Here is a 144,179-nt window from a genome sequence, read left to right as displayed (position 1 = left end):
CGTCACGCGTGTCGCTTTTCAATGATTTTTGGGAAATTTGGACCAGTGGCAAACTTTTCAGAACTGTACAATTCGAGACAAGTTACATGACACAGGTTATATTGATAAAAAAGGATTGTGAAATAGTGAACCAAGAAACATTATTCTTTGTATTCTACTTGATAACAATTAATAACAATCACGTCAAACCAAACCAAACGTTAACTCTAAGGAAATACACGCTCATCTTTGGATCAGCTTGAATTCGAGCCCGATACTAGACTCCCTAGAAACCTCGTCTACTAAATTTGGCAAATCGAAACTTAAAATCATTTTCTTCAAAGCTGAGTAATGACGAAAATGCATCGTCTGCCCAGTGTCTCGAGATAATATGTCAGTTTGGCTTATTGCAGGCGTATCTTACATAGTTTAAATTTACTACTTAAGTGATCAGAGGACCTCTTTAGCTGTGGTCACTGAGACATCGTGCTAATAACATACGTGAATTACGTTGAAGTTGTTTACCAGCTAACGAATATACTCGCTAAGAACAAACATCTCAATGTACACCTAGCCGCGACGCATTTATTTTGCTAGCAGCTGTCTTGCAGAAGCTCAAAAGCCTCTTACCATCTATGGAAAGGAAGCTGTAGCGTGCCTCTTTGGAATCGAGACATTTTCCCGATATCTAGAGCTCAATTAATTTGACCTGCATGCGGACAATCAAGAGCTGAGCCATACCTGTTCAAGCCATACTGGTTTTGAGGCTTTCTCGTTTTAGATTCACAATTTTACACATCCTTGGGTCGGATAACCCATTGGCTGACGCTCTGTCACGAGAGTCTTCCCCTGATGGGTTCCGCCACCCTGACGGCAACGCGGAAGACCAGCTTAACTTGATGGCAAAATTTCCCTGGTCGTATAAAGGCAGGCATTCAGGCTGCTGGTTGCAACAGGACAGTGCGTGACTCATGTGGCACTCGCAGCTTCCCGGACCACCACAACTTCACACAGCTTCGTCGGCCTTTCGTAATGAATCTTATCTGCGATAGTGACAGCATTATCAATCGCACACGAGTTTTTAAATCATTGCTGTTTACCGAATACATCCATACAAGCCAGTCGTTTTGTTAACCTTCCGTATAGTTAAAGGGTCTCCTTGAAGAATCGTCTTTGCAGCATTTAGTGGAAAGGACGAGGCACTCGTGTCCTTCCATGCATCCTTGTAACCTCTGAGGAATCTTCTTCACCATTTCATGTTTATCTAATACTATGAAATGATTAATCTGAATTTGGAAAAATTGAAAATGGCTAGAATTAGGTTGCAGAAAAATTCGTAACCTCGGGGAAAAAAAAAAAAGACTGCCATATGAGTATTTCTTTGTTGATACGCCAGGTTGTGCTTACGTCTAAAGAAATCGGATAATATTATTTCAGAGCTAGTTCCTCACTGAATCCAGCCTTGTAATTAAAGGGTATTTTGATTAAGGCCGTGTCGGTAAATGGTACTCCCCTCACTACTCGGAAGCAGCTGGGTGATATTTGAAGAGTTTAAAAAAAAAGCACTCACGGGTGATTGTTGGGTGAGGTGGTTGTCGCGGCCGTCCGAGAGGTTTGCGAGGTCGGCACTGCTCGCTCGTTCGCGCGACGGGGCGCCCTCTTATATATGCGCGCGCCAGGCGCGGGTCAGGTGGGCGTTGTCGCGGGGGGCAGGTGGGCATTGTCGCGAGAGTCGCGGGCGACAGTTTCGGGCGCAGCGAGGCCCGGCGCGCCACGCCCGGCGGAGCCCGTCGCGGGGCCACTCACGTCAACTCACGTCAGCACCGTCGGCGAGAGACAGCTCATCCTTCCTCCCTGCCTCGGCGAGCACGCGCTTCTTCTCCCTTTGCGTCTCCGTCCTGGTCTCGGGTTTAAACTTCTGTCGACATCGGGGGTCCTAAGAGACGGCATCACTGAATGAATGACTAGATTGGGGCTTAACATCTCGTCGACATCGAGTTCAGTAGAGAAGGTAACACTGAAAAAACAAATGAATTAATTAATTGCGGCTTAACTTAACGTTGATTCAGAAGTCATTAGAGACGGTGATCGGCTACGAGTTGAGAAATGGAGAGTTGACGGGGATGAATGTCGGGAGTTCGGGGATACCGCGACTAAACTCGTCTGCCACGTTTCCTACTTGCGGAAAAATTCCCTGTAAGAACCCTCTCCGGGAATCTAACCAGGCTCGCCTTGGGTGGGAAGCGGGTGGTCTGACCAGTCAAGCATCTCGGTTTCTTTAGGGACCTCAACGGAACAGCAGAAATCAGGCGTAGTGTGGGAACGACTCTGCTATGGTAGGTCATGACGAACCATTCCGGCATTTCCCGTGGTAACCCGAATATCTGGATGTCTGTAGGTACTGTGGTCCAAACCCGCGTCCTATGAAAATGCGATTCTAATGTCTTATGCCTGAGAGACCGAAAAAATTCGCGGACTCACTTCGTGATGTGCTAACATTCAAATAGTTATACCTTTGTGCTGCTTCTGTCACTGGTTCACTTTTAATCTGGAGGACTGTTGGCCAATAAGAGACCCACAGTCATGGAAGTATCGAATCACAGGCTACCCAGTCTAGACGACTCACAAGCCAGCAGCCAATGAACAGGTGGAATTTGCCAGAGTGAGCACAAGATTGTGGAGGCTGTCGTAGAGGTCATTTATTTCCGGTCTCTACTGACATCGCTGCACCACCTGACCTCTTCGATGTTCAAGTTTTTGGATGTGACAAAACAACCACAGGCCCTTTTCTGTGGCGCAGTTTGTTGAACAGCAACAACTTGTTTCGGTGCGATGAGTTTTAGATTAGAGTTCCTCTCATAGCATTATTTTTAGGTACATAGATTTCGAATAAATACCACCTACTGTAGCCGTTATCATGGTGCGAATTCCGGAAAATGTTTACAGAGTTTTTCGTTTCATGGTCCATTTTCCCATTTGCTTCTTTCTTTAAGTTATATTTACTAAAAAAATAATAATAACTATAACTTGAATTTTGGAAGGTGAAATACTAGCTCAGTTTTTAAAATAAATCTCAATGCTGAGCATTTCTACAGCTAGGTGAAAATTCATATATTAGAAGAAAAAAAATTACCAACACTTCAAGTGCAGTATTCTCCGTAGGGTTATGCAAAGAAGAAAATGGAAGCAATCGCTGTTGGTGGAAAAGTGTGTAATCAGAAACACATGTACGGAAGTAAGCAGTATAGATGGATTTTCCTAACAGCGGCCCTGTTTAAACATTTTGCTATTTATTTATGTTGATTTAGAGCCGCAAGGCTGCGTGAATTCCAATCGAAAGCTAATTCGACTCGCTGTTGGTTGGCCATTTCAGTTCACCTTTCCGCTGCTAATGGAGTCATCGCAGGCAATCATAGTAGCCAACCTGCAGAGGTGAAGAGAGAAAGAAAACCTATAAAAAAGGAGATAAATAGTGAAAGTCTGAAGTGTCAGCTTCGCGCGTCATCAAAAGCTCGACTAATCCGCGTGAACGAACACCTTTGTTGGGCCGGGTGTGCGGACAGTCATTCCTCCTGGTGGTGGTGAATGCCCCTGAACTTGGCCACTCAGCAGAACCGAGGTCTTTGTCGTCGCAACTGCTCGCCGCTTGACCAGTCTCTCGTTTTCTTTTTGGTCTCTTTACCTCCGCTAACTGGCTCAGTACGGATCCCTGGGGGACATTCCAGATGGACTTCTCATGTCGATGCTGCTCGTTTACCAAATATTGAATTGCTACCAAATCCTTCACCACGATCAAAAGTGCGTTCACGAAACTCAATACTTTGAAGCGTTAATTCTGATTTTCTAACAACTATTTTGATCCGTTTTGTTCCCCCAAAATACTAACAAAAAAAAAAGGTCAATCTTCCTCTCTTCTTCTGATTGTAAGATATCTGACTGTTTGAAGTTGACAAATCAAGTCAGTACTGGTTATAGTTCCTGTTAGCTGAACTATTTTTTTTAACATAAATGTCAAAACTCTGTATATTATTAATCATTAAAATAGACACTAATATTATGTTCATTCAAAAATTTCGTGATCGCCACTACAAACGCTTCGACAAAAATTTCCGAAGGAGAACTGAAACTTGTGGAATCCTGTGAAATTCTCAACCACAAACGCAACACTAGAACTGGTAGTCAAATAACACATTGCCTGCAGAGAAAGCTAAGAAATTAAGACTATCGCTATAATTTATGTTTTTTACTGTTGTGCTTTGTGATATCAGTTTACGAATTCTCGACACCGCCGAAAATATTTGTCGTCTTTAAATAATTTTTGGATAATGAATATTGGCAGACGGATAGTCATAATGACAACCTATAGCCAAGGTAGATTATAGTTTTAACACTGCGTTGGGGAAGGAAATGATCAGAACGTTTAAATGAATGTATTCTTCATGCCTCGCAATTGTCTGTAAGTGTTAATGTGTGCCCTACTTAAATTATTAGCACATTATTTTTATATTCAGTTTGTTTACGTAGGATTTTGTGGTAGCGTTATTTAAGATTGTAGCGTGGTTACGACCAACGTGCTTCTGTATTACTAGTTGAGTGCGCTTGCAATGTATTGTGGACTGCAAAAGTACTGTTTATTTTAGTTTATTGTATATTTACGTATATATTTTTTGTTTGTACAGGTATGCACAAAGATATTGGGCAAGTCATGTTATATAAAAATATAATGATACAATGACTAAATAAACATGCACATCAACAAATATAATATTTCTTCTAATCTTCAATTATTTGAAATTCCCACCGGTTCTGCAGAGTGTAACCAGAAAGCAACATACAGACTTAGAAAAGTAAAAAAAAAAAAAATAAAAAAAAAAAGGAGAGAGAGAGAGAGAGAGAGAGGAAATAGCACTGAACACAATTTACAATAATTTATTACATGTTTGTATTATTGATCGAACAAAAATATTCATGGATGTGATCGAGAAAAGAATGACTATCTAAGAAGCCATTAATTTATTCTTGAAAGAACAGTTTCCAAATGATCAATAATTTACAGTATACTTCAATGAACAACAAATTCTTGCATTAAGTTTTAAATAGATAGGGAGGTTATTTAACAAAAACATTTAACCAGTTTCACTGATAATGTCTAGCAGGTTTTTAAAAAACAATTCTAAAGAACAATTGTGGAATATATTTTGTATTCTGTAAAACTTTTAAAGAGTATACAAAAGTATGTTCAAAATAAATTGGCTCATTGATGAGTTGGTTTTTCTTGCGGGAAATAAAGTGCTATCGTAAACACATTCCAAGTGGACCATTTGAAACAGGCAGAGAAGCTGTTTGGTGTCTATGTTACAAAAACCGGATGAGTTTCGAAGTTAAAGTCTAAGAAGATTTATGATGTAATCTTTCTGGTCTGAAATTCGCATCAAGAGACGTCACGAAGCTTAAAAGGAATTCTTTAGTTCTGTGCTTCCAGTACACTCGCTTCAAGCGAGCACAAAGGAAACGGCCAGTTAAAAAAAAAAAAAAAAAAAAAAAAACACTAGTTTTATGTAGCTTCTTTGGAGAGGTCTTTTTTTTTTTTTTTTTAGCTTAGGTTTGCCCCTGTATTCTAGATTTTCCACACTCCTTCTCGCCTATAAGATCTAGAGGCAGGGAAATGCTGCATAACTTCATTGAAGTACAGTTATTCCTTCAAACGCGAGAATTAATAAATTGCTCCTTTTTTTTTTTTTTTTAGAAAGACAGAATGATGAATTAATGTGAAAATTCTTCGTTTAAGGGAGTTAAAAGTTTAGTTGTTTGTTTATCAAATAATTCATTTCTTAACACGCTGTTAACGCGATAATTTTGATGTGCTTATATGACTTCCATGTTAGTTATTGAGGGCTACGAACGCGAGAGACCAGACCTCTATGTCAGGTTCGGAGCTGGCTGGCGGTCCTGCACGGCCACGTGCGGTCCGCTGACGTAAGGCGTGCCACGCGCGCCATAGCCGGATTACAAGGGTCGTCGCTACCTCCTCTACCCCCACCACTCACCGCGCATCGTCCTGCCTCGGCGCCGTTATCTGTCGCTGAGCGGCCTTGGGAATTCCGCGGACCGCCGCGCGGAGTGGCGTGAATGGACGCCACCCTTCTGGACTGTTCGGGGCGTCGCGTCGGGTTGGTCCGGGATGACGCGACTCGCCACAGCAGCTCTCGTCGGTTCGAGGTACTTAGGCAACGACGCCGGCCCCCGCGACAGTTTTTTGGCGACAGAGTTCCGAGATGGTGAGTGCCGTGTGAGTGCCGCGTGTACGGCGAGAGTTCCGCGACGGAGTGCGGTGAGAGTCCCGAGACTCCAGATTCTTCAATTGTTTCTGCGATCACGCGGCTTAAATAGAACATCGTTGAGTCCTAAAATAAATATACCACAACTTACGACTTAATTATATTCCCAACGGGCCACCTATACGTGGAATTAATTGCAGATGAGATAAGAAAAAAAAATATTGCAGTTAATCTGATAATGGTTGAATACTGAATTTGGTATGCTTTTGTTCTCCGTTTACTTAGTGACCATAATGCAACTCGTAAATGACTTGGCCAGTTTATGGTTGAGATGCAGGTGCTCGAAGAATTATGCTTGGTCTAGTTTCAAAACAGCGAAACGCCCCTTAATTTTTTGATAGCTGTTTTCATTTAAACGGAGTGCGGCTAAGAAGGGGGGAGGGATGATCACGGTTAAACTAACTGCGATAAGAAGAAGAAAACTTGCCGGACAAATCAGGGTGGTTACCCCTATTTTCTATTCTCTCATTTAGAACTTTTTAATGATGGATAAAAACCGTGTGTTCATAATAACGCCGTCTGAGGAGTAACGGAGTCTGAGGTAGGCCCCGCCCGCTATCGACGCCGCGACGGCAGCATCTCCCCATCTTCGGCCCAGGCGGTCGACGACGGGCGACTCAGAAGGGCGAGAATGATCAGTCCGGGGAAGGCGGTGGTAGGTCACTGCCCCAGCATGATGGGGAGGAGATTGGTGTAACCGAAGTGGGAAAGGATTTGATCCGGAGGTGGAAGGAGATGGGGGAAGATTATTTTTTTTATTTTTTTTTTGTTCTCTTGTCCGCGACCGGGCACTTCGTTTGATATTAAATTGCGGCGATGATTTTTTTTTTTTTTGCAACTCATCGCCCGTTTTTTTTTTTTTTTTCTCCGGCGGTCGGGGTGGGGCGAACCCCACGCTGAGACCTCGCGCAAGTCACCGCCCGTGGTAACATCCCCCCCCCCCCTTCCCTCTTCGGCGCAGCGGGAATTTTGAAGTCGTCAGTCTCCGAAGGGAGAGGCAGGACTCGCTACTTCGAACTGCAAGGTTGGCCCCCGACTTTTGGTTTCTGACGTGTCGAACATCTTTGGCATTGTGCGAGCATGCGCTGTTCGGCACGAGCAATATCCGTGGGAACGGAACGGGAAGTCGACGAGAGTAAAAGAAACGCGAACGTGGCGGAACCCAACCCCCCACACGCAGCGACTTAAAGCCCGCGTGTGGTCACTTCCGCAAACACGCATTGACTCGCCAAATGAAACTTTATGAAGGCGAAACTACCCCGGGATACACTTGTTAAACTAAAATAACCATGGTAAAAAGTCATCCGACGTTTTAAAAAAAAAACCGAAAAAAAACTGGCATTACAACGATTTCAATACATAGTCTCCTTGCGATGGGTCAAAGGGCTCGGTAGTAAAGCGGTAGAGCGAGCTCTTGTTAACATCCAGTGACATGGTTCAAGTTCAAGTCTCGCCACTGGAAAACCATCTCTTTACTTTTTAAATAAAATAAAATTATAGTAATTTTGAATCAGCTCATTAAGGTTGTTTATTTGCAGTAATTACTTACAGGATGATTTCAGTCGTTTAAGTAAAAAATATGTATACAAACATTTCGTGTTATAAGTTTATTTGCAAGATAAACAGCATGAGAACACATGAATTTGCTCGTTACCGAGGTTGCACGTTTACACATCACTGGTGAATACTGAAAAGTCTCGTTTACTATATATATATATATATATATATATATATATATATATATATATATATATATATATATATATATACACACAGAGTAATTAAATTTATTTTTAAACCTGGACACATATTTCTTGGAATACTACAGGGCACTCCCGGAAAATCTTATAGGGCGCACTCTTTGAGAACCCTTGCCGTAGACACATATTCCCCAGAAAACTAGAAAACTATTGTTCTCAAAGAGTGCGCCCTATAAGATTTTCCGGGAGTGCCCTGTAGTATTCCAAGAAATATGTGTCCAGGTTTAAAAATAAATTTAATTACTCTGTTAAACTGTTTATTTAGTTCAGTCCAGCGCTGCAGTCGCTCTTTAATGTTTTCAAACAAGCCTTGATTTGACATCAGTACTTTGATTACTTTGATTCGTTAATCTTAAAAATTTGTGTGTCGTGATCCTCCAATTATTTGTATGTTTTCGAATGCACTCAGATTTTAAAACGTTTGAGGACGACGGGCCTAGAGTGACGTGCTGTGACGTAATAACTAGTTTCGCTAGGGAGACACGCAGGACTCGAAGTGCGGCCATCCTGATTTCGGTTTCCCGGAAAAAACTGCAGGAAAAACCCGGGGATGGTTACTCACTATGGATGCGTTATTTGAATTCTTGCAACGGGAAATATATATTTAATACCATTCTTTTGGACACACGCCATTGCTGGTTGTACACTGTACGCAACAGAGAAACCTCAATGACAGACAAAGAGATGAGCACTCCAGCACACAGAGAACCAATTCAAAATCAGTCGATGTCAAAACTTAAATGCATGTACAGCACACAGAATTCCATGCAAGGAATTAGAAAAAATATATATATATCACAGCACAGAAGTACACATTCGGCTGACAACGACGAGAAACGTTTTAACAAGAAAGTAAATACATACAAATACACGACGTTTGACAACACAGCTTCAAACAGAATAACCCAATGATGATACTAAGCAAATATTTTAGAAACCGCAACGATGACAGCACACGCGAACACAGTGATCTTCCTAAGGCAAAACAGCTGCGACGTTTCGGGAACTGACATCTGCCCCCGTCATCAGCCACAAATAGACTGTTCGTCTGTGCTGTCGTCGTTGTGTTGTCTAAAATATTTGTTTAGTATCAACGTTGGGTTAGTCTGTTTGTCACTGTGTTATACAAGGATATTTTCTGTCTGTATTTAATGTTCTTGTTATAACTGCCTAGTCGTTGTCAGCTATACTGTGTTCGTCTCTGCTGTGATTTTTTTTCTTCCACGGAATTCTCTGTATTGTCTATGCATTTGAGATCGGCTGATTTTGAATTGTTCTCTCTGTGTTTGTGTACTCAACTCTCTATCCGTCATTGAAGCTTCTCTAGTGCATGCAGTGTAAACCAGCAATGGCGTATGCACAAAAAAGTTGAAAGCCGTCTTCAATTACCTCGATGTTGACGAGAATTTACGCCCAAATGAAAACGAATTATATTTTATCTTATTTTAAGCAGTTATATCTGACTTGTGGTCTCGCGGTCGTGAATTCTAGCCCGACATCTACCATGGGTGTATGTAGGATTAGTTTATATATAAGACGTCCCTCACGTGCCCTTTCAGAATATATAAAAGATACGATGATCGCGTCCCGAGAAATACACTCGGGGTTGATAAATTATGTTGATTAAGTTCGCAGACCACCTGTTGGTAGAGATCATGCGGTGAATTTAGGCTTAGAGGCGCGAGGAACAATGGAACGAACACGAGCATGCTTATGCCTGATGTTTAAGCTTACCACAAAGGTGTCGTGACCTTCAATCAACTCCAGTTCAATCCTGCGGTTGATGCGCCTTCGCCGTTACAACCGGAGACGGCGTGTTTGTTTTTGGGCGCCGGGGAATCTGAATTCATTGGATATGGTCCCCTACCCCCCCCCCCCTCCCCCACCAAAAAAAAAGGCCCATCCATCCGGCCAAAACAGCGCTCCAGTGTAGCCTTCGCCTGTCAGAGCAAGTCTGTTCTTATTCGTCTCTTCCTTCTTCTTCGACTTCATCTTTTCTTGTCCTGCCTCGTCCGTGTTGGTTGAAGAGACGCTCGAGTTTATTGTTGAGTTCGCAGCTGCCATAAGAAAGAATTAGCTGACAATTCCTATCCTCCCTCTTCCCCCTCCCCCCACCAATTTCTTTCTTACACCTACCCTTTTTTTCTTCTTTTTTTTATTTCTGAAGTTGCAAGCGGTAATGACACGACGGAGCGAGTTCTAGGAGTCTTAAAAAAAGAGAAAAATGTAGGTAAAGTTGCGTAACTTATTTAGTAGTGACCGGTAGCGGGAAAATACCTCGTCAGCTCGGTCAAAAGACTAAATTTACCGAGTGCGAGACTGGTTCTAGCCGAGAACCTATGGGAAGAATCTATTACGTATTCAATTCAGTGTGCGTCTGGAATGATTAGCGGCGATTAAAGACAAAATTCTCCCTCTCACAAACCAGTCGGATCCAACCAATTAGGCCACCACCTCGCAACGTTTGTCGTGTATGACTGTGGTTAAAATATTTGAGGATTGTGACTTCTGGATTTTATCATCCAGGATTAAACTTACTATACAAGCCCTTTCTTTCAGTGTAATTCAATGCATCTCAGATTCTTTTTTTTTGTCTTTACATTTATGCCACAAAAGCTGGCAGACGTGTACAACAGACGTATGATGTATTTTCTAAAATCTTAGGGTAACAAACGTTGTACATGGTAGGTCTGAGGCATTAGATTTTGAGCTTTTAGGTAGATTTAAAAGAAATACTACCTATTGTAGCTGTTACTATGGTGTAACTTTCGGGAAAAACAATTAATTTTTTTCCGTTTTATGGTCCATAGACCCCAAAATCATCGCCAACTCAACGGTTAACACATATATGTGTGAGTGAGTGTGTGTGTCTATATTTCCATTTTGTGGACACGATAACTGTCGCAATTATTCACAAATCACTTCCAAACTGATACATAAAATCTAGTAGTAGAAAATCTCGATCGAGTTCGTTAATGGGCAATATCCGACCAAAGAGCTAGAAATGGGGTATGTTTTTTGTAAAGCAGAAAAATCGTTGTAACTCTCATAGTATGCTAAATATCACATTTGTTTGAACGTATTATAACTCGTAGGAGTAATACCAAAATCTTTTGTCTGAATAAGATTTTGATAAGACCAACCATAACTGCAAGGGGTTGAAAAAACAAGGATTGGAGTAAAAAAAATTAAAAATCCCTTCGTAGTCACATCGATTTCGTAAAAATTGTGTATTAATCTTATATTTTTATCTAAAACTTTTGTCTGAAGCTATTTTTGATAAGACAAACCATTGCTGCAAGGGGTTCAAATTAATGGTGAAAAACATTCATAAAATCCGTTCCTTTTACACTATTAAATCCATTCATTTTTATTGTAAAATCTAAAAATATTGCTACTAATTTCGTCGGAAATTATTTTTATATGATTAACCATTACTGCAAGGGGTGGAAAATAACAGGTTTAGAAAGAAAAAAATTCATAACTCCCTCAATATGCACACTATTTAATCCGTACTAATTGTTTGTAAACAGTGTAAATATCATCTAAAACGTTCTTCTGAAATAATTTTTCATACGAGCATCTATAACTGCAAGGTGTGGAAAAAACATGGGTTGGAAGTCAAAAATATCATAACTCCCTTAGTACGGACACAATCGAATCCGTTCAAGCTGTTTGTAAATCTTATAATTTTTATCTAAACAATTGTCTGAAACAATTTTTGATAATATGAGCCATTATTGTAAGGGGTTGAAATGAGAAAATAAATAATACTTCCCTACCTGGTAAACTATCGATTCATTCTTTTTTTTTTTTTTTTTTCAACTGTCTAAATATTCCCTAAAACTATTCTTAAAAGTATTTTCGTTTACCCAACCATTACTGCAATGGGTGGAAATTACTTTTTTTAATAGATATTCTATCAAAAAGTTATAATTTATTGTATGAATCCATAACTTTATTTAACTAGGTTATATCTTCAATTTGTGTTGTATGTTTTGAATAGTCTCAATTAAACTGTTATAATATACCATTGAAACTGGGACATTATTTTATGGACACTCTGTATTCTGGCTTTCCACAAATGTTTTTTTTTTTTTAAATTTCTTTTGTGTTATATCTCGTCAACAGCGATGACAAAGGTGGTATCAAGCAACGATGTATCCAGGCATATTTGGGACAGGACCACATACAGTAAGAGCCATCCCAAGTCCCGGATAAAGCGTCTTGTCACTGCGCTTCCAAGGAAACAATACTAAACCGTCACGTTCACATGAAAAGATGACCGTGGAGGCGACGCCATTGTGTGTCGTCGGTAGGAAAATCTCTCTACCCCCTCCTCCCCTTCGCCATCAAAACATCACGAGTCCTTTCGCGGCTGCCGCCCAGATGTCTTCTCGGCCGTGAATGTGCGTCCACGCGGTGTGGAATTAGCTCCAATGTAGAGCAGTTGGCGTGTGCACCCCCTCCCACTTCCTCTGAAGTTATGAAAAAAAAAAAAAGTATGCGTATTAGTATCTTCGTTGGGTTCCTCTGCTTGTCCTTCTATTGTTGTTTGTTTGTCTGTATTTACTTTTTTTTTGTTGCAGCTGTTTCGTCGTCGCCAGCTGACTGTGTTCATCTGTGCTGTGTTATTGTTCTAATTCCTTCCACTGAATTCTCTGTGCTGCTGTCTTAACATTTGACATTAATGGGTTTTGACTTGTTTTATATGTATTTGTGAATTAATATTTCTTTTTCTGTTCTGCGGGGTTTCCCTTTGATATTGTATATCAATGGTAAATCTCCAAAAAAAATTAATCAAAATTCCACATTGCAAGAATCATTCGAATGACGTATTATAATGTAACTGTCCAAGCCCCCTTTATGCGTAACCTCCTCCCCAAAAAAAACCCAAACCTATCCCATCGTTATTTATTTTTTACTACGATGGATTTCGCTTCCCCTAACTCTTCTAGTTCTCATAAATTTGGTTTAACTCGTTTTCTTCGTCATCCTCTCCTCCCTCCACGCTAACACGGCGTGCCTTCTTTGTCGGCGACCAAAATACCAAATTACCGGCGGCCAGATCCAATCCCATTACACCGTGTAGCCGGGAGACAAGGGTCGTGGCTGCTATCTCGAGAAACCCCGAGCGAGAAGAAGAACAACAACAACAACAACAATAACAAAATACTTATCGTCGGTTTGAAAAGACTGATTGCCCGAGGAATATCGCGTCATTTTTCGTTCTTCGACTTCAGTGGGTCCCGCGAACTTGTAGCGCCGAATTTCGTTCGAGGCAAAATATAAATAAAATAACACCGCGATCAGGTGATCGCGTTGTTCCTACGCATCCGTCGCGTCGGTCACGTGTTCTCTAGCCAATCACAGGGGGGCATCCCCGGGTGCCCGTCAAAAGCTTGGCCAATTGGCCAACTATCGACCGTCGGGCGGATGTGCCACCGTTTTATGAACATTGTTCTGAAAACGCTTGCGATGATCTTTCTTTTATTTCAAGTCTTCAATCAACGTGGAAGGTCGTGACATATAGTTGTTCTCACTTTTAGTTTTTTTATTTCAGTACAGAGTAAATGGCGAATACTGTTGCCAGATTGATAGATAAATAGATAACATTAACTTGTTAACATTAAAATTCTTATTTTGTATATATTATTCTATTGTCGCTATATGTTGTTTAGGTTATACGTAGGTATTATACACACGCGTCCATACGTGCCCGCACACACAGAGGAATAATAAAACTGTAACGGATTTTTCTGTAATTTTTGAATTGTCACTCGAATTACATGTGGATATTTACAATAAAAACAAAGAAAAAAATATAGCTTTAAAAAACAAGTGATGTATGTATTTTTCATATTCTTATAACTGAATAAGTCATTTTGGTTCAAATTTTTTAACCGTTAAAATCTAAGGTATGATAAATAGCTAACAGGTTATCTGGGCTATAATATTGTTACGAGTATAATGTGGGGGAACTGGGTTTGTAATGGATAGTCCAATTAAGTTCTATTACAGTTCTATTGATTACTAATATTTACATTACTAATAAATAATTGTACTTAAAAAAAGTCTGATCACCAATCACTTGAACTTAAAAATGTTTATTCGCAAGTCACTAAGTATCTGTCCAGTCCACAGTTCGCACTCCTCACTGGAGCTGGGCTCGGCAGTGATTCGCCTCTTCGCGCCCTTAACCTCGCGTCTGTCCACACACACGCAGCCTCGCGCCACTCAGTCGCACTCTCGCGGTCCCCTCGCTCCTCGTCGCGCCGCTCTTCGCCGATGTCGCACTTCCCTTCACTCGCGGAACTCTCCGAACTCTCGGAACTCCCGCGGAGGCCGGCGTCGTCGCTTATATACCCGTGGCGTCCTTCTCGAAGGGACGAGAGCGGCTGTGACGTGTCGCGTCATCCCGGGCCGACCCGAGTCCCGAAACACCCAGAACAGCGACGCTCATTCACGCCACTCCTCGTGGTGGCTTCGGGAAACCCTCAGAATTCCCAGGCCGCTGAAAGGGTCATCGGCAATGGCCTGAAGTAGGGCGGTGCAATTGGAGCAGAAGGGGAGAGCGAGTAGCGAGAACCACTCACTGTAATCCAGCCAGGCATGCCTCACGTCAGTGGACGGCGCATGACGTCAGTCGCCGTGCGGGGTCGCCAGCCAGCTACGGACCTAGCGCGCGTCGAGGTCCTGTCTGCGTTTGTAACAATAGTTACAGATATCTTCTTTGACTTTATCTTCGCAGATTTATTTCTACCATTGGTCTTCGTTTTTTTTTATTTGCAGAATTTTAATCATTCCGTGAGAAGTAATATTTAAAAATTTAGATTCTTAAGGTTCTACTTATAAAGGAAAGAAGGGGCAAAAAATCTCTCTACGCAACTGAATGCGTTACGTTTTGTTAATAAAAAAAAATTCCAGCGCTTCGACGAGTACAACAAATAGTTTGGAAATGAATTTGGCTCTTTTTTTGGTTCGTAATATTTAGTCAATCGACAAACTGTACTATTCAATAAACTCTATTTTCAACATGAATTCTTTTTCTGCGTTATGAACATCATTTGTGCTCCTAACAATGGCAAAATTAATGATTTTTTTTCATGAAAGGGCCTCTGCAGTTGAATCATGTTTTATCCTCTGAAATTCGTTTAAAGCATCCCATTATTTTTTTTTCTGCATTGATACTAGAGATGATGAGGGACTTGTTAAAAATGATAATACACAATACGTTGGCCTCTGAACACTAAATTTTTATTCATGCCCAAAATTTAAGATGCTTCCATATCCAAACTGGAAGATCAGAACGTGTTCTACATTTAAATGAACATACCAAGCAAATATATATTTATGTGGCCGAAATCCTTCACTTTGTATCACATTGATTGCATACAGTTTAAAATAAAAACATTATGAGATGGAAAGTAATCACCTAGTATTATTTCGTTATTGAAGACAAGAATAGGGAACTGGCTTATAAATGTACGCACGTGAACAAATATTACACTTTAGCTTAAAATGGAATGGAATTTGTGCATCAAAACCACTAATCGGCTAAAATATAGAATAATTATTGTAAATCCGACGCTGAATCATATTCCACGAAGAAATGTCATAAGTTAAAAAACGAATCTTATTTGTTAAAAATAATTCCTTTCAAAACTAATAAAGTTCCCAATTTTTATATAATGATAAGAACAGGGGCGGGATTTTATATCGCACGTTTTAGATTTTCAGGTTAAATCTTCTTAATAAAACTCTTACACTGACTGACAGTCAACGCACAGCTTAAGCCGATAGTTCTAGAGATTTGAAATTTGGACATTGATTAACGTAAGTAAGCACTAAGAAATAATTTTTTGAAATTCCATCCCTAAAGGAGTGAAAAGGGATGGTAAAGTTTGTATGATGTGAAATGTCACTCAATGACACATTCATCACGAATTCTCAAGAACTGTAAGACCTACAGACTGGAAATTTGGCAGGTGTATTCCTTTTGCTACGTATACATCCGCTAAGAAAGGATTTTACGAAAATCAGCTCCCAAGGAGGGTTGCGGGGTCGTTGGAATTCAAAATTTAAAGTATTTCAACAATAAATTCTAAGATATTTTTGGGTGCGTTAAAGATCAAAATTTCTCGTTCTTCAAAAATATTTCGTACAGACTAGAAACTATGCAGTTATGTTCCAACAATCAACTGAGAACTAAGTTTTCCGAAAATCAGCTTTCAAAGGTGATTCAGTCCGGCAACGTCAGGTAATTCAGCTAATTTATACATACGGCTTTATTTTCTAGTAGCATTTCGTGGCTTCCAAACTTTTGTAAACATTAATTATCATCATGTAAATTAGCGGCGGGTTCGGAAACTACGTGTGGTTCGCGTCCAGAAATGTAGTTGAATACACAATTTACTACATTTGTCACGCTCGGAATGATTTTAAAGAATTCTACGTTAAGCTACACATCACTAGCGAGTGCTGAAAGACTCGCTCACGTTGTTTTTTTTTTCCCTCAGAATATTTTGTTATATTTAAATAAGTTATATTTGGAGAATGACTTTAAAGATCTAATATCTAAATTAATGTCAGGTGCCAACTATTTTTTTCTTTTGCATCTGGCTTTTAAATATAAACTCGTCTTACCAATATCAGATCGATAATATGTTAAATATATAGATATATAATATATAAAAGTGTACATAATAAAGCATATTTGGAACGCACGTGTGCACCACGTTCCAGCACAACTTGTTACGTCTGAAACGATTGAACTAGCGTGAACCAAGACAGCAGTGTCGATTTGATAGTTTCTCTCCGGTTTTAGTTATAAATTATTGCTGTATCTTCCCTCCTTCCTCCTTGCCAGTAGTCGTTCCGTGCTAAACCGTGAAACGCAAAACACCACAGCCAGGAAACTTTTTTTTTACGGGTATGTTCCGAAGGCGTGGTCCCTTCATTGTGCTTGGACGAGAATCACGAGTAGCGACTCGGCGACGCGGGCGAAGTGATTTTTCTTCGACGGGAAATTACCACCGCCACGCATCAGGAGGAAGTTGATGAGGCGGCGGCGCGCGCGCAGACCGGGGGAGATTCACGCACGCACGCACGCACGCACGCACGGGAGTCCGGGAAGCAGAAGAGATTGATTCAGGCCGGACAAAGAGAAGGTAGCTGGTAGGAAATTTCACGCTTGCCGAGGAGCGTGTACGCTGTTAGAAATATTACAGTAAGTTCAAGGGGCTTCCCTGCGGAGAACTCGACCGAAACAAACCTGAGAGTTCTTCGCTGTGTCCGACGATTCTGTCTTCGCAGAAACAACGCTGTATTTCGACTTCCGAGCTCTGTTTTTTCGTTAAAAACACGGGAAAAAACACACTCTTGGAAGATACAATTGTGTTTTTTTTTTTTTTTAAGTAGGTACTCTAAAACAGGTTTTTTGAATGTTTTGTTCGTGGATTCATTTTATAAGTAAGTGAACTTAGCACCCGTAAATATACAAGAATGAAGATAAATTTACAAAGATTTGTAACCAGCGTCCTTCGTAAATTTAAGGCGAAAAATTTTAACAGTGTAAGTAGCGACTGCGCGGAGACGCAATTTGCTTGATCACAGAGGCGTTGCGTTATCGCGAGCTCTTGGTGGTCTCCGCAGCGCTGAGAGGATGAAGCTATTGAGCACGAATAAAGGATAGCTATTAGGGGCGTGTTTAAAGATTCCCCGTGAAGTAACTGCACAAGGCTGCGGAATCTCCCGTCCTAAGGGCTCCCGTGTGTCGGCGAGGCGGGATGATAAGCGCGACGCTCGCTGGTGCTTCTATCGCGGGTGTCGCTTCTGAGCTGGCGCGCAGTCTCCTCGTAGTGCATGGAACAACTGTGAGGTTTGAGTCAATGGCGGCTTCAGGATGGCTTTTCGGGAGTGGCTATCACACAAAGAAAGGTCGTAGTTGCAAAAAAAAAATGAAAGTGGTCAGATATTGGCCTTGGAATATTATTTACAAATTACAGGTTTCAAATACAGAACCCTAGTAGCTCTATGAAACTTTTGATGAGATAAAAGTTTAACATATGAAATTAAATATTTAAGTAAAGATAAATGTACACTAATCAATAAAATTGGTCTCGGGAGGGGCTATCGTCCCCACCGCCCCCCTTCTGGAGCCGCGTTTGGTTTGAGTGGAAAACAAAGATGTGATGCCAGTCCGTCGAGTTCTTTGAAGGATCTGTGCCGGGTGTTTCAGGCCTGAAAATTATTCTGAAAACACGCGTTCTAGCCACCTTCGCTCTTCTAATTTGAAAACAAAATACGGGAAACAGAACTACTCATCCGCCTTCAGCTTTCCGTGAACGGACACCAGCACTCAGATACCTGGAGCAGTTTCTAAATCCAGTATTTTAGTTTGCGTATTTAGTTTTTAAACTGTGTTTTTAAGAGAGTGCAAAGGACTAATTTTTTTGACGTGACGTCTAATAAATCGATGAACGCCGGCTGCACGCACGAAAAAGGATGACTCATTGTCCCGTTACGCACATTGTCCCGTTGCGCTTTGTCCCGTTGCGCTCATTGTACGCTTGCGCCCCATCTATCTCTCTTCCACTCGATTGGAACAACCATAGATTTGACTTTTTCGAGGACATTAAACTTGAAACACTCCCATTCGTTTCCTATTTTTCCTATCATCGTCCTATCCTTAAAAGAATAACACAGATTGGAAGAAGTTAAATAGCAAACATGTATAAACGTTATAGTTAAAATAATATGTTCGTTAAAGTAATAAATATATTTGAATTAATGAGTGCAAATAAAATTAAATTTATCAATCAAATTGTAGATTTCATTTCACTCCTTCTTTGTATCCATAAAAAATAGTGATAATTCAATAAAAATGATTCAATTTTATTCATAAAAGTATGCAATTATTTCATCAATGTTTTGTTATGACGTTGTCACGTTAAAATATCGTCCGTAAACTGACTTTACAGACAACCAATTTTTTTTTCTTCAGAATATGTTTTTTTTGGGCATAAAACGCCCAGTATGGATTCTTGAAACTTACTCAAGGGACTTGCATTACACCTGGTATCTTCACTTCTGCGCCATGTGTCAACATCGGCGACATTAAACACGGTGAGGGACAATAAGGTAAAAAATGGTGTTCTGACGGAATTCCATTAGCTGATGGAAGGGCAGTACTTCTGTTAAAAAAATAATAATAATAATCTTGGTCATAGTAACGTCCGTCACGTTTTCCACATACGAAAAATTCCGTGTTCGGCGGGAGGCGGTTGATCTGGCCATTAAACGACCTTCAGCTCGAGACACACACCGATGAGACAAATAAACTGCATGGTGAATAATGTAGCAATTTTATTTGAGTTTTTTGGGATGTAAGTTATATATTTTTTTTTAAATTAACGAGTTCCTTTAAAGTTCTCCAAATGTTCTGTGCGAGTCAGATGCGTCTTTGATCACAAGATAAGTTGGGTTCCCTCCTTGCCGAAACTTTCGCGACGCGATGAAACCCGATGAGGAATGCATTGAATTTGTGACATCTTCAAAGTTCATGATGATAGCGAAATAAGGTGTTCAAAAATCAAAAGTATTTTAAGGCATTACGTGCGTTTTTTACGTATCCTGAACATGGTAAAACTACACTGACGTGTAAAGGAAGAATCTACTTCAAATAAACTTAGGGTTCTTCGTAGGTCCAGATAACTATAGATATGAGCATGATATACCCCGTATTTGGACTCCTGAGTTGTAAACAGGAAAAAACACTCAGTTGGAAGGAAGATCAGTGTTTCTGCCGTAGACTGAAAAAAGCGTTTGGAAGATTTTGTGTGAATACTTCGAGTGTTTTTCTTTTCCAGTTTGCATTAGAATTATGTATATTTTACGAATGTATCGGAAAATTTACAACCATTTTGTAACCACGGTCCTTCGTGAAGTCGAGGTGAAAATTTCTTAACAGTGTAGCGACTAGACCTAGATGCTGCCAAACTATAATAGTTCCACGGAGTGGCGGCACAGATCTCGCTGACCCGACACACTTAACTCACAATGCGTGCCGTCGGATGGACAAAGCGCCTCTGTTACTTGGCTCCAATTTCTGCCCGAGAGAAAATGTCTGCTTCGTCATCGTGAGCTTCGCGCAGTGTCTGACTTACTCTCGTTATTATTGGTTAACTTTTTCGTTTAGAACCTTTTTTTTTTAATTATTTTGCTGCAATTTTTAATGAAATAAATATATAACAGAGCCGTATCCCACGTTGCGATGCGTTCTGTTCGTTAGTTTTTTTTTTTTTAACTATTGTAAATTAAAAGGGTAAATTGTTTTTGTGCAATTTATGTTTTGTCAACATTTGTGTTCTCTGCGCCATTTTAGAAAGTACGTGTAATTAATCATTGATTTATTTCTTGAGAATTTTCAAGCATTCCGTGACGAATTAGTGTTACAGGTTCTCTCGGAGAAAGTACATACAGCAGTTAATTTTGAAGTTAGTACATTTCTCTTGGGATAAGTAGAAGTTATTTTGGAGTTAGAGAAGTTATTCTGGAAGCCTTGTTTAGGAAAAAAAACGTAGTTGAAGTTATATTAATTTTGTTCTTAAGAAATCTTTTGTGAGGTTTCTTTTATACGTGTTTAAATGTTTGACTTTTTAAAACAGTAGGCATAAGCAGCACACGCATCTTAGACGGTAAAACAACAATTGCAATGACATTATATACGTTATTAGAATAACTAGCAGATCCAACACACATAATTATGGGACCAGGCAAAAATAATTAAGAGATCAGACAAGATGAGTTTTCAGCAGCAGTATGTGCTACAAACAGTATATCGACAGTCCGTCGCCACAGGGGCAGAATGCAACGTTTCTTGCAGACATCAACAGGACGCAGGGTGTCATTTCAAGACTATCCGTAATAGTCTCCACTCAGGTGGCCTCTGTGCACTTAGGCCCTGTGTGTGTCCCAGTAACACGAGAGCAACGTACAGCCAGTACACTGTTACAAAATGCAGAAAATTTACGGACTTTTTTAACGAAGAAATCACCTAAAATAAAACGAAGACCTTTACTATAGTTTCAGATATCATCGGTCTTCGTAGAAACAACTGCGTATTTCGAATCCCGAGTTCTGTCTTCCGTTATAAATAGAGTAAACACACAAGCCGAAGAAATAATTGAGTTTTTGCAGTAGTCTTGATAAGTTTTCGTATGACTGTGTACCAAGGATAATTCTTGTGGATTCATTTTCGAAGTGAGTGAACTTAGTGCCCATAAATCTACGAAGATAACCATAAATTAGCAAAGATCTCTTGAATAATTTGTAACCAGGTAAATTTTTTAACAGTAGAAACTGGACGGAGGAATATCGTGGATGGCGGCTCGCCGAATGGAGATCCGTTCTGTTCTCCTACGTGCTCTCATCTGGAGGGGAAGTGGAACACGAAACAAAACCCTTCAAGTATTTGGTTTTAATCCTCTAATTATTGTTTTCTGATCCCCTAATAATGATTTTCAGATCTCCTAATTATTTTGACCAGTTTATGTTCATTGTCAGGAAGGCTCAATCCTTTTTTTTTTCCTGTCGCCCTCATAATTAATAGCCATGCAGTGGCTGCAGCAATACGAGATAGTACAGGTTTAAGCTGCTTTCTTTCTCTTGTTTTAACTAAAGTTTTTTTTTTTTTTTTAAAATGTATAAAATGATTTTTAAAATTTGGTTCGAATATGTTTTTGGAACATTTTTATTGATAGCACGGAACCCGCAAAGAGCTATTTATTAATGTTTATTTAATGTTTGGGGCATCTTCAAATAGGCCTTCACGTCTGTATGAGACCGTTTGAACGCTTAAGGCTAAGATCCTTAGTTTTGCAGCCTCCAAGAAAATTATTTCTCCCATGAATATCGTAGTAGATAAAAAAATTAATAAACAGTAGAATTGTAAATAAAACTTTGGATTTTGTAAATATGATGATGAAAATTTTCTCAAAAAATTCTTTCTTATTTAATTTTAATTTAGAAATTTTCAAAACTAAATATTAGGTATATATTTAAACGGTACACGGCTGTTACTTTGCACACAACTTAAGGGAGGTACAATGAACAATTCTTCGGTTTAATTTTTTTAATACAACGTACAGAATTTAAATAATCTGAGTACAAAATATTGTGATTTAACTGTCACTTGCCGCTGATGAAAGGAACGAGTTCAACAGTTTGCCGCTAGAGCTCCGGTTAGTTCCGAGTTTACTCACTAGATGCCTCGAATATCGCAGGAGTTCAGGCGGGAATATTATCGCTTCGAAACGGTCAAAACACAACACTAGTATCAGCAATAGTAAGTGGACGTGTATTTAAAATGAAGCACAGCAGGAAATGGAAAGAAGCCCATCGACGCCAACTTGAGTAAGTATTTTTATGTACTTGTTCTACATTGTAATCACATATTGTATTTTTTTTCCCCGGAAAAGTAATTCCAGTCCATTCATATGTATATATTTATGTTATATATATTTATATTATTAGCCGTTTTATTGGTTTAGAGTTTAAAGAATTTATTAATTTATAACTAGCGGTAATTTTTTTTTAAATAATTACATTACCCTTTTCTTGTACATACTGTGTTGGTGTTAAAATCAATGGCATTATATTAAAAATCCCTTTCGCCCGTATATTTTGTAGTATTTATTTATTTGATAAAGGTTTGAGATAGTATTTCGAATTTTTATAAAAAATTAAGACGTATATATTATATAGCGTAGTTACTCAAACAATGATTTTTTTTTGTTATTTCACCCATTGCAGTGATGCTTGGTTATATAAAAATTTAAAAATATGAATATTCTTTTAATGTGATACATGTTTCCTAGTAACTGCAACACCTGAAATTAAATAACAAATTGATATAGCAATGAAAGAGATTGTGTTTATTCAATATTTCCCCATAGTTTTTTGCTATAGCGAAAATTAAGGATAACTCTGCAATGATTGGGTGTATCTAAAATTGTTTCAGACAAAATTTTTTGATAACGTTTATAAGATTTACAAACAGTTAGAACATATTCGATGGTGTGCCTACTAAGGGAGCAATGATTTTTTTTTGTCAATTCCTGTTTAACCCCTGCAAAAATGGTTCGTCTAATCAAAAATTGTTTCCGACAAAAGATTTAGTTAAAAAATTACAAGGTTTTTGAAGAATTAGAACGGATTCGATAGTATGCATAATAAGAGAGTTACGATTTTTTTGGTCCGAAACACTTTAATTTTTACACCCCTTGCAGTTATGGTTGGTCGTATCAAAAACTTATTCAGACAAAAGTTCTTCCTATTTTTTCCTTTAAGCTTTATGTTCACACGGATGCGATATGCATCATATTATGGAAGTTGTTGCGATTTTTCTGTTAAAAAAAACCTTCCCCATTTCTACCCCTATGGACTGATTTTGTCCATTGACGAACTCGATCGAGATTTTCCATTACTTGATTTTATGTATCAGTTTGGAATTGATGTGCGAAAAATTACGGCAGTTATCGTGTTCATAAAATTGTGATATATATATATATATATATATATATATATATATATACATACATACATACATATACATATAACTTTAGAACTGATGATGGTTATGGGTTTCTTGGACTATGAAACGTAAAACTACATAAAATCTTTCAGGAAGTCGCACCGCTGGTACGTTTAAATTCTATATTTTTTTTAATGATTTTTCCTTACGTATTTGAAATTTTCTAAAGAAAGTAATGTAAGGAATAAGAATTAGATACAAAATGCACGTTTTATATGCCATAAAAAAACATTGGTGTGCTAAAACAAAATGAATGCAAACAAAACAAATATCGTAGCAGGACTGTATTTGATACGGGGGAGTTTAGACTAGGAAATCAAATTTGTATAAATGAGTGCATACGTATTAGTCCGCGGCAATTATTATATAGTTATCGATGGTTTTCATGCATTCTACGCGGCACAAACATATTATGAATTTTTAAACTTAAGTACTTACTTAAAAATTCCATTTGAGTTGTAACTGTTCGTTCTAACCTGGGAAATACAACCTAAATGACAAGACAAATCATATTACATGTCGTACATCGTTCCATTAAGTCAAAGTTTATAGTATATTCCTATAACAAATGCGTATATAAAATACAGTATGTAATGCACTCAAAACAAGCAGGCCATTTAGAAAAATTTTATTTTCTGTTGACAGTTTACGTGCACAAAAACATAACATTTAATCGTCTCTGGCACGTTATGAGATTAAGTTTATTTTAGATACTTCCTCTTTCGAAAAAAACAAACAAACAATTTCGTCACATACTGTTTTTTTCTTCTGATTCCAGCAATCCTTCAACTCATTGTCTTACAGAATACCAACATTTCATTACAAGTTTTTCGCTGAAATGGCCCATTATTAAATTAAATCTTGACTAATTTTATAAAAAAAATATTTAACCATAATCACGATGATATCCGTGTATGTAAACAGTTACGTAACACTACAAATGTGAAAATGTACCCACACACAAACGAAATTTCGTTTTGTAGCATAAAGATTAATACAGTAGATAAATATTTTTCAAGTTTAGTTTTGTTATATTTACTTTTTATTTCCGAAGGTACAACTACTGTTTGCAAAAATAATGAAAAAAAATTAAGTACTATTAAAGAGCATCTACAGGTTTAAAATTTGCCAAATGTAATACTATATGAATTCTGAGCAACATATTAAGTTATTGACAACATCTTTTATAGTTACGTAAAATTCAGTTACATGCTAAAGGTGGTTCAGAATAGAATTCAAAATTCCAAAGACAGTTTAAGCATTTTTAAATACAAATGCGTAATTAATCACATAAAAAACATGTTAGACATTTTACCGTGCCACCTATTGGTCGAAACTTATGCTATAATGTGTAGTAAATAAATCAAAATTTCCGCAAAAATTGCTATAAGTGCACCCAGAAAAAACCTTAAACAATTCGAGAGTAAAATCAACAAACAAAAACCACTTAACTCAGAAATATTTTAAAAAATATTACAGATGAAAATAGACAACAGAGAGATTAATGATTAATGGACTAAATCTAGGCAAACAGCAGATGAATCACAAAAAAAAGAAGGGGGGGGGGGGACAGGCTATTTTTAATTAAATAGTTTCCTTTAAATAAATTTTTAATAAATCTTAAACTAGCAAACTTAATGAATATTAAAGCAAAGGCAAATTAAAATTCTTTAACTACTCTAATGAATTATATTATTTCACTTAGGCTTGCAACATTAGCGAGAAAAAAGAAGAAGCTGGGGTTGACACAGAACCCTCTGCCTGCTGGTGATGGTCCTGCAACACCAACCTTGCCAGAGAGCACAGGCGGTGAAAGTTCGGTCCCCACAGTGCCAGATGTAACCACCATGGCGTCTTCAGTGGCGGCGTGTACATCACGCAACACTGATGACAGTACACATACTCTGTCCGATGACTATCAAGGGTAAGCTTTACACTTACATATCTTGTTTGTGATATGACAGGTAAATTTAGAATTCATGTGATAATACTCATATGAATAAAAATTATTGTATGGGCTATGTTTCTTAAAAGGGAATAACTCTTCTAGGAATGATGACCTTCCTCCGCTGATAGTGGTTTACGAGCCTCCATTGCCACAGACAGATCCGGGACTCAGTATGTTAGAGGGTCGAATGATGGTTGACGTTCGTCACTTCATGGTGCAATGCCGTCTTCTGGAGAGACACAGGTAAAAATTGTTTTATGTAAAATTGAGTTATTTAGATTTTTTTCCACTACTGTTTACCGCCTTCTGAACGTTTAACCGGCTGGAAGGTTGAAAATTCTTCTACAAACTTATTGACTTCATTAGTTAGTAAGTAAATAGGATAGATATGTAACAATACCGATTTAAATTAATAAATGTTGAAAATAAAAGGAAAATATATTTGAGCCATATTGACGAGGAGAGATAAATAGCCAATGTAATCACAGCTAACGCATATATCGAGTGAACTGTGGTGGAGCTACTTACAAACGTAGTAAGCCTTTATTCGATAAGAGGTTAAACACTATAGTGGAAAAAAAATTGCACACCATGTAAAATTTTCATCGGGGAAAGATGGACTTTTGCCCCAACAAACAAAAAAAATAATTACCATGCTAAAAAATTACAGGGTTCCATTTTTATCGTATAGTTTTACACTAAGCAATGCAAAGTTGAATTGCAGTACGAACAATATTATGTTTTTCTTTTAATTTCATACCTTTGGCAGCCGCGCAAAGGAACCCCCCTGCGCGCCGAGCGGACCAGCCGCCTACGGCCACTTCCTCCCCTAATTATTTAGTTATGTATATAACGATACAAAAATAAGGGCCAATCTCTCGATGCTGTCGTTCAACAATGGATTTTTCACTACCCAAGCATTTATTGTATCACTAACCCCTAGCAGTTACACATTTTCGTTAGTTATACAAGTTCGTTAGAAACACAATTACAAGGCAGTGGCGATTCTTTTTTTTTTTTTTTTTTTTTTTTTGCTTTTGGGGTCTGTAAAATTTTGTTTGTAAACAAATATTGGCCAGAAAGAATTATATATTTTTCAATTTAACTTCCGCTACATTATTTGCAACTATAAATGATCATAGAAACATAAGTTCCACGTGCGCGCACACACAACAAGTGAAATGAGGAGTTTTAGCAAATAAACATTGAGGTAATTTTCCAAAATACAATTTTAAAGACCTTTATACTGTGTTCTTACATTTGCAGTTAGATTTATTTAAATTCTTTGGCAAATGTTACAATTTAAAAACTTTGTTTACGTATGTCCAGTTATTTTTTTAGGTAATTTTATTTGTTACAAGAAACCGAAGACCTTGCTGAAGTAAAATTATTATGTATAGAAATTGTGTTTAAATGGGTGTGTAATACTTAGATGAAATTGATACAGAATTATATGAAATAAAATTCTATTGTTTTACCAGCCTTTGAGCTTTCTGGCTGACGTGAAATTGTTATAATTAAACTTAGGGCCTAAATTTAGAATTGCTCGAATATGCAAAAAGTAATTCACTCGCTCACACAATGGCCTATACAAATTCCAACCCACTGTCAAAAGGGCTGGAAACTTTAAATTTGGGTCGCAGCCTCAATGATGAAAGTGGGAAAAGTACCAATTTTTATTTTCTAATTACTAAAAAAATAAAATTAAAAAGTAGGCACGCACCTTTAAAATCGGTGTATACCTTCTTTCGGAAGAACGTTGTTGCAGAAATTTTTTAAGAAACATAGTAAAAGGAACAAGATAAATATATTTTTTAATAATTTAAAAACGTAATATTCTAATTGTGCATATTCTTGTTACTTATAAGAAGATAGCATCATAACATTTGCACGCTTGGCTTACGACAGTTGGACGTGCCAACGTGTCTGCCGATATGGCGATAGTACCTATCTGTTCTACGAGTAAGTAACATTTTAATACCTCAACGTAAATATCCAATTTATTTTTTATTAATTTTTTATTATTAATTTTTTGGAGGTGAAGACGATGACGATCGAAATAGTGTTTTACTATACCATGATGTGTAAGAGGGCAAATGCGCGAATAAATGTGGCCATGGCCATATGGCTTCTTGCAGCACAGTGAAATGCAAATGAAAATTGTATCCTTTTCTTGAACAACATTTCAGACTTACATTAAAATAGCATAATTTTTAAGCATGTAAAATGTATATCTGTTCGAGCCATGTCACAATTATTTTTTTATTTAATTGTGACATGCACATCAACAGTTTGGGAAAACTGTAGTGGTGTGCATGTTATTATATTGATAAGTACAAAGATAAAGAAGCTTCTGTTCATATTCAAAAATTAGCGAACCTACTGGCATGTAAGTTTATCTCTTTCATTTTATTCTGTTCACATGTCACTCGACAGAGCTCAGGAGCTGCTAAGATTATTGTGTATGGTGAAACGAGGTAACACCCGTACTGATAACTTGACCACCTTACCTCAGTGCACTTCAACGTACATTTACGTAAATATAGAATAATCTTTTATCACAAAGAGTCGGGCAGATCTTTCAGGATTCACTGCAAGCTATTTATGTTCGATTTTAACGACAGTAGTTTGGATGTATGCAATATTATGCTGTTAGAGCAGTTGTATGAAATTAATAAAATCACAACCTAACAGCTTGAGTACCAATGTATAGCAGTAGTTATAGCTAAATTGCCGATGCTAGTAAAAAATTGTCTTGTTTATTGTGTGAAAGCCAAACGGGTAACAAATGTTTTTGGGAGATGTTACCAGAAATTATTATTATGTTGGTTTTACAGGTGTCCCATTTCATCTTCAGGAACATATTTTCTGGAAAGTGTCAACAGGTACGGTCTGCTGACAAATTTTAAATTTAAGTGCACTCACTGCAATCAAGAGCAGCAGTTCAAATCTGAGCCTGTGGAATGCCTTCCAGTGGGAAGAAAAAGAAAATGCAAAATCGATACCAACTTAGATATCAACGATAAGATTGTTTGGGGCGCAATTTCGGTTGGTCTAGGCTACGGACCATTGTATGAACTATTGTCACTAATTGATATGCATCCTATGAGCCCGGGTTGCTTTTCTTATCACGAGAACAGAATCGGAGAGCACTGGAAGGCAATGTTGCAGAAGGAAATGGAAGATGCTGCACTGGAAGAGTTCTCTATGGCGAAAGATGATGGACGCATCTGTATGGTTGGAAATGAGGAATATGCTTGGACCATAGGAATTTTGGATGGAGGTTGGAGCCAAAGATCCTATGGTCATAGGTATTCTGCTAAGTCTGGATGTGCTATAATAATTGGCTTCTACACTAAGAAATTGTTATTCCTTGGTGTGAGAAACAAATATTGTACCGCATGCATTCAGAGCGAACGGATGGAAAAGGAACCCACGCCTCACCTGTGTTTCCGGAACTGGACTGATTCTTCCACTGCAATGGAGGCAGACATTATAGTGGAAGGTTTCCGGTTCTGTGAAGCCAAGTACAAACTTCAATTTAAGAAGTTTGTTGGTGATGGGGATTCAAGTGTGCATGCAGCCATAGTTGCAAATGTTTCGTACGGAAGAGATGTTGAAAAGATTGAATGTGCTAACCATGTCGTGAAGAATCTCAAAAAGAATCTTTATGCCATAGCCAAGGGCATCCATATGCGGCATCTCAGCCAGTCGAAAATCAAAGCCCTCTGTCGCTGTGCAAGAGGTTGTATCAGCAACTGTGGGGGTGATGCTATGCTACTTCAATCAACACTTCTAAATGTGCCCAACCATGTGTTTGGAGACCATAAGTTATGCAATTTAGATGTGTGTGAGAGAGCTGGTAAAACAGCAAATCCCTGCAGTTATGACGCATTGCCTCGTGAATTGATTGTGGGAATCAAACAAGCTTTTGACCGAGTGAGAGCAAAGTCACAAGCACTTGTAATGGATCTCACAACCAACCAAGCAGAAATGTACATGTCATTAGTTGCAAGGATGGCTGGCGGTAAGCAGATAAACCGTTCACAGCAGGGGTCTTACAGCCGTAGGGCTACTGCTGCTGGTTTGTCTTTCCAACTTCGCTACAAATGGCATGGACAAACTATGAAGGCGATCACAGGTCACAGCCCTGGAGTGACTGTGAAGCGATTAATGGCAAAAAGACAGAAACAGCAGGCGAACTGTAGGCGAAGGTTGGATATGAATCCGCATGTACCACGGAAATCGGAATCATTTAAACCACAGGGTGATAAGAGCTATGGTCCTCATGCAACTCAGCCTCCAGCTTCTGGTCTTGAACTAGAAATTCTGACTGAGTCTGTGATGAGAAGCATAGAGCTTACAGTGCAAGAAAGGAATGATCTGGAGGTGCAGACACGAGATCAAGGAAGCAGTCAGTTGTGGATGAAGGAGCGGAGAAAACGAGTCACTGCTTCCTTTTTCGGACGTGTCTGTAAAATGAGGGAAAATACTTCGTGTAAAGTGACAGTGGAAGCGATTGTGTACAGTCGTGTATTGGAGAATGCTGCCACAATACATGGTCTAGCAAACGAGCGCATAGCTGTCGCTTTATACGAAGAACAAACAGGCCATACTGTTAAACAATGTGGTCTCTTCGTTGACCTTCAGCATTGCTTTCTTGCAGCTTCTCCTGATGGTTTAGTTGATGAAGATGGTTTGGTGGAGGTGAAATGTCCATACTCTGCAAGGGAACTTAACCCTTTAGATGCAGCAATGCAGCTGAAAACGTTCTTTTGCAGAGTTGTCGACGGCGAGCTTTGCTTGAATCGCTCTCACAATTACTACTATCAAGTGCAAGGGCAATTACACATCACACGAAGAAAGTGGTGTGATTTTGTCGTTTGGACAACGAAAGGCATTTCAATAGAAAGAATTGTGAGAGATGATTGTTTCTGGCTTGACAAAATGGAGTCAAAATTGTTGCGATTTTTTAACAACTGCTTGTTGCCAGAGCTTGCTGATCCATGTCGTCCCAGGGGACAACCGATTCGTGAGCCAGAATATATTATACAGGCACAAGAAAGTCGTTCAAAGAAACGCAAAATTTCAGATGTGTGAATTTTGAGAGACAGAAATTGTGTGGCTGACGAGAACTCTTTTTTTTAATTTGATACAGTGATGCTTTATATCTGATAAAAAAATTCTAATTATTGTTTACTTCTCATGCTTGTACAAATTGAACAGTACTGTAAATGTATTTGATGACATAAGCAATAGTAAGTTATTAGCTGATATTGAATACAAACATTTTTTTTCATGACTACAAAAAATAAGGTTCTCTGGTTGGCGAGTGATTATATTATACTAATGTCAAAAAGATGTTATCGGGAAAAAATAAATGAAGTTATTTTATACCACTGATTCACTACCCATAAAATCAAACTGTAACGTCTTTGCAACTAGTATCTCATACAAGAAATATATAACATATTCGTGCTTCATTTTGTATAAAAATAAAACACATATATAATATCGGGAGACAGCCTTGAAAATCGTGCATATCACCAACATGGCCAATCAGACTCACAGTCATGTTTACGATAGCAAGACAGCTAGCAAACCAGTTCAGTTTATATGCAGCTTAACTGAAAAATTTATTCAATATTTTCGGGGTGGTTTTACGCTCAAAATTAATACAAAACCAAATCAGCAATCCTTGTATTATCATTTATAATACTACAAAATATCTTCCATTTCCTTCGAATTGTATTGAGCACTAAAGTATTGATTTACTTTTGGCCCAGATTTTATTCGACGATACTCTGTAGAGTTTAGCTTGTTTGCATTCTTTATTTATTAGGTTTAAATCATGGCCAAATTTATTGAAGTGTAACACAAATTATATATTTGTGTGTGCCTGGTTAGGAATTTGTATGATGTACTTACTAGAAAAACTATGTCATATCAGTGTAATAGTTGTACCCTTACAAGCGTTGAATATTTATGAAACATTTTATTTCTTTTGTTTTTAAAGCCGCAGACTTGTATTTTATTTATTGCATTTAGACAACAACATGCGTCCGTGTTTTCTACATTGCACGCTCTGTAATATTTTGAATGTTATAGTAATTTTTGCTTTTTAAAATCTGTGATTTATGTGCAGTAGAATGATTTGTAATTTATGATTATTTCTTTTCATATTTTTAATGAGCCATTTGCTAATATTATATACACTTCTCCATTTATTATAATAAACACATATTCCATTATTGGAATTATTTCAGAATGGGAATCACAAGACTACAAAAACTATTCTCCTGCATAAGAAAGGTGATAATACCAGTAAAGAAAATTATCGTCAGAGAGCAATTACGTCTTATATTTAGGGACACCTGTATTTCGCTAATACATTTCGTGTCAAGGTATTTAACAAAACACTGTAGATTTTTCTTGTAATTATTGGCTGTGGTCGGTGAAGGCTGTTTTCCCGCACTTGACGGGGCCAATGAGGACGTAGTTACCGTACTGCTGCACGCCCGCAATTCGCCAAACCTCTAAGAAAAAAAAGCTACAGTTATGTGTGAAATAGCCTGACACGAGATGTATTCACGAAATACAGGTGTCCTTAATTATATCGAAAAATATTTGAACATTGTATGATAATTTTAAGTATGAAAAGTACAAAATACTTTCAAATTTAATACATGGTTTTACATCAACTCTAAGCACTAAAACCCATACTGCTTATTATCTACAAAATAAACCTATACACGGCAACTGATTATGAATCAGTTGAGTTTTTTTTATAAAGCATCTAAGGCCTTGATTGTATAAATATATTGTTGGATAAATTAACTAAACTAGGAATACTATAAAATGCACAAAAATAGAAGAGTTTGATCTCAATGACATAAAGCATAATTTATCTATTTAGCACAGCCTGTATAATTGCTTCCCCATTGTCAAGACTAAAATTAAAAAAAACTGCGAAAGAAGCAGTATAAAATATCTATCTCATTATCTTTGCGGGTGACTCAAATATCATACAAACAAAACGAAACGCAAGAAAGCATATTTTAAACACTGTAAATAACTTAGATTTTAAATAAAAGGATAATAATCAGTCTGTAAAATTTAGTTTTAACGATGAGTTGTAAACAGAACATCAAACATATATCATAGGTGTTACTGCGAACAGAGAACTCTCACAAACAATACAATTCCTTTCTGCGCAACCTGCAAGCTCCGGTACCTTCTGTAAAAAAAATATATAAATGTAAAACTTTTCCGGAAGTCGTACCATGGTAATGACTAAAATATGTAGCCTTACTTCTAAATCTAATTATCTAGAGAACAAATTGTATTACATTATTTTCATGATTTAAACGGTAGCAAAATTAACACCTACATACGAACAGAAGTTTGCTCTTTTATTCATTTTTTTAGTTACGTGATAATTTTTTTGAGTTATAAAGAAATCCAACTTAAACAGTAAAAAAGAAAGGCTTTTAATGAAAAAACCTACTCAGTCATTATAGATAACTGTTCAAACCATTTAAGATTCATCCTGTTACATAAATTTTTATATTCATATACATCTAATGTATACACATATCAGAAAAAAGGCAATAAATTGATATTAACTTCATTATCAAACTATAATAAAACACAAAATACACTTGCAGAGAACCACCAAATATATTGCGTAAGTGTTTCTGCAATGAGTTAAACTTTAAAATTGACTTTATTATTTCAAAAAAATAATTTAAAACTCCAAGCAAATGTAAGAACACGTCTTCTAGATATAATGTAAGATTATAATGCCGTGTCCGAATTCGCCTGAAGAATATACTTGTAGATACTTTGGAAGTGACTTTGCAAGACTGTCAGAAATGGACGTGAAGTATGTATGCTATGCAATACGCAAGTAAATGAGTCTATGTAATTCTCGCGTACTTGAAGTTGAAAATACTTCTTCATTTGAAATATTTTTGGTCATATTTTATATATCATTTAAATAATTTAAGAGGACGTAAAATAAATATAATTTATTTTGTATTTTACTGGTATCTATAAATAAATTGACAAAATTAATTTATGTATATGGATGTTTAAAACGAAGTTTCAACAAACACATGTACATATTTAGCCTACAGATCGTTACTACAAAACAAAAGTACAATAATAATGTATGTTGCCGTAAATTCACGTGACAGCGATGAAGTGTTAAAAAAAAAAGGACTAATTTCACATGCGTTTAAAAATAAAATCTAAACATCCTTTTCGGCTGGCTAAACATTGAACTTATCCGGATTCGTTAAAGGCAAGTGAAGTACGTAAGGTTGCAAACATGTAACTGCATTACTTTCTGATTAATTTTAATAAAATTATGCATATATCCAAAAAATGTTCAGTTAAAATTAGTATTGTATTGTATTGTATTTTATTTTATTGTATTGGTGTTTGTATCTGGGTATATTTTTATTGTGTGTTTAAGATTTATTGACTTTTGTGCCTCATGTACTTTTGGTGAAAAATGAAAATGTAATTATGTATTATTATCAGGGCCCAAAGCAAAACTATTTGTTCGTTGGCCGGAAATGAAATGTAGTTATACTTGTATATCTAAGAAAAATATTTGTATTTTGTATGAATGTAAGTATTTTATTATGTAAATTTTTATTACTTACAAATATTTCGTACTCATAATATCTAGTTTCCATTTGTCTTAAGACATAATAAAATGATATACTAAGCAAAAAATGTTTATTGGTTCGCAATTTTTCATTGTTACAATATTTTAAAATGAAAAATTTGCTATTCAGCAATATCAACTTCTAAAACGTGAGTAAAAATTATCATTAAATTATATCAATGGAATATTTATTGCATTAGTATTCCTTGCTCCTAATCACTTACTCTGGTTGATTACCTTCCTTATAACCTCAGTGATCTCGTAATTTATGTACACCTTTTTCCCACTAAGACGATTCAGGTGCAGATTCTGGAGCAGTGTTTTTTTTTTTTATGTACGGATGTGCCAATAAATCCATCAGTTTGGTGGTGGTGTTGGGGGGGGGGGGATAATACTACTCTTAAAATATCACTTTATCTGTATGCACGATAAAATATCCTTGGTTAGCTCCCTCCGAAATATTCTTATACAACCTATGACGTGTAGCCTACTCCTTAGATATTTTAAAACACGTTTGATTGCGTAGAGAAGGCGATTCTTCGAGTATGTGGCCCTTTCATAATTAAATTATTATTATTATTATTATTAGTTACAACTGATGTTTATTTCGAGCCTCTTTGACATCCAGTTCATACATAAAAAACGAACTACCAGTGATGCTTGACGTCACCAGTAGGAATAGCGTGAAGGAGCTCCTCATTTCGCCAGACGCGACTGGCATACACAAGTATTTATATTGCAATAATAAATTACTAAATGATAGTTTAATTTTCGAAAATATGATTATATTTTTTACAAGAAGTACGAATGCCAGGACATTTACTAATAACGTTTTTAAACATCACATATAAAAAAAAAAGTGTAATCAAAAGCCACAGGTCAGCTAAAAAAGCAAACAAAAACTTTTTTCTAGCTCTAGCCTCATGTATACATACATAAAAACATAATACATTTAAAACACTAAAATTAATGCAATAACCTGCAATATTTTGAAGACAGATATTCAGCTACAAAAAATTATCCGATAGTATAAAAAGTTCGCCTGTGTATATATATATATATATATATATATATAGTTGCACAGAAAAATACAGTTCTAATCAGATATCAATATAGCAAATAATACCGTTTTGCAACATAAAGTCATGCTATTAGATGGTCAACGTTCAACTGTTTGTATAATACACATACGCACACACCTGTGACAAAATGTGGAAAAAAAAAATAATTTTGTAGAAGCGCAATACCTTTGTAGTACTCAGTTAAAAATTATTATTTTTTTTACAGGGGCAGGAAAACTACATTACTGGCCAGTTTATTTGAATGTAGTGGTTAGCTGTGAACGAGCGTTCTTGCAAAAGAGACCAAATCTGACAGTTTTGGCCACATAATCACCGCAGTAAAACATACAATTTGTATATCGTATATGTGTAGTGCACCAAATTAATATTTATTATAATTACCTTGGGTTGCACTCGGTTACGTACAGGTTTCTAACTGAAATGTACCAAAAATAGTAATATTTATTCCCTTGCGCTTTGTTGAGGATCGAGTAGTCTTGAGTGGGTGTGGTGGAAAGGGACAGAATGGCAAAGGGATTGGAAATCTAAATGCTCGCCGAGGCAGAGTACACTCTTCCCCCACCCCCCTCTTCCAGACCTGTCGTAAACATGACACCCCGCTGGGAGATAAGAATTCTGAGAACAGCGTCCTCTTTCCACCCCCCCCCCCCCCCCCCATCCTTTTTCAGCGCGTCGCTACATCGTTCAGCCGTACTACTAGTGCGCTCTGTTGAGGACAAAGATAACTACGCGTGTCTTTGCCAGCTCGCGAGAAACTCAGGATCTTAGCCTTAATGTGCTGTAATAACCCAACGCCAGCAATTAGTTTTTGCGCTAATGTGTATTTGTCACGTTGGTGTCATTTATACATACAACATCAGCAGCGCAATTTCGGGGCCTCGTGTAGCCGGCTGATTCTTTCTCCGGGCTCCAGTGGCGTGGCTAGAAGAGTTGTGGGGGGTGAAGAGGGGGGGGGGGGGGGCGTGCGTTAATAAAGATTGATAATTCGCGAGAGCCGGAAAGCGTTGATTCGGCAGCGCAATTAGCGGCGCGCTATCGCTTTGAATCAAGGGAACCGCCGACTTGCTCCTGGCTTCCGCGACGAGCGAATACCCCGCGCGCCGCTGAAAGCTGGCGTCCCGTTGGTAATTACGGTGATGATGATTCTCCTCGTTTCGCTTCGGAACAAGGGATGATTACCGTGATTACCACTGCTTGACCACATGCAGTCGCAAAGGCAACGGTAGATAAGGGACAGAGAAGTTGGCCTACCTGATAATGAATGAGTTTGCTTGAATGCGCGCAAGGAAAGGAATGCTGTCTTTGAACCTTAATTTTGTTTATTTAGTTTCAAGCTTAAATGTTGACTTGCATCTACTTTATCAGAATGTCAAGCATTTTAAAATGTTATATATAAAGGGGTTCGCTCCTATAACCGTGGCATATATTTATGACCGTCGAATGGGTGCCTGAACGCACTAAAATCTTGTATGTCCGGTCGCCTTCAGGCAACCGTAACTCGTAGAAGTGACCGACATTTGTATTTGGTCCGTGCATACTCACGAAATATGATTGTTCTGAGAAGGAACGGTAAAATTAGTTATTTATTTAGATCTAATAAATCGCAACGTGGAAATTATAGGTTTGTACCTGAGCATGATCGCATAGTAATTCCCCGTGGTGGGGGGGGAAATGGGGGGGGAGGGGGGTTCGCACAGGATATCGTTTGTCACGGAAAATAAATCAACCGTCGTGTTTTGTATTTTGTAGTTCGAGTAAGGGAAGGGGGGGAGGGGTGTTTAGTTCCTCTTCGACCGCAGGGGGCGAATAGTGTCGAGTCACACGCGGTAACGAGGCGTGCTGCGTGCGACTCCCGTAACGGTCAACCCCCCCCCCCCCCCCCACCCCACCCCTTCCTTCCGGACGTAGAATTTGGTCGGCTTCCGAAGTGTTTCCCAGCTCCCCCCCCCCACCCCCCCTCAAGCACAATACCTAATACCTTTCTTCAGCCAGCAGGCGCCGACAGGTGTTGACCACAACGACATGTCCGCTCTTGCCAGCCGCCACGCCAGCGTTATCCGCTGTCCGTAATAATTGTGGAGTTCCCGGGCTTTTTTTTTTATGGAAAGGAGGGAGGGAGAGACGTGAAAGTAAAATAAAAACTCCCGAAAAATTATAATACTTCGGGGGTGCTTCTTATCATAGTTCATCATCTCCCGTAAAAGCGTTATTATTATTTTTTTAAAATTCAGTCCAGAAGAATAAATTTACTAGGGATGAAACGCTGCAGGTATTCGGGAAATTAGGTACAAAAATTGAAGCATCTAGTCGGAAGTTTAAATATAAACGCAGTGAACCCTAAAACACTGAATTCAGAATTTTTTTTTTTTTTTTCACAAAAAACCCCTTACTCCACGACCACCTTGTCGTCTTCGAAAAACGACTCGTTGCTTGGCTAGTGCCAAAAGCACGTCACGCGAACATAACTGATCCGTGAAGTCGAAAGACGATCCGGTATCTCTCGCGAGTGGAGTGCTTTTTTTTTTTTACTCGCCCATACAACTCTCGAAATCAGCTGAAGTATTTTTTTATTTTATTTATAATATATAATCCTTTTGCCAGTCCAATGGACACGAACTTTTATTTTAAGTTACTTAATGAGACTTTGTGTGTTGTGGCTATTCATATATTATTTTAACCAGTTCCTTAGCATCAAAACACCTGCACTGAAACACGATACATACAAAGTGCTATTAGATTTCATAACCAAAAATGCGTGCCTTGGTCAATGTCTAGACGATTTTTTTTTTCTCAGTTCTATTGGCAAAGAATAGTTTGATTATGAACCCAGTTGTAGAATAGGAGAATCAGTCTATATTATTACCTATTAGTTCTCGTTTTGCCTCTAGAGTACAGGCGTTTACATTGTAAAATAGAATACCATTTGTTTCAGTTAAACTTTTTGTTATTAAAAAATTATGAGAGTGAATTTTTACGATGCGCGCGCACCATGCAACGAAATTTTTTCAGTATAAAAAAATCTACATACAAATAAAATGTATATATTTGCTTTTAAATCTTATACTTTAGTGATTGATATTGAATGCTGGTCCATATCATTGAAAACATTTTTTTTAGTCTGAATATTAGTCATTGGCATTGTAACTAAAAACTTTTTCACATGTATATTTCCAAGTATATTTATAGAAGTGATGTTAGGTTATACTTATTTAGACGCGTTATGAAAATATGATGAGAATGAATTTTTTACGATGCGCGCGCAGCATACAACAAAAATTGGCAGAATAAAAATTATATGTGTTTTTAAATCATATACTTTAGTGATTGATATTTAATACTGGTCCATATAGTTAAAAATGTATTTATTATGAGTATTAGTTATATGAATTGTGTTTATAAAATTTACATTTTTATTTTCAAATTTATTTATATAAGTGAGGTTATGTTCCCGTGTGATTAATTTATTTGTATTATAAATTATTACAGTATTCAATAAATATTTAAAATTTATAAATTAGAATAAACATTTCGCATATTACTTGATTATCATTATTAATTAAATTTTTTCTCAATTATTTTTTCTAAAATAAATTATATTATTATCTTATCCACGTGTTTATATTAATATTGAATATTGAGTGTTTATTTAGTTTATTTTTATTTGATTAAATTTGTCTTTACCAGCCATATTTATTATACCACTCCAGTCCTTTCATTATTTTATTTCAATAAATTATTTGCATGCAAAATTAAAATAATTTTTTATTACGTTGAGTAAGTATAACTTCTAACGTGCGTACACGCACCCATTATTGTTTTTGCTTTAAACGATTGGGTAAACAACTACATGTTTTTCATATGTTTTATTTAATGCAAGAATAGAACCCAGCACCGCAGCTAGCAAGTCTGGAAGGAGTTTCAACCCATTCGTTCACAGGACGGGAACTTAAACTACAACAAAATTAAATTAAATATATTTGCTCCAAAGTTTTTTCCCTGTGACCGTTATCTCAGCACTCACTGCTGCTTACCTCCTCCTGCCGGGTTCTTATATTTTTGTACTTTTACCAGGAAAATCCTTGGAAACTCAGTTTCCAACTATGTCACTGTAGAACTGCAAGTCAGAGCTTTGTAAAGTTACACATGGTACAGAACTCTGCCTTGCAGTTTTACAAGGAATATCGTTGAAAATGAGTTTCCAAGAACTTTCCTTGTAAAAGTACAAAGTATTTTTTTAGAGTGTAGGGAAGGTAGGTAATTGGTTGTGCTTAATTATCCTATGTGTAGTTTATAGGCTTTGAAAAATCATTAATGCCCTTGATTATTGTAGGTTGTGGGATATAATAAGCTTGAATTGTGTTAAATTGTATAAAGAATCTTTGCCTTGGTTTTGTGGTCAGGGTTCTTACTACACATACAAATACACCACATATATTTATGTGTGTGTTTAAAAATTAAGTGCACAGTACACCTGCGGACGAGTCATGAGCATTCACAAACATTTGCTCCATAACTGAGTTTACATAATATTGTGAATATTGTCTTGAATGCCTTACGTAACTGTTTTAACTGAAAATGAGAAGCATGATCTTAACACAGTTGAGTACCATCAATTTTTGGCTTTGGAATTGTATACTTTTGACCACTTGAAAAGTCTTTTGAAAGTACTTGAGAGCACAACAGAAATGTCTTGAAGATATTCGGCGTTCCCGTGACGCAATTCAAGTGAGCACTTCTCGCATCACGCAGCTGTTAAAGACTCGGTAGCGCTTGGTCTTTACCGCTGCCGGCCGCTGGGAAGAAGTCCTCATCTGCGCGTCATGGTCCACGAATGCCCCTTCCTCGGAGCTTTGTAACGTCTCTTTTTTAGTTTCTTCTTCTTCGTGTCTGTCTCTCATTCCGGTCGTATTCTATGGACTTCATCACGCGGCATTCACCGGCCGGCGGGGGAGAGCCCCCCATGGGTGCAATTACTCGGTGTTGTGACTGCGTGCGGTGTCGTGGTGTCTTGGGTACCTCCGGGTACTGTCAGAGTCGGCGCAAGGGTCTCACTGTAGTTGATCGAGAGTCGGGTGCCACATGCCTTCTCTCAGGGGCGAGCGATCAAAAACCACATTGTGACGTATGCAGTGGCGTAGCGGTGTTTGATTTTTTTTTTTTGGGGGGGGAGGGGTTAGCCCATTCCGATCCCGAATTTATTTTTTTTAAGATACACTTCTTTAGACGCGTTATGAAAAAAATTTATGAGAGTTCATTTTTTACGATGCGCTTCAACCGTGCAACAAAAATTGACAGGATGGAAAAAAAAGGCTACATATAAATAAAAATTATATATGTGATTTTAAATCATGTATTGTATTGACTGATATTGAATACTGGTCCATATACCTTATTTAAAAAAAAAATTATTTATTGTGAAGATTAGTGATAGCAATTGTGTTTATAATTTTATTTTCAAAAACATTTTCAAGTAATTTTTTTTTTCGGAAAGTATATTTATGTTCCCTTAAATACTTAAATTCATGAGTCTTTCATGAAAATTTGTATAAAACTAGTAAGGTTCGGTATTTTAGCAGACGAATTTTTAGATATTCCAAGGCCAATCTCTATCATATTTAATGTCATGTTTTGCAACTGCATCCATTTTTTGAACAATAGCCCCTCCTTAAAAGTCTTCCTGAAGCCGCCAGTGGCCTACAGTTTTGTTGTAAACACATTAATTTTACACTGCAGCGATAAACAGATACATTATGTTTATGTGTGCGCACGCGTATACTCATGAGTAACTATACAACCATACATATATATTGTTACGAATGGGGGAAACAGGCTCGTAAAAATAACCCTATTAATTTTTATACAGTTTTATGTGCTACTAATATTTGCATTACTAATTAAAAATCACTACACTTAGTGTCTGTTCACAAATCAGTAAGTATCTGTCTAGTCCGCAGTTCGCACTCCTCGCTGGAGCCAGGCTCGACAGTGGTTCGCCCCTTGCCTCGCACCTGACCACACACACAGTTTCGCGCCACTCGGTCTCACTCGCACGGTCCCGTTGCTCTGCGACTGCGCCTCTCGCCGAACTCACACTTCACTCAACTCGCCTGTTGGAACTCCCCGCGGAGACCGGCGGCGTAGCCGCTTTTATACCCATTGGCCGTCTTTCTGGAACCGACTGGAGTGGTTGTGACGTGTCGCGTCATCCCGGGCCGAACCCGACGCTCGAAGCATCCAGAATAGCAGCGCATTATTCGTGCCACTCCACGCGGCGGCCACTGTAAGCCCGCGGGATTCCCAGGCCACTCAGGGACAGATAACAGCGGCGAGGAAGAAGGTCGCGGGGGCAGGGGGGTGGCGAGGTCCGGCCGCCCTAATCCCCTAAGGTATGCGCGCATGATGTCATTGGCCGTTCGGGCACACCGAAAAAAAATATATATATATGTTGCACACATATACCAGACTTTGTTTTTTGGAAGTGTGTGGAGTCCATGTTTATTATATACTATAAAAAACCTTTTTAACAAAATGTGTTCTAGCATAGACCTATTTGCTATAACAGCATTGTCAAAGGCTAAAAAATTATTGTGTTCTTAAGTTGCATATGTACATATAATACGAAAAACGAGCACGAAATTTACGCATTATCCTCGAAAATAAAGCCGAGAGTGATAAATATACGCAAATTGTGTTTCTAACTAAACATCTGACGCGAATCCCGCCGCTAGAATCCGCTGCCGGAGCATCTATGTCGACTATCGAATCATTCCATTTGCAGACCGAAATTTTAAACTATTTAATGAAACGGCTCCGATAAAATAGAAAAAGACTCGAAGAAAATACCGAACCCCGGCTTTAGGCCTAATTTTCGACAAGGAATTTTATTAAAATTACTGCCCATCTTGTTGGAAATGCATTAAAAGTTAGTGCTATAAAGTTTCCCTTTGGCTTTGTGAACTTTGGTTGATCGTCATCCGCCACGGATGTCAGCAGCATCGTGGTTTCACCTTTCCGTTCCACGTGACTTCAGTTCCATTCACGAAATTACTCATCCAAAATGCCGTATATCAAGAGCTAAGATGTTATACATAAAAAATTTACTCAATTAATAAGAGATTATGTGTGTGTGTGTGGGGGGGGGGGGGGGGTTTGTAGGGTCTGGGGCTGCGAGAGATTTCCTCGGTATGCACCACTGACCTCACCCACAATTTACGATCAGCAGCGGAGACTTGTGCGACGCAAAATTACGCCGCAAGCGAGGGCTGCGTAGTACGAATAATTTGTGTCTGTAGAATTGTTAGGTACATAGCTACATTAGCCATAGTTAAGTCGGTTTTTCATTTTAATGTGTGCAACGAAAAAAAAAAATTAACTGAAATTTGGTTGGCATCGAATTCAATATTACCCGTTTGCTCCTTCGTATAAGTTTTTTTTTTTTTCCGTGCTTATAGCTTTTTGTTTCAGATCCTGAAACTTTTTCCTTAGATCATTCGCTTCCCACCAAAGCATTTCTGGATTTTTTTTTTCTTTTTTTTTCGTGTGTCAAACAAGTGGCTAATGCTGCTCCTCTTAATGACAGCGGTGCCGGCGACACCTCAAGCTCAATCCATTCCATTCCTAATTTGGAATCGCCAGTTATTCCTACTTCTCTTCTTCCCTGTTTTCGATTACCCACTAAATTTCGTTCGATGATGTTCTCAGTAATCCAGTTCTTCTAATTACGTGTCTCGTCTCGTAAGGCTTTTTTTATATTCTAACCCGTATAATTCGCCCGCATAATGTTTATTTCCAGGATTAATGTCCTCAGGTCCCATACATATTTATTTAAAAAAAAAAGAAGAAGATGAACCAAAACTATTAGTAACAAGTGCCAACATTCTCACGCGGAAAGCACATGCACTGCTAGCGCAAATGTTAGCGCACTGTTCATGTCGAAAGTTAAACGAAGCGACCGCAAATTTGAAGGGTCTCATTTTCGCCGCCGACAGAACTATTTTCTCTCAAAATATTGTTTTAACCGGTCTACAGCTAGCCAGAGGATTTGAATCCTGTCACTGGCAATGTTAAACCCTGCTGCCAGCTCTCAGTGGGTGAAGCGCCGAAGAAAAATAAACCGCGAAACAAAATGAGCTCAGTACTTTTACGTAAAATATTGCTTAGGTCATCGGTGATTTAGTACCGGCCTTTATCGTCCTGCAAAAAAAGGGGGTCTTTATCATACTTTTATTTTTGCAATGTTCACCGAGCAGTAAGAGATAATGATTGCAAGGTCATGATGATACTATGAGGTGATTTATCTGAGGAAAGATCTCACGGAATGAAGCAGGCAAAGTACCGTCAGTTGCAACAAATGACCCAGGTTGAATTTAACGAGCGTCTATCACTCTACTGCACTTATTTTTAAGTGCACTCCTGGAATCACTGAAAAACCTTTAAAGTATATTATTCATTTTTTTTAAAAAAAATGGGCTACAGACAAGATAATCTACGTAAGCAAATAATTTTGTCCCTATTATTTAAAGTACACTTTTTCAAACCCCACAATTTAAAAAAAATTAGAGACTGAGAATGTTACTGTAGCCATAACTCTAAATGGTATCTGTGCGTATTATTGCATTAATTGTAAGGTTTCCGACCATTTCTTTTAATAATATACTTGTAGTTTCATCCTATAAGGGACACTCAAGCATTTTTAAAAAAACGAAACTCAACCAGGGTGCCCGCACCCCTTTTTCCAATACGATTTTCGTTTATTTATTTGAGGATATTATTTCGTAACGGGATAGAAATATAATTCGTCTTAACTACTGAGGTAAAACATACTTGTAACTGGAAATATGAAATACCAATACAGTGAAAGGTCTTTAATCCCGCAATTGCTGGATCACAGCCATGCCGGAATAACTATTTTGCGGATTATAGAAAGTCAATCTATTTTAACGGGAATACAGTGCGCAAGCGTGAATTGTAAACCCGGCTGGAAAACACGAAACTCTGTACTGAAATAACGAGAACCGACGGTAACGGTAAACTCTGAGCGAGCTGTAAACGCCGCGGCGATTGATTAGTGCCAGATGTTACGTGTCGAACCTTATGAAGCCGGATTAAAGACCTTAAAGCGTACATGCTTACATAATAAAATTATTTCTTCTAACTGGTGACATAGGTTTCACTATCTTATCTTTTGGAGTAGGTTGGTTATTTCAAATTCTACCTCGTATATTTTTGATACCATTTATGCACTATTATTTTCCGTGCCTGATGCATAGGCCTATACAGCAGATCATGAGTAGAATTCCGTAAATAGTTTTTTCTCCTTCATCCCATGCGAATGCTGGTTCATATTAAATCTCGTTGATTTTATTTTTATAAAAGGAATAAATATGAAGTTTAAATTGATGATGATTAAGATACATTTGGTTGCTAGTAAAACAAATTCTCATCATATCCCCTTGAACGCACCTGAAAAACGTGGGTCCGAAATGATGACTTCGCAACGCACACCAGAAGAGTTCCATGTAAACCGTTAATCAAGAAGAAGAAGAATAAAAAGAGACGAGGCATCCGAGACGTTTGAATAACGTGAACGAACCCGAGTGAAAAGGAACTCGTTATTTCTCTGAAACTGTACCTTCAGCCGCTCGCGCAAGCGCGCCAGTTGTCTGACGGGCGCAAACGGCAGATTCATTTCCATCCGACAGGCTTCCAGGGGCCGCCATTGTGGCTGCGCCCGATCCTCTACGCGCCCGAGTGATACACGGTATCGTGCGAGGTCTCCCCCTTCTCTCTCTCTCTCTCTCTCTCTCTCTCTCTCTCTCTCTCTCTCTCTCTCTCTCTCTCGAGGTGCGGCATCCATCATCCGCCGTCGGGAACGACGGGTGAAGGGTCCGGTGGCTACATTTTCACGGACCGTTGTGCGAGAAGGAAGTCAACCACGCCAGAATGTCGCATACCACAGACGTTACGCGTAGGGGAATATTATTGAAAGATCTTTCCCCTTCCCTTCCTTCACACACTCGCGCACAAAACACACACACACAAACACACACTACCTGGTGCCATCGCAGCCGCACGTCAGTGAGGATCTCGATGTACCTTCACGGAACCACTCTGCTTCTACTGTAAGGGTGCGAAGCAGGTTAAGACTTGCATATGTGCCTCGAAACGAAACGAACCCAAGTCACACATGTACAGGTTTACAAGAGAGTAAAAAGAACTGGTCTTTCAATAATAGTGTTTTTTTCCATCAATCTCCATACTATGTAGCCGGTCAGAAGGAAATTATGATTAATTTCTACCAAAATTGGTACTTTTTTCTAACAGCCTAACCGCCACAGTTCTACATTAACATCGTAACTAGACTTACGTCAGACTGGTTTTTGAAAAAAAAATCTTTGGATTTAAGCTTTTATAACTCTAACTAAATGCTTTGGAAAAAATTTGGTGGATTCATGGGTTATGTTTAGATAAAAAAACAAATTTTTAAAACGTATGCAATAAAAAAAATCACCAAATCTGTACTTAGGCTCGTTTGACTCTGAGGTACAGATATTTCAGATTAGGGAAAGTGGTAAAAGTGTGACAAGTGAAGATTATTTGGTTAGTTTGGACCTTGGGTGAAGTTTTCAGACAGTCCCGCCGTTTTGGGCGAAAGTGTGAGTTCCGTTTCCAGCGAGAGTAGTTGTATACTGAGATATTGAGACCTGGGAAGTGTCACATGTCGAGTGAGTGGACTTACAGGTGACGTATTTCTGTCCCAAGCATGAGAGTTAGCTGGTGTGCCAACGATTAGGTGGTGCGCTTATAATATTTTAATCAGATGACGATCAAACACAAAAAAAAACTATGAATTTTTTCAGTAGATTATATGCATTAGTAGATCTAAGAAATACCGTCATATAAAGGAGATTACAAAAAAAAAAGTCGAGGCAACTCCTTGAGACGTAGCGAAGCCTTCCTTCTCATTCGTCCGAAAGAGGTCATCTAACATAAAATAAAAATTAAACCAAATTTAATTCGAGCTACGTGTGTCGGAATGTGTTGCTAACAAGCTGAACTAATGGGATAATTAATATTTTAATGGGAAAATGATTTTCGCTGGTGGATTTTTTAAAATTCTATTTAAGTATTTGTTTTAATTTAAAACTCTCAGTATGCATCTGGTATCAGTCGCAGAGGCTACTATGGATTCCGGATCGTTTCCTGCAGTGTTATCGAAAGGTCATCAGTGTGGTTATTGTAGCAAGGAGTTCAGCTTGAGAAAAAAAAATGCTAAGCTCCATGAGAGAAGCGAGTGTATTTTGGGTCCTTACAGAAAATCAATTAAATGCAGCCAGTGCCGGACATTATTTAGTCGAAGAAATATCTTGAATAAACATCGCAAGATCTGTACAACCAAGCTGAAAAATTATAGCGAGAACGGGGGTCTACAACACCAAGAAAGTGGAATGAAGACCAAATCTAAGGCTATTTTTATGATCTCGAATAATGTGAAAATGCTATGATGCTAACAACACTATCCCAGATCTCACTAACGATTTGGAATTGAAATATAACGAAGACAGTAAGTAGCATCTTCATGAAAAATGAAATAACATTAACACCAAATTCTAGTTCCATCCCCGAAATTGAGAACAATATAGAAGCACCTGAAGTTGACAAGATCCAAGACTGCAATGAAGCTCTGAGACCATAACGATGGAAACGACGTGTTAAATTATCCTGATCATGGATATGATTGATTCCTGGGACGGTGGCGATTTTAACGACTATGGGGCTGGCGTTAAAGCAAATTACTATAGAGGTTTTAAGAATATTAATAACAAACATGATAGGAAGATGATAGCAGCAGAAGAGATTGATTGCACATATTAGGAAGATCCTTAAATATTGATCAATAGGTTAAGACTTCTACTTGCTTCGCAAAATGCCGAGATTTATCCATTACCAAAAGAAACATGGACTATATTTCGTGAACTAGCGCACTATGAGTGCTATGTACAATAATGACTTGTATTACCTGTTTGTGTACAAAAATTAAAAATATATTATATTTAGGAGATTAAAAAACATTAATTCCTCGTAACTTAACTTCTATCTTGAGGCTGATTTCTCGTAATATAACTTCTAACTTAAGTATGTAAGAAAACCGTTGTCAATGACTAAAAAATGGAGAGTAATGAGAAAGCAGTAAAAGCCATTGGAACCAAATGCAGTTGAGACTTTTAGGTATTTTACAAACTAAAAGTTGCAGTACAATATATACATTAAAACAAAATTAACATGAAAAATTTTAAAACACATTTTATAACACTAAGTATATTTAAGGATGTATATTTGTTTTTGCTCAAAAGACAGTAATCGGTCTGTAAATATTTCCTACATATAAACCTTAACATTACTAAGCTAATTCAACATTTAAGATTTAACAGTAAAAATTTGATCACGAAATTCTTTTATTTAACATGGCGTCGAATATATGTAGGCTAACAACTTCTTGTGTCTCTACAGTATGATGAACGCTGTGATATCTCTGCATTTAAATTTTAATTAAGGATTGCCATATATTTTATCTAATTTTTTAAGTTGACATTTATTTTTATTTATATAAATTATAAAATAAAATTTTAAAGGATAGTTTTACTATTATTATAAAGTTAAGTTTAGCACACCAATACGCTTAGTACATCTCCGGATGTTTGTGAAAGTTAATATGTACGGGTGAATCACGTGCATCCGCCATATTTTCGAGATATCTGAGACTTCCACAGATGGCAGCACTGTACACATTTCCGTTCCAATCTACTTCTGTTCCATTTACGAAATTACTCCTACCAAAAGCCGTATAACGAGAGCTAACATGTTTTACACAACAAAAATGGGATGTTATGCACTTTAAATTAAGGGCATACTTCAGAAACGTAATTTCACGTATTTTAAGGGATGAGGTCTAAATTGGTGACAGCTGTACTTCCGCTAAGTTCTTGTTTCACACTATTTTTTTTTTTCATAATATTTGAGTTAGTAAAAAATATTGACATTGTTTGTACTTTCTCTGCGATAAGTAGGGATATATTTGACTTTACACATTTGGTATGGTACTAGCAGAGGGTTTTCTTTCGTTCGTTTGAGATGTTCTCGTGCCATTTTCAATTTTTTTTTTAAGCTAACTGTACAATCAGACGTGTTACTTTATACAAATGTTTATTAGTAACTTGAAATTTTTTTTTCCCCCAGTATTTTTTTATAGATATTTTAGGACAAACGACGTCCACTCAAATATAATGATAGTAACTTTTTTTATAAAACATTTTCTCTTCTGTGCGTTCGTACTTAAAAGAGTTTGGGGAGGGGGGGGGGGGAGAGAGTTTTTTTTTTATTTTCTCGTCCTTTCAGCGAGGTTGCCTTTGTGTCTCGTCAGGTGCGTCGAGATCTGCCCGCATTCATCCCGGGCGATACGCTTCCCGCAGCGATGTTGCCGCCCGCGGAGGGTCCGATAGCGGCCGGCAATATTCACGATGAACCAGCGCTATGCAGGGAAGCCATTGTCGGGGGACTTGACCCCTCTCCCTCGCCAGCGCCTCGCGTCACATTGTTTAACGTCGTGCAGGCGAGGGGAGCTACGGAATGAGGGGGGGGGAGGCCGGTAAGGGGGTCCAATTGGAGGGGTGAAGTAGGCGTTTGACTCTCCCCCACTTTTTTTTTCCCCCTGACCACATTATAAAAAAAATTCCGGAGGAAAACAAAAAAAAAAGTACATCTACTCAAATCCACACCTGAACTTTTAAGTCTGTAAAATTATTTTTTTTGTTAAAACTATATATTTTTTCATTTTTAGTACTATTGTATGGATTTAGTGACTTTCCAAGATGTCAGATAGTCTTTAAAAACAGGTAATCTTCCCAAATTTCAGACAGCCCATTCAACTGGAAAATATTACATGTGCCACGCTTAAAATTCTGAGCTAGGTCATTTACTGAGGGGGTGAAGGAGAGGGATAGGCGACTCCGCTCGTCATCCCGGACCCGGGAACACCCGAGACACTAGTGGAGAGGTCCAGCTTCGTCCCCGCCGTTAGGACTTGAAGGTCGTCGTCGTTGTTTGAAACCTCTCTCAGACGTGCAAGTGGGGATAGTCGGTGCAGAGGGCGCTCCGGGTTCCGTGTCCTTGGTAAAGGGCTAAGAGCGTTAGCGTGGCCAAACAAATTACAAGCTCGGAGTGTCCGCCCGAATATGTAAAACAACTTCCTCAACTTTTCCCTGACAAAAAAATTTCAATTTCCCGTGAAGAATTTTTTTTTTTCATTATTTACTTTTGTTTGAATTTTTTGAATAGCTGGCCTAGTTCAAACATGCGTCATTTTAGTGTGCATGACTATCCACTAAAACATCATTTGAAAAATATATATACATACACACACACTTTCACAGTCTTTATGATGGCATATTGCAGCATTACATCCCTCCCTTAAATTATCACTTGGGAAATTTCTCGACTTTTCCATAATTACAAGTAAAATCCCTGATTTCCCTTAACTTTCCATAATGTGGACACCCTGCTAGTTTCAAAAAGTACAATAATAATAAGTGGTAAGACATTGAACTCGAAATCGGAAGGACCCAGGTTTCAATTGCGGAAATCAAGGCATTCACAGCTGACTGTATAGGATACCTACATCTATTTTTTCTGAAACAAGCGCATGTGCACACTCTCTGTCTTATTCTTTCGTTCTTCTATCTCTCTCGGTTCTATTTTTTTTTTTTTGCGCGGGATGAAAACGAGCCCAGCAACGTATATAGCATAGTGCTTTCTTTCTTCACTTCAAAATATGAAAGTGTAAGTTGTTTAACATTGCATTTCAAAAAAAAATATATCATCTAAGTTCTAGTATGTTTATTTATTGAAGTATTCCCCTTCTCTTTCTCGCTTGTCTGCAGCAAATTCATCTGCCATCCGCCCTCAATTTCGGCTCGCGGGCCATCAGGTTCCACGGATACCGCCCCACTTCTTGAACGAGTAGTCTGTTGTATCACCCGTTGGGGGGGGGGGGGAAGTAAGTAGATTTAAAAAAAAGTTGTAAGAAATAGAAGGGGGAGGTGTGAAAAAGAGGGGCAACAGGCGCCTCCCCATCCATTGCCCAGGCTCCTCCCCGCGGGCGGAGCCCACCCCCCCCCCCCCCCTCCCCAACCCCCTTTTCCATCCTCCTCCACAGAAAGCAGGTCCGCTAACGGTACGCGCGCCAGTGCGCAGTCGTAAGAGCGACCTACATGGCTGCTGCTGCTGAAGACACCTGAGGATCGCCGGGGTGTGGAGGAGGGGAGGGGGAGGTGTTAAAGTGATCGTATGTGGGTCGAGACCTCCCCCCCGGCGACCCAATGGACGTGCAGATCTGGCAGGAGTTGTACGAATGACCATCATGGACTCTTGAGATGAGGGCAGAGTGGTGTCTCGGGTCTTCCGCGCACGTCTCCGAAATTCGGCACACAAGTAGTTCGTTGAGTGGTGGGGGAAATCGTTGGTGCGGATAAGAAAAAAAAAACACCCGGGGAGTTCGGGAATTCCAAGTTCGTGACGGTAGATCACTCGTCTCGCGCCCAGGCGATGTGGATTCGACTCCCTATGGGGGTCCGTCCCAGATTTTGTCTGGGTGCTTCCATTCCCAACAATGTGTTCCGTCTTATCTTCGTCCACGTCATTTCACCCTCTGTCGTCCCCAATGACCCGCATTTCGACGATTCAACGATTCATTCAAACTTCTTCTCTTCACACTTTCCACATTGGCTGATTCTTTCGTGAGAAAGGTACAGTTCTTTCATTGGGGTGTAGTTACATAGTTCGCTTGCTTTTCCGACAAACAATTACCAGGCATTACTTCACGGTCGTTTTAAAAGCACGTCAAAAAAATTAATGTTGCACAATTACTATAGCAATGCCATATTACAGCCAAATAACCAGTGAAAAAATTAATGTGCGCAATTTCCGGGACTTTTGTTGTGGACTATCAAACTACGCATACATTTGTTTGCTTTTGGTTTTAGTCAGGGCAGCGTTTCTTACGAACTGTTCTACTCAATTTATAAATAGTTGTGATTTGTGAGACATGTTGTGAAGATCGTGTGCTTGAAATGGCACCATGGAGGTATCATTTTGTGCAATAAATTGTAATAAACATTATCTTTATTTGTAATTTTCTTAAATAATAATTTAACAATGCTCCAGAAAGCATTTAACTGCCCTTGGTATTATAGCAGTCATAGAATTTGGCTCTCTGTAACACTGGACTTCGCTCTTTGGGACGCAACTAAATAATTAAGTTTTACAAATAAATGTTTATTATACATTCATTTTGCATTAAAATGTAAGTAGTATTATAATTATTATTTACTAAACTATAAATGAGTTAAAACAGATCGTGAAAGTCTTCTTTAGTGGTAAGTGAACAGGTGCCTTCTTTCACACACTATTAACAAAGTTAACAAAGAACTACAGTTTGATCGAAACGAGTGCAAATTGTATTTTTTACTGTTATTAAAATTTAAATTAATTGCATAATAAACTTAAAGTTATTTAAATTGAAAAAACTTATTTTCCACAAAAAATCACAAAATGAGAGGTTGTTTTGTTGTTGCGGGTATCGCGAATGTCCGCAGCCCTGGAAATTTGCATGCTTCCCCCCCCCCCCCCCATTTTTCGCATGATTGCCGTGGTCCTGAGACGATAGCTGAGACTCGTCACTGTTGCACAACAGTTTTATTTTTAAAACGAGACTCTGATAATGTTAGAGCACTGAACACTATATTAATTTAATAATTTTAGTTTCCTACTTTTATAAGACATTTTAGAATGGTTTTGGAGGTTGTTCAAGATTTCCGAAAGAGAAAAATAACAGCCCAATTTGTTATACTTTTCTTTTTGGATATTAAGTTTTTTTTGTTGTTTTTCACTGAGTAAAGTGGCGTTAATGAAGTGTTAACGTATTGTCAAGTTATTATGCAAATTAACAAACATTAATCCAACACCTCGACGCCACACCTGTGGGAACCAAACAATTGTCGTCCTGCAAGCAATAACTAACACGGATATTTTTTTTTTCAATGTTCGTTATATTTAGCTGTTCTTGAAGACTAATATTTTGTATGCATCACATATCAGAAAATTAACACTTGTATTCACTGAATTCTAGACATAATAAAAAAAAATTATTTCGGTAGCTGAAAAAAAAAAACATTTTACTTACGCAAAAAAAAAAACTCAAAAGAGAAAAATGGACAAAAGTGTTTTAACTTTAAACGAATTTTGAAATACGTTACGACAACAATTCGTGTTTAAATTTTTAATGTTCAGATGTTAGTACATTTCAATGTTAGGAATTATATTCAGATAAAATAATGCAGTAAACGTATATCACCGAAACACAAACACACATGTGAATAAAATAAAGTAGGTAAAGGAACAAGTAACGATCTCTGAAGAATAAGTTTTGAAAGCGAGGGAAATGTGAGGAACGCCTGGCGGGTAGGCCGCACCGTGACCACTGCGGTAGGCCGGGCGGCAGTCGTCCGGGCGTGAGGCTGTGCCCTCCACACACCACGTGCAGTGGCAGGCTGGTCGTCCCCCGACAAGTCGCTGGACAGAGCTCATCTAGGGCTCCACATATTCGGTGCGCGGAGCTTCAAAAAGAAACCACGCGAATCAACAACCGCTCAGGATATCGAAGTGGTGATCCGAAGGAAAAACATTCATGAATGCGCTGAGGGCGAATGAGTAGTTCTATTTCCAAATTTAGTTTTTTTTAAACATATTTTATGAGAGTGAAAATGGCTAAATAACGTGTTTTTCATAATAAACTTTTGGAATGAAAATACCAGTATAGAATCTTGAAAGCACTCGAGGGACTTGCATTACACCTTTAACTTTATAATGACATGGTTACCAGTCAGATCTCTTGGTTGCCCTACGCATGACGACAAAACTGCGAGCCAAGTTCAGAGCCTACTTAGAGGCGACATAGCGCTAGAAGAATCAGAGTGCGTCGCACTTATCATCCCTCGCCAACGCAAATACACCTCTGACTAGGTGGTCCCCGTTAAAAGAACTGAGTAATCACCCATGGATGAGTATTCAAATAATCCTGGAATTTTATTGCGAGCTTTTTTTTACTGTTTGAGTAGGTATTATTGGGAAGTCATAATTTTTATGTTAGTCATGAAACACGGGTAAGTTAGTTTATCTTTATTCACGCACGCTCATACATTGTACGTTTGACCACAGAAGTTCGAACTGCATTAAACGATGATCGTAGCTTCAGACCGTCAGTGGGGACTATCGAACTTCGTAAGTGCCTGATTGTTTAAAACGTAGGTTTGTTACGACGGCACAAACTACTTGTTAATACTTTTTTTAGGCATATTTTCTTCCCAAGAAACCCTTAAGTGATAGTGGAGAATTTGGGTGATCGTTCATCGATATCATCATTTACAGTGACATCCTTCTTGTGTCATCTTTACAATGGCCATTATCAAAATTTTGTTGCAAATGTTTTTCAGAGGGCATGCATGGTTAGTAGCACATATAGTTTTTTTTTTCAGAAAGGGGAAATAAAAGAATTTAAAAAAGTTAAAATTTATAATACATGTAATAAAAAATTATTATTATTATTATTATTATTATTATTATTATTGACGTTGAAACACTGACATATGGGCTCACAGAAGTAGCCGCATGTGACGCAATTCTAATACAGTTGGAATTGCAGGTGTTGTAACAACTCAACTTGATTTGGTCAAAATAACATACTGCACTCAATGATATTTTGCACATTGATGGCTCTCTCACCAAAACTCTCCAGGTTCGATTCCCGGCGGGAGACAAACCCAGATTCTCCGCAAGGGTGCGAAATTGGCTGATGTTATCTGAGCCAGTCGGTTTTATTTGGGTAATTCCACTTCCTCCCAATCGTTTAATTTCGTCAATGCTTCATGCTCACCCCACCTTATCGTCTCTAACAATACCAATGTTCACGAGACGTGAAACACAATTAATTTACTCAATATTCGCTGAAGTACCCGCTTTTTCCGGCCTGAACACATCGTAATATATAATCACTGTCGAGTTTCAAGTCTATAGGACATATATACTCATAAAACTGTAGATTTTGATCTTAAACGCTTCCGCAAGATTTGAACGGAGATGAAGAATGCATTAACAATGCAACAGCCGTTGCCATGGAGATTTTCGACCAAAAAATGGGAATCAGCTATATATTTATTGCAGAGTTGCATTTTGTTATTATACCACAGGAAACATACATTTTTCCGGATTGAAAGGTACTGTATTTCCTATTCCAGGGCTAAAGTAACTATATACCAAATTTCATGAAAATCCGTTCAACCGTTAAGGAACTTAAGTTTTTATAACATCAGTAGGACGTCTTTCAACCAGCAAGAAGCCACTTCAAGATATTGTCTTGCTTACCAATGCGTGATTTCTAACAGCAAAGAAGACTAATCCAGAAAATCCCGGTCATGTAAGAGAATCTAGGTCACACCAATCCTGTTGGATCCGATAAGAAATACTGCGCCTCCTGATGGACATAAAATGTATGTTATATAGGCTACTTGTAATCATGAGCTGTCAGTGTGAATATAAACATCCTTTTTTTTAAAATTGATAACTAACATGTCACGATTAACTGCTGAAAGACGCGTGGCTTCACAACGAAAAGAACCGGTACTTACAACAAAGCTGGCGCAATCGAGGTGGGGTTGGAAATTTCCTGAATGCCCCCCAAGACCGCGTCAGGCGCCATCACACGAGGCCTGACTCGGGCTAAGCGGTTTTCTATTCAGTGGCGCGGGACGCGACCACTCTGTCAAGTCGTACAGTGACGTCTGAAGAGGCCGGGCGCCCTGCCTGCGGGTGCCGCTAGTGGGTTAATAGCTCCGTGATTAATGTTGCGGCCGACGTGGCTGTGAAAAGGCGGGGAAGAAATGACGTGTCCAGCTCAAAACAGAAGGATGTGAGGGGATTGTTACTTTTTATTTTATTTTACAGGAGTAAGTGGGTGCTGGTTTCAGAATTCAACCTCTTTCGTACCAGAGGAGGGTCAATGACGCCAAACAATAATAAACGAATACAAAAGGAAGATCAATGTTATTAAAAATATATTTTTTTTTAACAATAGTTCGAGAGTATTAGTTATAAATTATCTCAAACTACAGTATCTTGCACCTTGTTCTAATTTTTTCGCACTTCGGAAGAGGATAACACACACACACCCCCCCCCCCCCCCCTCCAACTCCTTCCCTTTCCCATCTGTAAATGTATTTGCGTGGAGTCAATAATTAAGATCATAGGTTTTATTTTACAGGAGTATCCTTGGAAAAAGTTGCACGTGTGCAGTAAATAAGCTGGCTTTGCTTTGCAGAATGTTTCGAAATTCGTGGCTCATTCATCCAGGGAGCGATTGAACGCGACTGTACAAGCACAATTCACCATATACAGTATGACCGGCGAAGCACCAGATGGGCGCTTTCCAGCAAATTATATAAACAGGAAGTTCACAGTAACCGTCCTCATTTGTGTTCTGGATCTCAAGCGAATCAAGAGAAGGCCGACATGCATCACATTTTCGGGTTGCGGATGGAAAGCACAAAGATTACAAATAAAGACAGAAGTGAAGAAGAAAAAAGTAAAGATAATAAAGAAGGAAATAATAAAAAGAAGGAATATTAGTAGTAGTATAAAAAGTCGGTCCGAGCTCAGGGTTCCAGGCGAGGAGATGGCCGCTATCTTGGATTGTGACGGCACAGTGACCTTGATATTTGACGTTCATATTAGATCTTTACATACATTTCTCAAAATATGCCCAAGTTGACACAAATGTCAAAATTGACCGATAATTCGCCTAAATAACTAAAAATAACCAGTTTTTAGGAAAACAAATTTCACCAAAAAACAATCAAAAAAATTCAAACTCCCTAAAGTTTTTTTTTTTTGTTTTAAACGAACTAAATGTCCTTAAAGTGACTTAAATCCTTCATCTAGCAGCCGCCAGTAAACCACTGGGGATATAATATTTTGACCTTAACCCTATCCGCCATCTTTGATTGTGACTATGTCCACCATCTTGGAATCTAGAACTTTCTGCCTTTTGAATTGGTACGCCCACCATCTTGGATTCTATAGCATTCTATCATTCTTAATTGTCATTTTCATCATATTGAAAGTCCATAATTATTATCCAAAACATGTAAAAAATTAATAATATATTCAATATTATTCAATTACAGTTTTGATAAAATAAAAAAAAAGCACTTACATCATGGAGTCGGAGTCCTAGATTCTAACCTGGTAAGGACAAAAATAAATAATCTGTCCCCAATGGTGACTGCTGCCACCACTCATACCAACCAGTATAACATCACGACCATCTTGGATCCGCCAATTTGTTTTCATCTGCTAGTGTACGCTGCCAACAAGTTGGTTTATATTTCTCACCCCCCCCCCCCCTTTTTATATTTACCACAGATGTGAACAGAAAGTTATAATAAACTTCTATTAATTTAATGTTTTAATTTACTTTCCCTATACAATTTAATAAATTCTATAACTTTGTTATATGATATATATCCCTATCAGGTGATGTTTCAGAGAACTTTAAATAAGAGAAGGTAGCTTAAGGTATGTTTAGTTATGATTTCTAAAATCTTGTTTGATTTTATCATAAAATATATTTTAACATTAAAAACATTTACAGTATTTCACCTTTTAAAAGACTTTGCACATTCATAAATCATATACTACATAACTTACAACCCACTAGATTGATATGATGTTCATAGTAAAAATTTGACCCCTTTTGCAGTTGATATAGAATAAAAATAGTAGAGTTTAAACATGATAATCATAATTTTTTACACCGTTCTTGCTCATTACATGCTTTATATTAGCTTCACCTGTATGTTTGTCTGTCCGTCTGTAACTCTGTCTGTCCGTCTGTAACTCTTTCGACTAAGAGTGAGTGACTCATCACTGTAAAATGTCCCGCCCATTCCATTACGTTCGTTAGCCGAGCGGTCTAAGGCGCGCGACTTCTGTGACGTCAGCTTTCGGATTCAGCGATCGTGGGTTCTACTCCCGGCCACGCCGAAAAAAAAAATGTTTTTTTTTTTTCCCCGGTAAATTCTAATATTATATCCATACATCTAACTGCAAATGATTCGTAGAGACTTTACCATTTCTTTGTGACGTTGCAACTCCAAATAGTTATCTCAGATGGTAATAGGTAGTGTCGGTAACTCATTTCCCTATGATAATTATACATAAATAGTTTAAAAAACTAAAAAAACATGCTTTTAAAGAATATCAAACTAAAAAGTTAAAAATAAATATAGTTTAAAAAACTAAAGAAACATGCTTTTAAAGATTATCAAACTAAAAAGTAAAAAATAATTTTAAAATTAAATTTATGACAATAGTATATAAGCAATACTAGTATAAATGAGAAAAAAGCATGGGGCGCTTAATATTCAAAAAATATGGCACAAAGCGCCTCAAGCTTTTTTCTCATTTATACTAGTATTGCTTATATAATATTGTCATAAATTTAATTTTAAAATTATTTTTTACTTTTTAGTTTGATAATCTTTAAAAGCATGTTTCTTTAGTTTTTTAAACTATGCCTTCATAAAGTATTTTTCACAGATTTGTCATATCAGGTAAACTACTGTACACTGTGTATTCATTAATTTTCATTTTCATGTCGCGAACGCTCTTTGCCTTCATAAAGTACGTACATACTTTTCCAGGGTATTTGGGCAGTTTATTCTGTGTTTCATTCTCAAGCAAACACTACAAACAAGTACAGTACTGTATTTTCTGAGGAAACACTCATACTTATTCTTTTTTTAACAACATTCATGATAACCTGGCATTTTCACAATGTCGGCCACCCTTCAGTCCACATTAGGCAGAGTTTTCCGGACTAAGTGTATCAACAGATGCTAAAGATCTCAAAATTAAAGACGACTGCATTCCATCCTCAGAGTAATGGTAGTATAGAACGGTGACATCGTTCGCTCGCCGAATTCTTGAGGCATTTTGTAGCCTGCAATCAGAGCGACTGGGACCAGTGGATCAACTTTGCCACGTTTGTACATAAACCAACACCACACGTAGCTACCGGATTTGCCCCTCATGTACTCATGTTTGGTAGGTTACCCAATATACCAGGTAGTCTACAAAAGGAACCCATAGAAATCACATATAACTATGAGGATTATTTAAAAATGTTAAAGGTAAAGCTACAAGAAACCTACCAGTTAGCTAGAAGCAAATTAGTAAAGGCAAAAGAAACAAGTAAGCTAAATTATGATGAAAGTATAAATGCACATACATTCGAGCCTGGGGATAAACTTCTCTTATATGACGAGGCTGTTAGGAGAGGAAGGTCAATGGAAGAACAATGCAACATACAGGTTTGTAAGTTTCCTTTATTCGACACTCGGTTACATGCCCCAGCTGCTGGCACCTCCCCAGTCATTGGCAGCGGCAGTCGTCGTCGCTGCCGGTGCGCCCCAATCCTCGGGAGTCTGGTGGAAATAAATTAACCATATCACTTTCCAGAATCCTACATGTAATGGAGTCGAAAATGAACTTTTACCATGCACACCCAAACTTATTAGTGGAAGTTTTCTCCTTGTTTTAAAATTAATTCACTTCTACTTCACATTCAGTTTAACTTACATTTAGGCATCAAATGTTCTATTGTATCAAACTTCCATCACAACATTTCACCACAAAATCTTTCTAGGTAGTTACATATTATGTTTTTATGCAGTGTTCTGCCAAATGTACATCCCAGATTTCTGGACAAGAAAAAATTTAAGTGACACAAGAGGGGAATGGAAATTGAAAATGTACACCTTACTTACCCTAAGACTAGACAAAAGATTTTTATCAAGCTTACAAGCATAAACAGGCTTAAATTATTATATGTTTAGAAATAAAAGCAACTTTTCATGTTATAAAATATGTATATTTTGCTATTTAAAATGTTCACTGCGACTATAAAAGTTAAGTTTTTCACGTTTTTAGGCCTACCATGATTGTTACGTGATGTAAATAGCGGGATGGATTCAATTTTTGAGACGTAATTCGCGTGAAAGTATTGGATTGGATTAAATGGGAACTAAACGGGACCTGAAGAATATAGTGCAAATAACGGGAAAACGTAAATAACGGTTACCACGTAAATAAGGGGTTTCGCTGTATTTCAGTTAACCAGGGAAGTTCTTAAAAAGGAAGTTATACAGTAATATTTAATATAGAAATTATGTTCCGATAATCAAGCTACAGTTGGAGAAAGGCTTTTCATTCAGTACGTCTAGCTCAGCAGAATAGTGCCAATTTTTTTTTACATCTACTACAGTCAGTCTCATGCTTAAATTGCAGTAGAGCAAATGTGCCCTCTGTTGCCAGATTGCAACTACCCAGCTTAATATCAAAATTATTTTGTAAACCATCAATGACTTAAATATAATTTTATTTTATGGGGGTTAATTTTTTTAACACCAAAATACAGTGTCTTCTGTCAGTATTATTACAGTTATAATCATTCGAAAAGAAGGTTGTGTTTTTTAAAAACAAAACTGGTTTTTTTTCCAAACCCTGGTCTCAGATACATTTAAAACAAAATGTTCGATACATTAAAAGGTTGCGCATAAATAGTTTTGTGCTCCACGGCGTACATCTGGCAACAGAGCACCGTGGCAGGAATCGTGCCTTGGGAGAGGGAGAGAGTAACAGGTGTCGGAAAGGTGGAGGTACCTGGGCAGACCAGTCCTCGGAAGCGTTGTAGGCGGGGGCGGCCGCCACGGGGGCGGCGGCCGGCCTCGCCAAGGGGGCGGCACCCGCGGCGGGGGCCACCTCCTCCTCGGCCCAGCTGCGCACGGCGGCGGCCGGCTCCGGGGCCACGATCTCGCTGCCCCACACCTCCGTCGGCGGGGCGGCAAAGTCAGCCTCCGGCTTCAGCACCGGCGGGGGCGGGGCGACCACCTCCTTCGTCGCCTGCTCCTCCTTCTCCGCCTGGGCACACCAACACAACCCCTCATCCTCTGCTCCAGGTGGGCTTCCGCGAGTACTTTTTTTTTTATTTGAATCAAATTTTGAATTAATATAAAATTGATCTCACTAGCATTGGATATTTTTCAAATCAAATTTTAACACACGTTATATTGAAATTTACGGAGTCCAAGAAAACTTGATTCAAAAGACAGAAAAATGAAAAAAAGAAGTATTATACGGAACCATAATACAGCTGCGTAAAATGAAAGAAAATTAAAAATATATATACACAGTAGAATCTCGTTATGAAGTACATCAATAAAGCCTCAACTTTTGTACTTAGTAATGAAAGTACTTTTATTCTGAAAGTCTATATATTTACCTTTAAAACGTAGTACTTTTGAATTTTTAAAAATAAAGTAGTAGGGGGATCAAATGTTACATTAGATTGGAAGCAAATATTTATAAAACAACAAGAATTTAAAAAAAAAAATAACTGAACTTAATACAGTAGCCTAAATTCTAGGCCTACATATACAAAATTTATATCTGTCGAACACCAAATGACAAATGGATTAAACTATTTTGCAGATTTGTACATTTATTGGGATAGAATTCCCTTGTTATATCCTAGGAGAAGTCTCTTGCGACCAGCAGATAAAGACGACTGTTCGTACAGTTTAATAATTTTTTCGTGATCTTTTATTAATGTTGACAGTGTAGTGGGCACCTAACCAAACGAGCGTGCCACATCTGAATATTTCCTGCCCTTGTCAACTTCTTTCAAAATTTCCACTTTTACCTTCAAAGTGAACTGCTTGCGTTTCTTTTTATCTTTTTGGCCATCCATTCTGATTAAAATACGTATTCAATCAACAATATTGTTTGCCTCGCGCCACATCATTCATAGATAACCATAGTGCCACACAATAAAAATTAATCATAATAATACATTTATATTAAAGAACCCCTACGCAACACAGTAACAATTATGTAAAAATTTTCCTGATAACTGGTAAAGAATGGTCATTGTATTGAAAGGTAGGATAATTTTTTAATGTTAAAGTGAAATATTTTTACATTGTTTACATTGGTGTTTTGAGCGGGAATTAAAAATCGTACATTGAACTGAAAGATACGTTATTCTGAAGTAAGTTGTAACAGAATTTCACTGTATATATATCTGGCAACGCAACGATTGGAATTCATGCAACTGAATGAATGACGTGATGGATTAGGGTTTAATCAACGTCTACTGTCATTGAGGTGATTAGAGATGGATAAGAAGTGACCAATTGAAAACCCAATGGCTAGAGTCCAGATTTTGTGGTGTTATTTTAAGACAAATTTTGGTGTAAAGAAAAAAAGATTTCGGTGTTATATGGTTTTCTTTTTTTTGCTCAAAATACCCACGGCAAAATTTTCTTGCTTTTCTGTACGACATGCAAATTTATTACAACAAATATTAATGAACACTAAAACCTCATGATCTAATTACAATTAAGTTCATTTGCAAATTCATAAATTCAAACTTTTAAATAACTACTAAAAATTTCACGACTTAATTACAATAACATACACTACAAAATTACACAATTAAGCACTTCCAAAGTTACCATTAAGACGGTTTTATTTAAATGCTATCATAGTTAAATTTTCTGCATTTTCTGGAGTGAGACGTTGTCTTCTGTCACTAACTACCAGTGAGTACCTGGAAAATGAACGTTTTGCATCAACATTTGATGTTGGGAACCAGATTGCCCTTAAACTGGCTTGAGCAAATTCACTGTAGTCCCCTTTAAGGGAGCAAAGTACCTTTCCAACATCAATTTGGCTTGTTTCTGTCAATTAAAGTTCATCCTCAATTATTTTTTTGAAAGCAACATAGCCACAGAAGGCAAGTTATGCAGAGACTTCTGTAGGTTTGCATCTTCTATGCTAACCCTACTCACATTTCTTGGGTTGAACCGCAAATTAATGGCATTAAAGACTCTTAGACAAGGATGTCGTTTAACAGATGAGTTTTGCCTCAAACGCTTATGTTTCTCACTCGCGAAATGTTTCACAAGCGTATCGCGTCTCTCGTAGTCTAGCCTGCAGTTACAGAATTTGCACATTAAAATTTTATCACTGATATAAAATCCTTCACTGGAAAATTCTTTCGATCTGTCACTGGCAGAAACCTTAGTTTTAGGCATTATCAAAAAATTTTAATCACATAGGAAGAATTTAACCTCTCAATACGCAAAAACTTGCCGTGCTGGAAAGATCAAAACAATGGAGAATAGATGCGAATACAAACGCATACCGAATACCAACATACGTACGTGAAAATTAACACCGACATAAACATGATTTATTATTTACAATCGTTACGTTAAGCAGGGTTGATTTTATTTTCGTAGCCTACGTACTTTATTTTAAATAAACAGTAAAAGCAATGCGCTTTAGTGTGTAATATTTTAATGATTAAAAACGTAATCTTAGAAAAACATATTTTGGACGTTTGTTATTTTTGTATTTACAGAAAGTGAACGGCGGCCATTGTATCATAGTTATCAACATCTTAAATTATTATGGTACACAAGATTACCGTTTAAAGAAAATATTACGTTAATACCGAGACTTCATTTTAAAATCTATAATGAATCACCGTCGCATATAATATATATGGCTGCTAGTTACTGTAAGAAATATTTGATTGTGCTGAAGGTAGTGAATTGGCCTTACAGAATGGGAAAAAAAAACGTAAATAATCAGGATAGACGAACTTTCGTGACATATCGCGGATTTCGCACGATTTCGTTTTATTTCGTGTTTTCAAGCGGTTTTCGGTGTTATTTCGTTTTATCGCGCATTACCATATAATCGTGGCTCTACCAATGGCTCACGGGATCGTCCACATTTTCCAAAATATAAAAATCAGGGCTTGATCCTGCTGGGAATCCAACCTGGATCACTTTGATCGGTGAGTAATCAAGCCACTCATCCCCTGCGGACTCTCATGCGTGACTAGACAAAGCAGTGTTAAGTGGCACGAAAGTAAACACTGTACATAGTACCTCATGATGGATTTTGAATCACTATCATAGTGCTAACTACATAATAGCATGCAGACCCTACCTACAGTATTTAGATTTACAGATTACTTTTACAACTGTATATTACTTGAAAAAAATGTAAGCAACTAGTACTATTAAAAAAAATTAATTTAAAATTTTCTAATTATATTATTAACTTTCAGTTGCATGTGGTTTAAGACTTTAAATTCAGGATATTAAGTTGGAACATTAAAATGAAAATTATTCAAATCAACACTATTATTTTATTATTATTTTAAATATTACGTTCACTATTTCATAATATTTTTAATGTAGCTAACCTAATCAAATGTTTAAACAATTTCACAGTATTTTTAATGTACTTTACCTAACCACTCGTTAACACTGTAAACAACATTAAGTATCAAAATACCCTCTTAAGAGAATAAATGAAACACATAACAAGAAATATTTTATTTATTTATTTTTTTACCGGGCAAGAGAATGTTCCTTAGAATTAAAATAAAATTCTTTAGGGTAGATTCTATCCATAGGGTGTGTATCTAGAATACAAATTTTGAAGGAATAAAAAGAAAAAATTAACATTTAGTACAGACTTTGCACTGCTTTGGTCTTATTTTAACACAGCTATTGGTCAATTTTATTTACAGTTTTCTGGTGTATCATGCTAGAAACACCAGTGAAATGTCGCACTTACCCCGCCTCACTGAGACAAAATACATCCCAGGGTAGGTGGGCTCCGTAAGTTTTTAACAATTTTGTTGAGCCGCAGTGGCACTCACCTCTTCCGGGTCCCTGTAGAAGAACAAGTCAACGACCACGTCCCACTTGCCCTCGCGAGGGATGGATCCTCGGAAGCGGAGCACTTCGCGAGCCAGCAGCCACCACATCAGGCCAATGGAATGCGGGGCCTACAAGAACAAAACAAACTAGCTGCACATTTACCAACCCACACGTGTTTCTGCAAGTACGGTTAACATTCACGAGTCCAACAAACACTGTATTCTTAACGATTATGTAGTTTTAAATGGCTTAAAAAGTAATAATGTCTCACTCATCTAGTTCAAGCACAATAAAATATAAAATAAAATTAATGACTAAATTAATTTCTCAAGGTGGTCCTACAAGAAGCAAAAGCAGGGTGTCTACAGATACCTAGTGATATAATTCTGAACTTTTTCAGAACCTTTTAAATAAAATATTACTTAAAGTTTTTTAATCAAAGTGAGATTTTTAAATCCACGTTAATAACAAAAAAGCATAACAGTGACAATACAATAAATTCCCAGTAAAACACCGCAGTATATCGCAGGTGACCAACACACACATTAGCACCTTACCTTGTTGTTGCACGGTATGGCGACATCAACAAAGCGCAATGGCGAGTCTGTATTGCAGAATGCAATGACAGGAATGTTGACGTAAGACGCCTCCGTGATTGGCTGCTGATCTTGAGATGGGTCAGTGACAACTAGCAGACGCGGCTCTCTGAAGGCAGCCTGCAAGCAAATATGTATGCCAAAATCTCACTCGCTATTGCAGTTGTCACACCAGGTTTACTAGCAGTACCAATTTTAAATTATAAATACAATGTATAGTAAAAGTCTTGTAACAATACTTATAATTTATTGTTTTTCCACTGTTTATTATCTGCTGAAATTTGTTTGGCTTTATAAAAAAAAGCATAATTTAGTAAGTTTTTTTTACTTGCACAATTTTCCTTTGGTCATTTACCGTGTTTTACCGCATAATAGTAGCACATCTTATGCGACTTTTATGTGAGAAAAGCATTATTGTTGAAGTTGAAGTTTTTCGTTAAAACAAAACATATTGCATGGAAAGTAATTTAAATTAAAAAGCAGAGTACACAGAAGCGCACCAAACAAATTAAATTAATTAGTCATGCAACAAAAACCATTTCTTTCAACTTAAAAGGAAAACTGAAAACATGACCCAAACATGAGCCAGAACTAAAGTAGTGTATCGTACCCATTCATAACCATTGTTGTAGTACACACTAACGACAATGATAGAGTGCGAGCGTTGGATGTAATCAGCGAGCTATAGTTATTGACATTCTACTACGTGCGCACAACTAGTGTTGGCTACTTTTTTTATGCGCTGCATAGTGGTGATGATCATTTTTGTTAATTCAATAAGTAAGCTGGATTTCAACTTAAAAATACATCATTTTATATGGGAAAAGAAGTTTATGACAACATCTTACATGAGAAAAAATTAACTTACGTGTCATGGAGAAAGTGGCGGGACCAAAAAATATGACTGTACTGAATGGCAAATCATAATGTTTGGGTACATCTTAAACAAGTTTTAAATTACTTTATTTTCCCATTATAACTACCTCACTGCCTGACGGCAACTTGAAAAACCAATTGCTGTTGCACAGTGCTTTGTCCTGTTCGTATTTACTACATACACAAAGCGCTCTGAATCTAACAGCCAATCCAAAAACATCATGTAACTTTTATGCAAGCAATTTTGTTTCGAAAAATTTTTAACGGGCTAAAATAACAAAGTGACGAAACACTGAATTTTCATTTTGAAGTCCTCAGAACGGCACAACCAGCCACTGGGCAGTCGTACCTGTATCTGGTTGGTGAAAGCGCCGGGCGTGAACCTGCCGGCGATGGGAGTGGCCCCGGTGTGGGCCGCAAACTTGAGAACGGCGCGCTGGCCGTAGTTCCTGGACGAGATCACGAACACTTCCGACGGGTGCTCGATGGCGACGATGGCACGGGCCGCCAGCAGGAGCTTCTCCCACGTGCGTCGCAGGTTGATTATGTGAATTCCTGCACGGACATGACTCATTTGACACGTTTGCAATGAAAGCACCATTTTAAAATCATTTATGAAAGTTTTAATTCTTCTATTACACCTTAAGGGGCCCGCCTCGTCAGGGGTGTATGTGTGTTAGTGAGGCGGGATGATAAGTGCGACGCTCGCTCGTGCTTATAGCGCGGTGTCGCCTCTAAGCGCAAGGCTCTGAACTGACGCGCAGTCTTCTCGTCGTCACAGGAAAACTGTGAAATTTGAGCGGTGACCGTAACATTGTATGGTTGAGAAATGAAGATAAAGGTGTAATGCAAGTCCCTTAAGTGCTTTAAAGAATCTGTACCGGTTGTTTTACGCCTAAAAAATTACTCCGAAAACATGCGTTTAAGCCGTTTTAACTCTTCTAGAAATACAGTTTAAAAACATGATATAAAATTAAAAGTACTTTCCGGGCCTCAGCGAACTCTTAAATGCTTTTCGTAAACATACCCCACTGGGATATCTTGAGTAGTTTTGAAATCGCGTTGTTTTTCCTGAAGCTCTGCACACCGTCTGTGTGACCAGGTAGGCGGAACCCTTAAGAACACTGGCTCTGACCACAATGTTGGATTTTCTTGGTAATTAAGAATTATAAAAAGAAGGAATACCTATTAAGAAAGTTGGACTATATGAGTTAAAAGGTAAAAGATCAGTATTTTGTATACAAGTATATCCAATTTTCACAAGACCTGAAAAAAACTTGTTTGTATTGTGATATTCAAGTTTGTTTTTTTCACCAGGCTCTTTTGAGGTATTAAATTAAAACAGCAAGCATCATGAACCAAAAGTTCAATCTATACATGATCATTACCATCACGATCAAGGGATAAACTTGGATAATCAGGTACAGTACACAATTATTGTTAAAAAAACACAATTAGGAAAAAATTTAATTGAAAACAATTGTCCAACTTTTTATGAGGAACAGATAACATCATGGAACACATTCATAAACCAAATCTGCAAAAGTAAAATGTTAATGTATACAATCTAACATCAAAATGAGTTCAAAAAGGAAAAAGAAAACAATGAGATTGTCATTTTTAACTTTTCTTAAATAAAAATGGGGCTCTTTGAATCACATCCTAACACAGCCACTACTAGATTGGCCAGACCACTCACTACTTTACCATTCGTAACACTTTCTCATTATGTACGTTAAATAGTTATTTAACTGTCGTTGAAACTTCACTTGCACTTACCATCATTCCTGCGCTTGTAGACATACTGTTCCATTTGAAAATCCACGTTGTCTGTACCCATGTGGGTGCAAGCAGCCAACATCTTTGTGACATCATCCTCTTTCAGAGAAAGCACCTCTAATCCTCCCGACATTTTGAAGTTCTATTGATGCAACGTAAGAACCTGAAATGTTAACACATATTTCAATTGCATTCATTAAATAGGATAGAATTTTAAAAGCTTTTTTAAAAACAAAGAAAACTAACAGACAAAATTACTTCCAACACCCTAATTTTTTTACTGCAATAATAGTAGTATGTAGTTTTTCATATGTAATTTAATTTTACTAAGCAACTTTTATGTTGTGCTATTAAATCCCTTTCACTATATTCATGACCATTTAGGGCAATGTAATAGAACCACCATTGGTAACATAGTTTTCTCTTATTTCAAAATTAACAATAAACATGCACATTATTTTTTTTACAAGTTTACATGTAATCAGGATATGCCTATTTTCTTTAAGTTATTTTAAGCACTTTTTAAATTAATTTTTTATTTAATTACCTATTATAAATTACACTTTCTTTAAAAAAATTTCAAAAATTGATATAGTTAATTAACTGGCAAAACAAAAGTAAGAAAAGTTTAATGGATTAGCTCACAAAATCTTTATTTAGCTTGTAAAAGTGCTGTGGTAATCTGTTTATTGTCCACTGTTGTGAATTTCACTAGTTGTTATGGAGTAGTGGGCAAATTCTAAACATACCAGGCACAATGGCATTCGTAATTGCTGATGGGAGAGAGTTCTAAATTTATCCAATTGCTGCGGAAAATTTGTAAGAAGTGCCAGTATTTTTATCACCAACCATTAATATTTATGATAATTATCCTGCACACCATCCATTTTTCACATTTTCACTGGCTGCAAGTGATTGCAAGGTGGTCAAACCGCTGCCACAACCCTGGAGAGTAGAAGCTGGTGAGCTTCACCTATCGTCAGCAACTACCACACCAACTAGCTTGCGGTGAACACACAGCTCACCGCAGCTCACCAACCTCTCCACAGGCACTGCTCAGTGTGCCAGTTCCTTAATGGTTAGGTTGTCAACCTGGTAACTGTTCTGTATCACGTATCCAATTTATCCCATGATCCTGTAAATTTTGATCCAGTGATACATGATGCTTGCAGTTTTAATTTAGTACGTCGAAAGATCCTGCACATAAAAACTTGTCATATAACAATGAACAATGATCGTAAGTTGAATCCAACTTCAGATAATAATTTTTTATGTCCAGGATCTTTCGACATACTAAATTAAAACCGCAAGCACCATGTACCACAGGATCAAAAATGTACAGTATCATGCTATCAGGATCAAGAGATAAACTTTGATACGTGATACGGGAATTTTGCAATCAACCTCATTGTAAGTGAAGACCCATTTTCTACAATAATAATTTTTAAAAAAAATTGCTACTCTCAGTATTGTATTAGCTCACTAGCACCAAGATTCTTTGTCTCAAAAGGCATTTAAATTGGTAATTTATCAAATTTCCAATAGATAAACTTCATAAAAAAAATTATTTTACTTGTTTACTACATAAAATTATATATAAAAAAGAAATTACAAAAGACATAAATGAAATTATAATTAAGTCTTCAAAAAATTGTGTTTTTAATTTTTTTTTTTTTAACAAAAAGATAGAAGAAAAGGTCTACGACTAAGGCTGGGTTCACAATTGAAAAAATAACATTAACAGTAACAGTATGTCGAGTGCATAGGATATGAATGCCATGTCTCCTAACCTAACGATTCACAATAGCAGAAAGTTGGTCGTGTGCATGAGAGTGAGGTCGTGCACATAGGAGTGAAATGAATATATTTTATTTCGGTCGCGTACGCATGGCACAACAGCCAATGAGAGAAGAGCAGGGTGCTTTTTTGGCGGGACTAGAAATATGTATATATTTACTAACCATATTGTGGTAAGAAAATTTTGAGATAATAATAGTATTATCGTTATTTTGAAAGTTAATATGTTTATTTACTAACACTGCTAACAGATGTCGCATAGTTCGCGAAGCTGAAATTAACAGTAAGAATTCAATTGTGAACCGATTTCGCAGTTCGCACAGGTCGTGTGCATGGCTTGCTATGCACTCGCTTATTTTTTTTAATTGTGAACCCAACTTAATAGTGGTAATTAGGTTTCATCAGCCTAATTCAAAATGTTTCAAGAATAATTTTCCTCAATAATTTAATCCTTTGTAATTCGAACTGGATTCTGAAAAACTAGGCTATGAAGTTGGAAAGGGCTAAGAAAAATGACAGATAGATGATTCAATGAGTGAATTAAAGCATAACATCTCATCAACATTTGGGAAAGGTGTGATGATTTGTGAAAAAACATTGATAGAATAAATTCTCTGGGGAAACAGGAGTATGCAGAGAAAACACACTTCATGCTTGGTTACCTAATTGAGACAACAGTGGGTTTGACCCACTCAAAAATAAAACCCAATAATGTAAAAAAAATTCTTGAACGAAAAATAAAGCTAGTTAATAAAGTTCAAAAAGCTACAAAAATGCTGTTTTTCGTATAGCAAGCAGACCAGTGTGAAGTACACCCACCTGTGCTGGCAGTGGCGTAGCCAGGATTTGTGTATGGGGGGGTGTTAAGAAGCATGCCACCCCTCCACCCCCCGTATTTAAGCGGGGGGTCCGGGGGTCCTCCCCCGGAAAAATTTGGATTTTAAGGTGTAAAATAGTGCCATTTTAGCAGTTTTCGGTACATAAATTTAAATATAGTAATGTTAAAATTTTTATTAATTTTAATACGAAATTGGTTGAGTGATGAATAAGAAATTAATTAAATATTTGGTGCTAAGGGGGGGGTTTGAACCCCTAAAACCCCCCCCTGGCTACGCCCCTGTGTGCTGGTAGAATTTATTTATTTAAATTAATATAAACATAATGCCATATATAAAATATATAGTCAACCTCTACTTTCGCTCCATAAAGTAAAACAACAGTAATTTAAAAACAGGCTTTGTGAGATAATATGTAGATTAGTAGCCGCATATAACCACGATTACCACACTGTTCAGAAAAGGGTAATGCACTCATTTTTGGTCATGACCAGGCGAGTGGGTAGAAGGGTCAAGTATAAATCTCAATAATGGTAAACAGTGTGTATTTAATCTCAGAATGAAATGTAGGGGGAAAATGTGACATCACTTAAGTGACATTATTGCAACAGTGTGAAAATAATAGTTTTGGCACGAGCAGGAGTGAAGTGGTAATATTTGAATAAAATTGTAACAAAAAAGTGAAATGGTTTACCTCCTTGTTTAATTAAATATACAGGAAGTATTAAGCATATATTAAGACATTAGTTGATTATGTGTGATATTGAGTGTAACCGTCACACAAAAATACAAACTTTTGAGTTTCTTTATTCTATCAATTTAATGATAGTATGAGACGTGAGGTTGCAATTGTAGTTGCGACTAAGTGAACGGAAGTATTGTATTGCACAAAATTAAACTAATTTAATCATGGAATAACTAATATTTTCAGTGTAAAATTATTATATACAATAAAAATATTGATATATGAATAATAATGTCATACAGCCAAGAAAGTAAAGTGTTATTTTAAGGATTATTAAATGTTTTGGTGATTATGTTGTAGTGATTTGTGTTAATTTTGTTTGCTGTATTAGATGAGAGGTGTGCTGTTTTCACTTTAGCGGTGAATTTTTTTTCCTATGGTAGGTCATGTACACTCAAAGTAATACCAACAAGCAAAATGTTTGATGAGGGCAGAACAGCTAAATAATTTTTTTTATAAATTTGCATTGTGATATGTATGGATATTATGTCACCAGTGATATGTATGGATATTATGTCATTGTGATATGTATGGATATTGTCATTGTGATATGTATGGATATTATGTCACCCACAACGAGGTGGTTAAGTGATTAAGACTTAAGCCTAGTCCAAATACCTCGTCCTCGGACCGTAGTCCGCGGACAGCTAACTGCTGATTGGGGCACGTGACCCTCTGACATCACGTCCCCGTGTCCCAAGATCATTCGCAAACTTAACACAAGAAATGTTTCTTGAAGCGCGTGAATGTTTCCCGTACTAAACCCCCATATTCCCGCGCTTGATCCGTAAAAATGTAAGGATGACGTCAACAATGATTAAATTGTGGTATCGCGATGTATGCAGATTCCCGTGCGAGGACAAAAAGAATTCGTTGGCTAACGAAAATGAGTGAGATTAATGTAGGGAGAGCTCCGTGCTATTAAAAGTGTAAGCTTAGTTGCCAGTTTTAAATACAATATAAATCTTAAAAGTTAAATGATGTTAAATCTTGCCCAAAAGATAAGTAAATGAAAGCACAATTAACTTGCAAAAATTTCTACTATATACAAGAGACAAAACGAGCATATACAATAATATAATTATAAATAAAGCTATTTAGAAAGAATAACCAAACACGTGGCGGCTACGCGAATTTTTTTAAGTAACGTAAATATGTTTCGTTCAAACATCATGTTAAAACCTAGTAATTGGTGCACTTAAACTAATTTTAATAAATGTTTAAAAAGGACAACAGTAGATCAGGGATTCTAATAAGATAATTTGAACCAAATCATAATAATAACTCCTACCTTCGCAACGCCACTGGGAGAAATGAAAGACGGAAATAAACAGAAAAGCATAGAACCACATTTTGAATAGAGTATGTTAACAAAGAATAGGAAAGTATTAAAATATGCCTGAAAAAACTAACATAACAAATAACACAATGATTAATTAAAAACATCTATGGACTGAATACAGTTTGTAAAAAAAATTCTATATAGGGATTGTAACTTTGTGTAACCGTGGCAGGGTACCAGAAATGGTAAAGTGGTGTATCTTAGGGAAACAACAGATGCAACTGAAACCTTTCTGGGGTTTCTACTAATGAGCCCGAGTGGTAAATCCCAAAGGTCGGTCTCAACTTGATGAGCCCATTGGCGCATGGAATGTAGTTCAGTATGCTGTAGGTAGGGCCAGGTGCACCCGGGCCTAAACATCCCCTGGGCTTTGGCATGGGGTGGCTGGGGAAAAGACCGATACAACTTCGAGGTCCTACAGTGCGCAATGGTAATGACAATTAACGTAAGCATAGACCCACAAAAATTGATAGTAGTATAGGATAATCCCACATTGTGAATGGATCCCTGCTGAGGTTTCCTACAGCAGCCCAGGATCAAATTGGGTAGGTCTGGCACTTGGTGGTGGTATTCCGATCGCTTGGAGCAGAATCTAACAGCTATATTCCAAGAAATTCGGGTAAGGTAATGAATAATCACAACCTTGTTGAGATACTACTGTAATTTAACTGTATCCAAACACAAACCCTGTTAGATAACAATGAAGAAACCTTTTTTAATAAACTGTGCCCTGCACAAGGCTGAAAATTGATTTCAATGCATTCTAGCGGACGTTTGGCAACCATCGATACATTTGCTATCCTAAATATTTTACAGATAGCAGCACTATCATGCAAATTAAATTGTGTAATTTTAATTTTCTGAAGACCTTTAAAAGTTATGATTATTTCTTATTATGACCATTTAAGTATACAAAATGTATTCCAGAATAGTTTCGTTATCATAAAGTTTAATTTGGCACTGCAATATGCCTGGTGATCGTATAAATAAATATATAAGAGTAAATGGCACCAGATGTGATTCAGCCATCTGAACGAAATCAACGAAAATGTGAGCTCTGCGCATGCACATAATCTATGTTAAATGACAGCAACAGATAGGACACAAAATTGGTTGTCTCAAATTAAGGGACTGTCCGTGTCCTATCGAGCACTAGAAATAATGTTGGAGTACAGGTGATGTGTAGCATATTCAAAACCTAAACCCTTATTTTTGTGTGGTTTCCCTAGCCCGATGATGAGTCGATGCAGTGAGCAGTTACACAGCTCCAGTTACCCTTTCGATCCCATCGCTCTGCGTAGCGCCACTGTCGGGGGGTCTCTCATCCTCTCTGCTGATGTCGCATTTCCCTTCACTCACGAAACTCTCCGAACTCTCGGAACTCGCTCGGAACTGTCACGGCACTCTCACGGAAGCCGGCATCGTTGATTAAGTACCTGTGGAGCTCTTCTCGAACCAGTGGCGTAGCTAAGGTGACTGGCGCCTCTGGCCAGAACTGAAAATGGCGCCCCCTCTTGGATTAAAAGAGAGTGAGGGGAGGGTTCAGTAATGCGAAACCGTCGCGGCGACCCCCCCCCCCCCTCCTCTGCTCCGGCACCCATGGAGGGGGCCATCCCTGCCACCTGCTTGCTATGCCACTGTCTCGAACCGACGAGAGCAGCAGTTTCGAGTCGCGTCATCCTGGGTTGACCTGGACGTCCAAAACATCGAGAATGAAGGCACTTATTCATTCCCTCCATGCAGTGGCCTCTGTAAGCCCGTAATTCCCAGGCTGCTAAGGGTGATAATAGCCCGAGATGGGACGATGTGAGATGAGCGAAGGGGGAGAGGTGTAGCGAGGACCCTCGTAATCGGGCTAGGCACGTGTGGCATGCCTTATGTCAATGGATGGTGCATTACTTTAGTGGCCATGTGTGGCTGCCAACCCATTCTGAACCTGGCATACTGGTCTGGTCTCTCGCTTTCATAACAATACTTTATTCTCTCCAATTAATTTTGTCTTTTTTTTCAGCTTTTAAAAATGTTAACCGCATACTCAATGAATGCAATAGGCTGTGGTTTCTTTGGGGGTTGTTTTGGGAAAATAACTTTAAGGAGCATGTCTAGTTGTAAAATCTGCCCTTCTCCCAAAAATGAGGTAGCAGGTTTACTGCACTTCTTTAGTAAAAAAAAAAAAAGTTACAATGTTTTTGAATAAATATAATGTTTACTTTATTCGATGACTCTCTTTGACCATTTAACTCTCGTAAAAACCTTGTGCGATTAAATTGTTGATAACAGTATACCATAGCAGACAGCCATTTTACTCGAGGGGGCAAGATGTCTTTCGGTCACTCTCGAGGAAGTTTTGAGAAGGCCAGTCATCTGCTAGTTGTTTGGGCATGGTCATTGACTTTTGTGTTTTATATAATTTTATGTGTATTGTGATTTTTAGGATAGTGAATAACTTCTGTATTACATTACAAATTACAATTATAACTCATGATATTTTGTATAAAGTATTTTGAAATGAGTTTGTTTAGTTATTATAGATAATGTAAAAAAACTTTTCTTTTTTCCGTTTACATGAGTGTTACTAGTTCATTAAAACGAGGGTTTTTGCTTCTAACTCATACGACTTCTGGGAGCAAAAGTGACGGCGAGTAAAACAAAGTAAAAAATTGTTGGTTAGGAGGATTTTTGGAAGCCGAAGGCTAAAGAATTTGTTTTCGTTAGAAAGTTTTGCGCGCGTTTTGTCAACTTGTTATGTTTTGGTTGACGTTTGAATATGTTAGTTAATGTTGAGTTTATTTCTTAAAAATGCAATTCGATTAATACTTTTGAAAATTTATAAGTCTTTGTTTTAGATAATAGTGTTTATTAAATTTTAAAAAAAAATGTATTATGAGCTGTTATAATAAAAGTAATTGTTTATAGTATAATAACGAAAACAGATGATTTTGTTGCCTATTTATTTTGTTTTCATGTATGATTATGAAAGCAGTAAAGTTAATTGTACCTTATTGTGTATCGAGTTATATTTTAACTTAGTTTTAAATAAAATGAATTGGAAGTTTTGTGATGAAAAGTGTCCAGAGTACTAGAGTAGTAGCAATCCTGCAGTTGCTTCCGTACATAATGAATAACACAGTACTTACACTAAATTTACCTCAGTCTTGATGTCTAGAATGTTTGCAAATTGCGGGGCAAAAATTTTAATGGTGGGCAGCAAATGCCAACACAAGCAATTTTGATTAAGGTTCTTATGTCCGGAAATGAAATCCTGTAAAGTTGCTGGTGCAAACATTAAATCACAAATTTGAATTTGGCAGGTTTCAGGGGACTACTCCACTGGCTGAGAGGACGTGAAGACCCAGCGCAGTGACGTTCAAATTCTCTGCTGAAGGAGGTGATGAGCCAAGAGCAGACTTTTATTAGAGTCAGTCAAATGCACAGCAACCAGCAGCCTGGTGTACAACACAGTGGATGGTTGGGTGTGTGATCTGTACATGTTTGGCATTGGGTGATTAGTGTAGTGTTGACTTTTAGTAATTGTGGAGCTTTGATTACAGATTTGACAAACAGCGATACCTGCGGACTCAACATTCACTGTGTTGGCCGATATGTTAATGATGGACGGGCAGGTTTAAAAAATTTCATTGGAGCAGTGCATATTTACTAATGGCGTTTTCATAACAGACGTGTACCAAATATGAATACCTTCGCATGGCTTAACCAGCGACTGCCTCAAACTGGGAGGTTCATACCAGGAATGGTAATGTACCTACACCAGACTGCTTATGGCCAACTCGAAGTCTGAGATTAAATGGACGCTTGCTTCCTGTAGAGTGTGTGGACGCCACTCTGCTGTGATCGCATGTTCTCTGTTTGTGCCTGTAACTTACAGGGTTTCATTTCTGGACATAAGTTCCTCTACAAAAATTGCTTGTTTTGGCAGCATTCTCTGCTACCCATTAAATTTATGCCCTGCAATTTGCGTATACTCTGTATAAATATATTTACACACACATAGTACAATACAAAATATATTACATGTAGTTTACAATTAGAATGCTGATATAAAGTTAATTTTAGTAGTATAATAAAACAGTTCTAATAACTAATATCTTGTATGGTAAAAAACTCAGGTCAATTTAATTGAAGTTCAATTTTTTCTATCTACTGTTAGGTTAAAAAATTCCTTTTCTTCGTGTACTCTAAGTGCATCATTTTATAAACTGTTTATTGGTATGATATTGTAAAGGCAACATTGCAATATCTTTTAAATATTTCATTCGGTACTTGACAAAGTTTTTTTTTTTTTTTTTCATCTGAGTGTATACGTTAATATTTCATTTTCACTGTGTTTGATACAGTTTGTGATGTTTGTATGATTGTTATTTATGTCTTGGAAATGATTAGAAAATTGCTGAATATTTTAAAAACTGGTTAGAATAAATTGTAATTAATTTAAATGAAATAGTGCTTGATTATTAATATGTAGGTATTATGTTTTTTTTTATGTTATTAATTTTAATTTGTAATATTTCAGGTCTTTTGAAAATGTTAGTTCAATGTTTAATTTAGTTGATTTTTTTGTTGCAGTTTTTGATAAGTTAGCACAGTTGTCCCTCGATAAACCGACAGGTAAGGTACCAGGGGCGTGTCGGATTACCGAAAATGTCGGATTATCAAAGATGTTTTTTTCTCAATGCTTTTGAACACAATGAAGTTAACAAAAAGTACCAAACAGTATAAGTACATGTAATTTATTAAAACTAGGCTACAAAATGATGGTATATATAAGTTTTTAAAAGAAATACGGAAAGAAAGTAAAGTAAAATGTACAGTACATATGTAAAAAAAAAAGTACATACTACATACTACATATTTACACGTTAAAAAAGTCTGTGATTTTCTTCTGCGTCTTCTTACGCAGGCAGTCCGTCATTGCTTGTTCTTGAATCCCTTTTAACATCAAAATGTTTGAAAAATCTAACTCTCTCTCCTCGCACCAACGAAGCAAAGTTTTGGTTGCCGATAACGCTTCATCACAGCTGAAGTTTTTCTCCGGCACTGCCTCCTCGATCACTTCGTCATCTACTGTCGTGACTTCCTGGATTATTTCTGCGTCTGTCACATCAGTAGCAAGGTTGTCTTCAATAATCCATGTCTTGAACTCTTCAATTGACGCTGGCGCAAGTTCCACTTTGTTACAAATTTCAAGTGCATCATCCAAAATAGATTCAGAATCATTGGATGCAGAGTTGCATGTTGCAAGATGTGGGTTATTAGGCCAAATATTCTTCCAAAATTTTATCAGGGTTGTGCTTTTTAGTTGCTGCCAAGCAAATGCGGCATTCAAAATCGCATCCTTAATGTTGAAGTATTTCAAAATTGTTACAATGTCATCATTAGGTTGACTGACAACATCCATTAAAAGGTGTGTTTTGTAATGTGCCTTGAGAGTCTTTATGATGTTTTGGTCCATTGGCTGGATCAAAGCGGTCATGTTTTTTGGTAAGTACATTACCTCAATGCAGGGCCGGATTTAGGGGAGGGCAACCGGGGCGAAAGCCCCGGGGCCTCCACATATGGAGGGCCCCCACAAACGGAGGACCCCCACAATAATTTCATGTAATTCTTGTCTCCGATTATATTTATGTATGTTTTTTAAATACTAAGAGAATCTACTTGATTTCACAATAAATTATTTATTGGAAAATTCGACTGAAAAAAAATTGTTCATTTTATTTGGAAAATAATTTGGGGCCAGGGGGCCTCCGCTCTTCTGCTGCCCCGAGGCCTCCAGACCCCTAAATCCGGCCCTGCCTCAATGTACCCATAAGCAGTTTTAACTTTTAATTCATCCATGTCAGGGTGTCCGGGTGTCCGGGTGCATTGTCAAGCAACAGAAGGGCTTTCACTGGTAACTTCTTATTTTTTAAATCTTGCTTTTTTAAATCTTGGGACAAAGCTGTTAGTGTACCAATCATGAAAAACTTCTTTGGTGACCCATGCACGGCTTTGAGCCATGTAGGTTACTGGTAGAGATTCGACCTTTACATTTTTCAACACACGTAGGTTTTTTTATTTACCAACAACAAGCAGTTTTAACTTATGAGTTCCTGACGCATTCACACATACCATCAGGGTGATTCATTCTTTTTGTAATTTTTCTCCCAGAAACTTTTTTTTCCCTCTTAAGTAAAAATTTTTTTTGTTGGTAGCTGACCCCAATTTAACCCGGTTTCATCGGTGTTATAAATTTGTTCAGGAACTAGGCCAAGTTCATTGATTTTTGCGTCCAACTTTCCGATGAATTCCTGGATTTCAGACTCGTTAGCAGACACTTTTTCGCCACTCATCTGCATAGATCTTATACCATGACGTTTCTTGAAGTTTTCAAACCACCCGTGACTAGCGCGAAAGTCAGTTTTCTTTGTTATTTCTTGGTAAAAAAAACTGGGCTTTTTGTTTCAAAATGTCTCCTGAAATAGGTGCATTCCGGTTCTGTTGCTGTTTGAACCAAATAACAAGAGTGTCTTCAACCTCGGGTAACTCGCTAGTCCTAAGAGGTTTTCTGTTCATGGATTCATCTTCAACAGACTTCTTGAATTTTTCAATTTTTTCCCTATTTTTCAAAATATCGTAGACAGTAGGTCATCCGATGTCATACACTTTAGATATTGCGCTCTCAGTTTCTCCACGGTCTATTCATTTAATAATTTCCCATTTTTCAGATAAATTTAATGTTTTATGTTTACGTTTCACACTTGTGCTTGCCATTTCTAAACTGTCACTACACGCACAAAGCAAACAGTAAATACAGTCAGCAGTAGTAACACTGAACGTCCGATCTACACTACAACTGTGCACTTACTGATCTGTCCCCGCAAAATAAGTGTACAGAGCGTCGGGGAGGGGGGGGGGGGATATTCCTGTCGCTGCAGGCTTGTATTGTTTCCACAACAAACATCTGGTAAGACTGCTGGCGATGCGTCGGACTACCGAGTACGTCGGATTATCGAGGGACAACTGTATTTTATCTGTTTGTGTGTAGGAATTTATATTTAAAGTAACTTGTTGGTTAAGTTAAATCAATTAAATTAGTAATACTTTAAAATATTAAGTTTAAAAATCTGAACAAATATTATTTGTTAGTTTTTTTGTTTTTGGGAGGTTAGAGTTCTGCACATGTAGGTGATCATAACTAAAGTGAAAGCTTGGTTAGGTTAGGTCAGTTACCTAAATACTATGTACAATCGTTAATTTTTTTTGAGAAGTTAGGTTTTTGCATGTTATAGTGATATTACATAAAGTGAAAGCTGAAGGTTAGTTGGATTAGGTCAGCGGTATTTACAATATTGTGCAATTGTGAAAAGGTATGATTTCTCATGAAATAGTTTTTTTTATTATTAAATGGATTCTAGAAAGTTCAGTATTTTTGAAAGACCTTAGTGTTGAGAAAAATTGGTAAATATGTTACATCGCTGCTTTTTCGCAAAATAAAAATAAAATTAAGAAAATATAATTTTGCAACACTTGAAACAATCCTGTGTTTACCTTGAAAACAGTGTTAATAAATTCCTACTAGTTTTTGAGAAATCACAGTTTTTAATCTCACATTTCAATACCTGTGCATTGTAGCTGCCACTGCCATTAATTGTTTACCTATGTGTGTTTGTGTGTTTGGTTTGATGAACTTTATTCAAATATTGTGAATTGTCAATTAGGTAAGGTTAGCTACATTAAAAATACTTTAAAACATTGTGAACGGTTGGTTGGATTAGTATAGCTACATTTAAAAAAAACTTTAAAATTTTTCTTATGGTTGCTTAGGAATTACCGATTTAAGATGTGGTGATCCTGACCTAGCCAACTTTTCACAAGAGTTCACAGTATTTGTAATGTAGCTATACTAGCCCAACTAACAGGCCACAATATTTGAAAGTTTTTTTTTACGTCTCTAACGTAACCTATGAATTGTTCGTTACTACGTAATTCAAAACACTACTTTAAATGAAATGTCAAAAAAAAAACTTCCTTAATTGAATGGCATTTGGACAAACAACCTACAAACAGAAAGTATAAACATTAATATTTCCTTACAACTGCAATACACCATCATATTAACCACTTTTATTATACAATAGTTATTCCTTTGACTAAAGTTCTCTTAAATAAACACAGAAACCCTATGGATAAACAGTAAATGGCGGTAGCACTGTCCTTACACAGGTATTGTAATGTAAGTTGAAAGTGTGATTTCTCATGAACTATTACGCGTTTATTAACGCTTTTTCAGGGTAAATACAGGAACGTCTCTAGCGTTGGAAAATGGTTATTTTCGTAATTTTAAAGTATATAGCATGTGTCTAATATCTAGGCTCAGTACATATTAAGTCTCGTTCTCCTGATTTTATTTGGGAAGGGGGTATTCAGACTTACAATGCCCAACCCAGAAGTCTGCACCTCTAGTGTTCTTGTGGTTACCACGCCTTATTAAATAGTATATTGCACTTTTTATTTGTTCCAGGATGTGTGACAGCTTGGTAGTTTTGGAGTTGTACACATCGGATCCAAGTATCAGCATTGAATCTGTGGGAACTACACAGAAACATGGCAAGTACTTATTTTGGTTCTGGTGATTTAATTCTGTGTCTGCTTTGTTCTTTTCAAATGCAGTAGGTGTTCTTGTACATTAACTGATTTTGTACTTTTGTGCATTTTACACAGTCTGTTTTTTTTATGAGGTCAATACAACACTCAGCCAATATGAATGTCCTATTTTTTAAAATTTTTTTTTTACACATACAAATCCAACTACATAAAATAAGTTGTGATCGGTCTGACAGGTATTTTGCTCTAAGAGAGAGCTTAAGCTTCTCCCCTTGTTTCATAAGGAAAAGTAGTGTAGTTAACTGTATTCTAAGGTCATTTTTGATCCTCTAATAAAAAATTTGATTTAATGGGAAATAATGATTTAAATTTGACATATCAAAATCAATTTCTGCATACCAATTGTAGTTTCAGTGTAATCAAAAAAATTCCTTTCCGCACAGCCTTTAGACGTAGGTAGATTTTGAAGTACTTATTTATCCTGGGAATATTTTGGAAACATCTATAAACTTCTGGAGCATTTTAAGAACTTAATATACATAACATAATTATGTTCTCCAAAATTACAAAATGATTGATTAAAAAATTGCCTACTTTCCATGCAGTGAAAATATTACGAATATTTTTAACTCAATGTATCCAACATTAAATAGTTTAGAACAAATTTCATATTATATGCCAACTTAGGTAATATTTCAATTTTTTTTTTTGTGATTGCACCAAGGGTTAAGGTAATAGTAAAATGGTTTAAAATTAGTTCAAATAAATTTGATACTAAGAAAGTTTTTAATTTTTTAAAATTTCAACCCCATTTTTACAGTAATAATAAATACATTTAATCAAAAATATTTCAGCCAAAGTTTTAGATGAAGAGTAGGTTTTATGCAATAAACTATAACAGATTTGATAGTATATCTATTAATTAGTAATGATTATTTTTTAACTTTTAGACTTTTTTATTTCCACCCTTTGGAGTAATGGTTAGTTGGATAAAAATTAATTTTAACTATAGTTTAATACAATATTTAGAAACTTAACAAAACTAAGAATGTATTATATAGTGTAAATATATTCTTATTCCTACCCAGGTTTTTCTAACCCCCTGCAATAATGGTTTGTATTAGCAAAAATTGTTCAGACAATATTTTTAACGGATTTTATAGTGACTTGCAGTTATGGCTGGTCATATAAAACTTGTTTTTAGAGAAAAGTTTTTGGTATTACTCCTATGAGTTATAATATGTTCAAACGGATGTGATATTCATCATATTGTGGGAGTTATAGCGATTTTTGTGTTATTCATAAAACTTTCCCCATCTCTACCCCTTTGGTCAGATACTGCCCATTAACGAACTTGACCGAGATTTTACACTACTAGATTTTATGTATCTGTGTGTGTGTGTGTGAGAGAGAGAGAGAGAGAGAGAGAGTGAGTGAGTGAGTGCATGCGCACATGCATATGTGGCTGGGGGGAGGGGGTGCGTGCCTGTGTGTATACTTTGGTTTTGGAATCTCTAGACCATAAAACGAAAAGCTATCTAAAAATTTCCCGAAATTTGCACCCTAATAACGGCTACCCTAGGTAAGATTTCTTCGAAATCTACCTAAAAATCAGAAACAGTTTGTTGACAGGAGACACTATAAATTTTTATAATCTTGAATGGGTTATAAAATTAATGGTTGAGATTTGTATTTGCTGGTACATATATGTAACTGGGATAGTTTTTCAAAATTGCAGCAACTTTGTTTTTGTAACTCTTAAAAGTGCCACATATGGGGATAGATTTCACTATGTATTAATATTGTCACGGTCTGAAAAATTTTTTCTTTTTCTTTTTTTTATAATTAATTTTACTTTTGTATCTTGTCTGGTTGACGTGTTGGTGTACGTGCACGTTTCCATGCTTGGCCGGGTGATTGCGACACACGGATAGCGGAATATAGGTTGCTGCGATTGTAGTTTGCAGGCACCGCGGGCTTTTGCGAGGCTGCGTGGTTTGCTAATTCTCGCGGGTCCCTGGCCAGGGCTCGCAGAGAGGTTGCAACACGCCGTTCCAGAAAAACCCGCTGTGTAGCGTCGGTTTTGTTTTCGTCTGTCATTTTCGGTTCGTGTACTCGTTTCGAGGACTCTGTCCTGCATGATGTTGCCATCTGGCGTCCGAGTTTGGAAACGTAGGCACAAACAAGCTAGCAGCGCGAGAGGGGAAGGGGGAGTCTCCGCGCCTGCGCAGAAGGAATTGTCTACCTCACGTTTTTTGTTTTCCTTGCGGGAGGGGGACAGCCATTTTTCCCGTGGCTAAGTTTTTCCCGGTGTTCGTGTTTTTCGGTGTGACCTCATTCAGGAGGTAAAACTCTCGTCCAGGGAGGGACGGGGCTTTTTCGCCTGCGGGACCTCTCTGGACGGGTGATCCACGTCGGTACGGGGCCGTATCGCTGCGACGAAGTGAGGGTAAGTGATTGGCAGTGATGGATCGTGAGACGGAACTTCAGGCTGGGCGATCTCCGTCCAGCACTTAATAAGTCCATAGTAATAATTAATGTAGTTTCAATCGGTATTCAGGTCAATTATGTTTTTAGGAAAAGTAGTTTGGGGAATCGACGTCTTGTTGTAGGCATACATGTAGTGGCCGGGAAGTAGACTATTCCTTAGCGGAGCTGCTGTGACGGGAGAGCGGCCATGTTTATAAGTAATTATTGTAGACGTATTTGGAGAACAGCCTGCATCATGTTTTTATGTTGATTATTATTTATTAAAATTTATTTATAACTTATTTATTTTGTGAACATTATTTTTGGTAAATAATAAATCTGTGTCTGAATTGTTTAATCATGTTTTCTTTCAGTTCGTGAAACTTTCCCTACACTACCTGTATAGGTAGCAGACTAGGTCTCGGGTACCTCATGCTAGTGCTCTACCATTTCTTGTTTTTCTACCCCCTTAGTCATAATCATGTTTTAGGTGGAAATTTGTCGGAGGGCCGGCTGAGCTACATCACAATATCTATAGTACACATATAATTTTATGATCAGTGTAATCATTTTGACAGGTTTTACTTAAACACTCGTTTGTTTGGTAAAGTGGATGTTGTGTAGAGTAGATTGATTGTTTTTTTCAGTCTGAACGTAGTTGGTGTACGGTGTTGATAATTTCATTACTTAATTGGAAAAATGAGTAGGTGAAATAATGTTTGAGGTATCTGTGGTAGTCACAATAACATTGTATTCTTTGCAGGTAAAAGAAACCTTTGAAACTAGCTTTGATGACACACCAGTTATTGCTACAAACAAGCCATTCTCTTCCCTGCTGGAAGAACGTCTCTTAAAGTTTCAAAATGATTCAAGGGGTTGCACTGAATCGTTGGACCACCTGCGAACAAAACCAAAACCAAAATTCAGTTTCCTGAGGAAAGGCACAGGACTGGGAAGATACTACAAAGACCCAAGCCAAATAGAGAGATCGACGGGTAAAGGAAGGTGCAAATTCCGCGTGCCTCAGCGCAGTTTACGTTTGAAACCAGTAGTCGAGAAGCATGAGCCACGCGAGAAAAGTGCAGTCACGGACACGTGCTTCCCGAGAACCAGGAATGATTCAGAACGCGACGTCAGTCAAGACTTGCCCGCAACCATCTCGGAGCGTGGTCATACGTGGAGAAATGCCCTGCAACAGAAGGACTCCGTGCAATCGTTCATGGGCAGAACGGCTCATCCTGAAATTTCCTACGAGGATATTTCAGATGGGAATAACACATTAAAGGTATCAGTTTGTTACTGTTGATAGATTTTGTTTTGTTATCCAAAGCTGTCACTGATATATTTTCAGGGTGTTCACATTCTGAAAAGTCAGGGGAAGTTACAATTGGTCAGGGGAAGTCAGGGATTTTACTTGAAATCATGGAAAAGTCATGGAAATTCCCTTGTGATAATAATTTGAGGGGGAAATGTCATGCACCAGTCTGCGCTCTACGATCACTCAGACTGTGATAGTTTTTTTTCTTCTTTCATATAGGTAGTTCATAATCATACACACTATTAAATGGTGTACGCAAGATTATGTTTAGAAGTAAAATTGGAGAGGGAACTAGACTGGCTGTGGTGATGATGGACACTTGATTTTATTTATTTTCCAAAATTGCAACACAAGTAAATTATTTAAAAAAAAAAAAAAAAATACTTTGGGAAATTTGAAATTTTGGTTAGGGAAAATTCGGGGTATTTTTATTAAGGATTTGTGTGGACACCCTGATTTTGCACGACTGATTTAAATGAATGAATTAATATATGCAAGTTCTAATCCAGCATTTATTGATTCTGCACATTTTGTGATTCCGTACCAATCAAGCAGTTTGCATTCAGATTTTTCAGGTTGATTCTAGCCAGTAACTTTTTTAAAGTCATTACTTGCAAGACAAAATTAATAGAAGCAGGCTACAGCAGATGAAATTATTTTAAAAGAATTTTAATATTATGAACATACAAATGCAAAAAAAAAAAGTCATTCATGTTATTTATATGTGCACATGAAATCCAATTCAAAAAAAGCATACACATCAAACTGGTGAGCCATGCCAGCACTTCTAACTCAGTACTTGCTAGAGAAGAAATGTTAGTCAATTAATTACAGCAGGGCCTTAAAGGAATAAACAATTCTCAACTATTTAATTAGAATGTCTGTATATTTGTACCATTCACTTGGGATGTACTGATAATGGATCAGATGCATGCAAAACTGGTGTAAGATGTGCTTTTTACATCTCTGTTGATTACTAAGTGCAAAAGAATGTGAAATAATTCCATTCATTCCCAAAAATTTAAATGTCATTTTATGTTTGTAAACCTATTTCACTCTGTAATGTTTTCCCTGCAAAAGTATCAAAGATAATTGATCATATAAACAGAAATTATGAGCTATATGCTATACACAAAGGTTGGAAAAATAAATATGGGCATATTCATGGAGTTGGGAATTGTCAGGAGACGGCATGCTGTGACGTAGTTGAAGTCACTTTTTTACCTTGCCTTCGCCATATTCTTCTGCCCAAAACATTGCATAAATGCTGCATGATAATGTCAAATGATGTTAGTAAGTATGAATTGGAATTGCCATAGTTAATAACAGTCACTATCATACTGAAAAGTTATTTTTAACTGTTTTTACAATGCCAATGTTTTGGGCATCTCACCAATATGGTGGAACATTAACTGAAGGAGAAAAAACAACTTCACACACTTACCACACAATCATGCATACGAGGCCACCTTGTGGTATCACAGCCACCATTAAGCATTATGTCAAAGAGGTTATGGATAGTGTGGTTAAAAAAAAATTACATTTTAGATTCCTATACATTTTGTAACATTAATATTTCTCCTAGTCATGAGTGATTATGTAATTTCCTCCACTTTTCTAAACAAGTTCTATACAATTCTCGCTAGGCAGTGCTAGTGTCCATGGTTTTCATTTTTCTCTATGCTAACAGGCCGAGTGTCCGGTATTGAGTCTGTAGTATTTAACTTTAAATACCAATTATTAACATGGCAAAGATTGTGCACACCTTCTCCTTTACTTTATGCCTCAAAGAACAGGCTTCACTATAATAAAAAGTGGGACTTCAAACTATAATAAGATTTCGATATTGAGTTAAAAGTTCTGACAAGTATGCTAGAGAATTGACAACTGACAAAAACAATTAACAAAAAGATAACAATCAACATAACACATCTTGAACAATTCTCTATGCCCTAAATTCATACTTTTGCTCATAGAAATATAAATAGGTAACTTTTACTGGAGATTATTCAGCATGGTTTCAGTAATAGAGTGAATAAGCTTTCTTGTATTATCATTATGGTTTTTCTCTCTGATAGGACATTCTAATATTGTACACTGACCGCTAATTTGTGTTTAATTTTGGCACAGATGCAGAAATTTCATTGTCATATTTGTGATACAAGTATGTATGTAGGCCTATGCCATCACTTAGTTTCATTCTTTAATTTTTCTCATTCTGTTTGTAATGTCGAAAATGTGCACGTCACATTGTAAATTGTTAAATTGTTAGTGTTATCAATAAAAGTTTATGAAACATTCTAGAGTACCTGCTTTCAAATTATTGTGGGGCCTTCCTTATTAACTGATTTTCAAGGTTTCTCGAAATTACTTCAGGCAAATGCTGGGTAATAGTAATATTTAGTTTAGTTCAGTGTTAGTAATACACATTTTGAAAATCATTAGTCGATACATTTTATCCAGAACTTTTTTTCGGATTTAAATAATACAGGATTTAAACTTATGTATATTATGGAGGAAACATAATGATGTATTTTTTGTATTATTTTCAGTGTTTTCTGTTTGGTGTGGAAATTTTTTGTATTATCTGCACAGATACTTTTTTTTAAATAGTGTTTTGTTGGTACATATAAAACACCTATTTCAAATGGGGTTTGATATGGACCTGTTTGTTACTAGTAGTGCTTTGTTTTGATAGGTAACACTTTTATTTATGGTTTGGCAGTTTAAACTATGCCCTTGTGTTTCAGCAGGAGAACCAGGAACTGAAAGTGTTTGAGTTGCTTGAGCAACATGCTGCTAATTCCAGTTTCTCTTCATCCTCGTCATATGTTATGAATATGATGGAGCGTGCTTGTAGATCAACACCAAAGAAGGGTGTCACATCGATTTCATCGAGAGGAAGTTTGGATGTGCATAAGCAGTATGCTGAAAACTACAGTAAATACATTTCCATGCATTCTAAATCTGAAAATCTAGCAGCACGTGAAGAAATGGAAAATGGTGGATCCAGTGATGACGCATTAGCTTACAGGTTGGACGATAATGTTGCGGAAGGGAAAAGTCCACATGTACATTTTGCAGATGAACGTGAAAGCGAAAGTGATGCGTCTGTGACCTCTGAGATTGATGAAAACATTTCAAATAGGCAGGACCTTAAAGATGACTCACCTTGGAGCAATGACAGTTACTGTTCCACCTGTAGCGAAGATGGTGAAGACTCACGTGCCAATAAATTACCAGATGCTACTCGTGGTAGCAATACTCTTCCACAAGTCTGTGTTGATGGTTCAGATATTGATTACAGTAAATATCCTTCCATCTCTGTGAAAACTCTGAAAGGAATTTTAAGTCCCACGAAAAAGCCTTACAACGTTTCAGAAATGGCTCGCTCTACAGCTGTGGCCAAGCATGCTGAAAGTAAAAGAGGAAAAAATAATTTGAGTAGCGTGGCGATTCAGACTGATGATACGGAATTAATATTCAAAAGTGAACTCCTGATGTCTCGTTTACAAGACTTGGAAGATGAAATTCATACACTTCAAAAAGCAAAATTGGAACTTGCAAAGATGAGGAAAGAACATGAAGATAATGTCCGTAAGTTTACTAAAGAGAAAAAATCACAAGAGCAGAAGTTAATAGAAGAGGAAGAAAGGATAAAAAGTATGCTTGAAGAGGAAAAGAGGAGACTAGGAAAAGAAAGGTTAGTCCTGCAAAAACATACAAAAAATTTGAAGAATATGCCTACGAAAGAAGAACGGGAACAAATTCAAGCTTTAAAACAGCAGGTAAGTTGAAAAATAATACATAAGTATCATGTTACGATTTTAAATTTTATTTAAGATACATGCTGCAATTAAAATACACATTTCTGGACTCTTGATATTGCTCATACTGCAGTGTAGTAGGTAGGCCTATATATATGTATTCAAGTTTGAATCATGAACTCAGTATGTTTATGTGTGTGTGTTTCCTTATGTTGCTTAGTTTATAGTTTATTTTTTAGTAAGCCTTCAACTTATAAAAGGGTTTTTTAAACCCCTTGCAGTAATGTTCATATTAAGGGAGTTAAGAATTTTTTTTGTCTTTCAACCCTTGTTATTTTCCACCCCTTGTAGTAATGGTTGGACATATAAAAAAATAATTTCAGACAAAAGTTGTTGATAATATTTTTAGATTTTACAATAAAAAGGTACAGATTTTATGAATGTTTTTTAAACTCCTTGCAGCTGTGGTTTGTCTTATCAAAAAAATTTTCAGACAAAAGTTTTAGATAAAAATCATAAGATTTACAAAAAAAACAATTTGAATGGATTTGATAGTGTACCTACTAAGGGAGTTATATATATATATATTTTTAAATTCCACCCCTCATTTTTTCAACCCCTTGCAGTAATGGTTTGACTAATCAGAAATTGTTTCAGACACAAGTTTTAAATAAAAATTATAAGATTAATAAAAAAATTTGTACAAATTCGATGTATTGCCTACAAAGGGAGTTTGATTATTTTTGTCTTCCAACCCTTGTTTATTCTATCCCTTGCAGTTATGGTTGGTCGTATCAAAAACTTATTCAGACAAAAGATTTTGGTATTAATCCTACAAATTATAACACGTTCAAATGGATGTGATATTGTCCATAATATGGGAGAGTTACGGCAATTTTTCTGGTTTAAAAAAAAAAAAACATTTCCCATTTATACCCCTTTGGTCAGATATTGCCCATTAACGAACTCGTCTTGAGATTTTCCACTGCTAAATTTTATGTATCAATTTTGTAGTGATTTGTGAAAAATTGTGACTTTTATCGTGTCCACAAAATTGTGATATATATAAACTTTGGAGTTGATGGTTTTGGGGTGTATGGACCATGAAACTGAAAGCTATGTCCTGAAGGAAATGTTTTAACAGTCCTTGCCGGTAATGGTGCTCTAGGTCGGTTATGATTGCACGGGAACTCGATTGATCAAGACCCTACTGAAGTTTTTTCCTGTCAGATTGCAGAGCTGCAGAGTGACGTGCACAAGAAAGAGAGCAGGTGGACTGCCTTCCAGGTGCGCAGCAGGGACAAAACAAAATGCCTCGAACGGGAAAACGCCAAATTGAAACAGGAGCTGAACGAACTCAAGGAGAAAACCCAAAAGCAGCTGGTGAGGTGGAACCTGTGCATGATTGGGAAATTTAAAGTTTTTCCTCAATCTTAAGATAAAGAGAGAAAAATTTAGCACATTAATGTGTCAAATTCATTTCTTTCACCCATTTTCTGTGGTCCTGGATGTTATAAGCGGCATTTTTTTATTTTTTTGTTTTCTTACATTTTCAAACTTTAATGGTGGTCAAGCATTGATGGGTGCAGATACAGCAACATGAATCCCCAAATCACATTGAAGTATATATATATATGCATTACCAAAGAAAATTAATTCCGGATTGATTTTCTTATTTTTAAAACATGGTCTTTGTGTCTTTATTCGGAAATAGGCAGAAGGTTGTGCTTAAAAGGTTATTTGCAGTAGTCATTGAAAAGTATTCTGAAGTACACATATTTATATGTACCTGCATGCAGTCATAACTTTGGCTGGCTGTGTTCTGAAAACTAAATATTTACCTTCTGTTTTATTGTATTGTGTTTTAAAAATGCACAAGATAACATAGTAGCATAGTCCATAGTGGATTCCAATTACAACTGCTGATCCAGAAATTTATACCACTTTAAATTCTGATTTATTGTAACAAAGAAAAGTATTAAAAATTGGTGGAATTTAATTTAATTGTTTTCTTAAAATGTGTTAGTATATAGAAAACATAAATACAATACATTGTTCAACAAATGATAAAAGGATGAAGGATAACTGAATATTTAATGCCCTATGCTATGATGTTGTTGGCATTGCTGTTATAACTTGCAGTACATGTGTGTTTAGTTGAAAGCATATTTTTTTATGGAAGTACTACTTAAAATTTGTAATTTAAAAGTAAAAATCTTATATTGCCCGCAGCTGATGAGTGTTTTCTTCAGAGATAAATACGTATATTGACTTATAGGTACAAAATTGTCTAATTTGTAAATTTACAATTTGTTGAAAATCTGTTGATACTGATTTGTTGCAGATGCATTGGGCATGTTCCTGTGTAATAGATTCTTCAAATGCTTGGTTTCTGTTACAGCTTAATTTTATCTGCTGTAATTTCACTTTTACGTACCGAAAAATACAGTCTAGTACACAATCTAGTAGTGTACAATACCTAATTAGTAATTACTGTTCAGCTAACAAATTCATTGCTAATCTGAATTTTTTTTTTTAAATTATAACTGAAGTTAAAGATTTTTAATGGTAAAAAAAATTGATGCTACCAACTGTTGGTTGCAATAGCGGTGTAGCTTGAAATGCTATTCTTTTTCTAGTGACTTTACCAATGACAAGGTGCTATAAAAATTGTGATGTGTTAACTAATTTTTTTGTGATGATTGCTAGTGTTTTTTTTTTGTTTGTTTTTTTACAGAAATTATATGGAACCTCCAGGTCACGTGCAGAAAATCCTACAAAAATTATTAATTTTATCAACAAACAATTAGGGTTATTGACCACAATGAATTCTAATAAAATTGTGAGTCATGATAAAACAAATGAACTTTTAAGATACCAGGATAAGAAACCTGTACAAGGAAAATTGTTTGGGGAAAAGCCGTTTTTTGTTGAAAAGCCAGATGCTTGTAAAAAATCAGTTTGTGGTGAAAAACAGTTACCTTATGGCAATTTCACAGAAACTACCTTTCCGAATGGTGATATTGAACAGAAGTTTGAAAATGGGCGGACAAGGTTTTATTATGCATCATCAAGGACTTTTCAGACCACAGAAAGTAATGGGACAATAATATATGAATTTCCAAAGTAAGTTACTTTTTTTTATGTTAAGTAGTTTTTTAAGAATTTGTGCCATATGTAATTTTTTTTTTGTTAAAGTTTCAAACACTTGTGATTTCTTTTTCCTAGTGGACAAACAGAGTACCATTACACTGATGGCTCCAAGAAGGTGACTTTCTTTGATGGTTCTATAAAGCTTATATACACCACAGGCCAGGAAGAATGGGTGCTTCCTGATAAAACTCGCTGGACAGTTAACAGCCATGGAGAGAAAGTTGTGACTCTGCCAAACGGAGACAAAGAAATCTACACAGACGAGTACTCTGTAAGTACGTTGCAGCGGTTTAGAACACAGCGTCAGTAAACATTGCATGGAAAGTATCAATACTGTACGCATGAGTCGTTTCGAAAGAAAAGTATCGTACTCATGAAAATATAAAATGAAAAGTACTATTGATACCTTGAGATATTGATACTTTTTCTCAGATGCTTAGCTTTGATTTTTAATATTAAATAATAAATAAAATAACATGTTTGTTGGAAATATTAAATCAATAATTGAAAGAGTGTATAAATCACTGATGTAGAATCAAACAAACATGAACTGAACATAATGAATGCGAGCAAACGAAGCAACACAAATGTTTTCGCTCACTCGGTTGTTTTAAATGAATAAAAAGGCAATGAACTTTGGTGCAACTGATCCATAACAGCCAGATTTTCAATAAGTTCAAACTCATTTTACTAAACATACAAGAAAAATAGTAATTGTTAGGTCTAGAATTATTTGATACAATATCTGGCATAGTTGACTCATATGGGTAAAGTATTGATTAAAAAAATATCTAGTGCAAAAGTTTCTGTATTGATAGAAAAATACTCTGTACCATAAAGTATAGATACTTTTCCCATGTCGGTAAGCTTCGGTGGAGCTGGTATGGGGAGCATTGGGTCACTCTGGTTGCGCCCTGCCGGTTGCTGGTGACACACCAGACGTGTATTCACAGTCGATGTGGTCACTTGGTGCTGCTCTCGCCAGCTTGCATGTAGGCTGGGCTGCAGCTGTTTAAGTGGGCGTGTGGTATCGTGACATCTATGTCATGCTGACAGTTCCTGGAGAACCTTTGAAATGTGGGGTGTACGGAAGGAGATGCAGTCGCCTTGCACAGTGTTTTTTTAACAACTCAGGCACTCAAATACAGTAAACTCTCAATTATCCAGGCCCGGAATATCTCGTCTTTTTTTTTGGTTATCCATTCTTAAGTTTATTTTAATTATTAGTTATATTATGAAGCAGTTAAAAAAAAAATTGGCATAACTCAGGCACATTTCTTTGCTTGGCAGTTATATATTTTTTAACCACCATGGTACTCTGTTAGAAAGCTGTTTGGTCCGACCCTTCATGTCTCCCACCCCCTCAGCTGTCGCATATGTCACACTTAAACCCCGAGGGAGATGACATGACTGCTGCTTCACGTCCGCAGGCTCCGTCTGGTTTGTTTCACGTGCCCTTATGCTACTTTCCTGCCGCCCATAGGCAGGAGCCTGGCGAGTGTCGTGACTGGCTGGCATTTTGCTGGAGGGAGGCACACCGGAAAAATCGAAAAACAAAAAAAAACTGGCCAGACTTTGCATGTGCACGAGTTTGCGCGATCTCTTCTTGAGCAGTGTTGATTTAACTCAAATGATTGTGAACTAGCAAAGTACGTGAAGGCAGTCTTCACGTGTCTATCACAACAGGTTTTCATGATGTAAGCAGTATAGTTTTTCTGTTGTTATTTATTTCTCACGCTTGTAACGGCAACAATCCATGACTAACACTGCAGCCACAGCTCAGCAAAATGCGCAAATATTGCCGCAGGTCTGCGGAAAGCACGCCTCGAAGAATTTGTGTACTGAAGTGATGCTCAAATGTTCCTCCAGCCTGGCACAAGTTTCTCTGCGTGCTAGTTTTATGAAAGTACAAGGAACTGATAAGAGAGAATAACTTACTACTGAGGGGTGGGAAAATTGAATACAAGGAAGGGAAGGGGGAGAGGATTGGGTGACTGCCATCTCTCCAGCAGGCGGAAAAAGACCGCGTGGCAACACAGTGCCATATTTTCACTACAATAAGCTGAGATACAGTACACAAAGGCTTAGCTTGTGTTCAGAATTGTACTTATATGGTGCAACCTAAATTTGAGTGAAATGGATTAACCTGGTTTTTCTTACAGGATTTAAATTATCCTGGCATCTGTGGGTTCCAATTAATAGGGATAATCAAGATAGTACATCAAAATAGACTGGCTAAACAAGGGTAGGGGGAGGGGGAGTAGATTTCAGCGTTGCAGATAGCTATCAGAACGTCTCTTTTCAAACAATTTTGAAGGTATCTCCAATACTTCCCTCGTGATTTGCCATCATATTTTGATTGCCCATCTCAACAATTTTATGTGTGGCTATTTCTACCTGAAAAGCCTACTGTATTATATGTATTTATGGAACCATTAAATGTAGATGTAAGTTGCAAATAGAACTCACTCACTCACCAGTCTCCGCTTTCTGGATCACTCATTAAATCATGTGTTGATGTGCTTGTACAATCCTTTTTTTTTCTAGCGTCGAGAATACAGTGATGGAACAGTCCGAACGTTGTTTCCAAACGGGAGGACAGAAACTCGCTATCCTAATGGAAGACTACGTGTAAAGAATGAACAAGGGGACCTGATTTTGGATATTATGGATACAAATGAAATATATATTTTTTCAACACAGGTACAGAACCATAGAAATACCATACAAGATAATGGACAACATATTTGCAAATTTTAATCCTATAACAGATACAGCTGTAACACTTAAAATTTTATTTTGTGCATCAAAGATGGAAGGAGTTTTGTGTGCCATTGTGTGCCTTTATGCATTTGCGCATGTGTGTGTGTGGAGGTGAACAGTGATAATTCTTGCATTTTCTTTGTGTAACTTTGGAACATTCCTGTCGTATTAGCAACTTCCTAGTGTGTTTGATTTGGTGTTAGCCATTATAATGTTTTTCATTTAACTTTCTTGTATTTCAGATTGGTAACGAGTAGGGACCTTAAAAATTTATGTTATTATTTTATGTCTGTCTAGACTGCAAACTTTTTACATGTGAATAACCTTTGTCATTGGATCACAAGTTATTTGACATGCCCTGAAAAACTAGAAGCCAGTGACAAACACCTAAAAACTCTTCTGACTGGATTAATAATGACACGGAGAGAAGTTGAAAAGTAGCAGCCGATGAGCACATGACATGGACTTTATTATGGATATGATTGTGGAGTCTAATTTGGCATCAGAAATAACGTGAACTTCGCAGGTGTGTTGTAATGAATATTTACATTGTTTATTAACTGTTTAGCAGTGGTGTAGCCTGGGCCATCGAGGGGGGGGGGGGGGAATTCCCTGGGCCTGGGCGCCGGGCAGAAGGTGGGGGGTTGTTGAGTTACAAGATTGTTAATATAATTCATAGGAAACCTCACAAGTTATGTGATACAAGTAGATCACATTTACAGTTGTGGCCATGATATTCTCTGTGTGTTATTCCATTTTTTTTTTATAATGTTGATACTGAAAAGCGGTACATTAGATAATAGGGAGGGGGCGCAACAAAATAATTTGCCCCTGAGGCCTTAGTATCGCTTTCCTGCTTGGGCATAGCGTCATAAGACGTCTGGACATTTGGCTTTCCCTTGCAAATTAGTAAGTTATAAAAGATACATTTTCAAAGATTAGCTAATCATCGTACATTCTCTTGAGCATGCAACTTAGCTGGCAACCAAGTGTTACTTTGGTTGTTACTTTTTGCCATTCTCACCCCAGGCGTATAATGCACCGTGTTCATACGCCATTTCCGGCTGGTGTTTGCTCTGTGTAATGAAAGCGAAATAAGTGAATGCCTACTTCATCCAAACTGAAACAATTCAAATTGAAAATTGTGAAGTTGTGATTTTTATTTATTTAATTATGTTTTATTTTTTATTGGTCTTATTAAAACCACTGCATTATGCTTTTAGTCTGTTAGAGGTTTGGCTTGCTAACTAGACTTAACCTAAACAAACTCAGAACCTTTTGTACCAAAGTTTGCTCTTGAACCAACTATGCTACTAAGATTGAAATGAAGTTTAATTCAGTTTTTTATAAGTGTCTTGAATAAATGATAATGTAGTGCCAAGAGGGAGGAGTTTCTTCTACAACTTTCATAACAATGAAATTATTACACTGGGCGTAAATTTAATTGCTAACTTGCGTAAAACTCTAAAACTCTTCTGTCACAATGTTCTGATGAATAATATAATTTTTGTTAAGACATCCCCTGTGCATCCTTCCATCACAATACTTGGCCATTAATTGGCAACAGGAATATAAAATTCTTCTGTTTCTCAATTCTTTAAATAGTAAACATAGAAAGTGTCTGCGGCATGTAAGGCACTGGAGGCAAATAAATTCTGAGTTTGTTCCTTAGACTAGAACTTGGCTGATTCCTATATTGACGTCCCTGGTCTGTGTTGGTCGTAAAAATGAAAATGTTGCCAACCGTAAGCACATGAATAAAGTGTGGAAACAGTTCTAGTTTGTTAGATTAAGAAACAATGATGTGTTCAAATTTTTTTCAAGATTAAAACTTACAACTTTTAAATTAATTTTATATTGAAAAAAAAAATCAAAAACAAATGAATTCCTCTTTGTTAAGTGCAGGAACATGTACGTTGACAGAGATAACAAGGATACATTAGTAGGTTTTGTGCTGTGCCATATGTCGCTTGGTAATTAAATAATTTAATTGAAAGAACATATCTATTTCTTCAATTTGAAAGGGTTAATTTTAATGATGATACTAAAAATATAATCTGGACAACAACGACAATACAGCAACCCAGCGATTAAATTAAATATAGTATGTCCATAAATCATGGTGCACTTTTGACCAGTCACAGGAAAGCAACATAACATAATATACATAAGTGTGAAATCTTCGCCAATTAACTCTGGAGATTTTAACTTTTAATTGGCGAAGATTTCACATTTCTATTTTCTTTTGTTGCTTTCCTGTGACCGGTCAAAAGTGCATGATGACTTTACGGGCACACTGTAGATATTCTGGCAACGCAGTGACGACAGCACATACGAACACAGATGCCTTCCTAAGGCAGTTGCGATATTTTGGGAACTGAGATCTGTTCCCCTTCATCAGCTTTAATCATACTTCCACGGACGTATCTGTGCTGCCTATGCATTTTACATTTGACATCAGCTAATTTTGTCCTGTTTTCTGAGTGTTTGTGTACTCGTCTATCTTTGTCCATTCTGCAGGTTTTCTGTATGACAGTCAGTGCAAACCAGCAATGGCAAATGTCCAAAATAATGTTTGAAATCAATTTTCTCCATTGCAAGAATCATTCAAAGAACTTAGGAATAAATTGTGTTGGTCAATGGACAGGTAGAATTTGACGTACACCTGTCTGTAATTTATTTAATCTGCTCATTACTTAAAAAAAAAAAAAAAAAAAAAAAAAAATTACGTGACCATTTCTCTTCTCGGAAGAATGCTGTTCATTGGTATAAAAAAAACACTGGTGTTAGTTTAGTTAACCAAATGACCAAGTTAAATGTGGCTTTTACTGTAACTTACTTCTTGTTTGCCTTACAAGTTACTTTCATTCCTTACCTATCCTGATGACGATTTACTTGTCTGAAAAAGCAGATAGGTGTTAAAATCGAACCCTGACTAGTACCTATTTCCTGTGTTTATACTTTTTGTCAACTATAGGATACGTTTTAATTTAACCTACAAGTGATTATTTAGGTACAAGAAGATTCAACTTTTGGTGTTGATAACATTTCTTGTCATTTTCGAAACCTCGAAATTCAGAGTCCCATTTAAACTCATATTCTCGACCCTTCATTCAAACCAAGGTACAGTGAAGGCCATGTCACTTTGATGGCCCCAGCATGCAGTATAGGTGCGATGTTATTCAAAAATATTTTTCAAATAACAAAAATGAACAATGTCAGTTCAAACAAAAATAAAATACTAAACGTTACCTGGGAGGTTACTGTGCGAAAATTCCAAATAAATTATGTATAGCATTACAACATGTAGTACAAATTATTTTAATAATAATTCAATTAGAAAAATATAGTTTATTACAAAGCATACTATGTTGTTGATAGATTTGGAGCAAGCTTGATATTAATTTATTATCTTACTGAAGCAAGAATAATATTAATCTGAGATTTTGAAAAATGTATGGAATTATTGTTATGCAATGTGTGTTAGTTATATAATTTTTTTTTATTCCATAAAATATATTATTGTACAAAGTACATTTCACTTGTGTTTTAACAAGTTGTGCTGTTTGTTTGAGAAATGTTAATATCTCTTTGTATGTAATATATAAATAGTTGATTAGTTTTTTATGTATGATTGTATCTCTTATAGTAGGCATTTACAAAAAGTATTTAGCTACGAGATCTGGTTAGCTGTTTTATTTGATTGGTTTTATCATTTTTGAATGCTTTAAAAGTGTCATCTTTTATTTATTTCACCTTAAAATACCTGATACACATCATATATAAATAAGGTGCCATCTTACATCACACTGTCTGCCATGGGTGCTAACCACTGCACCTATAAATAACACCTCTCCCTTTTGCATCACCTCAGGTTTCCACTATAGTTGTTATCCTTCGTACATCTTTTTCACCATCACCCTCCTTCCACTTCTGGTCACATAATAATCTTTGCTTCTAACACTACTCCCCCTACTTGCAGTGACCCAGGTGGTTTGTTTTCCACCATCTGCCAAGTGTCTAATGTTGTCTCTTCCTGGATTATAATTTATTACCCCCTCACTGTCCTTATCACGAAATCCCCTAAAATCTTGTGTGTCAGTATCAGTACTTCCTCTTCTGCCCTGCACTGTAGGACTTGACTGACCTCTCGCATCTAGTTCTGCACCCATCCTATTTGGCTCAATCCTTTCAACCTTAAAAGGTGCAAATCAATGGTGTTTCTTCGGACCACTCTGCCAGCCGTCTTTCCTGACAAGGTGTGGCCTTAGTGCTCAGCATTTTGAATATTTGTAGTTCAAAGACCTTTCTATAGTCTGTTTCACATTTACATAACTGTTTCTATCATCTTCCTGTATATTAATAGTTGACAATGCATTATGATGCACTGCCCATGATTTTCATAAAAGTGAAATCTCAACCTCCTTCTGGTCATTGTCTTGTTTCATGCTGACAAGGTAGTCCTCAAAATTCAGACTCCCAAAACTTACAGTCTACATATGCATTCTTACTGTGCAAGTCCAAGTCAGGTAGCAACCTAACTGCACCCCCATGGCCGTTAACAACTATAATCTTTACCGGTTTTCACTGCTTTTACTGGCCTGGTCACAAATTCACTAGTTTTAACCTTTTCAGTTAATACCAAATCCTGTCGACAGCACATTGTTTCATCTTTTTTTTTTATTTCATCGTATAATATCTGTACATCACACTGTCTGCCATGGGTGCCAACCACTGCACCCATAACGAAAATATAATCTGGTAAAAAAATAGTGATATTCAACAATAAAATGTAAAAATCTTTTGTGTTATAAAATGTGATACTAAATTAGCATGATGACAAAGAGTATTTATGAAATTATTTGATCTATAATATACAAAAAAAATCAATGTTAGATAGAGAAATCAGCTGTACTTAGCCCTACATTCTTGCAGAGCTCTAAATACAAATTTATATTAAATACAATGAATTTCATTGTTTCCAATTTTGAAAAATCTTGTTTCTACTTTAAAATTTTATCTGCCATATGCTTTGAACACTTTTTATTATTATTCATTTAATGATGCTGATGTTCTGTTATTTCCATCCCATTTAACATGTGTCGTCTCTTGAAACCAGTTTATTCTATTGTGAAGGGTTAGCCGAGATTGGATCAAGAAAGGATTGTTGTAAGGGGTGAACTTTCAAAACACAAGTACACCGAGATCAATTAGTTTTTGAACAAACAAAGTGAAGTTTTGCTTTACCAGGGTTACCTTTTTCACTTTTCGTTAATACCTTAATGGTTTGAGTGGAAACATGATTGTTCACTATGCTAACCAACTTGGGAAGTAACCGAAATTTGTTGCTCATGCTAATTTTTCAACAACAAAAAAAATAATATATATATATATAATATATGTGTGTGTGTGCGCGTGCGTGCGTGTGTGCATGCGTGCGCGCACTTACCATTGAACACTGTCAACTAAATTATTGAGTTATATGTACTGAATACCTACTTATAATATTTTTTAAAAACTTTGATTCAATTTTGGTTTTTATAAGTATATGTCCAAACAACAGAAGTGGTTTTAAGAAAAGGTTTTCCAGGAAAACTGAATGCTGACTTAAAGCGGAATTTTAAATGCTCTATAGCCTAAGAAGTAGAGTTTCTTATTTGTTTCCAAGCAGTAATTGAAGCTTTTCTTCCATACTATCTTCATAAAACTTGGTAACTGGGGTGAAATGCCATTAGTCCAATTTGACTTTTCTTAATGGGCATCCAGTTGTGGCAGAGAAAAGCAATATGCAGAAATGAGCATTCAGAAATCTTCAAAGTATGTCCTCAGAATTTAATTTACAGCAATTTTTTTGTGTTTTATCATGGACAATTAATGATGTTCTATAGAGTACAAAAGTTAATATATTTTATTGTAATTAATAATGAACAAGATGTACGTGCATGTAAATATGTTTCCAAAATTATTTTTTATGAATCAAAATAAAATGTATTTTAATTATACTGCTTTTATTTCATCAACCTTGCCATATAATTTTATAATATTTTTAAAGTTATTGATTGAATAATGTAAAATGGATGCTGTTGATTTCCTGATATTTTGTTTATATTTAAAATATATATTTAGTGGAATCAACTGTCATAGTTTTGAATATTTATGTTTATTTGAAATGCTGCTCTAAGTGTGCAATGGCATGCGATCTGAGCTACTTAGCTCAGATGCAGGTTTGTTTCTCTCAGCCAACAATCAATTTATTTGTGACATTCTGCATGGGCAGAAATTTAAATGACATGATTTTGTAAATTTAGTGTACAGAAATGAGCAAAATCACCCCTCAGACTAGCCAATGGAAGTCAGACCTGGTAAACACTTAAATGCACACTCCCTGTCAATTTTCAGCTCAAACTCCTATGCCAGTTTGAGATAGTTCTGGAGTGACCAACACTTTTCTCTTAATAGGGCTTGATGGACTACCTGCATGGTGCTGGGAGTCAGGTGGATTTGAGTAAGTCGCATTAAAATAAATTAAAACTCATCAAACTACAGAAATATAATCTCCTTAACACAAATATTGCAAATGCTGCTTATCACCTTTTTGATTGGCATATGTATTATCTTGTGGTATACAGCATATGGTAGGAGTAGTTTTGTGAATGGAACAGAAATGTATAACCATGGTGCTGAAGTTGTCAAGATGGCAGACCTGCATGTAACTACATAAACCCATATATAGACACTTGTAAACATTAGGGGACATGCCAAATGAAACTATCCTGGAATATATTTCATAAACTAAAATACTAGTAATAAATAGTAATTACAAGTTTAAAAAATGTGAAAGAAAACTGCCTATACAATGATTGTAATACATATTCGCCTTGCAAAATCCCAATAGGCTCTGTTGCCCAATGTTAGAGCATTTGCTTGTAAAGCTGAAGGGCAAATTTTTTATTTTCAAAATTGTCACTGGAAAACAAAACGTTTACTTTTTAAATAATGATAATTTAATATGTGATGATAGTGTTAAATCAGCTCAATAAGGTTGTGTGTAATTTCTTGGTTGCATAACTGACTATTAATAAATACAGTTACAAAACTGGGTAAATTGCCACGCGGGTGACAATAAATTATTTGTCTGTGATGGTAACCGTTCGTCTCACTGCACTGCGATGCACTAATGGTGGTAGCTTCCGTTCGCTCAGGAGGTCTGTGAGGGTCGGAGAAGCACCAATGGGTGTCGTCAATAAGACGTATTTACAGACTGATTTTAGTCGTTTAAGCGAAATCAAATACTTAGTGTTGAAATTTGTGTTTTAAAATGTTTTTAGGTTAGTAATTTAGTAAGGTCAAAGAATTATAACTTCTAATGTGTGTATGTGGAAACTTTGTAGTAGTAAATGCTTTTTAATTAATTTTAACAAAATAGATAATATTTTAGTAAAATTTATTTTCAAAAATCAGATTTAAACCCAAGGTTTAGGTTTTTTGAAGTATTTATCGCTGTTATTGGAGCTGTTTCTGATATTTTAAAATTTCTGTCTGTTTCTTGCAGATAATTGTGTTGACGTCGACCCAAGTGTCTCCCCAGCTCCTTCAGGCCGTTATGCCTCGTCAGCTCCTGATCCACCCCTGCCCCGTGCAGTGTGATACTGTGTAATTTGAGCATTAAGAACATACTTATATGTTTAATGTGTTGTCGTCGCCTGGTCGACTAGCCCCTGAAATTATATTATTTTGCCGGCTACTCAGTGTTCGGTAGAGGGGGGTTCGGGCCACGTGGCCAAGGGACTTAGTCACCAGAATAACAATTGACACACTCAAAGACAGTTTCCAGATTCTTTATACACGGTAAATCGAACCCTTTACAGGGGGCTGTCGCGTTTCCGCCTATGACTGTTTCTGTAGGGTGAAGCCCGGTTCCGCGCACTTATACTGTACTGGAAAAATACGTGACGTCCCGCTCGTGACGAACATTACCCACGCCGCTAAGACTTGAACTCGCTATGACTCGCGCAATAAGCTGACTGTCTGACCGGACAACACAGTGTCCAGGAGGGCCCGTAAATTACTGTACACGCAATGGCGAATATCCAGTCTACAGAAGTAATCCGCGACTCTCAAACCTCCAGAGAAACATGCACGCGAGAAAAATGACAAAATGCAAACTGCGACTGAATGACGAGGTGACACACTCGCCTGAATGACAATACGACTGTAAGAAGTGAAATTCCTTCTCCTCGGCAAGGCCTGAACTACAGCAAGACACTGCGCCCGTTCCACTCTCACCGTCTTGGAGCGATCTCGCAGACACGTCCGCTGTGTCCCGTGCCCAGCTGCCGACTGCCTTGCCACTAGCGCGGAGCGGCCCGTGTCTGCGACCAGTGCCTCGCGCGTCTGACAGACGACTGACTACCTTCCCCGCCTGGCGCGCCGAGCGCCCGCGTCCCTCCCCTCTCCGCGAGCCCGCGGAACACGCTCATTGGTCACAGGCGGAAGCCACAGCCTTGGCGCCGGTGAACAAGTAAAAACTTATTATACACAACACTTCAAATAATAAAATAAACTATTTACAATAAAGAATGTTAAAGAATATTTACAATAATTAGTCACGTCCGGTTGTTATGTATTTACATTAAATTCCCACTGGCGCGCGAATCTCTCTTCCCTCCCCTGCCCTAGCTGCACTGCACAATCGGCGCACACGCACCACAGGGCAGGAGAAGGTGTTGGCGTGGCATAACGGGCTGTGAGAGCTGGGTCGACACTTGGGTCAACGTCAGAGTAATGGTTTATATTTTTTATGTAATATTTTGTATTAGTGATGATTATATGTTTTTTCTAAAAACTATGTTTTGTTCACCGGGCGACGAAGCCGAGGCCAACACCCAGAATCTCTCCGAGCCCTGCACATGTCGCGGAGTGAGGGTAGGACGGGCAGAGAAGGGCGACACGCGGCAGGAGAGAGAGTAGGAGTCTGGCGGCCGGACGAGACAGATGTGTGGAGAGACGAGTGTCGCAGGGCAACGACGGGTGACATGAGTAGGCATTTGGCGGCCAGACGAGCAAGACGCGCACGAGGACCAGTGTCGCAGAGCGACGATAGGTGAGATCGAGTCTGGGGAGTATTTCGCGACCATGTGTGTGACACTACGAGTAGCCATTGTTAATAGTTTAATTGTATATCAGGTTCTCGCTCGTGAGCAGACATTGCGCATATCAGCGGACACGTTTTTACCGTAAAGAGGCGGGCTCTATGCCTCAGGCGCGGCACAAAAATTCGCCTGTTTCACTGTCATCATTGAAAAGGGAAACCATCTAGGGATCGTCAACGTACGCACACGAGACCATGGGGTCAGCCCGCACTCGGCGCCTGCCCACCCCAAACACGTGCAGCCGAGCCTCACTCCGCGGAGGGACGGGTGTTGTGCCGCGGATCGCCCATGTAAATAGATTGTGTGAAGGGCCCAATAAATACTTGCGTTCAAATGGTCGAACCATCATTGTAGTACGGATAGTGATAGTTTCCCCCGCCATGAGGCCTGAAATCCTCCTGAGAATAAGATGCAACCAGCATCACGGGGGTGATATCCGGGAATACGACAGTGTGAGGTGATGGCAAGCAACTCCATGGTTTATGGTTCAGGCAGTGAATTCTAGCAGCGGGTGCATAAATTATGTATGTGATTCGTAACAAGAAATTTTGGTAGGTATTTTAAAAGCAAATGTTTTATTTATCTGTATATTTATCATGCTCAGCATTAATTTTAAATAGGTTGACGCTGTCCCCGCTACCTCTGATTATTTTGACGTGATTTTTGCTTGGGTTCGTGATCTCAGGGAAGATTCGGCCTTGTGGCTAGAGGTAGGGGTTAACGCAGTAGGGCCCCCCGAGCTGTTATGGCCACTCGGGACGCCTGAATAATAACACAAAGTTCCTGAAGATATTTGGTGAATTTAATACAGCACAGCCCCATACATGGTGCTGCCCGTTCTGGCCGTAACGGTTTGCCCGACGCGACTAGTCACACGCCCAGCCCACTTCCTCAGTGGCGGCTCACGATTTTAATGCGCGTGAGGGGCGAACTTGTACACGTGACGCGATAGTTACAAAATACACATTAATATGACGAACGATCTCTTGACGAACAATACACTTCACTACTATCTAACATTTAACAAACTGGGCTAGGGACACGTAGGCCCGTGTCTCCGGCGACTCTACGTGATACCTAGATGCGAACTTGTACACGTGACGCGATAGTTACAGAATACACTCTAACATGACGAACAATACACTTCTTGGAGCAATGATTTAATTAAGTTAAATACCCCATGGCAGATTGAGGCCGACCACTGAACTGTACGCAAAAGTTTAAGAAAATATTACACTATTGAAAACTACATGTCGGTGAAAGCAAGGGTTGATGGTTCCGCGTTCCGCGCAGGCTGCCGGCCTCTCGAGCTCCCGGAAGGACACTGCCGGTGTCGCCGCGCGCGACCCCCCCTCCCCCATCAGCCCTCCCGCGGAAACGTGTGAATTTCGCGGGAAACTGAACCGGCCAGGTTCGGGACAAATCGCACAGTGAGACATAAATTTGACAGGACTGAATTATTAATTATTGAAACATAATGTTTAATAAAACCCTGTGGAAAATATAATTAAAATAATTTGTTGTAGTGCGGCGGAGGGATATGCCACACCTGGCCGGATCCTTCCGCCGGCGCAGCACTCGTTGCATGGCGTTCGCCTCGTCGCACGCACTACACTTTGCTGCGCGCACGAGCGCGTTCGGTGCACACGCCTCTAGGAGACGTTGATGAGGCATAGCGGTCTATGCGACATAGAGGAGCATTGGCGGTCGGCGTCAAGGTATTCTAAGTTAAATTTTGTGTCCGAGTTTCGCATAAGATTATTTGTAACATGAACAACACATGAGAACATATGAATTTACTCGTTCCCGAAGTTAGATGTTTTACACATCACTGTCAAATACTGAGAGTCTCACTTACAATTTTTTTTATTCAGTGGAATTATGCACCACGATTAATGAGATGTTTTCATTAATAAACAGTAAAAATAAATTATTTAAAAACTGTTAAATCAAAGATCTCATTAGAAAACTAGTATACTGGTACTGGGGTGTACAGAGGGAATGGAGACGAATTGAAAGAGGACAGCATACTTTCTTTGGGAGGATAGAGAAGTATTGGAAGGGGCCAGATAAAGGAATGCTGGGGGTGGCAGATTCTGGGGATCTGAGGTGACGACTAAATGGGAGGTGGTGTGGATAAAGATAAAGGCGAAGACGCCTTTCCACCACGTGAAAAGCCCAATTACGAGTGAATCATATTAAATCAAATATCTGAACTTGATAATGGGGTGAAACCTTTCTATTCAGCTCAGTGTCTGCACCATAATGTTCATACACCCTAAACATTGACTGAAGTGGAGTGTTCACATCGTGGAAAGAATTTCAAATTGTCGGATATTATGTAAGTGACTGTTTAACAAAAGTTTTAATAGGGGTGAAATTTATACTTAAGTGCTAATTGGGTAAAGGGATGGTATTTTATACTAAAAGTCATCGAGCATCAGGGTGTATTTTTACTAACTTATCGAACGGTATCTCTACCCATCTCCAACGTATCGAACAAATAAGAGGATAGCAAACATACGAGAGGTCACAAAAAGTCTCTAAATCAAACAAAGTGCAAGGATTGTTTAATGTTGATTTAGTTCGTGAAACTTAATAGATAGTTCATAATGCAAAGCTTTAAAATTTTAATTAGACGTAATATTGGACACTGCAGATCATTATCACGCAGGTTAGTTCATACAAACGTCTTATTATATATATATATTTTAATGTTTTCTTTATCATAGACTAGTGTTGTTACTTAAGGTTAGGTGTTCGTTAGCCCCGTTTTAAAATTAAATGAAAACGTAAGAACTCGGAAACAGATCCCGAGAGCACAAAATTGTCCCTATTGCTGCCGGCATAGCGATTCCATAATCGACAAACTAATAAAATGGTAGCCACTAAAAATGCTTCCTAATTTAGTAACAGACAAATACAATCACATAATTAGTTTGCTGTTTGTTAATGCCCTAGCACAATGTGTCAGCGGCGATTTCGCAAAGAACAATCCATTGGTTTTCAGGAATGGTTTCTTTCAAATGTCGTAAGTAAGAAGACTGTTGAAGAAAAAGGAATTTCTCGAATTAAAAAAAAAAAAATTCTTCAAAAAGGTTTTTTTATATTTAAGCAAAATTTCACCCAAAAAAAAAGGCAATTAGCATAGCAAATTGAACCTTGCAAGTTGTTCTTTAAAACGAGGCGTCTAACAGCTCTCTAGGTCTTTGAGATATTTGAGATTTAAAATGAGCTACAAAATGATTTATCAAAACTTTGACAATTAATTACACAAAAATGCAAACAGATACAAAAGTTTTGAAAATATTTTATTTGTATAATAATGGAGGTAAATATTTACTTGGGCGGTATTTCCGAAAAAAAATGTAAAAAATCCGAAAATACCTTTATTTAATGCGCTACAACTTCCTCTTTTCATTAAAAGTGGCGGAGGTAAGAAATTCCAAATACTTTAGGAGATATCGAATTTTTAAATTTCATCATTATGTAGTTGAGCGGTATTTGCAAAAAAAAAATGTTAAAAATCCGAAAATACCTTTATCATATGCTCTTCAACTTCCTCTTTACATTAAAGGCGGAGGAGATAAGAAATTCCAAATACTTTAGGAGATATTGAATTTTTTAATTTTGCAATACAAGACCTGTGGAACCATTCGAGCGGCGCCATTTTTTTTATTTTGCCGTGTGTTCGTGAATACGTGAATCGTGAATGCGTAATTAATAAAATGGTTGATTAGGTCAGGTCAGTTACATTATTAATACTTTCAAACTAAGCCGACATTACAAATTATTTTGTGAATTAATTTTAATGGCTGTTTAGTTTTAAAATATTTATAATGTAACTGACCTGACCAAACAAACCCGGACAGAGGGTGAACAGTAAACTAAAATGGTCGATTAGGTCAGGTCAGTTACATTATAAATACTTTCAAACTAAGGTGATATTAAAAATAATGTGAATTAATTTTAATTATTCTTTAGTTTTAAATTATTTATAATGTAACTGACCTTACCTAACAAACCCGTAACAAAGGATGTACAGTAACAACTCACGTAATTTTTTTTTGTTACTTATTACTTGCACAATAATATCAAAATAACAAATAAGACTTTAAAATTAGAAACGTTAAAAACTCACCTAAGTTGGAGGCGGTAATTAAACACCGTTTTAAACAATAATTGAACTAAATAATCACGTATTAGTTCATTTGAATTCTGGCCTATCACGAACAATCACGTGACATCATTATCCAATAAAAAAAATAGATACTCGTACGTAAACAAGAAACAATGGTGCACGCACGCCACAGGAATGCGCTGGTTTTGTGCTGAAATTTAAAAATTCAATATCTCCTGAAGTATTTGGAATTTCTAATCTCCACCGCTTTTAATGAAAAGAGGAAGTTGAAGAGCATATAATAAAGGTATTTTAGGATTTTTAACATTTTTTTTCGCAAATACCGCTCAACTACATATGAAGAAATTAAAAAATTTGATATCTCCTAAAGTATTTGGAATTTCTAATCTCCGCCGCTTTTAATGAAAAGAGGAAGTTGAAGAGCATTAAATAAAGGTATTTTCGGATTTTTAACATTTTTTTTCGGAAATACCGCCCAAGTAAATATTTACCATAATGGATAATGATTCCTGTAAGTTTCATAAAAATCAGGTTAAAAATAACAAATTTTTGGTTTGTTGACCCTACATCGGTTAACATCATTGTGGGTGAGGCACATTGCAGGGTGGGAGGCGGGACTATGGGTGAAAGCTGTTGAGGGTTTGGAGGAGAACAGAAAATAAAAAGGGTTAAGAGAAACAAAAATCAATCTTTGAATTCAAGTGCAATTTACTTGTTTGCAGCTAGCATTCAAACACAACTTTAACCGTTCGTATTCCTCAGATTAGCATGAAAATGTTAAGTTATGCACTGGAGTTTATCTTATCAGAAATACAATTTAAGTACCTAAATGCAGTTGATGCCAATACTACTATAAATTTTTGTGAAATATTTTTGAATGTTATAATTTTGGGGCATTTTCATTTGTTCTTTTTATATCATTGTGTGTAGTCATGAGAAAGGAAAATTAACTTATCTGGACTTGTGAACTGCCATCTCCATATACTGCTGATGACCTAAAACACTTGTGGTTATAAAAGCTGTTATAACATTGTCAGTATGTTAATTAACAAATTGCAATGTACTGTAGTATTGTGGTTAGAGGCATTTGAACTTTGGTGTTAATTTGTCCTTATTGCTTAAATGCAATATTATTTTTTTGTAACAGTTCTGTTTCAAGACAATTGACGCAACCTGAAGTTCAGAGTCAAGCAGCATTGCAGATTCCTCAGCCAGATGGAGAAGCAAAGGTTTACGATCCGAAAATCGAAAAACTTGTGTCGGACATCTCCCAGTTGAACTTGTTGGAAGTCTCGCAGCTGAGCGATGCACTGAAGAAACGGTTAAACTTGCCGGATGCACCTGTCATGGCCATGGGGTCATTTGCCATGGGGGCACAGCCAGCACCTGAGGTAAGCAGCCAAATATTGAACTCATCTGTTCAATGTAGCCTATAATGTTTAAATTTACAATGGTGTTTTTTTATAATATTAACTGGTAAAATATTTTGAAAGATTAAATTCAGATAATTTGAAATAAAGAAAAAAACTAGTGCGCCTGCCAATTATCTTGTCTTCAAATGGATTTTTAAACAAAATAGTTATTTCAAAATGTTAAATTTTTTTACTGTCATCTCAGACATAGTTGTACAGGTTGTAGAATCTGTGACAAGCTGTGGTGGTCCTATGAGGGAGGGAAGGGATTTACATCCCACTCCACCCCCCCTCTTTTTTTTCTTCAAAAAAATATATTACCTATACCAAAAAACTGAAGCTAAAAAATCTACTCCATACTGCACCTTAATTTTGAAGTAGGTACCCAAGTTAGAATTTTTTGTCAAAAATGTGCAATTTTTAATGCTACTGTATTGTGCATAACATTAAAAAAAACTTTTAAATGTGTTAGAAATGTTTTAAAATAGCCTTTCTTTTTAAATCTCCACCTTGCTTTTTAATTAGGAGGTGTTCCATACCACCCAAATCTCTCAGTTCATCTGCCCCTCCCAAAATTTTAGGCAGAGTCCATCACGGGTGGCAAGTCGAGGATTCTCTGATGACGTGATTCTGATTCTTCAGTGGTTTGCCACTAAAAAGTAGATAAAAACTGATCTTGCAGGGAATCAAACACAGTGCCTTTGTTCGAACCATTAATGAGGTTTCCAGAGGCCTACCTCACCAAACAGTTGGACATTAAGTATTCACAGCAGGAAACAACTAAGAGTTCTCACATGCAATAATGAGCTTACTGAACAATAAATCAAACTTTAGCCTGAACCTTCTCTAAATGTATATTTCAATGTGTTGATTGTGGGAGGTGCAATGGTGAGACATTGCTCTTTAGGCCCCTTATGAAAAAATTATATGAAGTTTACGATGTGCACGCACCACACAACAAAATTTTTACACTATGAAGAAAAAGCTTTTATATCTTATACTTTAGTGATTTATATTGAATACTGGATCATATCATTAAAAAATATATATTTATTGTGCATATTTGTGTTTATAAACTTTTTCAAGTATATAGGTAAGTAAAGATGTTTTGTATGTATAACTTATTTGCATTATAAATTATTACAATATATTTAATAAATAATTACAATTAATAAATTAGAATAAATATTCAGCATATTTTTTTTCATTACTAATTAAATTTTATCTCAATTATTTTACTAAATAATTTTATACACGTGTATTTATTGATTTTTTTAAAATTTGATTGAATTGATACTTTGTCAAATGTAATTATATCACTCTAGTCCTTTTATTATATTTCTATTAATTATTTGCATGCAAAATTATAGTTTTTTTCACGCCAAGTAAGTAAAAGTCTAACGCGCGTTCATAAGTACAAGGACTTATTTTTTGTGTGTTACGTTCCTCTAAATTGGCCTGGGTTAGCCGGGGACTTGAGTTGAACAGGGCCGACTCAACAAGCTTCTCGCTGCAGTGTGGTGTTAATGGTGGATTTTTAGGAGGAGGAAGAGGTTGTTCCTGCGAAGGTCCAGACAAGCTTCACGGTCAAGTTGACAAAGTACAGTGAAAAACAGAAGGTGGCACTAATCAAGGAGGTGAAGAACTTGGTGGAAGGAATGAACTTGGTTCAGGCCAAAAAATTTGTGGAGAGTGCTCCGGCAGTTGTGAAATCAGATCTCAGCAAGGACGAAGCAGAGAAGTTGAAGGAGGCTCTGGTTAACGTTGGAGCTGAAGTGGAAATTGTTTGAGTGTGCGCACGCCATACGCTCAGAAGGGAATGAACTTCCACTGTGTAGTATAATTTATAATGAACATTATTTTATAGCATGCTATTTTGAAATTTGTTACAAGCAAAATGATTTGTTGTATAAAAAATAAATTATTGCAGTTTGTCACACATCTGAAACTGGTGTTGCAGTGTGTTTGGCATATCCTAATGATGACTATCAGTTCAAAGTTCATGCAATATGCAAAGGTGTATCTAGCAAAAAAAAAATAAAAATATTTTAAAATATGATTTGGTGTGTGTGGGGGAGATTTTTCAAAATTCAACCTTTTTTTCGTAGAGAAGGGTCTATGGAGCCATATAATAGTAAACAATAAAAGGAAGAACATCAGTTATTAGCTTTCTTTGTCTCTTAATTTTTTCCCTCTTGCTTTTATTTTTTCTTTTCAAGTCTTAAAGTTTGGTATTTAAATATGTGACCATATAATCTTCAGCAATATGCTATTTATTTATTTATTGCCTTATTTTAAATATGCTAGTAGTTAAAAACACCAAAATGATGACATTAAACACTTGGTTCTACAATCCTAGGAATAATAAAAAAAACAATAATAGAAAAGTGAACATTGTAAGAAAGAGATTTACCGTATTTACTTGACTCCAAAAAATGGGAGGGGGCCTATACGCGAATTTGGAGGAAAAAATAGATTTTTCTTTTTTTCAGATATGAAAAACTAACATTGAATAAAAGCAAAATGAAATACCGCCACAACTTATTTAAACGCCAATTATATTTTGATTAAATGAAATAGCGGAACGACTGGCAAGTCGTGCGTCTTTGTTCTAATGAGGGAGGTTGGGGAAGGCAGCGACGCGGCAGGAGGGAGAGAGGGGCAGCTAGTCCGGAGGGAGAGGCAGCACCTAGACGGGGGGGGGGGGGGGAGGCAGAGGCGTGGCTTAACCTCCCTCCTGCCAGCTAGCCAGACAAAGGAGTGTAGGTACCTGCTCCACCCACTTCACTTCCCCTCTACCTCCCCTCTTCTACTCCATCAACACAAACCCACGAGTCCAGCTTTTTTTATTTTTATGTCGTTTGAGATAGGACTAACTGCTTACGTCTGGCATGCCTCACGACGGTCCTACTGAGAATGTACAAACTATAATACCAGTCTCTGTATCACTGCCGCTTACAAAATCACCTCCCGCCGCTTACAATACATGGCTTGCTGTTTGATGCAAGCCAAGCTGCCCTGCCCACAGATAAACCCAGAAAAACACGTTTATAATTTTTTTTTTCAAAAATGTTTACAAAAAAGGGGGGGGGGGGGGGGCGTATATGCGGGTGGGGCCTTTATGCGAGCAAATAGGATAACAGTTTGTTTTTTTGGTCCAAATTTCAATAAGGACCACTTCTAGATTAAGGCTCTGGAGGATTGTAGAATCAAGTGCTGACTATACTGTTTATATAAAAGCAATGTTACAAGTGTGTTTTAACATCTGAATTATGTGTCCCAAAAATTTGATTCCTTTGAAATTTCAGAAGTCGTGAATGTATACGAATTTGAACAACACTGAACAGAATCCAAATTAAAGTTAACATCATTGTAATAGTTTTTCTTTGGTTAGCAGGATATATTTAAAAATACAAACTCTTACTCAATGGAGCAACTTAGAATTATATTGCTATTTACTGAAACATGTGTTTCTAACATAAAAAAAAATGCTAGTCTACTGCATTTGTTGCAATGTGTACAGTCAAACCTCATTATTACAAACCTGAAGGGACCATAATTTTAGCACTTTGTAATAACGAGAGTTTGTATTAACCAAACTATTGGGATATCATGACAAAAAAATTGATTGAACTTTAATTGCCTATATTTACAATTATAAAGAAAATTATATACCTACACTGTTAGTAGTATAAGCTGGCTTCACTACATGCATAACAATATGTAAAAACTGAAGAAAACAAACACAATGCAACACTTACAGAATAAATCATAATACAAATTCAATAAACTTGCATTCATGACACATTTTCTATTCAAACATTTGGTTTAAAAAAAAAAGCATCAATTCTGGTTTGCACTATTTTTTTCTTATAGGCATTGTTTACACATTTAACTTTGGTCGTATCTACTGCTGCAGACTCCCTACACATAGTTTCGCCAACAAGATTGTTGCGATCCTTAAACCGTTGTAGCCAACCATTGCTGAACTTGAAGTCTGAAATTCCTAACCTCAATGCTAGGTAGTCTGCCTCCTTCTGAATCATAGGTCCAGAAATAGGCAAGTTTGCTGCACACGTTTCTTCAAACCACTCCAACAAGGTAGCTTCCATTTCTTGTTGATAATTTGCACGAACTCGCAAAAGCCGATTCAATCTTTTCACGATTTTTTAGTATTGAAGATAACGAAGATTGCGGGATGTTAAACTCTCTCGCAATTTCAGTTTTCGTTCTCTCTCCATTGTCTACTTCTTTGATAATTTTAACTTTAACATGCAATGTAAAGTCGTTGCGTTTACGTTTCGCAGTCATATTACAAAACAACTCACACTCAAAATTGAGGTTAAGACACACGTGCGTGAACAATGGAAAATATCAGAACTTTTTTCCATAGACTGTTTAAACTTCTACGTATGTACACTTCCGACGACTAATATTTAATAAGGTATAGAGTACTTTCCTTTTCGTTTCCCGTTTACAACATGGCATCTTTTCTAGTTTAGTTACTAACACCGCCACTAGAGTTGAACTTTAAATCTTGTTTTTCAACCATTTTGCGCTGTAGGATACATACATGTATCTTTGGAGAAACGTTTGTTTACATGACGGTTATGAAGACGCAGGGGCGTAGCCAGGGGGGGGGGGGGGGGGGTTTTTAGGGGTTCAAACCCCCCCGTTAGCACCAAATATTTAATTAATTTCTTATTAATCACTCAAACAAATTTCATATTAAATTTAATAAAAATTTTACCATTACAATATTTAAATTTAAGTACCGAAAACCGCTAAAATAGCACTATTTTATACCTTAAAATCCAAATTTTCCCGGGGGAGGACCCCCGGACCCCCCACTTTAATACGGGCCGGGGGGGGGGGGGGGGGGGTTTGCATTCTTCTTAACACCCCCCATACACAAATCCTGGCTACGCCACTGTGAAGACGTGATTTACTTTAGACTTCGGCTGTGAAATTCGTATTAACCGTTTACTTATACACGTTAACAGCTACTTGAGGGATCAAAATAACTTCGTAATTCATATTAACCGTATTTCGTATTAAAAGTACTGAATAACATAGGAAAGCATACCTTATTTCCTGGGACTGTGAAAGTACTTCGCATAAACGGGAATTTCGTACTAAGCGGATTCGTATTAATGAGGTTTGACTGTACATGTAAATTCTACAAAAACACATTATTCAAAAAAAGAACAACCATGCAAGAAAGTAGCACAGAATCCATGTGATTTCCTGCCTGAAGTAGTTGAAATGATTGAAACAAACTTGAGCAGACACAACTAGATTGCCTCTAAAACGGTAGTAATTTCAGGGGGAACTACCATGCTCCAGCATGCATAGCTGCCAACCTTCCCACTTTATGTGTGGGACTCACGATTAGGAATTAAAATCTCCCACTTTTGTGCTTTAGAGTTACTCTTGCAGTTTGTATTTTTAATACAGTACGTCAATAGGTGTTCTGGTATTCGTGGAAAGGCTCCCTTCCCAATTTCATTTGTGGCATAAGTGTTTACTCCCCTGGGAAAAATCTCCCTCTTTTGGACTTACTAAAATTGACAGATATTGGTATGCAATCAGCCATTCTTTATTTTTTTTTCAGATAGTATTTTATTATTAGGCATATACACTATAAAATGGCATATGCCAAGGATATGCTTGAAAGTATGCCAGCTACGAGGATGATGGAGGGTGGATTTCTTTCACAAACTTGCAAAAGAAAAGGTGAATTATTTTTAAAAAATTGGGTTTAATTTGAAATTGTCATGGAAACTCAGGGAAATTTTGTTACAGATTTGTGGGGAAACCCTGGTAAAGGGATTAGAGGAAGTGTAATGTTCTAAAAATTTATGCTATGAATATAAAAATTACAGGAGACAGTATAAAGTAAAGAAAAATTCTGTTACTGCTTGTAATCTTTCTGCAATTTTTATAGAACAGCTGCTAGTGATTTTGCCACCTTTGAAGTTACTTGTGTTTACATTTAGCTAAAGAATTTGAAATGTAAAATCCCTCATGGTTTCCATGTTACTCTAAGGAATTTCATGATTTTTTAACACTAAACAATGTTTTTCTTTTACATGTAACAACCACAAAAATTGTTTTTCCATTACAAAAAATTGCTTGGCTACAACTAGCACTTAAATCAGGATCCTGGAGCCGAAAAATATAGAATTTCCATCTGTAAGAATGTATGTCATCACCTGTCAAAACTACATGTCTTTCTGCCACGAGTTGGCATTTAAATTTAAAACCTAATAATTTGCTGTCAATTTCAAGCATTCCAAGTTTTCCCTGTTTACCTGTTTGCCCTGTCAATAGCCACACTGACATGGCTTGAATTTTCAACACTAATCTGATTCACAATAATTCAGTAAGTTAATTGATTTTCATTAAAAATAACTCTAATTCACGAGTAACTCAACACAGTCCTACTCATCTAAATAAGGCCAATCTTCAAACTCTTAAAAAAATAGGACTATTATTATTATTTCATGTATATATAGTAACCCATGTATAAATCTCTTGGAAAATAAATGTCAACGAGTAAAAGTTAAAGACAACGGCACATCAGTTTGGTCGCCGGTCAGCAGGCACGGTCGCCTGCGTGTTCCGTGTTCGGAGGTGGCCTTCCTCGTGGGCCAGGAGCCGCGACCGCACTCTGAAGCTCTTGGGGCAGTGCCTGCACGGGTGTGGCCTCTCACCGGTGTGCACGCGCAGGTGCATCGCCAGCTGCGACTTGGTGAAGAAGCCGAGGGCGCAGTGGCTGCAGAGGAACGGCCGCGGGCCCGCCTTGTGGATTCTCTGGTGGGCCCGAAAGTTTGAGTAGTTGTTGAAGGACTTCTCGCACACCTGCAAGCATGTGGCACTACGCATGAACATAATGCATTAAAAGTTACGTTACACTTCTTTCGCATATCAGTCTTGCTAGTAATTAGCAGCACAGGATTAGGCCCACGTTTTTCCTGGTAGAGCTGTATCAACTGATTCATATCAATGTATGTTCAAGTTGGAACACTTATATTAATTAACATTTACAACAAATCAACAAATAACCAATTTCAAGACTTTTTCATGACCTCTTAATTAAATTTATACTATATTATATCACAAGGTCATTGTAAAAAAAGAAACCTACTGTTCGCAGGAAAATGCCAATTATTGTGTAAGAAAAAATTTCCACATGAAATAAGTGGCTAGTCTTAAATATTGAAAGTGCAACAATAAACTAAAGTGAAGCATCAAATGCAGGTTAGTAAAAAAAAACTGCTGGAAAATAAATTTGTTTGGGTTCACATCAGGTAGTCATATCCTCAGTAGCTGACCTTAAACGATACAAATTAAAAGCACAAAAGTGACTTAATTTACTTTGCCTTATTACTTACTCTATTTGATTGACCTGCAAAGCTTTTGCTTATATTTTGTTGCCTGCATGTGCAAGTGGTTAAGTACCTCGCACTTGAAGGGCTTGAGACCGGTGTGTATGATGCTGTGGGACTTGAGCTGCCAGTTTTGGGAGAAGGACTTCCCGCACTCCGAGCAGAGGAAGCCTGGCTCCTTGACGTGCAGCTTCTGGTGCTTCCTGAGGTCGGCGAGGCAGGCGTACGTCCGGCGGCAGGTGGCACACTCGTGAGGCCGAGCTCCGCCGTGCACCAGCTCGTGCCTCAGCAGCATGGCCCTGACGGCGTACGACTTCCCGCAGATCGAGCACAGGTGGGGCTTGGCGCCGTCGTGCGTTCGCTCGTGGTTGCGCAGGTTCGACATGTCTGCGAATGCCTTGTGGCAGAGCTTGCAGTGAAACGGCTTGACCCCGAGGTGCATCCGCACGTGCCGGTCGAAGTGGGCCTTCTCCCCGAACGACTTGGGGCAGTGCTTGCACACATACGGCTTGATCCCGGAGTGGGACTTCTCGTGCCGCCAGCAGCTACCCCGGTGGGCGAACGATTTGCCACAAAACCTGCAGGCAAACAACTCGCTCGGCATGTCTTCGTTGCTTTTGGTTTTCTTAGATCTTTTGGGATTCATTTCGCATGTGAACTTCTCGTGGCGCCACCCGCTCCCGCGATGCAGGAAAGATTTACTGCAGAAGCGGCACTGTTGGGTCTTGTTTGGGTTCGTGGAACAACAGCCTGTGTCACGAAAGCATTCACCTTCGGTGTGATTAAACTCTTTACGACAATATCTGCAACTGTAATCACCAACAATTAATTTCCTGTGATCGTGAATTTCTCTCCTAGTCTTACTCGTGGTCTTTCTCTCATGAGCTTTCTTGTGCGCTTCAAATTTGATGTGACTGGAGAACAATCTGGAACACATTTTGCAGCTGAATGATAACTTCTCATTTCTGTGAGCCCCTTCATGTTTAAGAAGGCTTAATCTGTACACAAATTTTCGTGGGCAATATTTACAAGAAAACTTTGTTTTGAGCTGGTTTTTATCAGTGTCATCTAAAGCTGTTTGTAATACACCATCCATTTTACTGTCCACCGTTGTTTCCACTTCCAGTTCTGGGTCACTGTTGTCACAGGCACCTTGTGGGTCTAGTTGAGGCATCTCTACCAATTCAAATTTTTTCTGCAGAGAAGGAAAGCGTGCTTCCTCTACTGACACACAGTCTTCAAGTGGAGAATAGCACTTCACAATTTCTAAAACATTTACACTCTTTTCAGTGTCTAAAGGCAGTTTTTCACATGACTTCTGGTTTGGTTGCTCACTGGAAATAAAGGATCCAACTTATTAGTGAATTAATGAAAAGAAAATTTATTCAAAGGAAAAATGTTTGATGTAATGGAAGAAATACAGAAGTAGTTTCTATTCTTGAATGTATATGTATGAGTGTGTATCTATAATTACATATCTGTAGTGTTGATGAAACACACACCATCTGTTGTTACTACAATTTTTGTAAATATTCATTAATTTTTATATTAATACAATAATGTTCTATGCATTTTATGTTTCATGCATTCCAATTAATCTACATGCATTTTTTATTTTGTATAAAACTTACTACCTCTCTGAGCAAAATGTTAAAAAAAAAAGGGTTCCTAATAGGACCAGATATCTGCCAGGCATATTTGATAGTATGATTTTCAACTATACAAATCTCTAGCATATAAGCAGCAGACTGGTACACACCAATCTGATGACTCTGGTGATGAATTCTGCTGCCTCTCAGATTCATCAGATAATGGATCATCTGCATCATAATAAACAGTCTCATCCAACAGTTCTTGTTTGAAAGCCACCACCTATGCACAAAATTAACAGCTAATAATACACTAATTTAAAGTGTAAAGGCAATGATCATGCATAGTTATGTTATTATGGGTACATATTATTTTCTACTACCAAACACTAGTCGACAAAAAGAAAGTACAGGACAATTTGTGTTTACATATGACTTTACATCTCAACAGTGAGGACACACATAACACCAATCAAATGATTCGGGGGGAAAAGTCAATCATGGCCTATGTTTAGAAACCAGACTATACTTGCCTGGAAAAGAAAACTGGTTGGTCTCGCCATGATTCAAAACCAGGTTTTATGGAACATGAGTTAGGTGTGCTACCACTATGCCACGTTGCTCCATCACAAACTAATAAAAACATGGCAATCTTTTTCGGGATATATTCTGTACTTAATTAGTTTCAACTTTATATATGTGTGTGTGTATGTATATATATATATATATATATATATATATATATATATATATATATATATTAGATTGCTACACATGTCAGAAAAAAAAATATATATATATATATAAATTATTATAGTTAGTATTTGTTAACACATAATAGCCAAATTGTGTAAAGATTGTAACAGCAAAACCATATTTTCAAAGAAAAGTCACCTCAATCATAGAAAAATATCACTACCTACTTGATTTTTACACATGCTGTTTTATAAGGAAAAATAACTTTTAAATGTTGTTGCCAGATACTTTTTGTGCATACACACTTTACACGTGATACCAACGGTTTTGCTTTGGTGTGGTGACCGTGCTTTTGTCACTCTTGCTGTGGCTACATGACGCAACTGGCAGAGGAGAGTGCTCATTAGTCGGGTGACATCCTAGCACCACCAAGTTGAAGTGAGGTGTTCCAGCAAGAATTTCAAATCAATTTTTTTTTTTGTGAAAATATTTAGTTCTAAGCATAGAAATTTGAAAAAAAAAATCAGCAACAAACCATGTTGGTAGAAACTAACAATTATGCATGTTCCCATTGTGAAAAATCGAGGGTTGAGACTGCCGAGAATCAAACTCTGATCACTTTGGTGGGGGGCCGAGTGACCTGACCACTCAATCTTCCATGCCTTCTCCCCACTAAATGACTAGCCTAAATCTAATACCATTCTGAAGGATTGTGTAAAAACCTTAAGCCAAACAACTGACCTTTTCAACTTCTGATGCTTGCTTCTGAAAACAATGAGTCAGAGTCATATTTGCTTTCCCACACATTTCTTTGAATTCATGAAACCTGTCAACTTCATATAAACAACGGTGGCATATAAATGTTGGTAACTTATCTTCAGCAGATACCTGGAAAAATATGTAATAAATCATTGGCCAGTGGGTGATAAGTTGTGAGTCTCAACATATCAATTAGTAAACTGAATATTTCTGCTTCAAGATGATGCAGATATGAATTAAAATTTTTATATGGTGCTACTGGTTGTGTGTTAACCACCATTGGAGCGGGTGCTATAATAAAAAATTTTCATGCTTCATTTTTTAATGTGACTTGCTTTGCTCTCAAGGGCTGTACCTTACATGTAGGCTAAATAGAATTGTAATTAGGTTAATGTTTCTGTTGTTCTTAGTATGGGTTTTTATGTGCATAAATGATATGTATTTCTTTATATTTCAGAGTACTTTTTTTTTTTAGTGGTATATTCAAAATTTATTAAAAGTACAATCTTGGATTTAAAAAATCTAATAGTAGACAGTGAGCAGGAATTGTTACAAGTTTTTTTTCTTTAAACATTATCGTTGAATTTTTTTGGTTGAATGACATGGTAGCAGAATTGCTTCAGCAGATGTGGATCGTGTATGTGGCTGTGTTCTCAGAAATTACTGGTGGCAGACTCTACGATTTGTTGGGTAACTCACTGATTTATACCTGGGAAGGCTATATTTGTTCAGGTGAAGGTGATCATTAAATAAAATGAAAAGTTTTGGTAGGTTTAGGCAGCCACATTTAAAATATGGTAAAATATTTGTTAAAATTGTATAGCTACATGAGTAAAAGGTTATTACAATTAAGATCAGCGATAAGACAACCTGACTTGCAACATTCTCAAACTTCATAAATAATAAATAATGAGAATCTTGGCTGGAAATGTTTGTTGATGTTTGAAATTTCAAGTTTAAGTACAATTTTAGTTAGGCAGTTTTTACTGAAGAAAACAAAGTAATAGAACTTTAATGTAGATTTATTTTTTTAGATCTTGCATATAAACAAAACAGTCTGCCATTACACAATGTTTACAACAGGTCCACAGTTCTCATAACAAACGAAATTTCCCTGCTCAAAAATGTGAATGTTTATTAATTTTGATAATGCTGAAACGTTCTGAATACTAACACACATAATACATCTTGCAAATAAGTCCCGAAGTCGCTTAGCGATGACAGCACAAGCCAAGGACAAAGGTGTCCTTGAGATGGCGGCTAAAATCATTGTAGCCCCGTTTGGGGCTGAATGCCAACTGCAGTCAAAAACAAATCATTAAATTATAAAAAATATATTTGTATATGTTGTAACCAGGTGGGATTATAGAATAAGATATTGTGGGTAATATATCTTCGGTATCATGTTCTATACTAGAACAGGAAGGGCTGTAGTATATAATGCAATACCCGAAAGTTAGTTTCGTAAAGAAAATTGTTTGTGTGCAAAACAAATGTGTGAATGCTTCATGCCCAAAAACATATTCCAGTGCTTGTCCCGTAAGAATGTGGAGCTGATAATTACGTCAACGCAGCCATGTTGGTGAGTTATCAATGTTGTTATGGTATTGGGATCTAAACTACTCATGCAGTTTCTGAAAATAAAAATTTATTCTGTAAATACAAAATCTTTCCTGATTACTACACACTAACAACTACAGCAGCACTTACTTCAATAGATAAACATTCCACAATTTTTAGTGTCAAAGGAACTTGAAATCCTTCACTTACAAAGCTTTCAAAAATGGGTAATATAACACCAGTCTCAGATAGGCACAATCGGCAAATTTTTTGTAATGCATCTGATCTATCATTCATTTCACTTTCAATAAAATTAATCAAGGCGAATACTGTTAAGAATTACAACAAAAAAGGTGTTTCTTATAACATTAAAATAACACAATGAACTACAAACTTACAAAAATAAACATTACGTATAAAAACATTGAACTAATAAACACTAGTACTTTATTTACTCAAGTAATAAACCATAGACATTAGATAAACGTCAAACAATTTCTAAGTACCACGTTCCAGGCGACCTAAAAACCAACAAATGAAAGAAAGTATTATGGTGTAAAACAATATAAATATATAAATATATATTTATATAAAATTGTTTTAATCATGTAAATTTTTCCGTAACCGTACTCCATAGTGTAGCCAGTATCATATTTGAAAAGGGAATAAACATTTTTGAATTTCACTTTTTAATTATTAGGTTTGTGCCTACATACTGACGTACAACTTCAATGCCCTCAATACTTTTGAGACCCCTATCAAATGTCACTACTCAACGTGAAATTTTATTTTTGCTAAGTTGCCTACAGCTTGTAGCCAACTGCCAAAGGGTCAATTTGTCCCCGTTAAATTTCGTTATCAAATCGTAATCAAATATCAGTTTGTATATGTAACATCCATTACATTAACCGGGACTCGATCCCAGAACCCCTCGCACTGTAAGCCGATGTGCATCCGACTATGCTACGGAGGTTGGCACTCAATGTGAATGTGTGATGTGTAAGTTAGGGTAAGTACAGAAGCAGCGATCAGTTCCACCTGAAATTGTGTTGTTTCCTTAAGACTGGGTTTTAGTTATTTCAGATCTTATGAACACAGTTTTAGTTATAATAATTTGTGTATTGTAGAGCCATAGTTTCGTTTAAATGTTTCTCTCTACCCCATTTTTCGTCGGTGTTTTCGCGCGAATTGAGAGTGTGTCAGGTGTAGGGATTGGAATGCTTGCGCGGAATTCGGCTCTTAGCCTGCACAAAGGATGGTACATTGCTCAGATACTCCACACTGTTAGATTCCTATTAAGTGCATGCTAAATTATTCAACCAGTAAGTTATTTTAAACTAAATCGTCAATTAAAGTGTTTGTACTGCCGTCATCCGGGGTCTCGGGCTCGAGTCCCGGTGCGGCTCCTAGCGGGAATGGCTGTTGTCGGTGTATTGTTTCCGGGTGGGCGCCAGACTAGCTCTGTTTCTAGTCGATAGGTGGGTCGTGGGGTCGGTTGCCCTGCGTGGCCCACTAAGACCGTCGGCGGTGTTGCGTGGGTTATGAGGAATTCCCTACTTGGCGGTGGTTGGGAGTCGTATGGTTAATTAATCAGACGTTGAAGTGATGCAACAAATGACGTGTGTCGTTTATTCGTGCGACTGTGGGTTTGGTGTAATACCGTTGATTACACGCCACATCGTACAGAGGGTGACGTCACACAATACAGAAGTAACACAATTACACAAAGCTAGTCTGAAAGTTACGTAATAAGACGTGACACAAGTTCACAAAAAATGTTACGCGGAGGTGCGTTGCACAAGTTTATTGAATGTTACGCGATGGCGCGTCGCCCAAGTTTACAAAAGAAAATTTCTAGATTCAAGGCATCGCACAAAGTTACTAAATATTACGTATTAGCGTGGCACTAGGCGGTTCTGAGCCTGGTTACTCAAAAGAGGGGTGTGGGCGATTGGAGGCGGCCAATCCCGTATATCAATGTCTCGAGGCGGTGTTCGCGTCCACTGTAGTGGAGCGCGGACCGCAGCTAAATTCGTCCAAGTTCCCTTATGGGGTGGTGTCAGCGCTGGAGCGACTGGTTTTAGTTAAAGTTCTGTTCTTCGGGAGACGGCCCATGCCGTATGCTGAAACTACCCCGCAGACCAAGTGTGGTGCAGGGGGTTGTAAAAGTTATGCAGCCGGATTAAGTCCTGGACCGAAAATTGGACCGGGTACGCACGGAGAGATAAGTAAAAAGAGGTTTCGAGGAAGTGACTATAATTACCAGAAGTGAGTTCAATGTAGACAATGGATGATGTCTCTCCGTGGGACGTGCGTCCGCCCCGGTCCACGAGTCGCGCTGTACTGGCGTGATGTCATGGCGCCCGGCCGAGGCTCGGTGTCCCTCGCGCCAGGGTTGACCTCATTACGTTAGTGTCTAATGTGACACGTTAATAAGAGATTTTAAGGGCGCTAAATTCCTACATTAATTATTAAGGCTAAATTAACATCACTCGTCCCTTCTAAAAATTGGAGTTAGTATGTTTACGAATTATGTCCTTTAAATTATACGTCACACCAGCGACTGTTCGTCTCTTGCCGGACTGCTCTGGTGGGGGGTAATAACGAAACACAAGGGTTTAATAAATATGTCACCTGGGTTAATTAACTAATCTAGGCAGAAGGCCGCCATGGGGACACTCACACGCGTATCGACGCATTTACACATGTGAGTGCCCGGGCACTCCTACGTCGCACTTTCGTTAATCAACTTTTAAATTATATGCAATATTGTTTAATATTCTGTGTTTGGTTTTGCAACATGGTCGGCTGTAATGTCGGTCTGTTTATTAGGGGGCCGGGTTCTACCTTGGTTGCTGGTGGCTCGCCTGACTCGGGTGGGCCATGACTAGGGGCGCGTTCCGTTAGCGGGGTTGAATACTGGCGGTTGCAGGTCGGGCTTTAGGGTGGCCTTCGGTCGGACGACGTCAGTACTACTTTTCTTTCATACTTAATTCAGGCTCTAAGCACTATTTTCTAATATAGAATGTTTTCAGATGCATGTTTAATTGTTTCTAATTAATGTTTAGGCCTACATTTGGTAGTGTTTATAATCTCAATGGGCAGTAGTGAGGCTTGGATCAAGATCACATGTTCCCCCCCCCCCCCCCCAATAATTCGTGTGTAAAATTTCCGAGTTAGTTATTATTCTGTGAGCAGTGTTCCAGAGGTGTATAGCCAGGGTTAGGTCCGTTGCATAACAGTCTACAATATATCCTTCCAGCCTTTTAGCTGGAAACTGTTTCGCCCTGAGAAGTCTCCTGTTCCAACGACTGTGAGCCAGTACACAGACATTATTCTATCTATTACACTGGCTGGTGCTCACCCCCCCCCCCCCTTTTTTTCCCCCTCATTAAAACCCTAACTTCTTTCCAAGATAGTAAACCTCGAAGAACGATAGAGTGATACTAATTCAAGACATTTCTGGGGCGATGGAGGTGTATGCTGTTATCCTCCCTGATGACAATTTCACTACTGTCAACATCAACATCATTAAGTGACTTTTCCCAAAACTGAAAACTGTCTATTCTTTTGGCAATTTTTAATACTGCATGTGAATCCTGTTATGGATGTTGTAACATGGTAATGTTCTATGAAAACAGACATCAATCAAAACAATCACTACTGTCAGTTCCTAGCTTTATTATTTACTGGGTGGAGCCCAATTACAAGTATGAACTTTACAAGTCATAGCCTGACTCCCGCGAACTATGTGTTTTATTTAATTAGTCTCGCGTTTGCTTGCCAGCATCAACACGATCAAGTAACTTAGTGTATGCGTGGCTCTAACATCCGAGCCCGATCCATGTTTATTTTACGCACACAATGGAGGTTCAATCGGACCTCCATAAAGACTCCTGTTAGGACCAGCAATTAGTGTAATGTGTAATGTGTTTTTAGGAGAAACAGTATCAATTGTTGGCACGAGCCACATCTGTATAGTGCATCTTACATATAATAAAGTTACATTTTCCGAAAACCCTCTACAGTCATTTGTCAATTTAATTTCAGAATATTCAGGAATCAGCAGACACTGGCCTGGGACTATGATTCAGTGATCTGCTAGATATTTAGCCTTCAAGGTTAGTGACATAATGGGGCTTTCGACCAATGCAAAGAGCATTCGTTAAGTCTTTGTGCCTTCCCGAACAAATTCAGTTATCTAGCATCAACATCATTTGGCCCACCTTAAGTATTGATGTTGAAACCACGGTTGATGGCAAGAATAACACTTATAATCTATAAATTAGTGATGGTGAAGTTTTTCGAATTATTGATTTTGAAGTGAATTAATGATTCAGCAACAAAATTTTAATTTTTTAATATTTGCCATACATGTAATTACAATTCTATTTTATATAATATATATATATTTTTTTCCCATGGTTTCCGACGAATGATCAACGATCACACACTTTTTCTACAGTTGTCTGCACCTTTTTTATATATAAATATTATTGGGCTATTGGCATTTGGCAGTGGCATGGCCGTTATAAAAGAATAAGTGGTATCGCAGTGTCATGTCAAGTAATCAGTAACGTTCTAGGCTGAAATTAAATTGTGAATTTTATGCATGTACTGTAATGTCTTTTGTGTCTAAAATCACATTTGGCTGTGCGTGTGTTACATCCCTTGGAATTATAGGTTATGTTCATTACAAGCAGAAATATGATAGAGATAAGCTTCATGAAGGTGTTTTGCGCGATATCGAACGACAACAGCGAAGAAAGATTGAAAATATATACCTCCTGCAGCAGCAAATTGACTTAACGAAGAAATTGAAAGCTGATGATACATCGAGCTGATTGTAATTTAATGCAGTGATTACTTTATTGTTTTGAAAATGATGTTAATGGTGTCTCTTTTAAAATTTAATATAAATTTTTATGTCAAAATTGTATGATTAATTAGTTTAATGGAAAATCACAACTTGTATGCCACTATGAATTAGTAATAGATATTGCTATAATTGCTTTGCATAATTATAACATGTGCCACTGAATATAGTCAAATATTATTATAACTACAACGTACATTTTTATTTTAACTGCAGCAAGGCTTTAACCCCCATAACACCTATATCGCTAATAGATATATAGCAAAATTATGTATGTTTGTGCTTTCAATCAGTTTCCATAAAAATTTTGTTAAATTTTTTCTTTAACCAATTTATATTATAAGTATAGGTATAGAGATAAAGATAATTTTTTATTGTGGGGGTGCCACTCTAAAATAAACTGAAACAGATCTGTTCAGTTTCTTGTTTTATTTCTAATGATTCTGTCAAGGTGCATTCAGATATTTTCAAGAACTTCACAAGTTATTAACCATTTTACGTTTGCCTGTGTGGTAACTTGGCCGCCCCAATGCTTGAGTCCTGGTAGATGTTGAATACTACTATGTTAGTCACATAAAAAATGGTGTTTTCAAGTTAAGGGTTGGTGTAAAAGTATTGTAAATATTACCTGTAACATAAACATAGGTAGTGATATCATTTTGATTTATGATTTAACTATTTTCAATGAGAGATATCCCTGATGTCACCACCCTACTTTTGGTAAATATGTATTGTACGGATTAGCGCCAAAAAAAATCGTACAAATATGAAATAACTTTCATTATATGTTCTTTTTTTACGTCCTCTTTTCAAAACCGCCTGCGGAGATTAAAAATTCCAATTACTTTTGGAGATATCGCCGTTCTTATTTTGCAATACAAGCCCTATGTAATCATTCAACAGACGCCATTTTATATTTTGCCGTGTGTGCGTGAATGCCTAAATAACAGAAATTTTCCATTAGGTAAGGTTAGTTACATGATAAATACTTCAAAATAAACGGAAATTAAAAATAATATCAATTAATTTTACTTGTACCTATAGTTTTAAGTACTTATAATGTAACTGACCTGACCTAACAAAACGGGACAAAGGTAGATTAGGTCAGGTCAGCTACAGTATAAATACTTTGAAACTGAACGGACATTAAAAATAATAAAAATTAATTTTAATGGTTGTTTAGTTTTAAAGTATTTATAATGTAGCTGACCTGACCTAACAAACCGGGAAAAAGGATGAACAGTAGGAACTCACGTAATTTTCTTTTTACGTGATGTAGTCGTTCAACTACGTCGCGAAAAAAAAAAAATCATACTTGTAAACAAGCAACAATGGTGAACGCGGGAAGCCTACGATTCACTCATCTTTCTGGACATACCCGAATACTCACGTTGGCAAGCCTTCTTTCAACAGACGAGAGGCAAACGCCCGATCGTGCATCTTCGGTTTTTTTTTAATTTTTTTTTATTGTAAATAAATATGCAACTCATGAAAACTAACGGTCAATTAGGTTATGTTAGCTACATTATAAATACTTCAAAACATTGTGGATGGTTGATTTGGTTAGGATAGCTACATTAAAAATACTGTGAAATCATGTAAACGGTTTCCTAGCGCTGGATAGCTACATATTAAAAAGTTATTTGCTAAGCAACCATAAAATGATTTTACAGTTGTTTTAATGTAGCTATACTTACCTAATATAACCAACCATCCACAGTGTTTTAAAGTATTTTTAATTACTTCTTGTTAATTTTAAGAAAAGAAGGCTTGCCAACGTGAGTATTCGGGTATGTCCAGAAGGATGTGTGAATCGTAGGCTTCCCTCTGAACGCCGCATCAGTGCACAACATGAAAATTAAAAAATTCCATATCTCCTAAAGTATTTGGAATTTCTGATCTCCGCCGGGTTTAATGAAAAGAGGAAGTTAAAGAGCACAGAATAAAGGTATTTTCGGATTTTTAATTTTTTTTTTAAAAAAATTTGCCAAAAAATGAATATTAAAAAATTTGATATCTCCAAAAGTAATTGGAATTTTTTATCTCCGCATGCGGTTCTGAAAAGAGGACGTAAGATAGCATATAATGAAAGTTATTTTATATTTGTACGATTTTTTTTGGCGCTAATCCGTACAATACATATTTACCCTACTTTTTATTTGATACTAGCTGCAACATGGTCCTGTGGTTCTCCACAAATCCTTAAGAATATAGCTTAGTTGAGTCTGTTTTTAAAAATAAGTAATGTTTAATGTCATTTTGTTAGAGCCAGGGACAAGACTGTTTTCAACCTGAATTGGTTTCCACCCTATTTGATTTGCATTTCAAGTGAAAAATAATTAGGGTGAAAAACAGGTCTGGCCCCGGCCATAATATACTGTCATTTAAATATCCCTGTATTTTTGAAAACGATCTTGGCTATGCTATAATCCCGAGGATGTCCTTGAGAACCACAGAATCAAGTTTCAGCCATTATCAAGTAAAAAGTAGGACTGTGACTACAGTATCTGGGCTATCTCACGTCTAAATAGTCTGGGATAAGCTATTAAAGCACAACACAAATTTATGTCATTATATTTACATTACTGGTAATTTTTACAATAATTTTTCACCCACCCTTAACCCAAAAATGCAGTCGTTGAGTTACCGCAAAGGTGCATGTAAAATGGTGAATATCTGAATGCACATCAACAATATCATTGGAAATGTAACAAGGAACTGAATAAATCCATTTTGGAGTGTTCACTTTATTTTTAAAGTGGCGACCCTACACTAGACAATTACCGAGGTAAATTATATGAACTTGTTAACATGTAACAAACAGAAAACATATTTACTTTTACCTTGAGCCTGTGTGTAACAGTTTGGTGCATACCACAATATATGATGAGTCACATGCACCTTGCTGACCTATCACAGATTAGTTGTCAGGGCAAGATAAAGTTGGCCTTTTTGATTGTACCTTCACAACAGCACATAGCAGCACAGCATTATTTCATGGAAGCCTTTAATGTTGCACCCAGTTCAGTTGGCGAAGTTTTAAAATACTGGCAGTAATTGTGGTTTAGGAAATACTTATTGCAATAAAACATAAGAGAATATTCTGAGTTTGGTTCCATCATTGACTAATTATTTTAAAAATAGAACTTTAAAAATCAGCTAATGTAATATACATTTGTTTACATGTAGTATTTAAACTGAACACACACTTTTTTTTAAAAAAAATTAATTTAAAGTTCTAATTGTATGCAGGAAGCTGGTCCTAAGAACGACAATAGAATGGAATAATTTATAAGAGGAGAGATTATTGGCAAGATACATAGTACTAGTCAAAGACGAAGTTACTGCTTGCCATCTGATTTGTGCAGGGTTCAATTCAGTTCAGTTAATAAAAATTTGAAATAACTGCAGTGAAATTTAAGACCAGAGTAACATCAACAACATGCTAAATGCTTCTGCCATTAGACATGGTTTTGGAGTTCTGTTGGCAAATAATCTGTACCTTTTGGAACCACAGATTGTGTGCACACACTATTCACTATTCCTATAGCACCTCTTCACAATACAGAGTAAATGTATGTTGCAATTTAAGAAATTAATTTTTTTTTTAGGCGGAGGAGGGGGGGGGGGGGAGGGGGCACGGCTATCGGTGGCAAGGCATGAGGTTTACAGGAGACTAAGCAAATCCACTGATCTCCCTATTAAAAAAAGGGGGGGATCTGAGTGTCCTCTCCAAATAAATTAGGTTTCAAGGTGCACAAATTGTGCTATATAAGTAATTTTGTATCTGAACATTGACTATACCAGTGGTAGAAATATTTATTTATTTCAATAATAAATTATTTCTGTAAAAATGGATCTTTGCCACTGACTTACAGCAGCTCATTTCTTTGGTTATTAATGGAAAAATGCCATTCACTTCATGTTTGAATGATGGTCAGCGATGTAGTTTCTGCGGCAATTTTTTCTCGATGCTGGGCAGTTCGAGGGCAGATAATCTTTCCTAATGCTGGCTGCTTCGTAAGTATAGTCTTTAATTCGCTTTAGAGTTGAGAATGATTTTGCGACTTAAGTATATACTTGTAGCTGGTTTTGTTATGATGAGCTTTGAAAGTTCTATACCTAGTTCTGGTACAAGTGAAAGATGTGATGCAATATTTTTGTGCATGTCACTGGCCGTGAATCGTGCAACTCACTTTTTAAGCTTGGTAGATCAAAAAAATAATTTTGAAACTTTCCTTAAGAGATACAGAAGCTTCTTCTGAGAATTTGGTGCATATTGGAAGGAAAAGTTTGCTATCCAACAAGCTTAACAATTTTAGTTTGGCTTTCCTGTACAATAATGGTATTCAGTATCCACAATTTGAAAAAAAAAATCTTTTGTAAATAATCTTTTCACCTGAGGAATAATTTACACATGCTTGTTTTGTTGTTGGAGAAGCATTTTCACACCCTGAGCAAGCATTTTCCCAACCCAGGTGAAATAATTTTTTAAATTGTTCAGAAAGCTTTTGAAGTTTTCAGTCTTCTTCGTTCAGAAATTGATGTTGATTTTTTTTTTTTTTAAGGATTTGGATAATTCAATAAGAACGTGGGAAAAAGCACAGCAATATCAACAGAAAGAAATTAAAACCAAAATCATTCTAATATGATAAATGACAATAAGCTGAACATAATGTTTTGGAATCCCACTTGCCAGCATTCTCTATCATATCTATTAGAAGCTCTCCTATAGTTCCATTGTGATCATAAACATTTCTACAAGCTTACTTTAATTCCTGCAAGTTGGCCCAAGTGCTGAGACCTTTTTTTCACCGCTCCATCTAAAGCCTTCATTCTTTTTGTTGATTTGCAAAAAAAATTACCAAATTCTGTGAGGGAGATGTGCACTGCTTATGTATGTAACTTACAGACTGCGAAAGAACAAGATTTAGCTTGTGTGTAGTCCACCATGCTCTCCAGCCATCACTGCAGCTCCTTGATGGAGCTGCAGAAACTGTGCTACTAACTTATTGACTTCAAAAATTTTGATAGCATTTGGTAAAGATTGTTAGCTGTTCTATCATCACTGAAATTTTGATAAGTTCTCAAGATAAATGTTGAGTTCATTTTCTTATTCAGCCAATTCATTAAGAAATTCTACATAATTGCCTTTTTGAGGGACAAAGTAGACTCTTGTTTTCAAAAAAAAAAATGTTGCGCCTAAGATAGCTTATGCTCTGTCTGTTTTTTCCGTACGTACTTTCTTGTTATGCATCTCAATGTTAGTCGATACTGACAGCTAACCGCAAATTCAATATGTGTTTTACTGAAATGTTTGAGCTATTTGAAACACATAATTTGGCTGTGGAACAATTTGTGCTGTTTTTCTGCTTTAGGAAGATTATTTAAATCACAAAAACTGAAGTAATCCACACTGATTTTTCTTTTGAGAAAAAATAAGCTAGGCCAACAAAATTGTTTCATCAAATTCTTGCAGCCACAGAACCAGGGATTATATTTGTAAGTGTGCAAATGAAAATGCTGATTGAATGCTTTTGTTTTTTTTTCTCCAGCGCTAAAGAAGGTGTAAGCCTGCCACTGAGGATTATTTCATTTTTTGTTCAAATTTGAAAGCACTAATGGGACTATTTTTTTTTAGGTTTTCTGTGATATAGTTACAATAACTGATGCACGAATCCTCTCAGTCCAATGAAACAGCATTCATGAAAATCCAGGCATGGAAGTGTCCTTCACATCAGTGTGCTGCCTTCGGTATAGCACTGAACGCTACGTAGATGTTCATACATTATAAGACATAATATTCTCTCCTTTAGATTTTACTCACAGTACTTGTACTGTTTTTGCACAACTAGATGCTGCAGTCGAAGTTGCTTCCAGGCTGTTTTTGCACAACTAGATGCTGCAGTCGAAGCCGTTTCTAGGCCAACGGAACCGCTCAAGTCTAGTTTGTAGTTCCATTTCTTCTTCTTAGGTGGAAACACCAGTCCAGTTGCGTGCATACAGTTACTGGCGGACGTTTCAACTTTTAGAATGGCAATATATTAGGAATGGTGATTCTTAAGAAAAATATGGACCATTTTTGTAGATAATTTTATAATCTACAATTTTTGTCTGGGCTATATTTTTGATAAAATTTACCGTTTTTGAGAAGAATAAAAAAAAATTGTCCTTTGACCTTGAATAACTTTTTTTTTTTTTAGCACACATAGGATCTATGGGGAGTTTTGGCACTTTATTTCTACTGGTGTACCCAAGGTCTCTACCAAAATTCAGCTCTGTCGGAATTACGGAATTGGCCCTTTTATCTTTTTTTTTGTGACTATTCCAAATGCCGAGTATACTTTTGCAGTAGAAGTGAAACATATAGCATTGTACCAGTTCGTCACGCAAATGGCATTTTTGAACACATACAAAGTCAAGTGAGACTCGTCGCAAAGGCTCAAGGGCTGAAAGAAAAAAAATAGTAATTAGGCACAATTCTATATGAGCCGTCTGCTAAAAAAAACTGTATTACAGATGATATTTAATAGGTAACTTATGTTTATGACATCCTAAATTTATTACTTTTAGCATTATAAACAATATTGTGTACTTGTATTTTAGCCATATCTTCAACACCCTAAACTCTATGCAAATTGTTCAAACGCGAGCGCAATTCCCCGACCCATCTATGAACTATTGATCTTGGCAGTCTAAAATTAAAATATTGTTATTTTAAAAAATATGATACTTCAGTGTGTGTCTAATTTAAATTTTTTTTTACACACTAAACCACTGTAGTTGACGGTTTCAGTTGTGTTTTTTTATACCTGGAAAACGTTGATCTGCACGGGCCTCCAGCCAATCAGATACCTGTATTACAAATTTAAGTAAATTTTAAATGAACGGAAAAAGAATGTAATAGCGTCTAAAATTGTGTAACAGGACTTGGTGACGCCGTGTTAAGACCATTGAATTTTAAGTGTAATCAAGTAAATTGAGGTCCACAAAAATAACGAAGTGGGTTGATGTAAAATACAGTGATATTTTCATCGAAATATCCAAGTGAGCAATGTTTATGTGAGTACATTGTCTTGCTGATCTATTCCTCACTATTTTTGATAAGTAGAATTACATGTTATATGTTTCAGGCGAATACAAAAAAAAGTTTTTAAGTGATATAAACTATCGGGAGTATTTCCACACACGTTAAGTTATTGATGATCTCTGTAAATTAACACTATTTGTACTGAGGATAATAAGTTAGCTTCGAATCCTGGAATCATTTCCGAAGAGGTACCATAGTTACAGAACCGTAAAACAAAAATTGGGCGTGTCCACGAAAGACTTTCGTGCAAAACAGGCCTAACCCAATTTGATGGATAATAAAACGTTCTCTTACGAAAAAATGCATTATTAGTAGAATAGACGTCACTTAACCTCACTTTAAACGAAAACGAATTTATACCTTATATAGACATATAGTACCTTAACGTACGCGTGGGTGTAATCCAGTGTATCAGTTTCGTAGGAACCTACTCCAGTTTTTATTTTAAGGGGCCTTCAATCTGGCCCTTTATACCTCCATCACAAAATAAATTGCCAAGTTTAGGACGCCTTCAAAATTAAAAACGAATTTATACGTTATGCAGGCATTGTGCACCTTGACGTACACACACGTGGGTGTAATCCAGTGTATCAGTTTCGTGGGAACCTACTCAGGTTTTTATTTTAATGCACCTTCAATGTGGCCCTTTATACCTCCATCACAAAATAAATTGACCAGTTTAGGACGCCTTAAAAATTAAAAACGAATTTATACGTTATGCAGGCATTGTGCACCTTAACGTATACACACGTTGGTGTAATCCATTGTATAAGTTTCGTGGGAACCTACTCAGGTTTTTATTTTAAGGCACCTTCAATGTGGCCCTTTATACCTCCATCATAAAATAAATTGCCCAGTTTAGGATGCCTTAAAAATTAAAAACGAATTTATACGTTATGCAGGCATTGTGCACCTTGACGTACACACACGTGGGTGTAATCCAGTGTATCAGTTTCGTGGGAACCTACTCTGGTTTTTATTTTAAGGTGCCTTCAATCTGGCCCTTTATACCTCCATCACAAAATAAATTGCCCAGTTTAGGATGCCTAAACTATTTTAAGGTGCACAATGTTTGCATTACAAAAATTTCTCAGAACTAATTATATTTCTTTATTTTGTGTGTACTAAGAAGTAAAAAAAAAAAGAAACAGAATTATTTATTTAATTAGTATTCTAGTAATATACATGTTTTTAGGTCTCTATTTTGATTTAAATTGTGTTTCGACCATCAGTTCTTAAAACTGATATGATTTATATTGTCATTTTATTATTTATTACTAATGTTATTATTCTGAATTGTTTTAAAATATGAAATAAAGCACATTACTTTTCAAACTCAGTGTGTGATTCACATTTCACAACAACTTAAAAAGTGGTAATTTTATCTAATAATTATTTGTACTTCTGGAAACGATTTTAGTTAATACTATCCAGTTATGAATATTATGAATAATATTGGCATTAAATTTTTTAACAGAAGGTAATTAAGTTTTTTAAGAAAAGTTTATCTTTTATTGTATTCATTCAAATTTGTGTACATAGTTCATAATACTAATGTTTGGATCATTGTAATAGCCACATCGTCTGATAAATTCCTTCATAAAGGTTGACTTGTATCGCTGCATCATAAATCAGTTTATAAACATGTGCCTCTGCCATCCAGGAATTTTATACCAGTATTTATTATTAAGAAATAATGGTAATCTGACAGGATCAATTCCTTTTTGATATTTTACCAAAAACACTCATAAATAATGAAAATTATCTGTAAAGTATGCCTATTCTGCTTTGAAACTTATAGAAGTAATATTTTTTTCCACATATACATAAATTTTTTTTGTAAATATTTGGACAAACTCTTAGCTTACCTATTATTGACAGAATCTAATAAAAAAGGCAATACATCAAACAGATTTCAATTTTTGTAATACTTTAGCTATAAAGTTGTATGTGGATGAAACTTTATTTAAAGTTTTCATTGTTTCATTTATTATTCTTATGAGATTATTTCTCTTAGCATTAGAATAAAAATGTGTGAATCAGTTTCATGTAAGAAGGCCACTACACTTAGTTTAAACAATGCTAATGCTTGATTCGTACCATAACGTATTTCTCTACCTGGAAAGTACACAGCTTAACAAAAAGTGATGTTTCAATGAGATATATAATTATTTTTTTACAGCATTCAGCACAAATTTCTGTGTATATAAATATATGCTGCCCGTAGATTGTTTGTCCATGACTCTTTGTGATTATTTCCTTGGTAATTAATCTTAATTTTTTTTTTAAATTTCAACCCCTTGCAGTAATGGTTCACACAAAAGTTTTAGATAATATTTAGATTTACAATATAAAGTGAAATATTTTTGTCTTTTAACCCCTGTTTTTCCCACCATTTGCGGCAATGGTTTGGTTTTATCAAAAATTGTGTCTAGACAAAAGTTTTAGATGATATTTAGAAGGTAAACCAACAAATTGAACAGATTTGATGGTGTATTTACTAAGGGCGTTATGACATTTTTTGACCTCCATCCTCTGTTTTTTCCATCCGTAAAGTTATAGTTGGTTGGGCGTTTTAAAAACATATGTTTACAAAAGTTTTTGGTGATAATCTTACAAGATATAATATCTCTATACGGATGTAATGTGATATTTGTCATATTAAGAAAGTTACGCAAATATTCTGTTTTTCATAAAATCTTCCCTAGTTCTATTCCTTTGGTCCGATTTTTTCCATTAAAAAACTCTAGCAAGATTTTCCATTATTGTATATTTTTTTGTATCAGTTTTGAAGTGCTTTGTGCAAAATTATGACAGTTATGTTGATAACAATTATATATATGTGTATATGTATACGTTTACATATATACATGTATAAACCTTTTAATTGACAATTGTTTTGGGGTCTATGGACCACGAAATGAAAAGCTATGTAATATTTTTTTGGAAATTGCATAATGGTAATGGCTACAATTGATAGTGTTTCTTATAAATCTACTTATGATATCAAAATAATCGTGTTAACCTTTAAAACTCATGTAATTGAATCAGTTAAGTTAATACTATTCCAGATTACTGAAGAGTATTGCAGTTTAGATCTTATTACAGAAATGTATTCCTAGTGATAAAATAGAATCAGCTGTCGTAGCATGAAAAGTAATGTATTTAATAAGAGCCAGCGTTCTTCAGGAATTAGAGATTAGCGAGTCTACATGATCATGAAAGGATAATTTAAGAATGATCGCAGGCTTTCACAGCCATTGTCTGCATTTTCTTGGCTTCTGGGTGTAGGCCGTGTCAGGTAATTGTCTTGCGACGTTTCAGCAGTCATTGCAGCTGCCATCATCAGGTAGACTAAGTCTGACTGTCAATCAGACTTAGTCTACCTGATGATGGCAGCTGCAATGACTGCTGAAACGTCGCAAGACAATTACCTGACACGGCCTACACCCAGAAGCCAAGAAAATGCAGATAATTTAAGAGTTTAAAATAATTCCTGAATTTTTTAAAGAGGAGGTATATTATAGGTATATTATCTACAAGATAATTGTGTTTGAGTGGTAGATATTTTCTTATGAAGTGTAATCAGGTCAGTAAGGTTAGGATTTGTTGGTTGGAAGTATTTACAGACTGATTTCAGTCATTTAAGCAAAAAAAAATATATATATATATATATATATAGACATATACTTGCTGTTATAATATGTTTAAAAATGGTTTAAGTTAAGGTTTTAGTTATGCCATAGAAGTATAACCCCTAATGTGTGTGAAAACTGTATAGTATTAACTGTTCAGTAAATTTTAACAAGATGGGCATATTTGAATAATGTTCCTTGTCAAAAATCAGGTCCAAAACCGGGGTTTACTATTTTTTCAAGTCTTTTATCAGAGACGTGCTGCTATCTATGTATGATGATGGCAAGCAACATTTACGATTCAGGCAGAGAATTCTAGCAGTTTGTGATTTACATCTAGAAATTTTATGTACTGGAAAAACGAATATTTTATTGATCATTATATTTATCATGCTCAGCATTATTTTAAAGAATTCTACTTTAAATTTTGTGTCTGTGCAACTTATGAGAAACAAGGCATTCAAGTGTGTACATGCAACAAATCTCTAGTCTGTCTGTATACATTGTCTATCTACATGTCTATAGAAAATTGCTCGACATTTTATGCAAGTGTGTACGAGGCTAGTGTAGGGTAGATTTATTTAGTTAGAGTGAGTAGCTAGCCTGTATAAAATAGTGGATTACATAGACCCAAAAAAAAATTGAGACATATCAGTTGCCTACCTAAATTTAAAATTTTTCAGTTTAGTATTTCAAATTTATCATGAAAATAAACCAGAAGTATGCATACAGTAGGTGAAGGATATCAGAAAGCCTTTGTGACAGTTAATTTATTTTTGAACAAGGACAACAAATACAAGTTAATATTAGTATTTTCTATATAACATTTTTGAGACAAGCATTTAAAAAATTTTAATTGTGAAATCAAACAGTAACACCTGGTCCTTATTCGAAACAGGTTTCATAGTTTTCCAATTTTTCAGATGTACTGCTGCATTTATGTACTTATAGATGTGTATGGAAATAGTTTTATTTTGTAGGCATGTAGTCAATTTGGTTTTCAATTCAGAAGATATTTTAGTAATGAATTTTTACAGAAATTGAAATTTTTTGTTTGTTTTCGAGATTGTAAATATAGAACTTTATTTTTTTTTAAATAGCAGATATTTTGGGGAGAAATCTGAGAACTAATTCAGCCGCCAACTGTGTATACTTTCTGCCCTCTTGCTTTTGCATTCCGTCATTGCACAGCTATGTCCGCCACAATTCCTACTTGCAAATATCCGGGTATGACCCTGTCAGGTATTGAACCTGTATTACCTAGGTGGGAGGCAAGTGATCTGACCACTCAACCTCTGTGGTCCCTGTGAACATTTAATGAATTTGGCATAGCTGTTGACTTTTTAATATATTTTTTTTCAAATAAATTAATATACAAAAATATTTACAGTAAACCAATTTTTGTAACAAGATTAAATTGAATTGAATTATACATTTATGTTAGTAAATTGGCTCTAATTTTTAGAATTCAATATGGTAAAAAAAATTATTCACAAAGATTTTTTTTGTTAGTAATATATTAGTTTGTTGGTATACATATAAAGTAATATTAAAATTAAAATGAAGCTGTAGGAAAAGTTATATTTATGAAAGAAAAAACATTGTTTTTTATAGTTTTACCCATATGAAACTTGTGTTACATGCAATCTAAGGCAAATTACATTTAATTTGGACTTTTGGTGATCCATATAGAGTCAGGTCTTATCTTGTTTAGTTTGGATTGGCGGGAATCTGCAGTGTATCTGAAAAGGCAAATTACATTTAATTTGGACTTTTGGTGATCCATATAGAGTCAGGTCTTATCTTGTTTAGTTTGGATTGGCTAGAAAGAGATAAACAATTAATACAAAAAAATACTTAAAATTTAAGACTTTACTTTAATATTAGTTTACTTGATTTTGGCATTTAAAATAGTTGATTCTATAGGTGAACCTATTAATTCATTAATTGCGAATGAAAATGATGGCACTTACTTTTGTCATTTAGCAACAGCTACCTCTTGCACTGTCGCATGGCGACGTTTTCGGAATATAATTACTTCCACTGCTGCTGTGTTTTGCTCAATGATAAATGGTGCTAATATTTGCTTTGTGTTTGTAACTAGATAAAATACATGCCAAGCCAAATTTACAAGGTAAAGTAAACACGGTTAACAAGGATGCTCTTGATCAGCAAGCAAGCTACACAAAAATCTGCCTTAAAAGTTTCAAGAAACATGTTAATGCCAACACTTGAGTTTTAAAAAAAAACCACTTGATTTCTCATCATTTATTTTTTGACTTACATGTGTTATCATCACTGAATTTACAAATGCATAATCTAAATTTAGAGTTTAGTACATTCTTTTTGTCTTTTCTTTTTGTATGGAGATCGATGATCAGCTTCATGAGAAATATATTTGATAAATTATTTTTTATTACCAATTGAACCTTTGTTCTTTGCATAACATTACATTTTCAATACCTTTATGCAAGCGTGTACTGACTAAAAAGGATCTACTAAACTTAACTATGGAAGAAACATTTTTTAGAATTTGATGTTCTACTGTAGTGGGAAATGCCCTAATATTGAAATTTATAAAAATTAAAAAAATATCAACATATCAAATCCAATTAGTTAATTAGTTCAGTTGTGTACATTGCAATCCTTACTTGTAAGTTAAAATCTTGTGATGAAGTAAGTTGAAGCTTTTTCAGGATTATTTTGTAGACAAAAAAAGGGTGTGTGTACTTATGTATATGCGTTAGAAGAAGTTATACTTACTTGGCGTAGTAGAAAACAAACTTTAATTTCTCATGCAAATAATTAACATAAATAAAATAAAAGGTCAGAGTGCTATAAATATGGTTGGAAGCTATAAATACAATCAAATTAAAAATTTAAATATGTACTCAGTATTCAATATTAATATAAACACGTATGAAATTAATTATTTTAGTAAAATTAAAAAAAATTAATAGATGAAAATTAATAAATATGAAAAATATTTATACTAATTTATTAATTTTAATTATTTACTTGATAATAATGTAACTTATAATGCAAATAAATTATACATATCCTCACTTATAATAAATACACTTGAAAATGTTTATAAACACAATTACTATCACTAATATTTACAATAAATATATTTTTTTAATATATGATCCTGTATTCAATATCAATCTCTGAAGTATATGATTTAAAAGCATATATATATATTTTTATTGGTATGTTGTCATTTTTCATCCTGTCATTTTTTGTTGCATGCTGCGTGCGCTTCGTAAAAATTAATCTCATAATTTTTTCATAACGTGCCTAAAGAAGTATAATTTCAAAAATTCACCTTGAACCAATTTTCTCTTGCTTGCTCAATGGTGACCTGTGACCATGCTTGAACCTGACTAATCCTTCCGAAAATTGTGCGTGTGCACTTTACATGCTACATTTCTATCTCGTTGCTTAATTTTATTCTGCAGGCATTTATTTCCAGTGGCAGATACAGGAATTTATTTGGGAGAGGGAGAGGGAAAATTTGAATCAAATAAATACGTTATCAAATAACGTTTGTCAACAACAAGGTTTTGGAGAGTTACAGTATCATTCTCAACATGCATCACTGCCTTCGTGGTTAATGATTCGGGGTGTTTTAACAGCTCACCTTGCACTCTCCTTCAATAAACACACTGCTTCCACCGAGATGTTGAATTTTTTTTTTTTTTTCATAACTTCAGGAGGGGCTATATCTCCCCTATTCCTCCCCACCCTCACAATTCCCTACTGCCACCACTGTTTATTTCCTTAGTTCGATCGAAGCGGTTGTTGTTCTGCCCTTCCTCTTTTACTCCTCCTCCCTCTCTTCAACCCTTTCGCACTCGCTCTCCCCCTTTTAACTGAAGTGCGGAAGGACGCGACGACGGTTCTCCGGCCCCGCGAAACGTAATCAATGATTCAAGGCCACGCAAACACCCGAAGGCTTGCTGCTAGCGCCGAAGAAATGGAGGGAAATGTTGTGTGTGCGTTGGTTGACGGAAAGGGGGAAAGAAGAGGAAAAAAAGAGGATAGAAGAGGATGTATACGGACTGGCAGGAAGCTACGTTCGTTCTAAACCTTAAAACTGTTGCGCCGTCCCCTAAATTATTCATAATTTGGGCCACGCTTTTTTTTTTCTCGGGGAAATTTTTCCGAGACCAGCTATGTGTAAAGGGACCCCCGCCTATCTGAAGCGCACATGAGCTTCAAAAGAACACACGCGATTTGAAAACTGTCCAAGACGAGCGTTGTCTGTATAAGTAAAGCGTTTAAGAGTGCGCGAAGGGTGCCGTATTTCGTTTTTAATATGTATTTTTAGGAGAGTGAAAAGGTTTAAAACGCGTGTTTTCAGAATAATTTTCAGACATGAAACGTCCTTTAAATATTATTGAAAGCGCCCAAGGGCCTTGCATTTCACCTTTTTCCGCCACCTTATTTTTTGGTTACCGCTCAAATCTCATAGCTGTTGTGCACGACGAGAAGACTGCGCTTCAGTTCAAAGCCTTTCGGTTACAGATACCGCGCCAGCGAGCGTCGCACCTATCATTCCTCCTAACACAGTCACACCCCTGACTAGGCGAACCCCCTTGAAACTCCGTATCATCTTTGAATATATATACTGTATAGAAGTCGCCAGCCCAGTTTAAAATTTCTAATACGGTTTTGAGGTAGTTGGTTAATTCACCGCCGCAATCGCCACCATCTCTAGGGCATCGACTTGTGGTGGTCCCTAGCGGACAAGTGTCGAACTCTTCAAACACCCCTTCCCTCTCCTGTTGAACGAACTTGAGCTGCAGTGAAAGATAGGTGGGGGGTGCGGGGAATGACAGCGGGCGACAGTGCTGCGCTCTAACGTGTAAATAACAACTAAGACGATACAGGACGTTACGGCAGCGCACTGCAGTGGTGAAGTTTCCAAGCTGCTCATCATACGCTTCTGAAAAACGTAGAGTAAATCCTATCCACTCGCGACTTCTATACAGTATATATATTCAAAGGTATCATCGTCTGTGTTAATCAGATGAGTTTCATTCGGACGCACGTACACTTGTCGGCACACCAGTCAGAGTAATTCTGTGCGTAAGCAAGGGCGTCCTGAAAGGTCTGCCCAAACGAGGAAATGGCTCTTACAGACGGCCGCCAATCACAATGGGCATACCATATTGCATTTTATTTCCAGAGACGGACACAGTGAATTTATTTTGGGGGGAGGGAGGAAATTTGAAATAATCAAATCACTTTTGTCGACAAGGTTTTTTGGTTAGTCTCATTATCATTCTCAACGTGCATTACTGTTTCTGTGGGTTGTGATTCCAGTTGTTGCATCACCCAAAATAACATACTGCCTTCACCAAGACCTCGATTATTTTTTTTTTTCATAACTTCAGAAGGGGATATATCTCCCTCACTCCCTGCTGCCATCACTGTGGCACCTTAGCGGTTCAGGGGTCAGATTTTTTTTTTGTTGTAAAATATTTGCTCGTACTAGTATGTTCTCCGCGTTCTGCCTAAAAAAGCCTACAATGAATTACCAGGATGCCCACATTCTGGAAAGTCAAGGATAAGTTAGAGAAGTCGGAATTGGCCAGTTAAAGTCAAAGATTTCCCTTGAAATCCTGCAAGAGTCACAGAAATTCCCCAGTAATAGTAATTTGAGGTGAAAATGTCATGCTCCAGTCTGCCAGCACCCATATGGTGTTTTAATGTATAGTCATGTACACTGTAATGGCTTATGCACGGTTCTGTTTGAAATGAAGAACGAGGTCAGCTATGGGGATGTTGAACGTTAAATTTTGTTTATTTCTGAAAATTGCAAAACAGATAATTATATATATTTTATCTAATAGTCAATAAAATTAAAAAAAGTCTGGGAAAAGGCAGGAAAACTTTATTATAGATTTGTGTGTACAGCCTTATTGAATCTAAGAATAAGTGAGGTGAAACAGCACATACATACTTGGTGGTAGATCCTGGGTGGCCTTGAAAAGAGAAGTCACTCACTGAAGGGGTTCGCTGGCGCTTGCAAACGGGTTGATTATTAAACGGCGTGGATAAACGTAAATGCAAAAACTTATTGCATGCATGTAGGCCAAAATATGAGAAGTGTACATCACAAGAACACCCATGTCCGTAGATGATTTCTGTCGGTTAATCCCACGCGTAAAACACTCTTGACTTCACTTTTTGTTACCAATATTTGACTGATATCGATTATTTCAATAACTGTGCCGTCGTTTTGAGGTAAAGAATAATGAATAGCTACTAATGCATTATTTAACTTTTTTAAAATCGTAAAAATTCATTGATCTTCTCAACATTTCAAGGGTACAGTGTCTTCAGTAGGCCAAGTGAGTTTCTGTCCAGCCAGGCGTAGCTCATGCAAGTGGTTCTAGGGGTACATCGTTTGAAAAGGTACAAAGACAATCAACATTTCATTTATTTACAAAATGGTCACTTTCTTTTTTTTATAATGATAATACACATATTTTGACATATAAATGAGGTACTAAAAATAAATAAATAAGACAGTGATACACAGCATAACAATAAATACAGAGCGAAAAAAAAAAAGTTACTAAACATTCAAACATTTCGACATTTCTTGTCTAGGAAAGCAACAACTCACTGTCACGACTAGAATCATCGGAACTGTTTTGTTTTTCGTCCACGAAGTTTAAATCATCAGCCAAAGAGTAGTTACTTACAAGCAAGTTTTTGCTGGACCGGTGAGCGGAATATATTCCACCGAAATATTTTTTACGTGTCTCCCATGTGATAGGGCGCATATTTATTACACGTAATTTTTTTATATTAAACGCAAACCGTTATTCTTCCTCGTAAAAGCACACACACAGTTACAAAATTATAGGATGTTACTGAACTTTCCAAAGTTTTACCCAAATCATTGAAAATTAATTTAAAATGAATGGTATATAACTCTGGAGTACATTGCGTTGTAAATACAAAAACTTGCTTCTAATTAAATGTTTTCTTTGCACAAGTCGCTGCCTGACGCACGAGGCCACATAATAGGCTTCGAAGCTCTTGCTGAACCCATTGAATCAAATTAAAAGATAGTATTATTGATTAAAAAATAACGTTACAAATGTATTACTTCTATTTGACATTTTTTTTTACATATGTGCTTAAAATATGTGATTGCTTAGCTAAGTATAAATTGTAGAAATACGATACTTTAGAACTACAAGTTAAAAATTACATTGCAGAGAATAGCTACACGATACAGATACAATAGGTTTTCAAAAACATATTCTGATCAAGTAATTGAAATTACTCATATTAGTAACTATCATTGCTTTAATTTAATCACTTTTGCTTAGAATAAAATAATTTTATGCAAAAAAAAATATTTTTAAGACATATTACCTAAAAACAGTTATAATCTTACAGCTAAAGTATTAAAGCTAAGTATGAAAAAAATCACTGGCTACACTGAAAAAGCGTTAACACAAATTGTTTCTAAGGTAGGTTGAATCTTGAACAATTTTTGTTTAGCACGCGAGTTTATAATT

General features: G+C 36.8%; 5 protein-coding genes across 10 annotated transcripts; 3 read left to right on the top strand and 2 right to left on the bottom strand.

Moving 5' to 3' along the window:
* Nucleotides 1-23,679: 23,679 nt before the first annotated feature.
* On the top strand, nt 23,680-34,473 carry LOC134537665 (uncharacterized). Its single transcript, XM_063378352.1, has 3 exons — nt 23,680-25,596; nt 25,723-25,863; nt 28,458-34,473. Exons 1-3 carry the CDS (start codon nt 25,355-25,357, stop codon nt 30,718-30,720), a joined length of 2,646 nt encoding a protein of 881 aa, XP_063234422.1. The 5' UTR covers nt 23,680-25,354; the 3' UTR covers nt 30,721-34,473.
* A 24,380-nt stretch (nt 34,474-58,853) lies between these two features.
* On the bottom strand, nt 58,854-72,275 carry LOC134537664 (small ribosomal subunit protein uS2). Its single transcript, XM_063378351.1, has 7 exons — nt 72,210-72,275; nt 67,541-67,703; nt 66,111-66,316; nt 64,847-65,005; nt 64,289-64,417; nt 60,208-60,465; nt 58,854-58,970 (listed from the first exon to the last, which is right to left on the bottom strand). The coding sequence occupies exons 2-7, from the start codon at nt 67,671-67,673 to the stop codon at nt 58,887-58,889; spliced, it is 969 nt and encodes a 322-aa protein (XP_063234421.1). The 5' UTR covers nt 67,674-67,703; nt 72,210-72,275; the 3' UTR covers nt 58,854-58,886.
* Nucleotides 72,276-74,965: 2,690 nt separating this feature from the next.
* Nucleotides 74,966-100,270, top strand: LOC134537663 (centromere protein J). 4 transcript variants are annotated; one of them, XM_063378347.1, is made up of 10 exons: nt 75,006-75,162; nt 75,572-75,733; nt 80,779-80,864; nt 84,094-84,615; nt 87,402-88,436; nt 89,646-89,798; nt 91,153-91,541; nt 91,644-91,839; nt 94,116-94,271; nt 96,852-100,270. In XM_063378347.1, the coding sequence occupies exons 3-10, from the start codon at nt 80,862-80,864 to the stop codon at nt 96,987-96,989; spliced, it is 2,592 nt and encodes an 863-aa protein (XP_063234417.1). In that variant the 5' UTR covers nt 75,006-75,162; nt 75,572-75,733; nt 80,779-80,861; the 3' UTR covers nt 96,990-100,270. The 4 variants fall into 4 exon arrangements, with proteins under 4 accessions (XP_063234419.1, XP_063234418.1, XP_063234417.1 ...); XM_063378350.1 differs by lacking the exon at nt 75,006-75,162 and having other exon boundaries at nt 75,170-75,733; nt 87,399-88,436; nt 94,574-100,270; XM_063378349.1 differs by lacking the exon at nt 75,572-75,733 and having other exon boundaries at nt 74,966-75,029; nt 94,116-100,270.
* Nucleotides 100,271-106,008: 5,738 nt separating this feature from the next.
* LOC134537662 (large ribosomal subunit protein bL12m) lies at nt 106,009-111,095 on the top strand. The gene is made up of 3 exons (XM_063378346.1): nt 106,009-106,157; nt 108,772-109,015; nt 110,578-111,095. Exons 1-3 carry the CDS (start codon nt 106,096-106,098, stop codon nt 110,824-110,826), a joined length of 555 nt encoding a protein of 184 aa, XP_063234416.1. The 5' UTR covers nt 106,009-106,095; the 3' UTR covers nt 110,827-111,095.
* Nucleotides 111,096-115,512: 4,417 nt separating this feature from the next.
* LOC134537661 (zinc finger protein 345-like) lies at nt 115,513-121,516 on the bottom strand. 3 transcript variants are annotated; one of them, XM_063378343.1, is made up of 5 exons: nt 121,182-121,516; nt 119,454-119,600; nt 118,187-118,299; nt 116,501-117,761; nt 115,513-115,900 (listed from the first exon to the last, which is right to left on the bottom strand). In XM_063378343.1, exons 1-5 carry the CDS (start codon nt 121,326-121,328, stop codon nt 115,619-115,621), a joined length of 1,950 nt encoding a protein of 649 aa, XP_063234413.1. In that variant the 5' UTR covers nt 121,329-121,516; the 3' UTR covers nt 115,513-115,618. The 3 variants fall into 3 exon arrangements, with proteins under 3 accessions (XP_063234413.1, XP_063234412.1, XP_063234415.1); XM_063378342.1 differs by having other exon boundaries at nt 121,430-121,511; XM_063378345.1 differs by having other exon boundaries at nt 121,242-121,505.
* Nucleotides 121,517-144,179: the final 22,663 nt, after the last annotated feature.

The sequence above is a fragment of the Bacillus rossius genome, chromosome 12, assembly GCF_032445375.1.
Source record: "Bacillus rossius redtenbacheri isolate Brsri chromosome 12, Brsri_v3, whole genome shotgun sequence".
NCBI classification, from domain to species: domain Eukaryota; kingdom Metazoa; phylum Arthropoda; class Insecta; order Phasmatodea; family Bacillidae; genus Bacillus; species Bacillus rossius.
The sequence above is the reverse complement of the archived record's forward strand: the minus strand, read 5'-3'. Positions and strand labels throughout refer to the sequence as shown.

Excerpts from the sequence above, each read along its gene's own strand:
- LOC134537665 (XM_063378352.1), top strand. The coding sequence starts at position 25,355 with ATGAATTATATTATTTCACTTAGGCTTGCAACATTAGCGAGAAAAAAG. Across the intron at positions 25,597-25,722 it reads CTGTCCGATGACTATCAAGG|GAATGATGACCTTCCTCCGC; the intron begins GTAAGCTTTACA and ends TAACTCTTCTAG. Across the intron at positions 25,864-28,457 it reads CGTCTTCTGGAGAGACACAG|GTGTCCCATTTCATCTTCAG; the intron begins GTAAAAATTGTT and ends TTGGTTTTACAG.
- LOC134537664 (XM_063378351.1), bottom strand. The coding sequence starts at position 67,673 with ATGTCGGGAGGATTAGAGGTGCTTTCTCTGAAAGAGGATGATGTCACA. Across the intron at positions 65,006-66,110 it reads CTTTCACCAACCAGATACAG|GCTGCCTTCAGAGAGCCGCG; the intron begins GTACGACTGCCC and ends ATTTGCTTGCAG. Across the intron at positions 64,418-64,846 it reads CCATACCGTGCAACAACAAG|GCCCCGCATTCCATTGGCCT; the intron begins GTAAGGTGCTAA and ends TTGTTCTTGTAG.
- LOC134537663 (XM_063378347.1), top strand. Across the intron at positions 89,799-91,152 it reads AGAAAACCCAAAAGCAGCTG|AAATTATATGGAACCTCCAG; the intron begins GTGAGGTGGAAC and ends GTTTTTTTACAG. Across the intron at positions 91,840-94,115 it reads TCTACACAGACGAGTACTCT|CGTCGAGAATACAGTGATGG; the intron begins GTAAGTACGTTG and ends TTTTTTTTCTAG.
- LOC134537662 (XM_063378346.1), top strand. The coding sequence starts at position 106,096 with ATGCAAAGCTTTAAAATTTTAATTAGACGTAATATTGGACACTGCAGA. Across the intron at positions 106,158-108,771 it reads TGCAGATCATTATCACGCAG|TTCTGTTTCAAGACAATTGA; the intron begins GTTAGTTCATAC and ends TTTTTGTAACAG. Across the intron at positions 109,016-110,577 it reads GGGCACAGCCAGCACCTGAG|GAGGAGGAAGAGGTTGTTCC; the intron begins GTAAGCAGCCAA and ends GTGGATTTTTAG.
- LOC134537661 (XM_063378343.1), bottom strand. The coding sequence starts at position 121,328 with ATGAATGATAGATCAGATGCATTACAAAAAATTTGCCGATTGTGCCTA. Across the intron at positions 117,762-118,186 it reads TCACCAGAGTCATCAGATTG|TGAGCAACCAAACCAGAAGT; the intron begins GTGTGTACCAGT and ends CTTTATTTCCAG. Across the intron at positions 115,901-116,500 it reads TCAAGCCCTTCAAGTGCGAG|GTGTGCGAGAAGTCCTTCAA; the intron begins GTACTTAACCAC and ends ACATGCTTGCAG.